Source organism: Nyctereutes procyonoides, unplaced genomic scaffold (assembly GCF_905146905.1).
Source record: "Nyctereutes procyonoides isolate TBG_1078 unplaced genomic scaffold, NYPRO_anot_genome, whole genome shotgun sequence".
Taxonomy (NCBI): Eukaryota; Metazoa; Chordata; class Mammalia; order Carnivora; family Canidae; genus Nyctereutes; species Nyctereutes procyonoides.
The window spans coordinates 1,091,553-1,211,336 of NW_026575124.1; the positions used below are offsets into that span (position 1 = coordinate 1,091,553).

At 47.3% G+C, this 119,784-nt stretch overlaps 3 protein-coding genes and 1 long non-coding RNA gene across 9 annotated transcripts; 2 read left to right on the forward strand and 2 right to left on the reverse strand.

The window, feature by feature from the left end:
* The first annotated feature begins 7,485 nt into the window (after positions 1-7,485).
* TMBIM6 (transmembrane BAX inhibitor motif containing 6) lies at positions 7,486-29,779 on the forward strand. 3 transcript variants are annotated; one of them, XM_055337163.1, is made up of 10 exons: positions 7,486-7,581; positions 19,060-19,147; positions 19,931-20,039; positions 23,045-23,165; positions 24,426-24,474; positions 24,585-24,682; positions 25,069-25,148; positions 25,453-25,553; positions 26,360-26,435; positions 27,721-29,779. In XM_055337163.1, the coding sequence occupies exons 2-10, from the start codon at positions 19,092-19,094 to the stop codon at positions 27,742-27,744; spliced, it is 714 nt and encodes a 237-aa protein (XP_055193138.1). In that variant the 5' UTR covers positions 7,486-7,581; positions 19,060-19,091; the 3' UTR covers positions 27,745-29,779. The 3 variants fall into 3 exon arrangements, with proteins under 3 accessions (XP_055193138.1, XP_055193139.1, XP_055193140.1); XM_055337164.1 differs by having other exon boundaries at positions 7,530-7,589; XM_055337165.1 differs by lacking the exon at positions 7,486-7,581 and adding an exon at positions 8,176-8,318.
* An 18,820-nt stretch (positions 29,780-48,599) lies between these two features.
* On the reverse strand, positions 48,600-78,809 carry NCKAP5L (NCK associated protein 5 like). Of its 3 annotated transcripts, XM_055336847.1 has the most exons (14): positions 78,727-78,808; positions 62,830-62,999; positions 61,782-61,843; positions 60,611-60,769; positions 59,784-59,852; positions 59,614-59,652; positions 58,768-58,887; positions 55,583-55,696; positions 51,875-54,498; positions 50,810-50,972; positions 50,497-50,578; positions 49,875-50,183; positions 49,656-49,798; positions 48,600-49,198 (listed from the first exon to the last, which is right to left on the reverse strand). In XM_055336847.1, the coding sequence occupies exons 4-14, from the start codon at positions 60,731-60,733 to the stop codon at positions 48,983-48,985; spliced, it is 4,002 nt and encodes a 1,333-aa protein (XP_055192822.1). In that variant the 5' UTR covers positions 60,734-60,769; positions 61,782-61,843; positions 62,830-62,999; positions 78,727-78,808; the 3' UTR covers positions 48,600-48,982. The 3 variants fall into 3 exon arrangements, with proteins under 3 accessions (XP_055192822.1, XP_055192821.1, XP_055192823.1); XM_055336846.1 differs by lacking the exon at positions 62,830-62,999 and having other exon boundaries at positions 78,727-78,809; XM_055336848.1 differs by lacking the exons at positions 59,614-59,652; positions 59,784-59,852; positions 60,611-60,769; ... (1 more) ...; positions 62,830-62,999; positions 78,727-78,808 and adding an exon at positions 59,393-59,429.
* Positions 78,810-78,970: 161 nt separating this feature from the next.
* LOC129517195 (uncharacterized) lies at positions 78,971-112,154 on the forward strand. 2 transcript variants are annotated; one of them, XR_008665969.1, is made up of 5 exons: positions 78,971-79,067; positions 82,052-82,184; positions 96,373-96,591; positions 97,318-97,443; positions 111,872-112,154. It is a non-coding gene; the product is annotated as an uncharacterized LOC129517195 (long non-coding RNA). The 2 variants fall into 2 exon arrangements; XR_008665968.1 differs by lacking the exon at positions 111,872-112,154 and adding an exon at positions 100,367-100,933.
* On the reverse strand, positions 93,410-104,504 carry BCDIN3D (BCDIN3 domain containing RNA methyltransferase). The gene is made up of 2 exons (XM_055336849.1): positions 100,927-104,504; positions 93,410-96,966 (listed from the first exon to the last, which is right to left on the reverse strand). Exons 1-2 carry the CDS (start codon positions 101,155-101,157, stop codon positions 96,322-96,324), a joined length of 876 nt encoding a protein of 291 aa, XP_055192824.1. The 5' UTR covers positions 101,158-104,504; the 3' UTR covers positions 93,410-96,321.
* Positions 112,155-119,784: the final 7,630 nt, after the last annotated feature.

Genomic DNA, 119,784 nt, shown 5'->3' on the forward strand with positions numbered 1-119,784 from the left:
TCTCTGTCCCTGCTCTGCTCTGCTCGCCTAACTCCTCCTTTCTTGGATGCCACTCTTGCTCTGTTACAATCCATTTGCCACAAACCAGGTAAAATGATTATTTTGAAACACTAACTGCGGCCTGTGCCTCGTTCTCCCTTGGAATCTTCTTGTCATTAGTTCTCTCTTTACGCTAATGGTTAACACTCTCATGTGCTTCAGCTGTGAAGCCTTCAAGTTTTGCCACCTTGTCTGTTGGAATCAGGAAAGGACTATTAGTTACATATTTCTGCCTAACAGATGACCCAAAACTTTGAGGCTTGAAACAAACAAAAAAACTTTATTATTTTTTTATAGTTTCTGAGAGTCAGGAATCTGAATCTTAGAGAGAAATCTTATAGTTTCTGAGAGCTTAGCTGGGTGCTTCTGGCTTAGTGTCTCTCTCTGGGTTGCACTAAAGCTACTGGCTGGGGCTCCAGTCATCACAAGTCTTAACTGCTCTTTTCTTTTTTTTTAAGATTTTATTTATTTATTCATGAGAGACAGAGAGGCCGAGACACAGGCAGAGGGAGAAGCAGGCTCCCTAAAGGGATCCTGATGCCGGATTTGATCCCAGGACTCCGGGATTATGACCTGAGCCAAAGGCAGGTGCTCAACCACTGAGCCACCCTGGCATGCCCCCCTCCTCTTTTTTTAAAGATTGACTGCTTTTAAGAAGCCTCTCTCACAAGGCTATCAGCAAGATGCCTCCATTCCTTGCTAGTTGTCAGCAAAAGGCCTTAGTTCTTCACCACCTGGGCCTTTCCACTGAGCTGCTTGAGTGTCCTCCTGACATGACAGCTGGCTGTGAGTGATCTGAGAGCAGAGCAGATGTCACAGTGCCTTTTATGATTTATCCTCCCTGGCCCTCATCATTTCCACTCTATTGTACTTATCAAAAGCTAGTCATTAAGTCCAGCCCACATCGAAGGGGATGAGAATTAGATTCCACCTCTTAAAGGGAGGAGTCTCAAAGAATGTCAGGACCTATTTGAAAACCATCACCATAAAGCAAGGAAAGAAAGGTCTACCAACACCTTAAGGGCGAAGAAAATATTTGGATTATCAGTTGTGAATAACAATACAGAAGTTAATGCAGTGAGCAATTGTTATAAAAGTACTTTTCTACCTGTGTTAAATGACAGAAGCAGGGCCGGGGAAAGCAGATGAAGAGGCTGGCCACGTGTTTGGGGCTTGGAAACAGTAAAGGAATAGAAGAATGTGGATGTTGGAGGGGTGGGAAATATTGAAGCAATTGATCTGAAACTCAGACTGGAGGCTCCATAGTGATATGGAAATAGCTAATTACTCCGAAGAATAAAGCATCTATGATACCTTTTTAAGGTAACTGACTTAATGTGGGTTCTAGTTTCCTAATTTCTAAAATGAGATTAATAATGTCTGCATTATCTTCTTACTGAGTTATTATGGAAAGTGAAACAATAGCTGGAAAATTACTTTGAAAAGAGTAAAGCCTAGGGGGACACCTGGGTGGCTCAGTGGTTGAGCATCTGCCTTTGGCCCGGGTTGGGTCATGGCCCCAGGGTCCTGGAATCAAGTCCCACATCGGGCTCCCTGAGGTGAAGCTCCTTCTCCCTCTGCCTATGTCTCTGCCTCTCTCTCTCTCTCTCTCTCTCTCTCTGTGTGTGTCTCTCATGAATAAAATAAAATCTTAAAAAAAAAAGAAAAGAGAAAAGCGTTCTTCTAACACTCTTACTAGCGCCACTTTCCAAAGTTAGAAGGGACTGATTGATATTTAAAAATATTGCAAGCTATATCTTTTAGTTATTTTTTTTCTCCTGCCAGTCTTCAGTAATAATAGGTCATAATACTTAGGTTGGAAAAAGAAAATTCCATTTGCTTCATTCCTGTTTTTCAGGAGTCAATGGATATGCAAATATGATCTAGGAAGTGAAAAGCCTCGTCCTGAATCTTAAACAGAATATTAAATACACAGAGGTATAAGTGATAGTGTGGATTTTAATGTGCTTCTTTCCCATGAGCTGCTTGTTCTCATAACCACCGGGCAGAACAAGGTCGGTGCATTTGAGATCAGGAGGTATTGAAGCTGTAAAAGTAGACCAGGAAAGGTGTGAGATACAGGAAAAACTGACTTCAGGGAAGCCACGTTTATCTCTACTTTTTGGGAAACCACAGTGGTTCCCTAAGGTTGAATTTAGACCAAGGGCCCCAAGTCATTCCCAGCTTGCCCTCCCCCCTTCCTGTTCTCCTCTTCGTCCTTGCCCTAGGCTGAGTTCAGCCTGCTTTTCCAGCTCCTCTTTAACCCTGCCACATCTTCCTCTCCGACTTCTGGAGTGTAGAACCTATTGCCATCTTCCCACCTTCCTCCCCATCTTCTTACACACCCCTAGCACTTCAAGTCAGGTACCACTGTTGTTTTCTTTCAAAGGTTTTATTAAATTAACATACACACACAACTTTACAAAATTACATTAACAATACATGTCAATTTTACAATGAGAGGCACTACAGCTTAATGATTAGGAGTACGGGCTTAGTCCATACTATACCTCTTAGTCCCCTTTACCTATTTCCTACCCTCCCACCCCTGCCATGTTCTTTATGTTCTTTATTGTCAAATATATAATTCCTGGCTAATTTTATTTTTAATTTTTTTATTTTTTAAAATATTTTATTTATTCATGAGAGACGGAGAGAGAGAGAGAGAGAGAGAGAGAGAGAGAGGCAGAGACACAGGCAGAGGGAGAAGCAGGATCCATGCAGAGAGCCGGATGTGGGACTCTATCTCAGACCCCTAGGATCATGCCCTGGGCTGAAGGTAGGCGCTAAACCCCTGAGAGCCACCCAGGGATCCCCCCTGGCTAATTTTATATCTCCTACCAGGAGAAAACATAGTAACACTGTACATTCAATGCCAAGGCTCTTTGGAAACTTTTTATTTTTATTTTTTTATTTTTTGGAAACTTTTTATATTGAAACAATAAACATATTCTTGTCTCTGTAGTTCTTCTATACTATTTATTTATTTATTCCTGGCTGTGAGATAACTCATGACACCACATCATTCATCATGTTGCCCTTGACTCTCAAAAATTATTACTGTGCCCTATTGATGATGACCACAAATGGAAGTCTTACTCAGAATACGTAGGAAATTTTTTTTTTAATTTTCTCTTCTTTTTTTAAAAATTTTTATTTATTTATGATAGGCACACAGTGAGAGAGAGAAAGAGGCAGAGACACAGGCAGAGGGAGAAGCAGGCTCCATGCACCGGGAGCCCGACGTGGGATTCGATCCCGGGTCTCCAGGATCGCGCCCTGGGCCAAAGGCAGGCGCTAAACCGCTGCGCCACCCAGGGATCCCACGTAGGAAATTTTGAACAATAGTTTTTTTGTATGGTCATGTTAAATTTTCATTCAGAATTTTATACTGTAAACATAGAACAACACCTCTTCCAACCATGTCTTCTCTTGTATTCTATGATCCTAGCATTCCTAGACTGTGATCTCTTACAATGTTAACCACATCCCTATCTTCCACACACCACCATCAACAGGCAATATATGTAGGGGATCTATGGGTCCAGGGAGAGGAATGATATTTATGCATGCCTCATACAGCATGACTTTTTTTTTTAAAGATTTTATTTATTTATTTATTTATTTATTTATTTATTTATTTATTTATTTATTTATTTGTGAGAATACACAGAGAGGAGAGAGAGAGAGGCAGAGACACAGGCAGAGGGAGAAGCAGGTTCCCTGCAGACATTCCGACTTGGGACCCAATCCCGGTCTCCAGGATCACGCCCTGGGCTGAAGGCGGCGCCAAACTGCTGAGCCACCTGGGCTGCCCTCATACAGCATGACTTAAGACTGACATGGGAGGGATCCCTGGGTGGCGCAGCGGTTTGGCGCCTGCCTTTGGCACAGGGCGCGATCCTGGAGACCCGGGATCGAGTCCCACGTCGGGCTCCCGGTGCATGGAGCCTGCTTCTGCCTCTGCCTGTGTCTCTGCCTCTCTGTCTCTGTGACTATCATAAATTAAAAAAAAAAAAAAAGACTTCCATGGGAAGGGCATCACCACGTCATTTAGAAGCAAAAGAGGACATCAGTTGGAAAAGACTTGTTGGTACTGTGAAGTGACAGTCTCAAAAGCATCTCTAAATGATATTGGAGGAGAAAAGTGGGGCTACTCCCAGATGACCGCCTGATATGTGTTCCAAGGTCTTTGGAGGGAATGGAGTTACTTCCCTGGATGCCAGTGGTGCAGTAGACAGTGGGTGGTGGCATGCAGTGATGTACAGGAGAAAAGATGCCTGCTGCCACTCTACTGTCCTCTGATGCTATGGACCCCAGGTAACTCCATAGTCAGAACACCGAAAGGAAAGGGTCAACACAGGGACCCATACACATGACTCATGTCCAAGGGCTGGGGAAGCTCTGTTGGTAGCTCAGAAGCCCGAACTCCTCTTCTGTGTGATCGCAAATAGCCTTGTCAGCACCATCTTGGAGATTCAATCTCACCTGATTTTCCAAAAGGAATACTGTGCTGGCCAGAAAGAGTAGTTGGCTCATCAAGATGCCCTCTTAAAATTGAGACCTGGTCTCAGGGCCCAAGAGTTTCTCAGGCAACATGGGTTTGGAGAACACCATGAAGGAGAGAAACTGGGATAAGGGATCATTCAGGGCCCAGTCTGGGCTCACCTTTGATAGCATTGCTGGTTCTGGCTGGTCCCAGGCACATAAAGGAGATCTAGAAAATTTCCAGGAAGGCCCTGCGAAGCATGAGGCCCTCTGAGGCACAAGATCCAGGGCAGGAGCCCAGGAATAGGGTATTATAAGAAAGTGATTGCTAGGTGACTTATGAGGATAAATGGTAAAGAGAGTTTCCATCCAGCTCTCCTTGTCACTGGGATTTTTCACCCTGAAGGAGAATAAGAAAAGAAGCCAGCTCTCGTGATGTAAGGACACTCAAGCAGCCCTAAGGAGCAGCCCACACACAGAGGAACTCAGGCCTCCAAGCTAACAGCTAGCACCTAATTGTCAGCTCTCTGAGTGAGCTACCTTGGAAGTCATTCCCCCAACCCCAGTCAAGCCTTTGGATGACTGCAGCCCCTGCTGACTGCAACCTCATGAGAGACCCTAAGCCAGAAGGGAATGGACAATCTGTTATCAGTGAATAAGTGACCTACATTTGTCAATACCATACAGATCAAACCCTCAGCAACTTATTCTTCCAGGCAGAGAATTCAACATTAGCCTGACAGGTTTCTTGTGCCTTAACCATGACATGGAATAGAGGTGCTGCACTAGTAGAAAGGTAAAAACCTCTGCAGTAACCTGTGTGGACTGATGATCAGGAAGCAGACAGACCCTATTCCCCAGCCCTTTAACCCAAGAAATGTGGCAGGCATGCGGGTGGGGTTGGGAGAGAAACCCCGAGGAAGACTAATAATACATTTTCACCTACTCTGGTAGAATGAGGTTCAGAGTAAAATATTAGGTTGTACTGCAGAAAGTAAAATTATATTTATCGCATACCTGTTTGGGTACTGAGAAGGATATCCTTCTAGAAGGATAGATTCTGATCTCATCTGCACTGATCCAATGTTCGGTCTACATTTTTTCCCTTACTTTGCCGTAACCTTTCCTGTCTGGAGGCCTGTTTCCTCATCTGTAAAATGAGAAGCAGGGGTGAATCTATATTCTGTGCAGCCTAAAAAAAAAAAATACAATTCTGGGGCTTTATTTTTTAAAGATTTTACTTATTTATGCATGAGAGGCCTGAAGGCAGGCACTAAAACCGCTGAGCCACTGGGGCTGCCCTCGGGGGCTTTATTTTAAAAATGGAATATGGGGACACCTGGGTGGCTCAGCAGTTGAGCATCTGCCATCGGCTCAGGGCCCAAGTCCTCGAGTCCGGGGATCGAGTCCCACATCGGGCTCCCTGCATGGAGCCTGCTTCTCCCTCTGCCTGTGTCTCTGCCTCTCTCTCTGTGTCTCTCATGAATAAATAAAATCTTTTTAAAAAATGGAATACGAAATTATGTAATAGTCAATATTTATCTAGAATGAGAAAAAGAAATCATTGCCTATTTTAGAATGCTGACAAAACGACAAACATCCCACAATCCAGAGTAAAACAAAAGGAAACAAAACCCAAAACAACACTTTTAACTACCTGGCAACAGCTATAACCTCTTTTTCTTCTAGTTTTTTTTTTTTTTTTTTTTTTGCCTGTGAAGTCTTTGCCTCTACATATGTCAATTGTGCACTGTTTTTATAGACATATTAAAAAACTGGTTAAAAAATAAATTTAAGGGGGGCAGCCCGAGTGGCTCAGCGTTTTAGCGCCGCCTTCTGCCCAGGGTGTGATCCTGGAGACTCGGGATCGAGTCCCACGTTAGGCTCCCTGCATGGAGCCTTGCTTCTCCCTCTGCCTGCGTCTCTGCCAGTCTCATGAATAAATAAATAAAATCTTAAAAAAAAAAAGAAAGAAAGAAAGAAATTTAAGGGGCGCCTGGGTGGCTCAGCAGGTTCAGGGTCTGCCTTGGGCTCAGGTCATGGTCCCGGGGTCCTAGGATCTAGGCCCACATCAGGCTCCCTGCTCAGCGGGGAGCCTGCTTCTCCCTCTGCTCCTCCCCCCTGCTTATGCGGTCTCGCTCACCCTCCCTCTGAAATAAATAAATAAAAATTTAAAAAAAAAAAAGAGGAATTTAAAGCACGGAGAGTGCAGGAACATTTTTTATGGGCTTCACAACTCCGTACCATAAGCTCCCCCAGGGGTGGTGCTTCTTGCCCCGGCAAACCCTCGAGGAGCTCCAGCCCCTGATCTCCCTGGTTTGGTTCCGCCCGCGGCTGCCCTGGCGGCCCGGCCAGGTCGCCGCCCCCGGCCCCCTCCCGTTCACCCCGCTGCCCCGGGCCAAGTGACTGTGAAGCTGCCGCCCAGCTCCCGCAAGCCCGCAAGGTGGTCCTGGAAGCCCGGCGGCCCCGCACGCGGCCCCAAGGCCGCCCCCTGGGCTGCGGCTGGAGGCCTGCGGCCACGTCCCCCCCCCCCCCGCCTTCCCGGGCGAGCCTCGGAGCCGTCGGGAGGGCCCTGGAGGTAGCTCGGCCCCTGTGGAGCCCCCTTCACGTGTTATCTGAATCTCCTTCCCCCTTTAACACTCCACGAGAAGCGTGAAACCAGAATCCCCGGACTGGGGGCTCGGGGACCCGCCGAGCGGCTGGGGCGAGGCGGCTCCTCGCCTCCGTCTCCACTAGGGGCGGCTTTACACCGCGCGCCTACCGACCTACGGGGAAGAGGCGGGACTTTGTGCGCCGCCGCCGCTGGGCGGCCGGAGTCTTGATGGACAAGGGCATTAGCGAATGGCTCTGAAGTAAGCAGCCGTTGTTTACGCACGTAAAGCCAATGGGAAGGCAGAGGTGCGGCCGGCGGCCAATGAGGACGGGCCGTAGGCGGAACGCGGGGGCGGGGCTACCCTTGAGGGGCGACGCTCGGGTGAAGAGGCTGGAGCGGAGCCTGGGAGAGTCAGAAGCGCATCCGGTGGTAGGAGGCCTGTGCGGGTTCCTGAGAGGCGGGTAAGAACGTACGTCTGAAGCGGGGACCGCGTAAGCTGGGAATGAGAAGCGGAAGCGGGGTGGGCAATTCTTGTCTGAGCAAGAGTGGGAATGGTTTCGGGGTTCGGACGGCCTGCGGCTTCCGGGAATGGGGCCCTGTTCCGCGACGGGACTCGGGAAAGCTGCGCGGGGGGTGGGGTGGGGTGGAGAAGGCCCGGAACTAGTCCTGCGCATGCGCGGCCGTGCCGTAGCGGGGGAGGGGCTGGGGCGCGTCGGCTGGGTTTCGGGGGGCGTCCAGGCTCCGGTCGGTTCTGAGCGCGGGTGCTCGCGAGGGGTCCTAGTTAGTCTGCCTTCCTGCCTTCCTGCCTTCTCCCCGCCGCCCCACCCCCCCGCCGACAGCAGGCGCCGGGGCCCTTCGGCCCACTCGACTAGGTGAATTCAGGCCGCATCCCCCACCCCTTCCTTCCGAGGCTAATGAAAGCGAAACCTCACGGGGTTGCGGTCACCCTTCCTTCACCCGCCTGCTCGCTCGCGGCCCTGCTGTGGGTGAGCAGCCAGGGCCAGGACTCGAGAAAGGGCCCGGTCAGCCAGGCTGCCCTGTCACGGCCAGGCGGGTGATGTCACAGCCCTCTGTGACACCCCCGAGGCTCCTTAGTGACTTGGAAGCCGCAAGCAGAGGCGAGAAGTGAGAAGATCCTTCCTGGCTTTCCAGCTACACAGAACAGCCCCGCCTGGTCTGATTGGTTACCTTTGGACAGGTGAGATGGCCTTGACTTTGCTTGGGGCCGAGCCTTGTGGGCGTCTTTCTCAAAGTCCGCTCAGGAAAGGCGTCGTTAGGTGGTTTTTGTTTTCGTTTTTGTTTTGTTTTTGACCTTGTACCTACTTGCTGGAGCTGTGGTAGTAAGTAGGCTTTGGTATTTTTGCAAGTTTATTAAGCGTGGAATTAATTCTCCGTGCCACTCCAGACCGCTTTGCCTACCCCCAATCAGCCTTTCGGTGACCAAACAATAATAGCAAAGGTCTCTCTGAACTTGAGACTGTTCTAGCAATGGTTAATTTGTGAATGTGTAACTCAGAAGAGCTGACTGTGCCTGAAACAAAGATTTTAAAGTTAAAAGTTAATGGCGAATAGGTTTTTCTGGTTATTTATTGATACTTAGTTTTAGTTTATCTTTTAGCTGAATTTAAGAATTCAGTTCGAGAAAGATTATTCACATTGCATAACCAAATTCTTAAGGCTTCTGCAAATACACTTATTTCTGTAATTATCAGGTTTACTGCCTTCGGTGGTTTCTCTTTGTCTGATATTTTTTGTTGTGGCTTCAAGAATGTGTTGATACCTAGGGCAGCCCGGGTGGCTCAGCGGTTTAGCGCCGCCTTCAGCCCAGGGCCTGATCTTGGAGACCTGGGATCGAGTCCCACGTCCGGCTCCCTGCATGGAGCCTGCTTCTCCCTCTGCCTGTGTCTCTGTTTCTCTCTCTCTGTGCCTCTTCTGAATAAGTAAATAAAATCTTTAAAAAAAAAAAAAGTTGATACCTAGATTCTCTACCTTTCCTCCAATAGGGACAAAGTGGTTAAATCCTTGAGAAACACTCTGATTTGTATTCAGAGTTTCCTTCTGTTATTCATCTTGTTGTGGAAATATGGCTTAGTAAAACCTTCTTTCATCCCTTCCCCACTATTGCTATGACTGAAGTCTTACTCTCCTAAGAATGGAAAAGGTAAAATTAATCCAGATATTTAGTCAGTATTTCTGTTTTTTTTCCTGGTTATGCATATAGTTCATGCTTATGGTAGAAGTGCTGAAAAATCAGAAAAGCGTAGTAGGAATCAGCATGTGTTAATATTTTTAATTTTTTTCTTGACCTATGACTGGAGCTGTCTTAAAGAAAACATTTCTCCTGTGGGAAGAGCCCCAGGCATTAGAGGTCATAATGACTCTACTATTTAACTTTGTGGTGTTGATCAAGTCAGTACTAGTGTTCATTTAGTACTTACACAGAGCCTTTCTACCTTTTTTTTTTTTTTGAAGTATAGTTGGCACACAATGTTTCATTACTTTTCAGATGTACAACATAACGATTTAAAAGTCTATGGAAAAAAAAATAAAAAAATAAAATAAAATAAAAAAAGTCTATATGGGGGATTCTGCGTGGCTCAGCGGTTTAGCGCCTGCCTTTGGTTCAGGGCGTGATCCTGGAGTCCTGGAATCAAGTTCCACATAGGGCTCCCTGCTTGGAGCCTGCTTCTCCCTCTGCCTGTGTCTCTGCCTCTTGTGAATAAATAAACAAAATCTTTTAAAAAATAAAAAATAAAAGTCTATATGTACATTATGCTGTGCTCACTGAAAATATAGCTACCATCTCACCATACAGCACTATTACTCTATCACTGACTACGTTCCCTTGTGCTGTACTTTTTAATCTATGTCACAAGGATTTTTTTTACTGCCATTCAATAAACGTGGTAGAGCAGGTGTTATTTAATTATCCTTATCTTACAGATAAGGAAGCCTAGATGACCTTAGGTAAAATGATTTTCCAAAGTTATGTAGTAGAATATGGCAGGATTCGTGACTCCAAAGCCAGTGTTAATGTCACTATTAGGCTACCTTTAAAAAAGAAAGTTTGCCTTTTTAAAAGTTGTAAAATTTTATATAAATGTAGTCAGTGGTATTATAGAAGGTACTTCTGCTGGCCTGAAGTTTCACCTCATTTCATAAACTACCCAAGGGTATTAGTGTCTTCTGGGAAAATACTGAATATTCTCTTGATGGTCTATCTGCTAGATTTTCCTTTGCTACTTTGACTTGACTGTAGAATCTGTTAGAAATGTCTTCCACCTTACCCAGTTTTGTTCCTCCAGAGTTTTGTTTTTCTTTCTTTCTTTTCTTTTCTTTTCTTTTCTTTTCTTTTCTTTTCTTTTCTTTTCTTTTCTTAAGATTCTATTTATTTGAGCGAGAGAGCGAGCGAGCACAAGCAGGGGGAGCAGCAGAGAGAAGCCGCTCCCCACTGAGCAGGGAGCCTAATGTGAGGCTAGATCCCAGGACCCTGGGATTATGACCTGAACTGAAGGCGGATGCTTAACTGATTGAGCCACCCAAGCCTCCCCCTCCCTTTTAAAAGATTATTTATTTGAGAGAAAGGGAGAAGCAGACTCCCTGCTGAGCAGAGTCTCTAATGTTGGCTTGATCCCAGGACCTGAGCCACCCGGGCACCCGCCCCACCCCCCGCCAAGTTTCTGACCGAACTTCATGGAGTAACACATTTTTGTTTTCCGAAGACAGTGTTCAAACCAAGAAGAAAAAGACTAGAGATTGGCTTTTAGGGCCACTCAAGTTACTCCTCGTAGTAGGTTCCCCTTTAAGTCAGCTGGGGAGGTTGATTTGAGATTGAAAACACTCCTGTTGGGCAGCCCAGGTGGCTCAGCGGTTTAGCACCACCTTCAGCCCAGGGCGTGATCCTGGAGACCTGGGATGGTGCCCAGCGTTGGGCTCCCTGTGTGGAGCCTGCTTCTCCCTCTGCTTGTGTCTCTGCCTTTCTCGCTCTCTGTGTGTCTCTCATAAATAATAAAAAATAAAGTTAAAAAAAACACATCTCCTGTTTAGACAATGGGGTCTGCATTCGCTCTCGGGTCTCTTGGTTGTGCTTAAATGTGGGGAATCGAAAGTTGAATCAGATGCAAGCTCTGCTTACACCCGAGGTGCTTCCAGCCAAATGGGTGAGAGAGGTTCTGTCACAATGAACTGGAATCCAAAACACTTCAAAAGAGCTTCTAGGATGAGAATTGAATGGGTGTGCTGTTTGTCCTTATCTGTGCCTGCTCTCATCTCATTTAGGCTAAAAATATGTTGTTTTGGGGGAGGGATTACTGATTTACACTGGAAGATGAGTATGTATTTAAGACATTGGGGCCTCCTTATGATTCAGTCTGTCAAAACACTTGTGGTTACAGAAAGAGATTCAGTAGTGTCAAAGTTCAATACAAAAAATTTTTAGAAGGCAGTAGGCATTCCATCTCCAGTTCCTGGCTTGGTTCTCAGGCAGCACCCTAGAGAGACGGATCCAGTGTTAGCTAAGGAGCTAGCCAGGAATTTGGGCCCAAGTTAAGGGAGGGGCTGGAACATCTAGGGCTAAAATCTAGGACCATCAGGGCCCAGCCCTGTCACAACAGTTCTTTGGATTTCCAGAAACCAAACTGACCTGTCTCCTAGGGTTAGTAAGGAAAGCATCAAGTTAATGGCCATTTACTTCATCAAATTCTTTACCACATCGGATTATCACTTAGTGGTTATTAGGCTGTCTCAAAACACCTTGTGGCCCTGTGGGACAGGAGTTCCAGTGTAAATGTGCCCAAGGAGAGGCATGCCATTTCAACAAAAGTAATTTTAGCCAGTAATAAGATTTATCATATTCCTTTAAATTCCAGTTTATAAATTTCTTAAACTCTTCCTTCTCCCCTCTATTTAATCTTATTCACTTGGGTAAATAGTAAGTCTTCAGGATACACAGTTAGCTATAAGTTAATGGTTGAATAATATTTTAAAAATTAATTTATAGGACACATGTAAATTAGACCTGTAATAAATGTTTTCTAAAACCAGGGGAAAACAATGGACTGAAGACATGAGAGTAATGAGTGTTTACACTGGTAACAACAATGATTAACATATGGAGTGGGTCCTATGAATGAAGCATATTCTTTTCTTTTTTAAAAAAGCATGTATAGGAGAGCGTAGGTGGGAGGAAGGGGGGCAGAGGGAAAGGGAGAATTTTTTTTTTTAAGATTTTATTTATTCATAGAGAGGGGTGAGGGGCAGAGACACAGGCAGAGGGAGAAGCAGGCTCCATACAGGAAGCCCGACGTAGGACTCGATCCCGGGTCTCCAGGATCACACCCCAGGCTGCAGGCAGCGCTAAACCGCTGCGGCCACTGGGGCTGCCCAGAAAGAGAATCTTAAGCAGGCTCCACACCTGGCGCAGAGCCTGATACAGGGCTCAATCGCACGGCACTGAGATCATGACTCTAGCCGGAATCAAGAGTCAGATGCTAACTGGCTGAGCCACCCAGGCACCCCTGTATGAAGCACTTTTCTCAGCACTTTACTTGTATTATCTCATATAATCCTCAACCCTGTGAAATAGAGAATATTATATATTATTACTATAGACAAATCAAACTAAAGCACAATGAGGTTCAAATGCCAGAAACTTGCTGCGTATCACACAGCTAAGGAAATATCAGCTAGGATTCAAGTGCAGCAAGCCAAACTGTTAACCACTGTTCTAGATTGGTTTTACAGAATATGAAAGCTATTCAGTAAGAAGAACTGCTGGGAAAAAAAATACAGTTCTGCTGCCCACCTCCTCAGCTTTTTAACCACGTGGGGTTTTTCTTAATTATCAGTTGATCCGGAAACCCTGGGTGGCTCAGCGGTTTAGCGCCTGCCTTTGGCCCAGGGCATGATCCTGGGGTCCTGGGATCAAGTCCCACGTAGAGCTCCTGGGATGGCACCTGTTTCTCCCTCTGCCTATGTCTCTGTCTCTCTCTCTCTGTCTCTCTCTCCCCCCCCCTCCATGTCTATCATGAGTAAATAAATAAAATCTAAAAAAAAAAAAAGTATCAATTGATCCCTTCTGGATATGTGGGAAGGAGACTCTGAATGGTCAAATTAACAACAGGAATGGGGAACTATGTAATTCACAAACTAAATATTTAAATGTGAAGAATGTTTCTTTGACTTACTATATTAAAATATACATATATATTTTTTTAAGTAGGCTCCACACTCAGTGTGGGTTTGAACTCAGGACCCCCAGGTGAAGAGTTGGTTGCTGTACTGACTGAACCACCCAGGCACCCCTGACTTTCTGGTTTTATGTTGTTGAATTGTATACATCAGAGTGAAATGAGTCATATGGAGAAAAATTATCATATGGTTTTACTCATATGTGGAATATAAGAAATAGTGAAAGGGACCATAAGGGAAAGGAGCGAAGCTGAGTGGGAAAATGTTAGAGAGGAAGACAAACCATGAGAGACTCCTAACTGGGAAAGAAACAAAGGGTTGTAGAAGGGGAGGTGGGTAGGGGGATGGTGTAACTGGGTGACAGGCATTAAGGAGGGCCTATGATGAAATGAGCACTGGATATTATACTATATGTTGGCAAAATGAATTTAAATAAAATATTTTTAAAAATTACATATATCAAGGCAGCCTTCAAGGCAGGCTTCTGCCCAGTAGTCAGCAGGTTTTTATCTCTCAAAGGCAAGGATTTAAAATTTTTTAAAATTATTATTATTATTTTTAAAATTTTGTTTCTTTTTTTTTTCTTCTGTTTTGCATAGTTTTTGGTCACTTGGCTGTCTTTCATATAGACTACTTAGTAGGTATTGAAGTAAGATTGTAGATAATTTTTATTTTCAAGACTTGGCCTTTGATGATAATTATTCATTTTATTTTTTAAAGAGTTTATTTATTGGGGATCCCTGGGTGGTGCAGCGGTTTGGCGCCTGCCTTTGGCCCAGGGCGTGATCCTGGAGACCCGGGATCGAATCCCACGTCGGGCTCCCGGTGCATGGAGCCTGCTTCTCCCTCTGCCTGTGTCTCTGCCTCTCTCTCTCTGTGTGACTATCATAAATAAAAAAAATAAAAAAAAAATAAAGAGTTTATTTATTCATGAGAGACACAGAGAGGGAGAAGCAGGCTCCGTGGCTGAGAGCCCAATGTAGGATTCAATCCCAGGACCCTGGGATCAAGACCTGAGCCGCAGACGCTCAACCACTGAATCACCCAGGTGCCCCGATAATAATTCATTTTAGGACAAGGGTAAAGAAGATACCTAGTATAAGAGATTTAACAAAACGGGGGGGCGGTGGGGGGTCCTGGGTTGCTCAGTGGTTTAGCGCCTGCCTTCGGCCCAGGGTGTGATCCCAGAGTCTTGGGATCGAGTCCCATATCGGGCTCCCTGCATGGAGCCTGCTTCTCCCTCTTCCTGTGTCTCTGCCTCTCTCTCTCTCTCTCTTTCTCTGCCTCTCATGAATAAATAAATAAAATCTTTAAAAAGAGAGATTTAAAAAGACATAAGACATAGTTGTTAGTTGATGAGAATATCTGTCTTCTGCCTCCCCCAGTACCCTTCCCTCCCCAAGCAAAAACAGGCCTCAGGAATACTAACTCAAAACCGTGTGTTTACTGAATTTTTTTATTTCTTAGTAAAGCAATGCAGTAAGTTTTGTTGTTTTGGGGTGGCCGTGGCAAAGGAGGCTGTCCAGAGGAACCACAGAATGCTGATACTTCCAACAAAACTTTAGCAGTATCTGTGTGACAGACACTGGCAAATTCTTTTTTTTTTTTTTTTTTTTTTTTTTTGACACTGGCAAATTCTAACAAGTTTGGTATTCCTGCTCTCCTAAGGATGAAGGCATTAAATGAAGCTCTGAACAAAATTAAAGGAATTTGATTATAATTAACATCTGAACATGTACTTCTCAAATGTGACGTAGACAAATTTTTCATGAGTCTAGGAGGCACTGTTCACATTGTATTTTTTTTTTAAAGATTTATTTATTCATGATAGACATAGGCAGAGACACAGGCAGAGGGAGAAGCAGGCCCCATGCCGGAAGCCCAACGCAGGACTCGATCCTGGAACTCCAGGATCGTGCCCTGGGCCAAAGGCAGGTGCCAAACTGCTGAGCCACCCAGGGATCCCCCACATTGTATTTTGAATAAATCATCCCACCTCCCTGTTTTACATTTGAGTATAGAACTAGGGGATGGGGAAGAGGATGCAATTTCTAGATTTTTGTGTGAGTTGATGTCCAGGGTGAGACAGACCAGTGCTGGGTATGGATTTCATGATGGGCTGATGGGTGTTAGAGGAACTACTGTATTGAATAATTTTTGAGTAATTTGTAATATACTTTTTCCCTTTATTTTGGTAAAATATACATAGCATTAAACTTATTTTAATGTTTTTTGAAAGCAAAGACTTATTTAACTGTGGGGCCCCTTTGAAATGTTAGCTGAGGTATTTGGTTAAGTTTTTGAATACTTTAAGCTCTGTTAGGTGCTAACTGTTCCCTGGGACCAAAAATACTTCTGGTGCAGAGCTGCTATTTTTTAAAGATGTATTTATATAAGAGAGGGGGCATGGGGGAGGGGCAGAGGAATAGAATCTCAAGCAGATTCCCTGCTGAGTTCAGGCCTGGCCCTGGATCTCATGACCCTGAGATCAGGACCTGAGCCAAAATTATGATTGGAATACTCAACTGACTGAGCCACACAAGTGCCCTGGGAGCCGCTATTTTTGAGTTGTGAATGCAACTGAATCTTGTTCAGCTGACTTTTGCACATTGACCATCGAAATGTAGATACGTTTTCTCTGCAGCTTCTGAGTAAAAGTCATTGAAGAAGCTAAGATAGAAATTTGGTTGGTTTAATCCATCTGACAAAACTTGTAAGAACCGTTTTTACTCTACTTATCTGGACATGACTTCTTTCTATCTGTTGTGCTAATAAGGTGATTGTTTTAATTTAAATTCAATTAATTAACCTATAATGTATTACTTGTTTGAGAGGTAGAGGTCCGTGATCCATCAGTCTTATATAATACGCAGGGCTCATTACATCACGTGCCTTCCTTACTGTCCCACCACCCACTTACCCCATTCCCCCCACTCCCAGGTCTGTCTGTTCCAAACAGACAACAGCAAACTTCGTATTTCCTTGATTCCAAGATCTGACTTTTCCCACCTCATGTTTTTCCCCCCTCATGTTTTAACAGTTCTGAAATAAATTATGTCATATATACGTCATGTCTTTTTTTAAGATTTTATTTATTCATGAGAGACAGAGAGAGAGAGAGACAGACAGACAGACAGACAGACACAGGCAGAGGGAGAAACAAGTTCCATGCAGGGAGCCCAACGTGGGACTCGATCCCGGGTCTCCAGGATCACGCCCTGGACTGAAGGCGGCGCTAAACCGCTGAGCCACCCGGGCTGCCCCATCATGTCATTTATTAAATGTATACTTTATTTGTGTTTTTTCCCTACAACGCTATTCTAAAATTGCTGTGTACCTTGGGGAGCCTGAGAGGCTCAGTCAGTTAAGCATCTGACTCTTGATTTCATCTCAGGTCATGATCTCAGGGTTGTGGGATCGAGCCCTGCATCAGACTCTGTTCTGAGCGTGGAGCCTGCTTAAGATTCTTTCTCTCCATCTGGCCCCCTCTCCCTATCCCCACTTCCACCTGTGTGTGTGCTGTCATTCTCTCAAAATAAAATTGTCGTGTGCCTTTGCATCTGGAAAATTTGGGAATTACATATCTCACTTAAATTTAGAATAAGTAGTGGTGTTTATTTATTTATTTTTAGTAGTGGTGTTTAAAAACTGGTTTTATTTGACTTATTTTAAAATTATTTTAAACCACAAGGCACTTGTAAATCATGGAGAAATTCCCGCTTGTTACTTCCTGTCCTCAGCAACCTTTGCTAGTTTTGGTTTTTCCATCAGCAGTTGTAAGAGGCAGTCAGTACCCCCTGGGAAATGTCAAAGAGCAAACTGGAAAAGAGGAGTTTCTACCACCATTCACTCCCACTGTTGCTACTCAGTGGGGTCTGGTTACAGGGAGTTGCCCCTTTCTGGCTAATAATCCCCTGGGTATTTAAGGATTTACACTGGGAGGCCCATTTACCACCACCCCCCACCCCTGTCTTCCTTTTTTTAACTCTTGAAATTGGAAGCAAGAGGTACTTTAGCGTTGTTGTTGTGAATACTGAGAAACTTGGCTCTGAAGGTTGCTTCAGAACTGTTGCAAGTTCTATCTAGGGATGTCATTAAGGGTGTTAATGGAAGCCTTAAACAAAGACACTTTCCAGGTGCTGGATTCTGGCATCCTGTAAGTGTGCTCTCTGGAGGCTGTGTTCATCATGGTTGTGAATGGCTGTCGTTGGCCCTGCAACAGCCTGCAATAGTTGCACCATCTAGATCAAGAGGGCCCAGAGCCCCGTGACTTACAAGTGTGGGCAGCAGCTTTAGTAGGTTCTGCAGCTTCTCACAGTATCCATCCTTAAGAACAGAACTGACAGAAAGATTGAGGTGAGTAGGGATGTTGGTGAGAAGTGACGAGAGAGTTGAACAAGCTAGCCATTATAATTGTTTCATTAGTGAGAGAGCAAGCCTCACAAATGGTAGTGATGTGTGTGAACTAGAAGAATGGCATCTTTCCACTGGCCCAGGATTTCTCAGGAGTCAGGTTGTAACTTTTATTGCCCAGATTAATTTTGCTGAGTATGTGCTAGGTGCTGACTAGAATAGGTGTGACTAGTTGGCTTGTCTTTCAAACTACTTACCTGTGTATTTTAATACAGCCCCCTCCTCCCTGGTTTTTGGTCAGTTTGAAATGAATAGGCATTATGGCTCTAATAAGAATCTAGATGATTGTGGAAGATTGATATTTAGGAAGATGAAAATTCTTGATTAGATTTTTTTTTTTTTTTAGCTCTACAGATTGAATGTGTGTATTTAGGATTGCATGTGAGATAGAGGAGGGAACAAAATTTAAGAGCCTTACTTGATGGTGTTAATGGCATGTAGCTTGGGTACAGTTCATTAAAAATGTCCTTTCTGTGACATATTGGGACAGTTGGCAAGATCTGAATATCTGTAGATCAAATAATAGTATTGTGTCATTGTTAATTTCCTGGTTTTGATCATTGTTTTCAGGATGTATACACAAGTATTTAGGGATAAAGAGGCATTGTGCTTGCATGGTTGGGAAAGAAATATTTTAAAGTTTCTCTATACTGCTAAATAGAGAGGGGATAAAGCAAATTCAGGCCCCAGTACCAGGCCCAGCTCCTCCTTTCCTTCCTCCCTCCCTCTTTGAGGTTCTTTGCCTTTGCTGAGAGAATTCTCTTGCATCTTGAAACCGTGACATAAAACTGTTTTATGTTCCAAGGGTGCCTATGTGACTCAGTTGGTTAAGTGTTTGAGTCTTGATTTTGGCCCAGGTCATGATCTCAGGGTGGAGGCCAAGCGTGGAGCCTGCTTAAGATTCTCTCTCTCCTTCTTCCTCTGCCCCTGCCACCCTCAAAAATATAAAATAAAAATAAAATTGCTTTATGTTCCAATGATTGGGTCCCTTGAGCTAGATTGCTAACTGTTAATTTCTCAAAGAGAGAAACTATTTATTAAAGGGGCAGATTACCTTCTGAAAGAATCGAAATCGAATGTAGTAACAAAATAGTTTAGGGAAGAGAAGATGGCTTCATTTCCTGTCTCCTTTAAAATGGTTGAATATGATTGCAAATGTATGCTAGAAGGAAATATGTAAAAATGAAAATGACTGTACTAAGACGGTGGGATTTTAGATAACTTTAATTTTTCCAAACTTGTATGTTGCTATTTTTCATGAGAAAGTGATTTATGTTATTATGTATGTCCTTGTATCTGTAAAATAACCTTTCTTCTTTTTATCCTTGATTCTACAGAGTGGAGGCTGTGTCCCACAAACTCTGGCATCATGAACATATTTGATCGGAAGATCAACTTTGATGCACTCTTAAAATTTTCCCACATGTAAGTGTTTCAATCTTGACTGTAGTTTCTTACTGCATTTCCTTTCATATCTTGTTTCTTTTCCTAGCTTATTAACTTTTGTATGTATAAATTAGCATATTAACTTTGCTAGAATCCAGAGGATATGATAAAAACACCCAGAATCTAAATTTTTTTTTTAATTTATTTATGATAGGCACACAGTGAGAGAGAGAGGCAGAGACATAGGCAGAGGGAGAAGCAGGCTCCATGCACCGGGAGCCCGACGTGGGACTCGATCCCGGGTCTCCAGGATCGCGCCCTGGGCCAAAGGCAGGCGCCAAACCACTGCGCCACCCAGGGATCCCAAACACCCAGATTCTAAAGGCTGCTGTGTTGTCACTGAAAAACCACTTAGTTATTTTAGTTTGAGTACTGTTTGTTCATAATTTGGGACCTTTGGCTCCTCCTCAGCATTTAAGATTCTGAGTTAATCTTATTTTATTTTATTTTATTTATTTTATTTTATTCATGAGAGACAGAGAGGCAGAGACACAGGGACACAGGCAGAGGGAAAAGCACACTCCATGCAGGGAGCCCGATGCGGGACTCGATCCCGAGACCCGGGATCATGCCCTGAGCCGAAGGCAGACACTCAGCCTCTGAGCCACCCAGGCGTCCCCAGTTAATCTATTTACAAAACATTATTATTATTACTATTATTTTAAATATACATATTCCCTGGGAAGAAGAGTGGGAAATGATTGTTAGCTTAGAAATGAAATTGGTCCTAGAATAATGGCTTTTACTAACCTTCTTTCCCAGAACCCCCTCTACACAGCAGCACCTGAAGAAGGTCTATGCCAGTTTTGCTCTCTGTATGTTCGTGGCGGCTGCAGGGGCCTATGTCCATGTGGTCACTCATTTCCTTCAGGTAAGAGCATTTCTCCTAGTTGCTATGGCACAGATTGCTGTAGGTAGAAAGCAACTCAGCAGGGTGAGTTTAATCCTTAATTAAACTTAAGGATTAATCCTTTTCTATAGTTTGTGATCTGAACTCAGCCAGAACCAGCTTAGTTACCCAACTAAGGACAGGCAGAGCCATTTAAATTTTCTGGCAGCTTTGCCCTCTCAAGGTACTGAAAACTGTGTCTAAGCCTGGACACTGAATTCAGCTATACACTGAATGGTGTATAGCTGCCATGTAAGACCCCAGCCTGCTGAGTTGCGGCATGGCATGTTTGCTGGGGTTTATGCAGTAACCTTTTTATCTTTTCCTCCATTCTTCCCCTGTTTTGCTTATGACTATGGGGTTCTTAGATACAAAACACTGATGGTATGATTGTCAGGAAAGGCAGGGTGAGACCTTCAAGGATTTGATCTGTTTTATTATCTGATGTACTTATATCTGGATGGTTGAATGAAAATACTGAACTCCCTTTCCTGTGTTGAAAGAGACCTTGGATTTGGTCAGTAGGAATTGAAGTTCTCACTAACCAAGACTTGTCCTTTCCAAGTGTCCTTTTTAGTATAAGTACAGGGTTGGCGGGGGGGTTGGGGTGTGTGTGTATCTGTGTTGACACTGGCAACTACTGAGAACTGTCCCTATGCTCAGGCATCTCCTGACAGGTTACATGAAAAATTACTCCAGAGCAGTCCCGGTGGCTAAGCAGTTTACCGCTGCCTGTAGCCCAGGGTGTGATCCTGGAGACCTGGGATCGAGTCCCACATCGGGCTCCCTGCATGGAGCCTGCTTCTCCCTCTGCCTGTGTCTCTGCTTCTCTCTCTCTTCTCTGTGTATTCTCATGAATAAATAAATAAAATCTTTAAAAAAGAAAAATTACTCCAGATACTCAGAGGATAAGACTTTGATCATTGCAGTTTAGACTACAACATACTCTACCCTCGAAGCAAGAGTGACCATTTTGGTTTTTGATTGTGGGTTTTTTTTTTAAGTAATTATAATAAAGTAAAATACAGTTATCCTCATTATTCGTGGATTCTGTATTTATGAATTTACTTATTTGCTAAAATGTATTTGTAAGCCTAAAATCAGTATTCATGGTGCTTTTGCAGACATTTGCAGTCTGAAGCAGAATGAAAAAATTTGAGTTGTGCACAGCAGTACGTTTCACCTGGGGTCAAACAGGGCACCATGCTGCCCTACTTCAAGCTCTTATACTATAAGCAAGGGTCCTTTTCATGGTCTGTGTAATGCCACATTTTTTTGCATTTTTGTGATTTTGGTGATGATGTCTGGTGTTTTTTTTTTTAAAGATTTTTTTAAATTTATTTATGATAGTCACACAGAGAGAGAGAGGCAGAGACAAAGGCAGAGGGAGAAGCAGGCTCCATGCACCGGGAGCCCGACGTGGGATTCGATCCTGGGTCTCCAGGATCACGCCCTGGGCCAAAGGCAGGCGCCAAACCGCTGCGCCACCCAGGGATCCCGATGTCTGGTGTTTAAAATGGACCCCAAACATAGTGCTAGAGTGCTGTTTAGTGTTCCTAAGTGGGAAAAAAAAAAAAAAAAGCACTAAGACTGTGATGTGTTTTATGGAGAAAATACGTCTGTTAGGTAAACTTTGTTCAGGCATGAGTTACAGTGCTGCTGGCTATGAGTTCAACATTAATGAGCCAACAATATATATCGAATAAAGTGTCCTTAAACATAAACATGCATAAAACACGTATTGTTCAGTTGAAGAAAATGTAGCCAGAGGTACGTGAGAATCTAACCCTTTATTTTTCTCAGGAGCAGTTGTTCAGTATTCCTTAATTCATTATTCACAGTGAATAGTTACAGAGCATAACTAGAATCAGCTATACCTTTAAAGGAAAGAAGGAAGGAACTTCAGTGTCTGTATATATCCTTAATGATTTTCTTCCCTAATTGCATTAGCTTTACCCTACTTTTTTTAAGAATTTTTTTCTTCTTATAAAAATAATGCGTGTTCATTGTAGAGAATTTGGAAAACACACTGGTGATGAGGACGAAATAAAAACACCCACATGTAACTTAACATTTTGGTTCTTACTCTCTGTCTCCATCCATTCCAGCTGCTCTAACAGAATGCCATAGACTGAGTAGCTCAAATAATAAACGTTTCTCACAGTTTGAGAGGCCGGAAGTCCAGGATCATGGCACCAGCAGATAATGTTGTGTGGTGAGGGCCTGCTTCCTGTGTAAATAAATGACCATCTTCTTGCTGTGTCTTCACATGACAGAAGGGGCAAAGGAGCACTCTGGAATCTCTGTTATAAGGGCACTAATGAAGGCTCCACCCTCATGACCTAATTTAAACATGAATTTGGGGGAGGTTGTAAACATTCAGACTGTAGCACCCTTTTAGTCTTTTTTCGCTATTTGGAGATAAATATTTGCGTGTGCATGTTTTAAAGGGATCATTTATACTTGTCCTGCAGATTGGAATGTGCTTCAAGCACTTGTCATTTTGATTCATCTTTTTCTTGGGCAAGACTCCTAGTTTGACTGGGGTAGCTGTGGCTGATGGACTACCTGGTCAGAAGAGCCTGTAGGATCCTCCACAGTCCTAGCCCTGTCCTGCAAGTCCCCTCTGCCTTCTCCACTGCCTCCAGGCTAGAAGGAAATATTAGGAAGTTTTTTTTTTTTTTTTAACAAGTTTCTTTTTTTTTTTTTTTTTAATTTTTATTTATTTATTTATGATAGTCACACAGAGAGAGAGGCAGAGACACAGGCAGAGGGAGAAGCAGGCTCCATGTACCGGAAGCCCGATGTGGGATTCGATCCCGGGTCTCCAGGATCGCGCCCCGGGCCAAAGGCAGGCGCCAAACCGCTGCGCCACCCAGGGATCCCCAATATTAGGAAGTTCATATGAATATTTGATCCCAGTAAGATGTCCTGCAGAATAAATTTGATACTTTGAAGTACTTCATTATTCACTCTGGATCTGACAGGCTGGCCTGCTCTCTGCCTTGGGCTCCCTGGGGTTGATGATTTGGCTGATGGCAACACCTCATAGCCATGAAACTGAGCAAAAAAGACTGGGACTTCTTGCTGGATTTGCTTTCCTTACAGGTATGTTAGGAATTGGGCTAATTTGGGGTGGGAGGGGGGTCCTATATCTAGTATCTCTTTAGACTAAGGCCTCAGGTTTGTATGTATTCTGATTCACTCCAACTGATGCACTGTACCATTCAATCTTGTATTTGAGTGTATTTTTCCTTGTATTGTGTTATTTCATAGAAGTACATCTTGCTTTCCCATCCAGAGGATAAGCTCTTTATGATTAGTGACTGTGACTTCTACTTTTTTTGTGTGTGTGTGACTTCTACTTTTGTATCCAAAAGTAAACATTTGTGTGTTTGAATGAATGAGATCAAGAGCTTAGGTAGCATAACTTGTTAATGGTCGAAGTGGGACTACACTAGGCCTGAAACTCTAACTTGACTCACACTGGCAACAATCATTCCTACGACTGTTTATTCTGAACTTTACAGACAGTTAATTAAAGCCATACATTGAGATCCATCCAACAGAGCACTTTGCTGATTCTCAAGAAAAGAATTAAAAACATAACTCTTGTAGAATTATCATTAAGGGAAAGAGGACTCGAGCTACAAAGTAAAAATACTTGCAGAGAAGCATTTGACTTAGTACAACTTGTTTTGAGTCTATCTAATCTTAAGTAATGTTGAAGTAGAAAGGAAGGGATTTAGAGATTTAAGATTTTTAACATAGAGAAGGCTTGCTTTTGAAGGCATTAAGGTGTGGAATTACCATAAGGAGGGAGAGTAGCAAGAGTGAGAAAATGTTGGGGCTGCAGCAGGTGGCCCCGGCACTCTCCTGTTGGCAGGTGTTCACCTGCAGAACCAGTCTGGCCTTTTCTACAAAGGGAGTCAGTCCTGCAGGACTACAGGCTGCTGGCCGCAAGGCTCTGCTTTGCTCTTGGACCTTCTATCCTAATTTCCTTATCTGGCCCCTGTTAGGTCTCACATCACTCCTCCTCAGAGTATTGCAGCCTTAGAACTTCGCTCAAAAATGTTTGACATGCCCATTTCCTTTTTCCTAATGTGTATTCATCTGGGGTCATCTGTGATTTTCTGCTAAGAGAACAGTTTTGTAGCTCTGTGTGTAAATAAATAATTCAGTCAAGTATATGTTCTCTAGAAAACAAGGAGGATAGAGGAGAGAGAGAGTTAATTATTTTTAGTACACATGTTTTAGTTTTTTTTAGGAACATGTGGGCATGCCTGTGCTTTTGATGGTCAGCTTTTGGACAAGGGTCCTCTTCAGGAATTGATGGTAATACCATGTTTTGGGGCCTTTGTTTTCTAGGAGTTGGCCTGGGCCCTGCTCTGGAGCTGTGCATTGCCATCAACCCCAGGTAAGTATTTTAGTAGCATCTTAGAGGTCTTTTTATTATTGAGAATATGCCTCCTAAACAGAGGTTTGCAGACCTGTAGCCCTCAGTCTAATGATCTTGTCCTCTTACAGCATTCTTCCCACCGCCTTCATGGGCACAGCAATGATCTTTACCTGCTTCACCCTGAGTGCCCTCTATGCCAGGCGCCGGAGCTACCTCTTTCTGGGAGGTAAGTGTGGATTGGAAAACAGCCTCCGCTTTAGCCAGAATTCTCACTGGAACTCTTTTCCTATCTTCCAGCTTCTTGTGCTTGTTGGGTTGAAATTGAAAGACTTAGGGCAGCCAGGGTGGCTCAGCGATTTAGCGCCACCTTCAGCCCAGGGTGTGATCCTGGAGACCCGGGATCCAGTCGCACGTCGGGCTCCCTGCGTGGAGCCTGCTTCTCCCTCTGCCTGTGTCTCTGCCTCTCTCTCCTTCTCTCTCTCTCTCTCATGAAGAAATAAAATCTTAAGAAAATCGAAGGCTTAATTTGGGAGGGAAAGTAAGGAAAGGCTTTATCGGGTTGCCTTGCTTTGCTTTGGCTTTTCTTAGGATGGCTTTTTGTCATTCTCACAGGTGTCTTGATGTCAGCCATGAGTCTGATGCTCTTATCTTCCCTGGGGAACCTTTTCTTTGGATCCATTTGGCTTTTCCAGGTGAGACTTTGTATATAACTTTTCAGCAGCCGTCTCCTTGCACTTCTTGTTCTTGCTTCACCCTAAAGCAAGGTAGACCAAAAATCCTTCAGAATGCTCACTTTTGTTGGGCAGTGCAGAATTGTACCAAGGGAAGTAATGTGGTCTTTATTGTAGCTTCCGGTGCCCAAGAATGTTAATGTCAGTAGGGTTAGCATTTTTTGTACTTTCAAATGGCCAAGAGCCAAAAAGAGGCACAGCTGGTTTTTCCCTCTGTGGCATCTGCTGCCTGGTGACCTCCTTTCTTTCATTCTTCTTTTCTTAGGCAAACCTGTATGTGGGGCTGGTGGTCATGTGTGGCTTTGTCCTTTTTGATACTCAACTCATTATTGAAAAGGCTGAAAATGGAGATAAGGATTATATCTGGTGAGTGAAAACTGGTCTTTAATGTCTCCCTTTCAGTCGCCGTCGGTAGGGTAAAGAGTGGACCAGGTGGCACTGGCCAACTTAAGTGACCCACCTTCAGGAGCGCACATGGTAGGGTAGGGTACCTATGGTTTGGGAAAGGGCAGGGTCTCCCTCAATTCCCGAAAGACACCAGCTCTTTTAAAAATTCAACTAGTAGGGCAGCCCGGGTGGCTCAGCAGTTTAGCGCCACCTTCAGCCCAGGGCATGATCCTGGAAACCCAGGATTGAGTCCCACAAGGGGCTCCCTGCATGGAACCTGCTTCTCCCTCTGCCTGTATCTCTGCCCCTCTCCCTCCCTGCCCCCCTCTGTCTCTCATGAATAAATATTTTTAAAAAGTTGAACTAATATGTATTTAGTTATCCTTTTAATAGGGGTTATTTCTAGGCATAGGAGAAAGGTCTCTCTCCCTTTTTACTCTATATTTTTATATTTTTTAAACCTTGAATGATGAGAAGATACACAGTTTTTGTAACATACAACTTTAAAAAGACGTATAATTCTTAGAGTCTCTTAACTAATTGATAGTGGTCCGAGGTTCAGATGCAGGCCCCTGCGGTCTAAAGCCCAGTTTTCTTCCCTCTGCTGCATGGCTTTGTTGCTTTGAGAAGGCTCTCCGGCACCAGAGTTTTACTTAGTTGGTGGTACGGTGTTGGCGAAGCTCACTTATGAGTGGGCATGGGGTTTTTATGCTCTTGCCTCTCTATAGGCTGTAGATAAAGGAAGGTGGGAAATGCCAACTGGTAATCTGGTTCTTATGTTTCAGGCACTGCGTTGACCTCTTCTTAGATTTCGTTACCCTCTTCAGAAAACTCATGATGATCCTGGCTATGAATGAGAAGGTTAGTCCATCTACTCCTTGAAGATGAGAGAATGGCACCTGAACTCAACATCTGTGTAAACTTCAAATTTGAAAACTGACACACTGTATATATAGGTCCAGGCTAACTGTAAGGCCGCTGAGTAAGAGGTAAACCAGAAGTCTTTAGACCAAGGAACAAGGGAAAAAAATCCTTGATAACAAACCAAAAAAAAAAAAAAAAAAAAAAAAAAAACCCCAAGAGGGGGTGCCTTGGCTTGCTCAGTTGGTGGACCGTGTGAGTTTTGACCTCAGGGTTGTGAGTTTAAGCCCCACATTGGGTGTAGAAATTACTTAAAAATATCTTAAGAAACAAATCCCTGAGATTAGTATCAAAAGAGAAAGGGGTTTAAGTGGCAGCAAGCAACAGCCTACTATATGAATTTAAAGGCTGTAAAAATAGTTATGACTCAGGGAAAGATATTCTATGGGATTTAATATTAGCTTTTATAAACATGTGTCAGAAGTAGACCGGTTTTATTCATTTGTTAGTCTCGTTTCTAGAGAAGCATTCTGTATGTGGTTAGTGTAAACAGTCTACTCCACCAGGAGGGGAACAAATGAAACCACGAGGTTTTTCTTACCTTAGTAGGGCACAAGAGACCCGGGGGGGGGGGGTGGTGGTGGTGGTGGTGGTGGTGGTGGTGGTGGTGGTGGTGGTGGTGTTGTTGTTGTTGTTGGAGGAGGAAGGAAGCAGGTGAGTAGGTGGGATTGGTGGCTCTTTGTCTTATCTGTGCCAGGACTAGACTGAGCTCCAAGCAGGTTTCAGCCAAAGCAACTCAACTTGCTCCTGTTTAATATACTGGGCTTCCACCTAGGATTGAATGAAGACTTCATTGGGGCTAGATTATTTCTGGGTGTTGGTTTGTGCTCAGGATTTATGCTTCTCGGACTAATGGAAAGTTGGTCTTGGCCTCTTGTGTAGTTATTTTAGGGTGGATACAGCCTTCAGTGGTTGGGATTTGAGCTGTGGTGGTGATGAGTGAGCCAAGAGTGGTCAGGCGGCCCAGCTGGGTACTCTTGGGGTGGAAGTAGGAACTGCTGCTTAACCTTTATTCTTGTCAGGTCTGTCAACAACTCAAGGGAACACCAGTGGAACAGGGTCAACATTCAGTTCATACCCTGCTGAGGGAGTATTTCTCCTTCCTTTTTATCATCCTCATCTCTTCCAGTCCCTAAACAAAGGCAGCCACTGTTGGCTGACTCAAAAGTTTTAGCTTGAATGTCAGATGCCAAAAATTAATTAGGCAATTTTTCTCCATTTCTAGGACAAGAAGAAAGAGAAGAAGTGAAATTGACCATCCAGCCTTTTTCCCATTTTGACCTCTCCTTCCACCCCTCATTTCCTCTTCACACACATTGCAGGTGGTGTGTTCTGTGATAATGAAAAGCATCAGAAAAGCTTTTGTACTTTGTGGTTTTCTCTATTTTGAATTTTTTGATCAAAAAACTGATTAGCAGAATATAGTTTGGAGTTTGGCTTCGTATTCCTGGGGTTCTTCCCCACTCCCTTTTCTGAGCACCCCATCCCTAGCCTCTTCCTCTGCTCAGGCAGCCAGTCACCGTGACGAGGAGTAGGACCCACAGCAGAGCAAACTCCAGGAGTCCACTTTCCACCCGAGCCTCACCAGGTGCACATGAACTGTTTGGTCGAGCCACTTCGGCTCTTCCCTCAGCGTCGTTTGGTTTGTGCACAGTTCCTGTGGGACTAGACAGTGAGTTTTCCATCGGAGAGGAGATTGATGGTCCTGTTGTCTGTCACTCAGGCTCATTACATCTGAGCTTCTGTCAACCCCTACAAAGAAAATGAAGAGCCTCTTCTGGTGGATGCTTTGCTTCCTCTGAGCTGCCCAAGCCGCTGCTGGTCTGACAAACACAGCTTTCTGTCTTGCTATCCCAAAAGGAATGTAGATTTACATGTTCCCATTCCCTGTTCCTGGTCTGACCCTCAGGGAATCTGCTGGTTTTCCATCTGTGGGGAGGGAGGATTTCAGCATGAAGGAAAGACTGATTCTTGTCAGGACTTTATGAAAAGGCTGGTTATGTGTGGCCAGATAGAGCGTAGAATTCCCAAACTTCCCATCTTTAGTTTTTTTTTTTTTTTTTTTTTTTTTTTTAAATCACCTTAGTTGTTGAGTGGCCTCCCCCACGTGGCTTTGACTGAAGATCCCAGGAAAGGAAGGTTAGAGAAGGGGGACTGAGTGAGCCTGGGGGTAATTGTAAACTAATCCTGCCTGACAAACCTATCTAGATAAGGACCTGTTGGGGCAGTGGGGCAGAAAATCGCTGCTAACTGAATGGTTCTTTGTTCAGATCAGCAGACCTGGGTTGTGGTGACTTGGGAGGCAGCATTCATAACAGTTTGGTGCATTCCTGCCTTCCCCCTTCTCCAGCCTGGATGCTGGTAGTGTCAGGCCAGAGATTTGGGGTGGTAGATTAATGTTAATTTTACAGGTGCACTTTAGTTTTTTGGTCTGTTCACCTGTTCCAGAAATCTGTAGCCTTCCAGCCAGGGACCAGGTGACCAAACCTGCAAGACCTGTGATTCCCTGCAGCTTTGTGGCTGTGAGTGCGGGGAGGCCCGTACTAACGGGGATCAGCGTTCTCTGATCCGCAGTCCTCTGGCACAGAAGGGCAGGCGGCCTTGAGAGCAGCTGCAGCTCCGGCTATTCAAGGCTTCAGTGTAACGGGCACTGAGCCCTCAAAAGCTCATCGCCAGTAGGCTACCATTTTCGGCTCTCCCTGTTCACAGGCAGCACCCAGTTTGACCCAGTGGCTACTGGTTTGCAGCACACCGTATCACTGTGCTGGCCCGTGAAGCAATTTGTTCCCGGGGTGTGTGTATTCCTGGAGTGGCGTGCTGCCCCGATGGCTTTCTTCTGCAGAGGATGCTGCCCTCTGACCTAGCTGCCGCCTCTAGCCTCTGGCTTGAGAACTATAAAGGGACTTCTTCCCATTAAACGCCCAATAGCACTCTCCATAAATTTGCTGATTCTCTGCAAGGCCTGAGAATCTGAGTTACATCTCTTGAAGCCAAACTCCACCTCTTGTGCTTTTTTGCTTGGGATAAAGGAGTTTTTCTTTAGAAACAGTGCCAAGAATGATAAGATTAAAAAAAAAAAAAAAAACAACTTTTAAAGAAAATGCCTAACAGGTTTTTAATACAGTAATCACTGTAATTATCACTTTCTTTTCTAGTTCCTTGGTTTTCAGCTCAGGCTGCATTCTCTAACTCATACTGTGAAGACAAAGGTGTTTTGGATTCAGAAATATATGAAATCTACATAGTCTTAATTTGTAAAAAATAAAGGAAATACCTTAACCTTTCCTGGTGTAAGTGTGTGTTAAATTTGAGGCTGCAAAAAAATAAAAATAAAAATAAAAAATAATTTGAGGCCGCAGCTGAACATGGGCTTGGGTACTATGTGAGTTGCTAAGTGGGACCTGGGAGTAGAACAAGATTGAGTTTGTTTGTTTTTTAATTTTATTTATTTGTGAGACAGAGAAAGGCAGAGACATAGGCAGAGGGAGAAGCAGGCTCCATGCAGAGAGCCTGATGTAGGACTCGATCCCAGGACCCCAGGATCACAACCTGAGCTGAAGGCTCAAGCCCTGAACCACCCAGGTGTCCCAGGACTGAATTTCTGATCTAGACCTAGACTGGTGAACAGAAAGAAACCAGGACTCCTACCCTGAAGCCAGTTTGCCATGAATGTTGGGGATTTCTTTGTTGTGATATAGAGCCCAGGCCTCTTCCTGTCTTCCCCTGCCCCGGCCTTCAGGCCCTTGGTGGTAGCAGCCTGCACCATTGGTTCCAGTGGATAGCCCAGCTTTGAAATTCGGGGATGCGTAATGGGAAAGGCATCATAATCTCATTCTGCAAGTGGTTTTGGTCACCCACTGTGGCCAGGCTCTTTTCTAGGTGATAAAAATCATCAGTGAAAAATCAAAACTGCTTGTTTAGAGTTTATGAGATTGAAACCAGTTTGCATTACAGTGCAGTTACTCCATTTGGGCAGCCCTCTGGCTGCCGTGTTCACTGTGGACGCAGCGCTCCCTCTTTGGGTTTGACTGTTAGCCTGACTGGTCCGGGTTACTCCCAGTAGAACTCTTAGATTCCACATAGCTCCTTCCCGGCTAACATTAGCCACTTTCCCCGACCTGGGAAGTGTGCCTTAAGCTCTTAACCTTTTCTCTCGTGGTGGCTTTGAAAAAGTCCAGTCTTAGAGACTAAAGCCCTTCTGTTTGGGGGTGTGTGGTCTTCATCTACCAGGCCCAGCATAGCGCTTACAACAAATCAGGCACTGCGAGGTGCTTTCCGTGTTTTGTTTCATACTCCCTGTAGCCTGAGAGGGTGATGTAATCACTACATCCGATCTGTAACTTCTGAGGTCATGCCAGCAGGCGGTGGCAAATCTGTGTCCAGAAAACCCTAGACACTGTCTCCAGAGCTCCTGTTCAGGGTTGCTCTGCGTAGGCTCCGTTATGTTGTTAGCACTCCTGGCCGGTGACATCCTCGTCATCCTGGTCAGGGCTCCAGCCGGCTGAGTGGGGAAGTAAAGGTGTGGTGGTCTGAGCAAAACCTCCCACACCCCAGATCTTAGTAACTAGGACAGTGGGCTCCCCTTTAGCCCTCCCTCAGCGAGCCTGCCAATAGAAATTAAACAAGAGACTAACGCACAGCAGCTCAGTCTGTGCCTAGCAGACATGCAGGCCTGAAGTAGGCTGAAGAAAGCGCTGGTCGGGACAGAAGTGGAAGGATCTTCTGCACTGGGAAGAGCTAGTCTGTCCTGCCTAACCAGGTGACCAGAGGGGGCATCCACTAGGCACCAGGCCGTGCGCTTCGTATTGGGGGGAAAGACTGATAAGGCAATGACTGCCTTTTAGTCCTTCCTGGCGGAGCAGCGCAGGAGAGCTGCATGGAGACATTAAGGTGCTCACATGGGTGTAGGCACAGTGGCCATGAGACGATAGTGGGAGACAGCCCTGCCTGGTGGTTTAGGACAAAGTGTTTTGGAGAGGACACCCAAGAGAGCTGAAGCTCCAAGATCAAGTTAAAGTGAGACACACGATGAGGTTAAGATAGGTGTGGGAGCATCAGAACATAGGTTTTGCTGGGTTTTAAAGTTTAAGGAGACTGGCAGGAAGTAGGAGGGAGTGGGAAATAGGGAAACAGTAACAGGACCGGGCTTGTCCGTGCTTAGTAACTGGCTTTGTCCTGAGGGCAACTGAGCCCTGGGCAGGACTTTGAGCGAGGGAATGGTCAGATTTGCATTTTTACCTCTCAGATGACTGGAGGATGGGCCAGGAAGGATGCCCCTGAAAGGCAGAGACACTCTAATATCCAGACTGTGGCCTTTCTCATTTGCCGCTAAAAAGAACCAGAGCTCCATTGGGAAATGGTGCCGAGAGGTGTGTGTAGATATGCTAGATGAACCTGGAACAGGATGTTATTTATAGCAGAAAGTCAACAAGCTGTCAAAAATGGTGTAACTCATAAGGACGCAGGCTCCTGGCTGAAGGTGGGATCATTTGAGCATCAATAGGAATTACAAGTATGAAGGAATGAAAAATGTTTTAAATCTGTAAGGTCAGTATTTTATTGGTCACTTTGAAGGGTGCTAGTACTTGTTAACAAAGGGAAGGAAACAAGCATTTATTTTTCCTGTATTAACAGTACTTCAGGGTAATCAAAAAGTAAGTGGAAGTTTGTAGGAATAGTCTAGCTGTTGGGCGGGAGGCGTGGGGTAACTGGGTGACGGCAACTGAGGAGGGCACTTGATGGGAGGAGCACTGGGTGTTACACTATATGTTGGCAAATTAAACTTCAATAAAAACAAAAAAAATTCCAGCAAATAGATGATGGAATTATAGGGTTAATTTGTCCCTATTTTGTAAACCTCTAATGAAATAATGAAGCAAGGTAATGACAAACAGCCACAATATCGTGAGACAACCTGACGTCATGTGCCCCCTGCTGGAAGTCAACAATACTTTCTTGCAAAAGAAAAAAAAAGTCCAAATCCTATTAAGTTCTAGATCTAAATACCAGTTTACAGGAAAGACATGAATCTGAGGACTGTGTTCAAATGACATCATGAGGATGCAAGCAGCAAAAACCAGTAAATGTAAAACTAAAGACAATCTGGATTCTTAAAAAAAAAAAAGACAAATGACAAAACGAAAAAACAAAAGACAGAAAGGAACCTAGATATTAAGAGCCATATCAATAAAATGCAAGCATGGATCCTGATTCAAATAAGCCAGCTATCAATGGAGACAACTGGGATAATTTGAACCTGTGGTTAACCATTCTCTAGGACGACCCTCTAAAATCCTAGCCTCCTGGTATTCACACCCTGTCACAATAAGGCGGGCTGGCATGTGTGTGACCCACACAAGGGTCATGAAAGGTCTTGGAGCTCCCTCCTTGGATCCCTGGTTCGTTTGCCCTGGGGGAAGCCAGGCAAGGTTCTAGGGCCATTCAAGCTGCCGTGTGGAGAACCCTTGTGGAGAGGACCGGAGCCCCTTGCCAACAGCCAGCACCCACTTGCCAGCCAGTGTCGATGAGCCGCATGGAAAGCAGGTCCTCCAGTACCTGTTGGACTTCCAGGTGACTGGCATCTCATGAGACTCCGATCCAGAACCAGCTAGATCATCTGCTCTCAGGTTTCCAACCCATAGAAAGTATGAGCAACAGGAGATGCCTGAGTGGCTCAGTGGTTGAGCAGCTGCCTTCAGCTCAGGCTGTGATCCCGGGATCTTGGGATCTTGGGATGGAGTCCCACATCAGGTTCCTCGTAGGGAGCTTGCTTCTTCCTCTGCCTATGTCTCTGCCTCTCTCTCTCTCTCTCTCTCTCTCTCTCTCTCTCTCTCTCTCTCTCGCTGCCTCTCATGGATAAATAAATAAAATCTTAAAAACCTATGAGCAACAATAAGTGTTTATTATTGTTTTAAACCACTAAGTTACACAGCAGTGGATAACATACAAATAGTGATTAGTTGATGATTTAAAGAATATTTAGGGGATCCCTGGGTGGCTCAGCGGTTTAGCGCCTGCCTTTGGCCCAGGGCGCGATCCTGGAGTCCCGGGATCGAGTCCCGCATTGGGGTCCCGGCATGGAGCCTTCTCCCTCCTGTGTCTCTGCCTCTTTCTCTCTCTCTATGTCTATCATAAATCAATCAATCAATCTTTAAAAAAATAAAGAATATTTAATGCATAAGTGAAGAATGTTATTGTGATTGTTATTTGAAAGTTATTTCAGATCATACTGAAGTATTTACAGATGCATTAAGATGCTGAGATTTGCTTCAAAATGCAGTTAGGTGGCAGCAGGCAGGGGGCGGTATAGATGAAGTGAATGGTTATGAGTTTATACTGGTTGTAGCAATGGACATACTCATAGTCCTCTTCTCTACTTTTTGTATTGTTGAAATTTGCTATAATAAAACATTATTAAAAATAAAACATTACAAAAAAAGGTACTTACGGTGGTCCACACAAGAGAGAAGATGGCTGCAATAGAGCAGTAGTTATAAGGGTTGTAGAAAAGATGATGGAAGCAAAATATTCAGAAAGCAAATGTTTAGGCCTTAATGATTGAACAGACCTGGGGAGGTGAGAAAGGAGAATCAAGGGTGACTCTGGGATCTGGATCGACCTACCGGACGCTTGCCAGCTGTGCAAGCTTGGACGACTTACTCAGCATCTCTGTGCTCATTTTCCCTCTCCCTCTGCTTCTCCCCCACCCCTCAAATAAATAAAAAGTCAACAACAACAACAACCCAGTACTACCTAAAGGATTAAGTTAATTAAAATACATAAAGCACTTAGAACAGTATTGAGCACATAGTAAACCCTCTAAGTGTTAGCGCTTCCACTGGGGCGGCCCAGGACTCCCGTGGGATGGTGGTTTTGGCTTTGGACATATTGAGAGTACAGTGGTGAGGGACTTTCATGAAGCTGTCAACAGGCATTTGCATCCCAATCTGAAGTTCAGGAGGGAAGCTGGAGATAGAGATGTGGATGATTTGATACATCTTATTTTATCTTATTTTTTATTTTTTAAATTTTTATTTAAACTCAGTTAAAATATAATGTATTATTGGTTTCAGAGGTAGAGTTCAGTGATTCATCAGTCTTACATAACATCCAGTGCTCATTATATCACGTGCCCTCCATAATGTTCATCACCCTGTGTCACCCTGTTCCCCCGCCCCCCTCCCCTTAGCAACCTTCAGTTTGTTTCCTATGATTAAAAGTCTCTTATGATTTGTCTCTCTCTCTCTGATTTTATCTTATTTGTTTTCCCTTCCCTTCCCCCGTGATCTTCTGTTTTGTTTCTTAAATTCCACATGAGTGAGGTCATATGATAACTGTCTTTCTCTGATTGACTTATTTCGCTTAGCATAATACCCTCTAGATCATCCAGGTCGTTGCAAATAGTAAGATTTCACTTTTTTTTGATGGCTGAGTAGTAGTCCATGGTGTGTGTGTGTGTGTGTGTGTGTGTGTGTGTGTGTGTATACATACATATACACCACATCTTCTTTATCCATTCATCTGTCAATGGACATCTGGGCTCTCTCCATGGTTTGGCTATTGTGGACATTGCTGCTATAATAATCATTGGGGTGCAGGTGCCCCTTTGGATCACTACATTTGTATCTTTGGGGTAAATTCCTAGTAGTGCAATTGCTGGGTCATGGGGTAGCCCTATTTTCAACTTTTTGAGGAATCTCCATACTGCAACCTCCAGAGTGGTTGCACCAGCTTGCATTCCCACCAGCAGAGTAAGAGGGTTCCCCTTTCTCCGCATCCTCGCCAACATCTGTCATTTCCTGACTTGTTCATTTTAGTCATTCTGGTTGTGGTGTGAAGTAGCATCTCATTGTGGTTTTGATTTGTATTTCCCTGATGATTTGGCACATTTTAAAACCTTAAGAGTGAGTCAGCCCTTTGGACTTCACCAAAGAAGATATACAAATGGCAATAAACACATGAAACAATGTTAAATATAATTAGATATTAGGCAAATGCGAACTAAAGCAACAATGAAATATACCTACTAGAATTGACTAAATTTTTTTTTAAAAATCGTGATAATACCAACTACTGGTAAAAATGTGGAGCAACTAGAGCCCTCATACTTTGCCAGTGGTAAAGTAAAATGGTACAACTCCTGGAAAACAATTTGGCAGTTTCTTATAAAATTAAGTATCATCCAACCCAGCAATTGCACAGTTTATCCTAGAAAAGTAAAAATGTGTGTTCAAACAAAATCTTGTACATGAATGTTTGGAGAAGCATTATTGGTAATAACCAAAATCTGGAACAATCCAAATATTCTTCAACAGGCAAATGGATAAACTAACTGTGGTCCATCCAGACAATGGAATGCTCCTCTGCAGTAAAATGGACTAAGCCATAGCTATATACAGCCACCTGGATGGATCTCAAGGCATTATTTTATGAAGAATGATTGAGCCCAACAGAACCCCAGGAAACTCGTATTTTTTTAAAGATTTTTATTTATTTATTCATGAGAGACACAGAGAGAGGCAGAGACACAGGCAGAGGGAGAAGCAGGCTCCATGCAGGGAGCCCGACGTGGGACTCGATCCCGGGACTCCAGGATCATGCCCTGGGCCAAAGGCAGACGTTAAACCGCTGAGCCACCCAGGGATCCCCAGGAACCTCATATTTAAGGAGCATATGGAAACCTAGTCCCTTGCTCTCTAACACAACACGTGCTGCCTAAGTTTGGGCCCTACTGAATCTTGCCTGAGCTAGTGCTCCAGCCTCTTTACTGGCCTCAGCCCCTCGCCTTGGGTCTCTCCAGTCCACACTGCACACTATTTCTAGATGGATCTTCCTGATAGTAAACACTGAACTTTTGGTTTTTTTTAAAGATTTTATTCATTTATTCATGAGAGACTCACAGAAAGAGGCAGAGACACAGGCAGAGGGAGAAGCAGGCTCCCTGTGGGGAGCTGATGTGGGTCTCAATCCCAGGACCCCAGGATCACGCCCTGAGCCGAAGGCAGATGCTCAACCGCTGAGCCACCCAGGTGTCCAACCCTGAACTTTTCAATAGCACATTTTTGCTGTCAGGCTAGAGTCCGACCTCCTCCTTTATACAGCTTACCTCTGTCCTCTCACTTTTCAATGCTCCAGCCATTATGAACTCATCTTTATGCTATAGAATGTTCCATTTGGTCCCTCACTGCGAGGCTTTGGAATTTAAATTTTTCTCTTTCTTTCTTTCTTTCTTTCTTTCTTTCTTTCTTTCTTTCTTTCTTCTTTCTTTCGATTGTATTGATCTATTTGACAGAGAGAGAGAGAGTGAGAGCACAAGCAGGGGGAGAGGGAGAAGCAGGCTCCCCACTGAGCAGGGAGCCTCATGCAGGGCTCGATCCCAAGACCCCCCGGAATCATGACCTGAGTTCAAGGCAGACGCTTCACGGACTGAGCCACCCAGACACCCCGGCATTTCAATTTTTCGGCCTAGAGCTCTTACCCAACCCTCTGGGTGTGACTCAGTCACCGCCACCCTGCTGGTCTAGGTCTTGCTAGCACCTCATCTAGGAAGACTGGCCTAGACCCCTTCAGCGGCCTCGGGAGTGCAGGGGTGCCCCCCATCACAGCACTAGCCACGTTCCCCTGGGATCAGCCACGGACTGTTTGGCACCAACCACTAGCACTGAGTCCCGAGGGAAGGGACCTGTCATCACATTCGCCTCTGGGCCCCCGGAGTCTAGCTGGGTGCTTCACACCCGCCGAGTGTCCAACAAATGTTTGTCGTCTAAACAACGGCGTGGGTGGATGAGGAAGGAGTGAGGTGGGAGGTCCAAGTGCCCACATTCATATTCTCTGGTCGGGCAACCCTGGGAGGGCACCCTGCATTCCCCCTTCTCTCCACTGGGTGACAGTTGAGGCCCGCAAACCTCTCAGATGGGCGCTGCTGCCGTTGCACCCCCTGGTGGCCACACATTTTCCAGCTGTTCTATTGGAAATGATTTTTTTTGTATCAAGAATCGCAAACAAAGAAAAGATGTGGTAAATTTAAATTAGGGAAAAATGACTCCTTGGAGTGCTCCTAGCCTGTGGGCTTCTACATGAGTGGGTGACGGAAGCTAGATTTCCTGCTGGCTTTTGCCACCTTGGGTCCCCCTGGGTGGCCCTACCGCCCAGACTCTTCCCTGCCCATCACTCTACCGTGAGGCCCTCACTGCCTTTATCAGAGCTCTGTCTCCAGTCGTCCCTCCCTGCACACGCATGTCACCCCGGGTACTTCAGTGTCCTGTGGATGACCCTTCACCCCCCAGCTCCCCGGTTCCCTGCAGTGACTTCCCTTCTGCCTCATTTCGGCCAGTGGCCCCGGATGTGAAAGTCCACCCTTCCGCTCTCAGGCCGCAGCCACACATGGATCTGACCCCCACTTCCTCCCCCTGCTTCTCCCCTCCGCTGTGCCAGCACCCACCCCCAGCCCTGCCCCTTCACCCCTGCTCCTCCCTGCAGCCCCTGCCTCCCTGCCCTGCTCTCATTCGAATGCGCACCCTGGAGGCCTCGGCCTTGGCCTAGTTACTTGAGCGCCCTCACCCTGAAGTGGGGATGACCACACGCAGGCCTGAAAGAGTGTGGGGTGGAAACCGAGTCACTACGGGTGAGCACTTAGAACAGGCCTGGCACAGCCTACGTGGTGTCTGCTCCCAGGGGTTATCAGCATCGTTCAAGCCGGAGCCCCTGGTGGTTGGCCACACCGGCCACCTCAGACTCCCTCATCAGCAAACCGGCCCTTGCACTAATCCCACCATCTTCCTTCTCCAGACTTAGCGCCAGGCCTCTGCACCCGTAAGACAAGAAACAGCAACCAGAGAGCTCCACGGCCCCTAGAGTGCTGCCACCAGCCTCCCCGCCTTCAGCCTCTGCTGGCTTGGAAAGCCTTGACTTGTCCTCAGCTCGGTCCCTCCGCTCTGTCGGCGGTGGCCATTCCACACCTTCGCCACGCTCCCCATCCACACGCTGTGGAAGTCTAAAGGCCCAAAGGGGTACCACTGATTGCGGTGAGTGGATAAACACGGCCACAATATTTTGTAGTTTCCCACCGACGTGTGATGGCCCCTCACCTCCCACACTCTGAGCCTCACAGCCCTGCATGTTCCCTACTCTGTTCCCATCTCCTGAAACGCCTCCAGAGGACCCTCCGGAGTCGCTGCTCCTCATCTGCAAGCTCCCTCTGGACACAGTCTCTGTGAAGAGCACCCCTCCCTTCCTGCCTCTTCCTGAGGACGCTGCTTCTTTCCCTCAGCTCGTGTGTCACCAGCCCAGAAGGTGTGCAGCCGCCACCCTTCAGCTCTACTTTCAGGCCCTTCTTCTTCCCTACAGTCCCTCAGCTTTAAATCTCCTGTTGACGTACGGTACTGCTCACTCTACCTCCCTTTTCCGCTCACCTATCAATCCCTGGGTTACTTCTCATTTCTGGAAGGCTTTAGCTCCTGCCTCATGCATTCCTTCTGATGCTAATCCTGTCCACATTCTCAGAGATTCCAACATCCACACACGGACAGTTCCATGATCTCTTCTCTTCCAGTGACCTTGCCCTTTACCCTGTCTGAACCACTCACTCCCATGGTCATTCCTGGTCCTTGTCATCACCGACAACTGCAATCCCTCTGTTAGCGTCCCAGAGCTGCTGTAACAAAGCACCACCCACTGGGCAGTTTGAACAACAGAACGTTATTGCCTCACGTTTCTGGAAGCTGCAAGTCTGAGATCAAAGTGTTGGCTGGGTTGGTTCCTTCTTGGAGACCATGAGGGAGCATCTGTTGCCTTCGGACCTCTTCCCTAACTTCTGGTGGTTTGCTGGCAATCGTCATTTGGCATTCCTTGGCCTGTAGACGCATCACCATAATCTCTGCCTGCATCTTCACATGGTCTCTCCCTGTGTCCCTATCTGTCCTTATGTCTTATTTTCTGCTTTTTGACACTGGTCATACTGGATTAGGGCCCACCCACATGACTTGTTTGAACTGGATTACCTCTGTAAGGCCTCCATTTCCAGATAAGGTCATGTTCTGAGGTACAGGACGGCACAATTTAACCCATAATACCTCCTATAAATTCAATCCCATGCATCCCACCCACCAATCACCACCTCATTTCTTCCCAACTCATTCCCTCTAGTACCCTATCTCCAATGTTCCTTTGATCCCACCATGACCTGCAGGCCACTGATCATCCCCCTCTCCCCTCACCATGCCTCTCTCCTTTATCATTCTCTCTTCCCTCTTTAACCAATGGAAAGCCCACAACTTCTCTCTCCTCTATGGTAGTCATTTCATAAATTGGCAGCCCTGGCTAGCCTATTCTGTACTTAACATGGCAGGAGAAAAAAACCAACACGTTTGTGTTAATAAGTCTCACTTTAGGGACGCCTGGGTGGCTAAGTGGTTGAGCATCTGCCTTTGGCTCAGGTCATGATCCTAGTCTTGGGATCGAGTCCCGCATTGGCTCCCCACAGGGAGCCTGCTTCTCCCTCTGCCTGGGTCTCTGCCTCTCTCAGTGTGTGTCTCATGAATAAATAAATAAAATGTTTTTAAAAAAAGTCTCACTCTAAGGGGTACCTGAGAGGCACAGTCAGTTGAGTGCTTGACTCTTGGTTTCTGCTTGGGTCGTGATCTTGGGGGGTGGGATCAGGCCCTGGTTGGACTCTGCACTCAGCATGGAGTCTGCTTGGGGCACTCTCTCCCTCTCTCTCTCTGTGCCCCTCCCCACTGTGTTCACGTTCTCTCTAAAATAAATAAATAAAACTTTAAAAAAATAAGTCTCGGGGATCCCTGGGTGGCGCAGCGGTTTGGCGCCTGCCTTTGGCCCAGGGCACGATCCTGGAGACCCGGGATCGAATCCCATGTCAGGCTCCCGGTGCATGGAGCCTGCTTCTCCCTCTGCCTGTGTCTCTGCCTCTCTCTCTCTCTCTGTATGACTATCGTAAATAAATAAAAAATAAAAATAAATAAATAAAAATAAAAAAATAAGTCTCACTTTAAACTCCTAATCACTTCAAGTGGATGCTTCATGCTACTTGGGAGCTCAATACATTCCCTAGTGTATGTACACTCTTGATCTTCTAGATGACTACTCATATTATCTCCCCTCTTCTCAAATCTCCAACAACTTGTTTTCCCATCCTTCCTCTTAGCTAATGACTTTGATTATTTCCTTGAAATAAAGCAATCACAAGAGTACTTCCATAAGCAGACACTCAATTGCCTTGTGTCTGCCTCGCTTCTGTACCTGTAGATTCTGCTTAGGGCCACACATGCCCTGGAGCCCAACAATTCCCTTTTCTCTCTCCTGGAATCATCAAATTTTCTCTATTTTACCTTTCCCATAAGTATGAGAAAATGCCTTAATTTCTTAAGAAATTAGATTAGGGGGATCCCTGGGTGGCGCAGCGGTTTGGCGCCTGCCTTTGGCCCAGGGCGCGATCCTGGAGACCCGGGATCAAATCCCACATCGGGCTCCCGGTGCATGGAGCCTGCTTCTCCCTCTGCCTGTGTCTCTGCCTCTCTCTCTCTCTCTGTGACTATCCTAAGTAAATAAAAATTAAAAAATTTAAAAAAAAAAGGATACAAGCTTTAAAAAAAAAAAAAGAAATTAGATTAGGGGATCCCTGGGTGGCTCAGTGGTTCAGCACCTGCCTTTGGCCCGGGGCGTGATCCTGGAGTTCCGGGATCGAGTCCCATATCAGGCTCCCTGCATGGAGCCTGCTTCTCCCTCTGCCTGTGTCTCTGCTTCTCTCTCTCTCTCTCTCTCTCTCTCATGAATAAATAAATAAATAAATATCTTTAAAAAAAAAGAAATTAGATTAGGATTTCTTAAGAAATCCTCTCTTAGGGATCCCTGGGTGGCGCAGCGGTTTGGCGCCTGCCTTTGGCCCAGGGCGCGATCCTGGAGACCCGGGATTGAATCCCACGTCGGGCTCCCGGTGTATGGAGCCTGCTTCTCCCTCTGCCTATGTCTCTGCCCCTCTCTCTCTCTCTGTTTTAAAAAAAAAAAAAACAAATGAAATCCTCTCTTAGGTGGACACCTGGATGGCTCAGTGGTTGAGCATCTGCCTTTGGCTCAGGGCATGATCCCGGGGTCCTGAGATCTAGTCCCACATTGGGCTCCCTGCAGGAAGCCTGCTTCTCCCTCTGCCTATGTCTCTGCCTCTGTTTCTCTGTCTCTCATGAATAAATAAATAGAATCTTAAAAAAAGAAAAAAGAAAAAGAAATCCTCTCTTAGGGCCTAGGAGGAGCAACTCTCCAATAGCAATGAGCATACCCAGGCTCTAGATCTTGGTTTCTAAATATCAAACCCCAGTAAAGGGCTCTTTGAAGAAATGGCTGATTCCAGGGTTGGGTTTAAGGAAAGTCCAAGATGAACTTTGAGCATGTCATGCCAGAAAGTACATCCTCAAAGAATGATGGGGGTTTGTCAAAGAGATGGAAGCCAACTTGAAGGGCCTCCTACTGGCCAAATCATGGACAATTTGAGCACCAAAGTAAATCATGATAGTAATAGATTACAAAACATTGAATAAAATGGGAAGTCATGAGTCCCTACTGATATAAGCAAATGAGTAAGTAGAAAGTTTGATGAAAATGAAACATTAAAAAAAAAAGAAAATGAAACATTTACACAGTTTCAAAGTACCCCCCATGTTCTTATTAATTATAAAGGGAAAATTATAATTTTGCAATTATAATGCATAATGAAGTCCAGTAAACATCAACTTAAGTAATGAAAATGAACATCCTTAGTAATGAGGTAAATGGCAATTATGGCCTGTAAAGTTAAAAAATGTCAAGGTCTCAAAAGTCAAGGACAGTTTGGGGGCGCCTGGATGGCTCAGTCAATTAAGCATCCAAATCTTGATGTCTGCTCAGGTCATGATTTCAGGGTTGTGAGATTGAACCCTATGTCAGGCTCCCTGCTGGGAGTGGAGCCTGCTTAGGATTCCCTCTCTCCTCTGCCCTCTGCCCCTCCCTCACCTCCCTTTCTTAAAAAAAAAAAAAAAAAAGTCAAGGACAGATTGAAGAATTGCTCCAGTTTGAAGGACACTAAAGAAATGTCTACAAGCAAGGTGCGACTTTTGTTTTTGTATTTTTTTAAGGATTTTATTTATTCATTTAGAGAGAGAGAGAGAGGCAGAGACACAGGCAGAGGGAGAAGCAGGCTCCATGCAGGAAGCCCGATGCGGGACTCGATCCCGGGTCTCCAGGATCGCACCCTGGGCTGCAGGCAGCACTAAACCGTTGCGCCACCGGGGCTGCCCAAGGTGCGACTTTTGAACTGGCTATAAATGACATTATTTGGACAACTGGTAAAACTTGGATGTGGTTCCAGGGACTAGATTGTCATTATATGTTATTCCTGATTTTGATGATGGTATGGGGCTTTATAAGAGAATGCTTTTATTTGTAGAAAATCTATAGTCAAGTATTGGGTGGTGGAACATCAAGTTGGCAGCTTTCAGCAGGCTAGGAGAAGAAAGTTTTTGTACTGTTCATGAAACAGTTATGTAAGTTTGAAATAGTTTCAAAATAAGACTTAAAAAAATAGCAAAGATTGCATTTCTTGACCCCACTCTCCCCTCCTGTTCTCTACTCCACTACTTCTTAGAAGAGTCATCTACACTCCAATCCTTTCTTTCCCCTTTTTTCTTGAACCACTTCAAACAGCTTTCGTTACCACTGATGCTCTCGCTAAGGTCACCAGTGACTACTGTATTGCTAAGTTAAAGAAACAATTTTCAATCCTTATCTTGACAGACACATCAGCAGAATTTGACACTGATTAATCTTTCTTGAAACATTTTCTGTATTTATATTCCAGGCCCCCACATCCTGTTGGTATTTTTTTTTTCAGTCTCCTCTGTGATCTCTCCTCATTTCCTCTGACCTCTGAAGAAATGAAGGATCCCTGGATTTTGGACTCAGACCTTTCTTCTTCTTACTGCTTTGTTGAGTTTTTTCAGTCCCCTGGCTTTAAATAACATCCATATGTTGATGACTTACTAATTTATATCTCTAGCTTAGGCTTCTTTTCTAAACTGTGGACTTCTATAACCAATTGCTTACTTCACATTTTCCATTGGATGTTGTCCAATAGCCATCTGAAATTTAACATGGCCAACACTTAACTCCTGATCTTCCCTCCCCCAAGTCTGCTCTATTTACTCTCCCCCTTATTGGTTAATGGCAACTTCTTCCTACCAATTGCTCCAAAACCCCTGGAGTTACCCTTGGCTCTTCTCTTTTCTTCACATCAATTACATTAGCAAATTTTATTGTCTACTGTACCCCTACCCTGGAACAGGTCGCCACCATCTGTCATTGGAGTTACCCAAGAGGCCCCCTTACTGGTCCGCTTCCATACTCTCCAGTTTATTCTTTATCACTCTCTATTGACTCCCCATTTCACTCTGAGTAAAAGTCAAAGTCCCTAGCATTGGGCCACAAGACTCTACATGGTCACTTACTCTGACCAAGTTGGCTGAGAATAAAAGTTTAATAATACTGAATTATGTAGGGGCACCTGGGTGGCTCAGTCGGTCAAGCATCTGCCTTTGGCTCAGGTTATGATCTCAGAGGGGAGTCTGCTTCTCCTTCTCCCCCCTGCCCCTCCCCCCACTCATGCTGTCTCTCTCTCTCAAATAAATACATAAAATCTTAAAAAAAAACCCAAATGATGTAGAAGATAGTCCCACTTATACAGTGTTAATGAAATGCAATTTGTTAATATCTATAAAATATTTAGATTAAGTATATGCTGTGACCTAGCAATTCCATTGGTAAAAATTTATCTTGTGAAAATACATAAGTGGCCAGACACACATATGCTATGTTCACTGCAGCATTATTTGTCATGGCAACACAAATTAACATGGCACATCCATACAATGGAAGACCACATATGGTAATGGAAATTCATAGGCTTTGGAAAGATCTCCAAGATATATTCTTAAATGCTAAAAGAGGGGCACCTGGGTGGCTCAGCAGTTGAGCATCTGCCTTTGGCTCAGGGTGTGATCCCAGGGTCCTGGCATCAAGTCCCACATCGGGCTCCCCGCAGGGAGCCTGCTTCTCCCTCTGCCTGTGTCTTTGCCTCTCTCTGTGTCTCTCATGAATAAATAAATAAAATATTTTTAAAAAATGTTAAAAGAAGTAGATTGGTTGGTAACTGTGGAATAATCTCATAGTTTAGTGAAAAGTTCAACATAAACATGCTCTGTGCGTGCATTTAAAACATGATTTGCAAAGGTTACCGATCAACTTGGGCTATGTCTGCAGAGTGAGGGTGGGAGCTGGAGTACAAAAAAGATGCGTCTTCCTATTCATTTTCAATTACTTTTTTTAAAAAAGAGAAAATATGCATTTTTTTGAAGATTTTAAAGAAAAAAATGCACTTTTATAATTTGCATGTCTTTAATAATTATAAAGATTTTATTTTTTTAATTAAAAAAAAGATTTTATTTATTTACTCATGAGAGACACAGAGAGAGAGGCAGAGACACAGGCAGAGGGAGAAGCAGGCTTCGTGCAAGAAGCCTGATGTGGGACTCGATCCCGGATCCCGAGATCACACCACACCCTGAACCGAAGTCTGAGGCTTAGCCGCTGAGCCACCCAGGTGTCCCGATTATAAAGATTTTTAAATGTTCATCCCCGAGATCCCTGGGTGGCGCAGCGGTTTGGCGCCTGCCTTTGGCCCAGGGCGCGATCCTGAAGACCCGGGATCGAGTCCCACGTCGGGCTCCCGGGGCATGAAGCCTGCTTCTCCCTCTGCCTGTGTCTCTTCCTCTCTCTCTCTCTCTGTGACTATCATAAATAAATAAAAAAAAAATTAAAAAAAAAGAACCTCAAAAAAAAAAAAATGTTCATCCCCGTCCCAAGATCAGAGAAACGCTCACCTGTATTTACTTCAAATTCATGTGTCTTTAAAAAATATATATGTTTGAATTAACTCACACAGGATTAAAGAATGGGTGTGTATATCTAGAGTTAGCTGCAGAGCATGACTGTTTCTTTCTTAAAACCTTTTTTTTGATAAAGAAAACAAAACATACTATTTGTAGAAAATCTAGCAATAAAAACTCTTGGCAACCCAGAGAAAACCTGTTAATATTTTAGGACATTTCCTGTAAAAGGCAGGGTGTCCAGTGATGTGGAACCTGAAATCTTCTGTCTTTTGCTGATGCCTTGATGCCATTTAGAGGGGTTAAGGGGGGCGGGGGCTGGCAGTTTTGCCTTGCTTTGTTTGGAAAATTCAGCAGAAGGGGTTGTACACGATGGTGAGGCAAACGTCACCCATTGTTCATGGGGAAAATAGTGAGGTCACCTTAATGCTGCAATCAGATGTTGCAAATGTGAGATGTGAAGCATTCTGGCATAGTGAAGATCAAATAGTCTCTTAGTCAAACCCTTCCTTCAAGTACAAGGAGAAACTGGCTCCCCAGGAGTGTCTTGAACTCACTGGCATGTCCCCCCTTCACAGAATTACTTCAGATGGAGGGTGCACACAGTTCTGTGGGCTGTGAGATGGCTCATCTGGGCCCACGACCCCTTAGCAGGACACAGGCGGGGGGTGGGGGGAGTGTATTTAGGAATGAGAGCCTCCTACCTGCTCCAGCAGTCCATAGGGCAGGGCCAGCCCCAAGGAACCAGGTGTGGCTGATGCTGCTGGCCCACATTGCCCCAGGGCCCAAGGTGACAGTGCATTTTTTAAAAAAAAGATTTTATTTATGAGAGAGAGAGAGAGAGAGAGAGAGAGAGAGAGGCAGAGACACAGGCAGAGGGAGAAGCAGACTCCATGCCGGGAGCCCAATGTGGGACTCGATCCCAGGACCCAGGGATCATGACCTGAGCCAAAGGCTGACGCTTAACTGCCAAGCCATCCAGGCACCCCGACAATTTGCATTTGCAAACCCTGCAGAACAGAGCTGGACCCTGGTGACAGAAACACGATGGACCATTCAGTCTCAGCTTGCCAGAGGTGGAGTCCAGAGTCAAAGCCACCTCGCCAAACTCTTTCCCCGGAAAGGACATAGGGTAAATATCCTGCAGGCGAACAATTCTGTGCTAGCAAGGAAATGAGGTAATACATCAAGTTTCCAGCAGAGAAAGGCTCTTGAAACCCCAGAAATAAAAAGTGAGGAGGACTTAGCCTTGGGAATCGCCCTTCTGGCAGGAGGCAGGTTAGCAGTTTGGCAATATCATATCATACTTGAGCCCATGAGAGCGGAAGGGACAGTGGGATAGGACCTGGGAGGGGAAGACGGAGGTGCAAAAATGGGATTCGGACATTTAAAGGAAACCAAGATATCTGATGTGACCCTTCTCTAAGTCTTTTCAATTTCTTCCACGACATGCAACCAAGGGAAATTGGTGGGAGGGAGAGAGCCAGCCTGAAGGAAGAAGAGAGCTAAGGACAAAAGTGGTCCAGTGCAACCTCCCAATCTTCCCTCCATTGATAAGGAAAACCAAGGCCCAGAGAAAGGATGCAACTTTCCTGCAAAACCAGACTCAATGGCTAAGACTCTTGACTTCCAGTCTAGTGCTCTCAAGCCCTGCCCATCAGGAGTGATCCGCAGGCCAAAAAGGAAGGAGGCAATTAATGTCGTTCCAGAACAAAACAAAGCTACACACTTGAAAAGGAATCACTCTCGTCAGCTCCGTCACTTCTCGGCCTTAGGAAACCATTGAATGTTTCCAAGCCTTGACGTCCTCATCCCTGAGAGGAGGCTCTGGTGGGCATTAGGGATCAGGAGGCTGGGGGTGCAGTAGAGATTTATTTTAAGGGGGCAGTTCTTCTATGGCTCTCTGGAGCATTCCAGCTGGAGACCCCACTGCAAGGCGCTAGTATAAAGGGAAGCCCTGACCCCCTCCTGACCCCCACCTTCCTTAGGCCGCCCAGAGCAAGGAAGGCGGCCAGTGGTATCACCGAGGTGTGAATGGGCCCATTCACACTACTACTCCCTGCCAGGCACCCCGACCTCAGCTCTGCAAGCCTGTGGTGTCAACGCAGACCATGTTCACCACAGGGCCTCCCATCCCCGTGATGAACTGTCCAGAATCCCAGCCCCAAGGCCAGGGGTACCGAGTACATGCTGCCCAGGGGGCCTTCAGACCATACGTCGTGGGGAGAGGCTAAGTGCTAGGTCAGGTGGGCATTCTAGACAAGTCACTCCACATCTGGCAACCTGGGCAGGAAGGAAGCCTTCCCAGACCCAACTTGGCCGGCCAGTGTATGACGGTCTGGCTGCACCCTGGTTTACCTTCAGGTAATGTGCAGCTCCACGCCCAGTGGGAAATCCGAGGGCTTAGAAGGCCACAGCCACCCCATGGCCTTTTTGTGCCGTGTGGGGAGGACAAAATAGCTCCTAGAAGCCTAGACCCTTCCCCACAGCCTCATTCTTGGCCTTTCCTGAATTAAGAATTTCAGAGCACGGGGGAACTTCTAGTTGAGATCTGAGGTAGAAATAGGGGCAAGAAGATCTGGGGGGAAGCCCAATGTCTGAGGAGGGCTAAGAAGGTGGCAACAGGAGGCTACGGACACTTTATGTACACGTCAGCCCCCAAAGCTTGCGTTGTTGCACATCCTATCTGTCCCCTCCCAGCCCAGTGTGTATAGGAGTTGGAGTGCACGCCCAGGGCCACCAACCCCCCAGGCGGCCTGGCCTTCCGCCCTACCCAAGGGGCATCCCCAACCCCGGGTGGCATTCCAGGTCTGAGCAGCCCCACCTCCCCACCCCCACCCAGTTACCTATTTATTTATTTATTTATTTATTTATTTATTTATTTATGATAGAGAGAGAGAGGCAGAGGAGGAGGGAGAAGCAGGCTCCATGCTGGGAGCCCGATGCGGGACTCGATCCCGGGACTCCAGGATCGTGCCCTGGGCCAAAGGCAGGCACCAAACCGCTGAGCCACCCAGGGATCCCCACCCAGTTACCTTTTAAGGTGGGGCTGCCTTACAAGGGCACCTAAGGCAAAGTCTAAGGTCCTGGGGTCCCTGGCCCTGGTGCCCATGCAGCCTCCACCCACCTGTCCATCCCCGAGTCCTCCCCCAGAAAAAAAAAAAACAAACCAAAAAAAAACTGGGAGTCCAGGCCAGGGAGGGGCCTCCACATTTTATTAGGAAGAGGGCTGGAAGAAGCAGAGGCTGGAAGCAGAGCAGCCGAGTTCTTAAGGACAGATAAATTAACCGCAGTGCGGGGACGGGGGTGGGTGGGGACTGGTCCAGGCGCTTTAATATAAAAAAACAACAAAAAGACAGACAGACGGACCCCAAAGACGCGGGGCGGGGGAGGGCAGCACCATCCAGACGGCGGGGGCCAGGGCAGACAGGGAGAGAAGGCAGCGCGGCCCTTCGCCCCCGACTCCAGCGCCCGGCGGGGCGGGCGGAGCTGGCACAGCTGGCACAGCTGGAGGGCGGAGCCCAGCACCTCGGACGGCCCAGCCGGGCGGGTCTCTGCCCAGCCTCAGCCCTGACTCCCGCAGGACGACAGCGAGTCGTAGAGGGAGTCGCTCAGAGACTCGGAGGTCTCCAGGCCCGGGGGACCCCCGCTGGCCCCTCGCCCGTCCTCGCCCACGTCCGACGTGCTGGGCGTGCGGCTGCCCCCGAAGGCGGGGCCCTGGGGCGGCGGGGCCGGGCGGCTGGTGGGCTCCAGGCTCCGCTTGCGATCGACCGGCAGGGCCTGGGGGGGACGGGGAAGGGGGGGCTCAGGAGGCCGCAGGGCCTGGGGGGGAAGGGGGGAGCTCAGGAGGTCGCAGGGTCTGGGGGGGAGGGGGGAGCTCAGGAGGTCGCAGGGTGGGGGGAGGGGGGAGCTCAGGAGGCCGCAGGGCCTGGGGGGGAGAAGGAAGGGGGGGCTCAGGAGGCCGCAGGGTCTGGGGGGGAGGGGGGAGCTCAGGAGGCCGCAGGGCCTGGGGGGGAGCTCAGGAGGCCGCAGGGCCTGGGGGGGGAGGAGGGAGCTCAGGAGGCCGCAGGGCCTGGGGGGGGGGAGGGGGGAGCTCAGGAGGCCGCAGGGCCTGGGGGGGAGCTCAGGAGGCCGTGGCTCCCTGGCGCGGGGGGGTGGGGTGGGGTGGTGGGGGAGCCCCAGTCGTCCCTCCTGCCCTCCGGCCCCCCACCCCCACCCAGGCGGTGGCCGCGCTCACCATGGGGGTCCTGGGCAGCCCCTCCAGCTGTCGCGCCGGGCAGAGGAAAGGGTCGGCGGAGCTGCCGGCTGCCCTGGCGTTGGGGAAGGTCCAGTTCTTAGCCAGCTGGACGGGGGCGGGAGGGCCCGGGTCTTCACAGGGATCTGCGTGGGGACAAGGGAAGGCGGGAGGTGGCGCGTGGGGCTCCCGGGCCGCCCGCCCCCCTGCGCAGACACTCACCGTCGGGGCAGGCCTGATGGCCCCGGTGGCCCGGGGGCGCGGCGAGCAGCGCGGGGAAGGCCGGCAAGCTGGGGTGCCGCCCGCCCACCAGCAGCTCCTCCAGGCCCGGCACCTCCCGCTCCAGCGTGTGGGCGCGCCGGGGGACTTTGGTAAGGGGCGGGGGCCGAGCTGGGGGCACTCCGGGGCCGGGGTCCAGCCGCGGGGGCTTGGTCTTGGGAAGATTCTTGCTGGGGGTCCCATTGCTGCCGTGGTCTGGGGGCGGAAAGGTCCCAATGCCACTGTCCAGGGTGCGAGTCAAGGAGCCACAGGCTGGGGGAGGGGACGGTAAGTCAAGGACGGGAGGCTGCAGGTTCAGCCCCTCTGCTTCCTGCCCCAGCCCAGGCTCCAGCCCCTCCAGGCCCAGCAGGCTGTCATCCCTGGCCACTCCTCCCCCAACTCCCCCAGACTTGGGCCAGGTGCCCAAGGGCAGGGAGGGATTTAGTTCTGTGCAGCCCCGGTGCCCACCTGGTGCTTGGCACCAAGAGGGCACTCAGGGCCTGGTACCTGCTTCAGTGACGGGAAAAGGGTAAAGTGGGCAGGGGACAAGGGGCAGGTCCCATCCTGGGTCCCTGACCCTGCTGACCTGTGAAGTGTGAGGTGGGCACTGGCTCAGCCAGGCTGTCCTCTGAGGGCATCTCTTCCCGCCTTCCCGGCTCGCTGTTGGGCTGCGTGGGGGTACAGGAGACCTCAGAACCCATTCCTCTCACCTCCACCCGTACCCCTCCCCAAGCTCTGCCATGAGGACACTATGGGTCTGAGAGCCTGCAGCCCACTGGGCCCCAGAGACCGTGGTGCACCTGGCAGCTTCCACGACCCAGGGCAGGGGAACCCTCCAGGGGTGCAAGACCTGGCCGGGCCCCAGAGCTGGGCCCAATACCTAGCAGCCAAGAACCTACCTTTCCAGGAGGTTTTCCACAGCCCTGAAGAGGCCCCACCAGGCCGTTTCGAGGCCCACAGGCTGGCCAGGGGTTCTTGGGGTCAGAGGACACTGACTGGAAATCGCCATACTCGGGTTTGGGCTCCCGCCAGTTCTTGGGCGGCAGCTCCTTGCCATCCACCCTACAGGCAGCAGTGCACACGAAGGTGAGGGGAGGCGTGGGTCCACCCAGACTTTCTGACCTCACTCCCTCCAATGCTGCTGGGCCTAGTACAATACCCACTGCCCCCCAGGATAGGGGACCTATCCCTGGTGGCTGCCCCCCATTAAGTCCTCCTGATGCTGGGAAAAGGCAGAGACCTAGGGAAAACCTCAGAGAAATGGCAGGGGAGATGGGACAAGTTCCCCAAAGCTACACAGGGTCAAGCCTAGAGACTTCTCAACGCCATCTGCTAGCAGACGGCAGATGCATCACCTCCTGGTCCACACGTGACACACCCCGCGGGCCCCAGCTGAACTCAAGCGCCCTTGCTGTCCAAGCCACACCCCACCCGGTGCCCAACCCCTAGGGACATTGTGCTTCATCTGGCTCAGACGGAGAAACCCCAAGATGGGATGGCCCCTTCTCTGAACCCCATTTCCACTGCTGAGTCTGTGGCAGGCAGCAATGGGCACCTCCTTGCTCTATAGGATAGGAAATCCCAGAGTAAGACCTTTATCAGCCCACGTTTAGGAACTAGTGGTCCCTGAACTACGGCCTCATCTGATGCTGGAGACAACTTAGGAAAATGTGGCCTGTTAATTCTCCTTAAATGAGAAACTGGGTGTCAGGACATGCAATGTCAGACGGCCAGAGAGGAGGCGAGCTGGGGCCCAGACCCCCGGCTTCCGATTCAAAGCCCCATCTTTCCTCGGGGCCCGGCCACGAAGCTCCAGATGCTTTGGTGGCACTTTCCTTGACCTCCTAGCCTCTTGGCTCTCGGGATAAGCAGGCCCAGCCCCAGGTGTGCCCATGGAGGGAAAGGGCCCCCCCCACTCCCGAGCACCCCCTGACCTGGCTGGCTGACTGGTCCCAGGCCCTCACCTGTTGAGCAGCTGCTGCATGAAGGTGTCTGCGCCCTGGTACATGCCAGCCAGCTGGCCTTGCACCTGCCCCAGCCCTGCACTTGGCCCCGGTGCCGGTCCTCCGGGCCGTGGCCGGGCCCGGCTGCTCAGATAGGCCTTCTCCTCCTCCAGTGCCCGGCGGAGGTCTTCTGCTTTGGCCATCAACTTGGAGATGTTGAGGCTCTCAGCCTCCAGCTTCCGGGCTTCCATCTTGACCTCCTTCCGGAGTGGGGAGCCCCCGCTGGCCCCTTCCTTGCTCTTGGTGGTCTCTGTGCGGCGGTTGAGCGCGGGCAGTTTGCTCTTCTTAAGGCCGAACCAGCTGGCGATGCTGCTGGTGTTGCGGTGCTTGACCTCGGTGCTTGGCGCCCGCTCCTGGCCCTGCAGCCGCAGCACGTTCTCCTCGATGCCCTTCATCACCTTCTCCTCGATGGCTGAGTGTGGGGCCCGCCCCTCGGGGCCTTGGCTTGGGTCGGCAGGGCCAGGTGCGGGGGACGGAGGCTGGGCCGCAGGGCCGCCACAGTCCGCCCACGGGGGGCCCTTCCCCTTGTCAGGCTTCGGGGGCTCCTTAGTGGTCGGTGGGGCCACAGGCCGGGGCACCACCTTGGTGGGTGACTTGGACGGTAGCTTCGTAGGGCTGCCATGGGGGCTCTTATTGGGCTTGCCAAGGCTGGGGGCTGAGGTTGGCACTTTGGCAGGGGTGCGGGGTACCTGAGGGCACAGGGCCCCTGCCAGCCGGCTCTTGGCCAGCTCCACTTTGGTGAGGCAGCTCCTCGGGGAGACAGGCTCCAGGTCCACCCGGGCCCCCATGGAGTGAGAGGAGTAGACCCGGGCCGCGGGGTCCCCCAGGAGCCCAGGTTCTTGCTGCTTTAGGCTACTTGTGCCTAAGGCCACTGCCCCCCGTGGGGTCCCCTTGGCTTCTGGCCCTTCGGGAGGCCTGGGGGCGGGGGGTGCCACTTCTCCAGTGCTCTCCCCCGACCTCCCTGCTCCCCGGGCCTTCTCGGTGCCAGGCCTGGCTGGCACTCCATTTTTCTCTGGCCCCTCGGGGCAGGTCTTCAGTTTCCCCAGGGCTGCCAGTCTGTCCCGCAGAGGGGTAGAGCCAAGATCCCCAGGTCGCCGCCCTGCCCCCTGGCTGGGCTTCTTGGATGAGCTGCTGGGGGTCCTGCGGCCAGGATGGGGAGACTCTGGGCCTGCTTTGTCCAAACTCTTCTCCTGGGCACTCACATAGGAGCAGGATTCCGGGAGGCAGGGGCTGGGGGGAGCTCCGGGACTTCTGAGGACCTCAGGGGCCCGTGGCACCTCCAGAGTTAATTGTGGGTAGGTGGGTACCTGCAGTGGGGATGGAGGTGGCTCTGGGGAAGGTCCCCTATAGGTGCTCCGGGAAAGGTCCAGGATGTTCTCGTAGCAGGGAGATACCACGGGTCCCGGGGACAGCGTGGCGGACAAGGCTGGCTGGGGAGGTCTGAGTTGCGCGGAGTCCAGGGCTGTGGAGCAGGGTGAGGGGCTGGTGGGTAGGCCCTGTGCTCCGTCCGGGGACAGCTCTCCTCCACCCAGACCCCTGCGAGCCAGCAGTGGGGACGGGCTGCCATCAGAACCACTGTTTCGACAGGGAATTCGGGAGTTCCGGGGAAGCTGGGGGCTGAGCTGGGGGCCTCCTGGACTGGGGACCTTCTCCGAAGCTGGAGGCAGCTTTAGAAACTTGAGACCTCTGGCTGGAGAGGGCAGAAGGGGTCCCTGGCCTTCCCCAGGAGAAGGGGGGCCAATTTGGAGCTTGCTTTTCACCTGAGATGAGGAGTAGGGGTGGCCAGGCCGCGAGCCCAGGGGGGCATCACCCGCACCCACGAACATGCTGAGGAAGGGGAGGGGCCCCTGGCCCTCTGAGGTAGCACCAAAGCCCGGCCTCTGGGCCTCTGGGATACCCCCGCCCCAAGCTGACTTGGGGAGGCCTTTGGACTTGGACAGCTGCGGGGGCCCCTGGTCTGGAGAAGATGGCTGCCCGGGACCGGCTTGGTCCCCGCTGAGTGGGCCTGCTGCAGCCCCGGCCAAGAAGGCCTGTAAGTAAGACTCTGTGTCCTCAAGGAGCTGGCCCAGGTTCAACTGTTTGCGGGCCAGGGCCCCAAGCAGGGTGTCAGGGCTGGGTGCCTCGTTGGGGTCGCCTGCCTCATCGGAGGAGGAGGAGGAGCTGCTGCCTGGGGCACAGGGTGGCCCAGAGCCAGTGCCTTGGGTCTGGGAGGAGCCCCTACTAGGGCCCCAGGGCCGCCCAGCACCCTCTTCCTCCCCTGGGCCCCCCAAGAGGCGTTCCCAGTGTAGCAGGCCTCCCAGGCCCCCAGGGCCTAGTAGTAGGTAGGGGGCCCAGGATGACGGTTCTGGCTGAGGTGGGCCACACAGCTCGCCGTTGATGGGCTCTGGGGAGCCGGGCCCCTCGCCTGGAGGCCGCCAGGGGGTGGCAGGCGAGCAAAGAAGCAAGGGGTCGGTCTCTTCCAGGGCTCTTAGCACCTCCAGGATCTGGGCCTTCTTTCGAAGGAACGGGGATAGGGCATCCAGTGCTGGGGGTGGGGCAGCCGGGGGTCCTGGGCCTCCTGGCCGCAGCTGCTGCTCCCAACACACCTTGGGGGAGAAACGACATGAGGGGGAGCCCACGTGCAGGCCTAGGACCCGAGCTGGGCCAAACCGAGTGTGTCAGAACACAGCTGGCCTGCTTTTGTCTGAGTCCCCAAAAGGAATTAACAGCCTCTCCGATACGACAGCTCAGCTTCCAAGTCACCAAGCCCTGATTCCCCCACTCTTCCTCCTGGTGGGCCTGGGGTTGGGCGGGCGCCCCACCTCCCTTCCTGGTTATCCCAACACCGCCCCCCCCCCCACAACCCACTACTCTTTGGGTTAGCAGGGCCAACACCACTGACGTGGTATCTATGTTTGCCCCGGGGGAGGGAGGCCTGTCCATTTTCTAGGCTCCAGAAAGAACACAGAGACTCAAGAAGGGGACGTGATGCGGCCAAGAGCTAAGTCAGTCGCTGCCAGCAAGCCCAGGCCTTCTCGGGTCAGACAGCCGTCCTGCTGCCCTACTCCCCACGGTGGAGGGAACTGGGACCACTCTCCCTGTTTCTGCCCTGCTCCTCCTGGGGCCAGCTCCTCTAGCACGGTGCTTAGCGACACAGGCTCTGCAGCCAGACTGCGCAGGTTCCAGTCCTAGGTCTACTGCTCAGTTAGCTAGGTGGACTTCGGCAAGTTATTTAACCTCTAAGCTTCACGGCATCGTCTACAAAAAGGGATGGCTAATCATGCTTAACCTCACAAAATAAATAAAATCAGGGAAGCAAAAGAATAAACGGATACTAGTTCTAGACTTGAAGAAGTAAGTATATAGACAATTGGAAGTAGACGCCAAAAATTATTTGAAAAAATATATAAACGAGATCCAGGTGTTCAGCACAGTGTCTGGCACGGAGTGAGAGCTCAGGAAATGTTAAGGACGCATCTTACTAACGCTCACTCACCCTGCTTGCAAGGCTAGCTAGTGACTGGCAGGGGGACTCTGTTTCTCTGGGTGTGAGGCTGCCAGCTGAGGGCTCACGCCCAGGCGGACAAGGATCTGCCCCTCCCCTGGGAGTCCTTAGGATACAGCAACGGGGTACGGACTCGAGACTCCGTAGCCAGAGAAGCCACGGGCCACTGTGCCCGGCCCTCCTACCTCTCTCTGCCCAGCACAGTGCCCCAGAGGCAGCGAAGTGGTCGGTCCCTCGGCAGAGCTCAGGGACGGAGAGGCTGGTGGCTCGGACGGAGGCTGGAGTGGCGTAAGTGGGATCTGCAGGCGAGAGGCAGAGTTAGCACAGGGGCCGTCTGTCCCAGGTCTCTACCCCCTCCCCATGGGAAGGGCCGTCTTCCAAGTCTGCTCCTTCAGGGACGTGTCTTGGCCTACAGTGCAGCTTTCACCACGCTGTCCCCCCCGACTCGGTCAGAGGAGGAGCCTTGGGAGAGGGCGCAGAGGAAGGATGAAGAAGTGTGAGCCCGGGGGCAGGGAGATGGGACCGGTCGGGGGCTTTAGAGAAAGAAGACTGCGCCTGGGGGGCCGAGGGCAGCGGCAAGCCTAATTTGGGTGCCCCTGGCAGCTCTAGGACCACTCTTCTTCCCGATTACGGAGAGGCCCCACCTCGAATGGCCCCTTCCTGTTCTCACTGCCTGTGACCCCAGCATCACAGGGATGGCTGAGACTAATGGAAAGGCATTTGTTACCGGGTCCAAAAAAAGAGATGGCAGGAATTATCATCTCGGTCTCCCCCAACTGGTCTCTGAGGATGACAAAGGTACTGCTGTTTAACCTCAGCTCAACTTCGCTCTCAGTCCCTGAGAATGTCATTTCCATCTCCGAGGCATCTCGACTAGCCATGAGTCAGCTTTACACTCCTGCCTCTGTGGATTCCTCTCTGGCTGGCCAGCGGCGGCCCAGATCCTCACTCCTCCTCCGGCCTGGATGCTGCTCAGCACTCGTCTCCCTGACCTCGTTTGGTGGCTTCACAAACGTCTTATCTAACAAAGCAGCTGAAAGTATTCTTTTTTCTTTTTCATCTAAAGCGTCTTTGTGCTCAAAGCCTCCTGTCCCTGCCCACTGCCTAAGGAGACAAGTCTGGACTCCTCTGCCGGCAGTCTGGGCCCGGCCTGCTGGTCCTTCTCTGACGCCACCTCTGGTCCTCACTCACTGCTCCTTCACGCAGCCTTTGTGCCAGCCCAGCGGAGTGGCTTGCTTCTGCAGAGGCTTCCCTGTAGTTCCTTCCGCAGGGCATCCCTTCTCCCCACCCTCAACTCTACTTCTTATTTATTTTTTTTAAGATTTTATTTATTTATTCATGAGAGACACACAGAGAGAGAGAGGCAGAGACATAGGCAGGGGGAGAAGCAGGCTCCCTGTGGGATCCCAGGACCTGGGATCACGACCTGAGCCAAAGGCAGATGCTCAACCACTGAGCCACCCAGGTGCCCCTCAACTCTCCTTTTTAAATCTCCCATCCAGCGAGGGCCAGGTCACCTCCTTAAGGCCACTCCGCTGGCCTCTCTGCACTCCTGGACAGCGCTGTCACTCTGCCCCAACCTCTGGCTGTCTAGGGACCTGCCTGAAGCCCCAAGCAGTCCAGCCCTCAGGGTTTATGTGCTCTGCACAGACCACAGCCCTGTCCAATTCCATATACGTGTTGGCAAAGGCGCCGCTCTCAGTAAGAGCTTAATTAGCATTTGCTCAATGGAGCTTTCATCCTAGCAAAGCACAACTTGAATGTAACATTAATAATGATAAATAGCTGCTAATTATTGATTACTACCATGGGCCAAACGCTCTATATTGTTTCATTTCATCCTCACGACAACCTGCAACATAGGTAGGTACCTTAATCCTCACTTATAAGAAAAAAACCCTGGGGTTCATAAGGTTAAATAATTTGCCCCAGGTCACACAGCTAAGAATTAGCTAAATTAGGGACCCAATCCAAGTGCATCTGAGGCCAAGGTTCACGCTCTTTCCATCATGTCGTGTTACCTCTGGGGAAGATAATCTATTGCCCCAAACCCCAAAATGTCCCAGATTTCATTTCAGTGATTTAAGGATGATCTACATCTCTGTTATCACTGGTCACCAAGAAAGGTATGGACAGGGTGAGCCTGGCTAGTGCGGTTAGGCCCCTGGGGGTTCCAGGGTGACCTCTGTGGCAGGGACAGGCCTGGGGCGGGAAGAGCCACAAAGTTACTGCCCATGATTCAGACCCAGTTCTGCACTGGCCTTGGGGACAGAGCCTCCAAAAAAGCCATGGTGATGAGATGCCTCTGCCAGGGGCCAGGCTTCCCAGTGAGCCCTGGGGCATCCTCCTTACAGTCTAGGGGCCAAGAGCTGCCTGGTTGGCATCAGACAGGCACAGAAGGTGCTTCTCTTCTTGTTGAGGCTGGGGGTAGGATAGGGATGTGCTGGCTGACCGCACAACCCAATCTTCACCTCAGGGCCTGGAGCTGGTCCTGGTCCTCCCACCCCCGTATCTCACCCCAGCCGCGGAGCTCGTGATAGAGTGACTACATGCAATGTCTTTTTTGTTGTTGTTGTTTTAAGTAGGCTCCACACCCAGTGTGGAGCCCAACACAGGGCTTGAATTCACAACCCTGAGATTAAGACTTGGGCCGAGGTCAAGAGCCGGCTCTTTAACCGACTGAGCCACCCAGGCGCCACCCCAGCCCAAGTGACACCTTAACTGAGTTCAGAATTCACTCCTCATAGCACTCTGCGTTTCCTGGGTGGGGCAGGTGTCAGGGTAGAATCAAAGACTAGCACCTGAGGACATGGCCTGTGCGTCACCGGGCAGGCAAATGCAACTCTGTGCGCGCGCGCGTGCACACACACACACACACACACACACACACACACACACACACACACAGAATGACCCAGGGGGATGTGCCTTTCCTGACCTCTCTGTGACACCCAGCACTGGGCGCCTTACGCCCAGCCCCGCCCCTGCCCCTGGCCAAGAAGCTGCAGCGTAGTGGCCAGAGGGGCCCCTTGGGAGCTTGAAATCACTGCATTTTCAGCCTCCACCCATCGCCCCACACAGGGCAGGAGCAAGCAAGAACCTTCTCTGTCAACAAGAAGGGATGCCATCCAGTGGGGCAAGGAGCATGGGGGAGGAGGGGGAGAGCCGAGCTTGAGAGCACTCCGGGAATCTCCCCCCACCCCATCTAGGCTCACATCTATCAGTTGAGATGAGCCTTTCTCAGATGGCCACAGCACCCAGAGAGGGGATGGAGGGGGACGGCTGCCACCTGCTTCTTCAGGTATCAGGAGAAAAGGAGGTGACGATGCTGATGGGGCATGAGGAGGGAGGGACAATGGCCTGTGCCCACCTGAGGGAGGGAGCCTGTTGTCAGTTGGAGTTTCTGCTGAAACAGGGCGCTCAGCATCTGGTTCTGTCGCTCCAGGTCAAACACCCTCTTCTTCAGCTTGATGCACTCCTCCCGCAGGTCCTGCCACCCAGGGAGGCGGAGGGAGACAAGAGAGGATGGCGGGGAGGGGGCGAGCGGTATGAGCACAGTCTCCTTCATCGGAGCAGTGGGCACTCGTGCTGGGTGTGCCCTTCTGCAGCCTCCTTCCAGGGGGAGCTGAGCCTGCCTCTGTTTGTAGCTGTCACATTTTTCTGGGGATGGTAAGTTCTCTAAAGTTTACCCCTGGTGGGAGGTAAATCCTATTCCCTTTGGCATCTTTCCCATCCCTGGAGCCAACCCCCTGCCTCTTAGAAACCACACATCAAAGAAGGGCCCATATAAGGCAGAGGAAGACCTGGGGGTCAGAGTGGCTCGTAAGTCAAGGAGGTCCCACAGCACTTGAGTAAATATTTAGATGCCACCTTATCCTCACAACATTAACATTGCTACCAGGGCCATCACAATCTGGAGAAACCAGCTGGGGCCAGGATGAGGGAAGGATTCAAGCCCAAATCAAAGTTACCACAGCTCAGAGACCTGGCCTTACCTAGCCCACCTCTGCCTCCGGGTAGAACAGTATGGACCTGTCTGAGGTGGGGAGAAGGAGCCTTGTTGGAGGGTCCGTAGGCCATTTCCACCAAGCTCCCTCCTCTAGCCCCTAAGTGAGTAGGCTCAGGGGTCCCCAGGAAGGACATCCCCTGCTGTATTCAGGGCCTCTCCCCAGGGCGTCTGGGTTCAGGGGTGAGACTGTCCCCCGTGGTTGCTTACCTTCTGGTTTAGCAGTGCCTGCACCACGTGGTTGGCAACCTGGGGACAGAGGGCCCGAGGCAGAGCTATCACTATCAGCCCACCAGCCCCTGCCTGGAGCACTGACCACCCGTGCTCCTCCCCACTTCCTCGTAACCCCTACACCAGTCCCCCCCAGAGACTCCACAGACCTCATCTAGACAGCGCTCGTAAGTCTCCCGCTGGTTTTCATTGGCCTGGGCAAGTGCCGAGTTCTCTGCCTGCAGGAGGGAGAAAGAGGGCGATAAAGGAGGCTGTGGGACCATTCTTCCACCAGGGCAATTCCTTTTGGGGAATGGGAGGCAGGGAGTCTCCTAGCTACACCCCTAACCCAGCTCTTGGCTCTGGCTGGATTCCCTACGGGGGTAGGGTGGGGTGGGGTGGGGTGGGTGGTAGCTACAGAGACAGATGGAAGGCATCAGAAAGGCAGAGCGGAGATGGCTGGTTTTCTGTAAACCCCAACCTCAGTCATGGAGGATGGAGGGCCAGGATACGCTGGAGGATGCCAGGAGTAATCCTTATTTCCCCGCAGGGAGGGCAGAGGAGGCTGGGGGAGGAGGGAAGGGTCTTAAGACTATGGCGAAGAGCCTAGTTTGGGGATCCATGTTTGTCCCCCGACTCCTAAGCCCTGGGTCATCTAAACCCTTCTTCCTGTGGCCTCTGTGACCACGCCTTTCCTAGACCAGCAAGGGCATGAAAGTGGGGGAGAAAAGGGGGGAAGAAGGGAGACCTTTGGGGATTAGGACAGTCCGACCCCTGTGCAAGATTCTTGCCCCAAGTCACCCCCGACCCCTCCACCCGGATCAGAGAGCTCGGAGCAAAGAAAGGGCTTCTCAGAGGAGCTCTGTCAGAGAATGTTCTGCTCTGTTCCAGCCCAGCAGAGGTGGGCTGAGAGGAAGGCCCCCCCACGTCAGAAGAGCCCATCCAAGCTCCTGGGGCCTCTGGCAGGCCCCGCCACCCACACCCCGGGGTGTCCCACCTCTAGCTCCCGGAGGCGGCGCAGGAGCTCCTGGCAGGTGCCCGGCTCCGTGGCGCCGTCACCACCCTCTCCCGGCCTTGGCTTTGTGGGACTCCCGGCAGGCTGGTCCATGGCCTCTGACATCAGGCCCTGGGAACAAGCGAGAGAAGCCCTGGCAGGCTGCTCCAGGGCGGGGGGGAGGTGAGCGGAGGAGGAGGACAGACAGGACACTTGTCAGTGTTCCTGAAGTCCAGTGTGACCGACGTGCCACGGATACTGTAACAATCCAGGGCCTGACTCAGGCTCTTCTGGTCACAGGACAGACCCACAGACACACTCTTCCCATTTGAAGAACGGAGGCTATTGTTTCATAAATCTCAGCAACCGTGCTCACCCTAGTGCAGGTGACACAGATGCTGGCCAGCGGCCAGGAAACCCGAATTCTCTGCTGCCATCGGCCTCAGATTGGCCTGGTGTGTGGGTAGCCTGCCCCCCAGCTCCCTGCTCCCCTGAGACCCGGGGGCCCGGTCTCTTTGTGCATCCCGTTCCCTCTGCAGAGGTCCCCTGACACCTCCCTGCCTGCCACTTGGCCACTCCTTCCTACGCATTCTTTGGGGTTCCCAGTCCCGGTGGCATGGCTCTGTGCCCGCCTGTAGGGGAGGGTCAACCCCGTGAAGGCAGGGACTCTGCGTTCACGTCCCTGCCCAGACTCCCGCTCCTCAGTGGGGAACCCGGCCTGGAGGAGACTGATGACAAAACCGACTAGTGTGTCATTGCCCGAGAACGACACAGCCAGGGTTGTGGCCTGTACTGTGCGCTGTGATGCCCTCCCCACTGGACCACTGTCACAGCTACTGGCTGTACCCGACCAGGCTTCGGCAGCTATCTGAGGTTCAACTTCTCTGCTAGAGGAAAGCATTCGTTTCCTTCTTTCACAAAGATATTGTAGAAATTTCCAGAAGATGGAAAACCCTTCCTAACATAAAAGGGTGGAGGCCCCTAGTTCACCGCGGACTACTTGCCTCTCTGATCCGCTGCAGCCCCCACAAAAGGAGCTTAGAGCTTTCAGGCCAAGGAAGAGAGGAGCCCTCTGAAAGACCCCCTTCATCCTCTGCTCACCCACCCACCCCTCTCCCACCTACCCCTGCCTGCCGGGCCCCCCACCAGCATGCACAGGCTCAGAGCCCCTCACCTCTCTCTGCCTCCTCACCCAGGCTGGCGCACTCACTCTAGCAGCCGGAAAGGTCACCTCGCCTGTGGAGAGAGAGGGAGACGATGGCAGCTGTGCTTTCCACAAGCATTCATGTGGCTCCTGCCGTGTGCCAGGCCCCGGGCCTTGGGGATGAACAAGCCGGAGAGAGCCCTGCCTTTATGAAGCTTCCATTCCACTGGGGGAGGCAGATAACACACAGGTGAACCAACGAACAAGCATCAGGTCCCCAGAGGCACCGAGAGGTGACAAGGAAGCAGAGATCTCAGGGAAGTCCAAATGAAATTCTGGAATGAGGGAGGAGCACTACAGGCAGAGCAAAGAGCCAGTGCAAAGGTACCTAGCTCTCAGCCAGAAATCACCCAGACACCAAAGAGGAATGAGCGGCACCACATGATGCTTTATGGCTCTTCCACAACATATGTGGTCTTCTTTTTTTTTTTTTAATATTTATTTGAGAGAGAGAGAAAAAAAAAAACTGTGCACACATAGAGGGAGAGGGAGAGGGAGAGGGAGAAGTAGACTCCCTGCCAAGCAGAGTCCGACTTGGGGCTCGATCCCAGGACCCCAGGATCATGACCTGAGCTGAAGGCAGACGCTCCACTGACTGAGCCGCTGTCTTCTTTAATCCTCATAACCACAACGGGAACTAAACGCTATGATCAACAACACCTATATTTGAGACGAGGAAACGGAAGGGCAGGAAATTACGCTTCCAACACGAGTGTATCCTGTGTGCCAAGCAGTGTGGTGGCACTTTCTCAGGCACCACTGCACCTGATCCTCCTAACAACCTTATGGGGGGGCACCAGCCAGGATGAGGTGCAGTATCTGGAGGCATATGGCTGGTTCACAACAGCGGACAGGCCTCCATTTCCCCCTTCCTACGTGGCCTCTCTGCACACACACGGGCTTACAGAGAACTGTAATCCTTATACTCTGTAAGCTCCTTAGAGTCCCAGGGCCCCTGGAGCTCTGCAAACGGGACAGACCTGGGTTGGAATCCCGACTCTACAAACTGTTTCCTCACCTGTAGAACGTGCATGAGAATACTTGGCCCAGATGTTGTTGGAGGATGAAATGAGATAATGTGTGTAGAGGGTCTTGCAGGAACTCAGTAGATGGACGTTTCCATGATTACAACCCCAAAGAGGCACAATGCGAAGTCCCGCCTGTTCCCTGCTGCTGTCGTCTGCTCACCTATAAGGGACCCCGCATCCCGGGCTCCTCACTGTGGGGTCTGGGCAGTGGGGGCACCCGCAGACCTGACAGGGCCGCTCTACCACCTTGTGCTGGGGTGGGGGGGAGCTCCTCCTCCCAACCCCTCCCCACCAGCTGCCAGCCCAGCCTTCACCCCAGAGGGAGAAAGAGGCAACTACAAAGGCAGAGAAACTTCTTTCCCAGTGTACGTGCCCTTGTGTGTATGACAGCGGGAAGGGGGTTTCTGAAAAGTGCGGGAAAACGAAAAACTTGTAATACTTTATTTGTAAACACTCCACAACAATCTAAAGTCCTTTGTTATTTTAACAACATTAAAACATGTATTGGGTATAGCTTCATTTGCTCATGACATTATCGTATTTGATATTTTTAGAAATGGACAGGCTTGGAAAAAAATGAAAAAAATTCAGGACATATCCTCCTTCCCACATACATAAATAGGGGTTAAAACCAAAAAAAGGCCTCGGGTTACCTCCACCACTCGGGTTCCATCCCACCCCAACCTGCCATCTCCTGCTAGTCAGGGGCTCCCCATTATGCACGCCCTCCGCCCGGTTCCCCGGCTCTCCCCTCAATCCCCTCGCCATCTCTCCCCCGTGGACACCTCCAGGGAATAGCGGGGTGGGGGGGTGGGGGGGCACACAGTAGGGAGGGTGAGGAGAGCAGTGGGGTGCACCCGGCAGTGTCCAGGGGCCAGAAAGGGAGAAAGATAAAGCTGGGGAAGGCCCAAGTCTTTGTGTCCTCAACCAGACAGCAAAAAGCAAACTGAGCGTGAAGATGGTTTAGGAGGCTATCTTTTCCTAAAAAAAAAAAAAAACCAAAAATGAAAATGCACCCAGGAGGCCAGGTCGTGGGGACTGGCTGCGGGTTACGCAGGCGCTTTCTGTGTGCGGAGGAGGGTGGGGACGCCCCTGGGCCCTGAGAGCCCGCTGCGGAGCTGAGCTCCTGGTCCCCGGCGGGACCCTCCGAGCCACAGGCCGCCCCGGGGCAGCAGCTCTGTCGCGGGGCAGGGTCTGCGTCCCGGCTGCGCTCCGGAAGTGAGGGCAACTGTGACTCAACCTCACTTTGGGGACAGGGTTTCTGCCCTGGGTCGAGGCGGCCTGGCCAGCTCGGCCGCGGCCTTCTCTCCGACGGCAGGGCCAGGGCCAGGGCCAGGGCCAGGGCCAGGGCCAGGGCCGCCACGGGCAGTGCAGGAGCGCAGGAGCGCCGCGGGCCAGGAACACCCCCTGCACCCCCTCCCGGTCTGCGCTTTCCGCCTACATCTCGGGGACCAGCAGCCCGACTGCCCCCCAGGGGCCTCCTCGGGGGTCGCGGGGCTCCCCTCTGGCCGGGGCTGCACCCCCGCCGCCCCCCGCCCCCCGCCCCTACTCACAGCCTCCGAGCTCGGCCCCGCCCGGGCCACCCCGGCCCGGGTCCTCGGGGTGGCCCCGGCTCCCGGCCTTCCCGCCGCGGCCCCCCACGCCGCGCCGCTGCCACGCGGGGGACGCCACGCGGGTCGGGGCGCAGCCGGGGCGCGCCCCCGCCCCCTGCAACCGAGGCTTCTCCCGCCAGAAGTGCCGCCGGGCAGCCCCGCCCCCCACAAAGGCCTGATTCAGAGGGAGGTGACCTCAGTGCCGAGGGGCGGGCGGGGGAGGGGACGGAGGGGACCCGAGCCTCCCGGGCCTCCCGGGCCCTCCCTCGGCCTGACCCGGGAGGGGGAGCAGTTGCTGGGGGGCTCGGGGAACCCGGGGACACCATGCACGGGCCGCGTCCAGGCCCTTCCGTCGGCCGGAGCAAAGGAGCAAAGGAGCAAAGGAGCAAGGGAGCAAGGCCCTGGCGCCTGGCCAGCCGGGGCGCAGGCAAGACGCCTCCCCCAGCCCCAAGCCCCGGCCTGGGAGTCAGGACTCGAGGGGTGGCAGCAAGCCCGGCTCCCAGGCGCCCCCATCCGGCCCTGAGGAGCCCCTCACTCAGCAGCTGTTCCCCCCAGAGTCCTCTAGGGAAAGAGGCCAGGGACCAGGAGGGGGAGGGGGTGGGCAGCTGTGGGAAGGCAGAGATGGGGAAGCTCACTTTAATAAGAGAATCATCCGTAACAACAACCGGTTCCCCCCTGCTCCCCCCCATCCCCCAGCTGCTTTCTGGAATCCCCGTCACACCCAAGAGTCCACTTGTAAACAGCAACTTCTGCACCCCACAGCCAACACTCTTGCCAGACAGTATCAGTCGCAGCCTGTTGGGAGGGAGGGGATAAAGGGACTGAGGCCCCAGGGCATTCCTGGCCTCAAAGTAGCCACCTTAATCCCAGCCCAAAGCATCTTTTAGCCCTAAGAATTCCAACCAGTCCCCCCACAACCCCACCCCCCGCGGGGAAAGAGGACAGACAAGAATTTCCTTCCCTCCTCCTGACAACTGGCCCCAAGACACAATAGGCCTACAGAGAGGCATGTGTCCATGGGGAAGGGGCCCCCAGCATCCCCTTCCAACTTCCTCTTCGAGAGCACTGCAAGAACCTCCAGCCCTTCGTGCAGCATCAGCCCCCTGCCCCCTGCCCTTCCGAGGCAGGCAGGAGGAAGGGCAGTCACGCTGAGCCCCAAAGTCTTACAGACTTTGACACCCCTTACCTCCGCTCTCCCGGCTCCTTCATGCCCCCTGTCCAGGCATAACCCAACAACAACAACAACAACAACAACAAAGCAGCTGCTGGAAGTGGGGAGCTGAAGGGGCTCACAGACACAATGGGTTTACTTATAGGGCCACATGCCCAGGGGTTCCACTCCCCAAAGCCTAGTTGGGCCCATTCTCGCCAAAAGGCAGATTTAGAGTCTAGTCCCAACACTACAATTTATGTGCTGTGAGGCTTTAGGGAAATCACTCAATCTCTCAGGGACAAGTTGCTTTATGCCAAAAGGAGGCTGTTCTACAACAGTGGTTCTCAAAAGATGGTCCAGGGAACCTAATGTTCTTCTAAGGAATTCACAGAGTTGAAACTATTTTCACACTACTACTAAGACATCATTTGCTTTTTTAAGTTTCACTCTCTTAGGAGCATATAGTGGCATTTTCCAGAGACTACATGATACGTGATATCACAACAGACTGAATATAGAAGCAGATATGAGAATCCAGCTGCCTTTTATTAAGTCAGACATGACATATACAAGAACATATATGCCATTCTTTTCACTGCTTTTTTTGTTTTGGAAAATATATAGTTACTTTTCATAAATATGTTAACATATGCTAACATACATGTGGGTTTATTATTTTAAATCAATGAAATGTTTAAAACCCTCAGTTCTAATTTATAGGACAGTAAGTGGTCAATAGGTAGAACCTATAGAAACCAAAGCTCTTTTGGGGTACTCAACTTTTAAGAGGTAGGAGAGGTCCTCAGGCCAAAATAGTTTGAGAATCACTTTTCTAGACCAGCGTTGTCCCCTGGGGGGACAGAAAGTTCTTTCTGTGATGATGAAATGTTTATTCTGTGCTCTCCAATATGGTAGCCACCAGCTACATGTAGCTCTCGAGCCCGTGAAACGTAGCTAGTTCACCTGAGGAAATGAATTTTATTTTTTTATTTTATTTTTTTTAATTTTATTATTTATGATAGTCGCACACACACACACAGAGAGGCAGAGACATAGGCAGAAGGAGAAGCAGGCTCCATGCACCGGGAGCCCGACGTGGGATTCGATCCCAGGTCTCCAGGATCGCGCCCTGGGCCAAAGGCAGGTGCTAAACCACTGCGCCACCCAGGGTTCCCGAGGAAATGAATTTTAAATTTAAGTAACCACACGCAGCCAGGGCCTACTGCACTGGACGATCCCTGGGATTCCTTGACTTGGGCCTTCGAGGTCAATGCTCTTTTCCAGAGTCTAGAGGTTGGGGATAGGGCAGGACTTGTCTCCTCAGGCTTTTGCTCACACTGTTCCTTATTCTCTCCTCACCAAAGGGAAGCCATCCCAGCCAGCTCATCAGTTCTCCTGGCACTCCCACCAAGGTTTAGTGAGAGTTGCACTCTTATCTTCTAAGGCTACTTCACACCCACTCCACTCTCCTCAATTGTCTGCCCTCATTTCCCCAGAGGATTAAAACCGGCAAAAGGAAAACCCTTCAAATCTCCTATTACTGTCAGTCCTCCCAGCCCCATGGAACACTTGTACCTACCCCACCTCCTCCCATCACAGCAAAGGGGCTGCCATCTTCTCAAGGCAAGGCCAGTCCTTCCTGCCCCAGCCCACTCCCACTCAGGCCTTCGCTATTTACCTCCTGAAGGGACATTTCCCACCCGCCCTTTTTCTTTTTTTTTTTTTTAAAGATTTTATTTATTTATTCATGAGAGACACACAGAGAGGGAGAGACACAGGCAGAGGGAGAAGCAGGCTCCATGCAGGGATGCGGACTCGATCCCAGGACCCCGGGGATCAGGACCTGAGCCAAAGGCAGACACTCATCTGCTGAGCCACCTGGGTGCCCCTCCCATCCGCCTTTAAAACTTCTCAGGTGTCTTTCTTCTAAAAAATAATTTTCCCCTGACATTTCCCTAGACAGTCCCCCTCCTGCCCTCCCACAGCCAAACTTCTCAAACACACACACACACACACACACACACACACACACACACACACACGCCCTACAAACAACTACAAAACCCATCCTCACGTCTCACTCCTTCCTCAACCTGATCCAACATCAGCAGTAACGGCTACCATGCTAAATACAAACAAGATTTTTCCATCCCCATTGCCTTCTCAGGCACAAGTGCCTCTGGTGACCACTTCCTCCTGGACTTTTTTAAGCTTCTAGACATAGTTCACATCCCACATGACTCACCCATTTAAAGTATGCAATTCGGTGGTTCGTAGTGCAGGCACAGATCTATGCCATTGTGGCAATCTTAGAACATTTTCATTACCCTTTAATTAGCACCCCCCCCCAGGGGACCTATTTTCTGCCTATAGATTTCCCTACTCTTAACATTTCATGTGCATGGACTCGTGTACTAGGTGGTCTCCATGACTGGCTTCCTTCCCTTGCGCCACGTTTGCAAGGTTCATCCATGCTCAAGCGTGGATCAGTACTACGTTCCTTTTTATGGCCAAATAATATGCCATTGTATGGACGCCACCAGCTGTTTATCTAGTCATCTGGTGATGGACATCTGGGCTGTCTCCACTTTTTGGCTCTCGTGAATAACACTGCTGTGAGCATCCGTGTGCAGGTGTTTGTATGGATGTAGGTGTTCACTCCTCTTGGGTGCACACCTAGGAGTGGACTAGCTGGATCCCATGGTGACTTCAGGTGTACATTTTGGATGAACTGCCAAACTGTCTTCCAAAGTGAACGCACCGTTTTACAGTCCCACCAGCAGTGTGTGAAGGTTTCCCTTTCTCCTATGTCCTCACCACTGGTTATTGTCTGATTTTTGGATTCTAGTCACCCTAGTAAGTGTGAAGTGATCCCTCATTATGATTTTGATTTATATTTCCCTAAGTAAGGATGCTGAACGTCTTTTCATGTGCTTATTGGCCATCTATACATCTTCCCTGGAGAAATGTCTATTTGGATCTTTTGCTCTTTTTAATCAGATTCTGTGGGGGTTTTTAAATTGAGCTGTAAGGGTTTTATTTTATTTTTTAAAGATTTTATCTATTTATTTGACAGAGAGAGAGCACAAGCAAGGGGAACAACAGAGGGAGAGGGAGAAGCAGGCTCCCCACTGAGCAGGGAGCCTGATGCGGGGCTCGATCCCAGGACCCCAAGATCATGACCCGAGCCAAAGGCAGACACTAAACCGACTGAGCCACCCAGGTACCCCCGTAAGGGTTTTAAAATATATTTTGCATACAAGTCTCTTATAAGATGTATTACTTGCAAGTATTTTCTCCTATTCTGTAGGTTGTCTTTTCACTTTCTTAATGACCACCTTCTCCTGGATGACTCTCCCCTGGTCTATGATGCTCCTCTTCTCTCCCCAGCCATCTTGCACCTCTGCTTCTAGGTGTGTGTGTGTGTATTTTAAAACTTTATGTGCTTTTGTATGATTGTGTATATACACACACACATACTTAAAAAAAAAACAGATACAGCATGTTCTCACTGTTCTCCACCTTTCTTTAGAAGAACAATTTAAAAAAAAAATGAAACCACAGACTTTATTTGGATCTTACCAATTTTTCCACTGATCTTCTATTCCAATATCTAATCCAGGATCCCACATTGTAGTTAATCACCAAATCTCCTTCTTCTCCCATGATTCATGATAGTTCCTCAGTCTTTGTCTTTCATGACTTTGACATTTTGGAAGGGAACTGATTGGGTCAGTATTTTGGAGAGTGTTCCCTTATTGGGGTTTGCTCGATGTTTTTTCCAGTTAGACTGAGGTTATGAATTTTTGGAAAGAACACCACAGCGATGATGTGCCCCTCTCAGCGCATTATACCAGGAGGTATAATGCTGAGATGTCTTATGACTGGTGAGGTTAACCTTGACCACCTGGTTAGGTGGTCTCTACCAGTGAGTTTATCCACTGTAAAATTACTAGTTTTCCTTTTGTAATTAGTAACCAGTCGGGGGGCAAAACTTTGTGGCCATGCAAATATCCTGTTTCTGCTTAAATTTTCACCCACTAATTTTAGGATTCATCGGTGGATCTTGCTTACAGCAATTACTGTAGTGTTCTAATGATAATTTTTTATTTCCCTCATTCCTTTTACGTTTATTAATTAAAGTTTTCGGTAAGGAAGAGCTGTCCCTTCACTGCCACCTATTTACTTAATTACATATTTATATTAGCATGAACTCACAGATATTTTATTCTTTGGATTATAATCCAATATTATCATCACTCGTCTCATCGCTTAAATTCCAGCTTTGATCATTGAGAACTCTTTCAGGTTGGCTCTTCCTCTTTCAACATTCCTCCATTTAAAAAAGTTTATTTACTTTTTAACATCTGCTTACTTCCTGGCACCATAAGATGTTCCAGACTCATATTTTCCCTGCCACCATCACTTTTCCAGGGAGCTCTACAAGAGCAATCATCTTTCTAAAACTGCAAATCTGATTTGTCTCCCTACTGCCTCAAATCTTCCCATGACCTCTGACTACTCTGAGGACAGACCCAAGCCCCTCAGCACAGCGCTGAAGCCCTGCCCCGGCCCCAGAGCAATTCTCCTGCAAAACTGTCCTGAACTGATGCAGCCCACACTGATCTGTCTTCTTGAAGTGCTTCCTGCAGTATTTCCAACAGAAATGCGTCCAGTTGTCTGGTCCTCCCCTGGAGGAAGAGGGGACTTCCTGTGCTGTTAGAAGGGGAGCTCCCTGCGGAGGAGCCTGCCTGCACTTCTGTACTCCCCCCACCCCAAACTTTCTGCTAGTACTTTGCTTCTGCCAGTGAAGCCCTGAACCTGATGATCTCTTTTCATTCCAGAAAGAACCAAGACCAGAAAAAAGGAACAGTGGGCTCATCAGGTTCTCTCTCTCTCTTTTTTTTTTTAAAGATTTTATTTATTTATTCATGAGAGACACAGAGAGAGAGAGGCAGAGACACAGGCAGAGGGAGAAGCAGGCTCCATGCAGGGAACCGGATGTGGGAATCATCCCAGGTCTCCAGGATCAGGCCCTGGGCTGAAGGCGGCGCTAAACCACCGAGCCACCCGGGCTGCCCCTCATCAGGTTCTCTTAAAGAACCCCAACAGGCCCCCACCCACAAGGCTCTGAGGGCCCATATGACAAACCATGCTGAGAGGTGTGCAAGAGACATTTTCAGCTTTGGACCCAATGCTGATATGACCTTATCCAAGCCCTCAATCCCCTCCCAGGCGTTGGGGACTCCCTCTGGCAAATGGGACTAATCTGTTCATTCTGTAGGTATTTCCAAACCGATCACTCAATAGGAGGCACAATGCTGGGTACTGGAGGACAATTCAGAGATGGATCAGCTCTTCTGTCTTCCTGGGGCTTTCAGTCTAACAGGGGGCATAATTACATGCAGGTAATAGCTGTACTGTGAAGGAAGTTCCATGAGGGAAGTCTTTTGGAGAACTTTAAAAATCAGGGGAGAAATATTAAGCTGCAGCTGGAACAGTTTTTCAGAATTTAAGGCATCGGGTGAACTTAGGCTTTAGAGAGCAGTGGGGTTTAGGTACATGGGAACGGCAAGGGGGTCATTCTAGGCAAAAGGCTGGCATAAACAGAAGGAGGCAGAAATCTGGGGGTGTGCACGGAAATGCAATGACTCAGTGCAGCTGGACTGAAGGGCATTTGAAGGTGAGTGTTTCCTGGGCCCCCGGCCCATGGCAGCTACTAACTCCTCTCCTATCTCCCGGCCCAATAGCAGAGTCAGCATATTTGCAGCACCCGGGGTGTAACCAGAGACACGTGCTGGGTCCCACAGGAAGAGCTGAGGCACAGAGGCTCCTGGAGGCAGTTGGGGAGGCGACTGCTGAGTTGACTACTGGAACATCAGCTCTCTGCTCTCAGACCCAAGAGGAAGAGGGCCTGGAAGGCCACACAGCCTGTTGGCTCTCAGGCTGCACCTGTAGGCTACACCACTGGGCCCCCAGGTTCCCATCCTGGCCTCTTCCTTCAAAGGGGAACAGGCTTTGGCCGGCCAAGTGGCGTCCATGTCCAGACAGCTTCAGTGTTGACTCAGTGGGTGCCATGTGGCCAGAGTGTGGAGGTGACCTCCTAAGCTGCCAGCTCTGGCAGGAAGCAAGTAGCCTTCTGTGGGAACGCAAAGTAGCTCTGGCTCACCCACAAGCCCTCACTGGACTCTGCTCTTGTGCCCACAAATGGGAGGGAGGCTCCCTGGATTCCGGTTCTGGCTTAGCCATACTGAGTGATGCTGAGTGAAGCCTAGACCCCTTCTGGTACTCAGTTTTCCCACCCGTAAAGTGGGGTGAGCGCTCTCTGACTTCTCTCTTCTGCAGGGCATAGAAGGATGAGATCATTTCTGGACAGGGATTGCAGCCGGGAAGACAGGTCCCCTCATGTGGGGTAGGGGGTTGAAGGTAAGGCGCTGGGCAGGGCTTTTAGGGAGAAGCCCTTGGTTTCCATTCTGCCTTCCTCCTACAGGGCCCAAAGGCTTCCCAGGAAGGCGGGGGGGGGTGGGGAGTAGGGAGAGGAAGGGTCAGCCAAGCCAAGAGCTTTAGCCTTCTTCTAGCCCCAGGGACAGGAAGTGAGGTGCCGTCTAGAGAGGAAGTGAGGAGCAAACACCCCCCAACTTCCCTTCGGCCAACAGGGGAAGGAAGGCTCTAGCTGCAGCAGCCTGCAGGCCCGGAGCTGGGGATAGACGCCGGGCAGTGGGGGTGGGGAGGAGGCACTATCAGCACCATCTGGCAGAGAAGGGGTTTCTTGTTTTGGACACTATAAACCTCAAGTGGCCCAGGACATCCCACAGACAGGCAGAAAGCGGAGAAGAGAAGCCACAGAAGTCAAGTTAAAAACCCAGCTTTCCAGATCACATGTACTATATTCACAGTCCTGGCCCCAGACTCCCCCAGCTTCACACCGGGCCGTGCCACGTGCCTCCCTCACCCCACACACGCGCACGCTCACCCATGCTACGGCAGATCGGGCCTTCTGACTGCTTGCTCTTACAGTCTACGCCCTTCCTTTGTAGCCTTCATCATGGCTGTAATTCTATAGTTGTTGAATTATTTGATTAAGGTAGACTTTTTGGATCATCACCACACTCCCAGAGTCTAGCACGACACCCAGCACATAGTAACTGTTGGCCGTAGCTCGAGAAGTCCTCAGAGGCTGGGTTAAACCTTGGCATCTGAATGAAGTTTAGTATATGATGGTGAACAAATCCTGCTCACGGCCTGGGATCAACTGGTGACCCCGGGGTGGGCAGTAACAACTGGAAACCAGAGACGTAACAGAAGGTGGCAGGAGAAAGCCACGCACACCCAGATATGGCCAGCAGGTAACAGAGGAAGACCGTATATGCTATCTGCTATCTTTTGGATGAGGGGGAAAAATAAGAATATATATTTATATGTATATTGTTTTGTGTAAGGACATTCTTGAGAGATATGTAGCAAACTAATAAGTGAGTTTTGTGGAGGGAAAAAAGGGTGGAGGTGGGAGCACAGTTTCTCAACATATACCTTTTTGTACCATTTTGATTTTGGGCTCTATTTTTTAAAAGTCTAGTGCAAAACTAAAATATAAAACTTAAAAAAAAATGTTAGAAGGAACAACCACCTGCGCAAGTGATTTCTAAAGCCACTCCCACCTGGGGCTATCTAGTCTCTTCCCATATTAGGAAGTAGGGACTAGGCCCTAGGGACAAGGGAGAGAGAGGTGAGGAGGGCTGGCTAGATCAGTGTGGGGACGCTGTCCAAAGGACGCCAGTCTTCAGTCCTTTCCTTCCCCTAAAGCTCCCCTTGGCCTAGGAGAGAGGCCCTTCCACCCCTAGGCTGTGGTATGGGATGGTTACACCAAACTGTTCAGAAGTTGGTCAGGGCCACTTCCTCTTGGGTAAGAGTTGGGCTCATTCTAGACCCCAAAGGGCAGGGGCAGAGGTGGGCAAGGGGAGAGTTTGGGGCAGTGGGAGTAAGTTGGGGTAAATGATACCTGGAAGTTCCTGCAGCTGCTGCAGGCAGGTTCTGGGGGTGTCTCAACAGATCCTCACACAGACGGACCAATTACAGCCCCCACATCAAGCCAGCGGGGGTGAAATGAATCAGCCCATAGAACAGTGCCTGCTGAGAACCCCAGGGCCACACCCCAGGAGCTCTGGGGCCCCTCAGCGTCCCAGCTAGGAACAACCTCATCATTCTTCTACCCAGAGGGTCATGGGGACGGTCAATTTCAAGCCCTGCAGGAGAGTGAGAGCTGGAGACCGCTGCCCCAAGCAGCACCCCTCAAGCCTTGCAGGCATCAGCACGAGAATCAGAATGGAGTCGTCTCTCTTTAAAATATCTATATCCATATAGATGTATAGATCCATATAGACATTTTAGAAAGCTTGGTGAGGGACGCCTGGGTGGCTTAGCGGTTGAATGTCTGCCTTTGGCTCAGGGCATGATCCCAGGGTACCGGGATCGAGTCCCACATCGGGCTCCCTGCATGGAGCCTGCTTCTCCCTCTGCCTGTGTCTCTGCCTCTCTCTCTCTCTCTCTGTGTCTCTCATGAATAAATAAATAAAATATTTTAATAAATAAATAAAAAGCTTGGGTAGTACTGGAGAAATCAGGGCTCAAGGTCTGCCATCAGGTCCCAGGAGCCGTGCCTGACTGGGCTCTTCTCAGTGGCTGCTGGACTTTTAGAAATCAGTAATAATAGCAGTGCTAATTCCCCTTAATAACAGCCTGGCCTCCTCGGGCCTCTTTCATCCGTGTAACTCCCAGGGCTGGGAAAATGGCAATTACTGAGCAGGTGCCACACCCAGTGATGATGTGTTATTCATCCATCAGCCCCGGCTGGGAAACTGAGGCGCAGGGAGGCTATCCCCTCACACAGAACTAAGGACAGAGGAGCCGAGGGTGCTGCTCCATACCTGCTGTGTTTGGGGAAGGTGTTGAAGATGGGGGCTCTTCTTTCAGAGTCAGCCGGGCCTGGGTTTGGGATGAAGGGGAGGAAGACCCCAGATGCATCCCAAGCCCCCTCCCCAGGCCGCAGCAGGGCCTGGTGGTGGTCTCGGCTGTGAGTCCGGGCCTCTGATCTTGAGCCCATACACTCACTCTGCCAAAGTACCGCAGAGCGGGCCAACAGCTGCCCTGAGGATCTCTGCCATCTCCACGAGGCGTGCAGGCACTACGGGGTAAGTGAGGGCTCAGCCCTCCAAACAGCCCCACACCACAGGCACGGTCTGCGAAGTGGGAACCCGGGGCACCCTGCAGCTGGGGGGGTGGTGGATCAGATCAAAAACGTGTCAAGAAGTGGGGAGGCTAGTTCTTAGCAACCCAAGCTCACCTTTGCAGCCCAATCTCAAACTCTGGCACCGATCCCAAAATAATGATATCCTTCTTATAGCAAGGGCAGGGGAGGGTAGCAACGAGTCCCAGAAGACTAAAGATCTTTTCCCACCCTGGCCAGAGAGGGAAGCAGCAGCGACGCAAATGAGGATGGGAGGGTAAAGATGGAAGCATTGCCTGTGCAGAGCCAGCCAAAGCCTATTATGTGCTTGGTACCGGGAGGGAAGCTGGAGCAGATGCAACCTCAGTTCTGGGTAAGAAGCCACAAGGGCCAAGCCAGGGAGCCAGCAGTGACCCTGTACTCCAACCTTCCAGGGCAGGGCCTGGGGAAAAACAAGGGAGTTGTTCTAAGGGATAGGAAGTTATTTTTCTTCAGCATGTTAGATGTGACCAGAGCCCCTGGGAGGCCCTGAGCGGACACTCTGACCCTCCAAGGGTCGCACTCTTCACGGTCTCAGGTTCAGGAACTGCCCTTTCTGCTGTCAACTGGGCCAGGCCCTTCATGCATGAGAAATCAAGGCAGAGTGGGACCCTATAGAACACCAGACCAGAGTCAGGAGCCCTGCCACTGACACTCATCATCGTATGAATCACTTCCCCCTCTGGACTTCAGTTTCCCCATTTTTAACACGAGGGCGTTGGACTAGATGTCTCTAGGATCCCTTCCAGCCTATGACTCTATGTTGTTTTGATGTGGCGGCAGATCCCAGATTGATTTACATAAATTTGCATGTTCAATCAGAAATCCCAAACTCCAAGTATAGAAAATCCAATCAGTCCATTAGTGCAGCCAGACTGGGGCTGCAAGAGCCTGCCAGGTTCAGGCGAGGATTGTGGAGCAGACTGATAGTGGCGGGGAAGTGGGGGAGGCGCAGGGGAGGCAGGGCCAGAAGTGGCATTTGTTCCAAGAGAAGCAGTTGTGGTGACCCAGAGCTGATGGGGCCGGGGTCCCCTCTTCAGCTCTCAGGCAAGGGTCCTTCTCCTCCTGTTTCTAACGGGGCCTCTGGCTGGCCAGCCTCGGAGCCACACCCCAAGAGGAAACAGCAGCCTCTGCCTAGCAACAGCCGCATCCTTCACTCTGACAGGGACTCCACCATTAACCACTTTCTGGGAAACTGACCTCCCCGGGAGCTTCCATTCTCCATTCCAGGGGCTCCTCCAAGTGAGGAAGGTTTCCCTGGGGCTCTAGCCTAAACACCTCCCGCTGCAGCTCCAGTCCAGGGGCACCGGGGCCCAGCGGAGAGGGCCCCCCAGGCCCAGCAGAGCTAGCAAAGGGAAAAGCAATGCAGAGAACGTGTCCCACCTCCAACCAATCCCACAGTCTCCCTAACCACCACCTCCTCTAACATTCCCCCCCTTGGCACCTGGGAGATCAAGGATGAAAACAAACAAGGGAAACGTGAAGGCCTTTGGCTCTTGGGCTAGAGAGCAAGTCCCAACCTGGAGAGCCTGACTCCTGAGAAACCATACCCCCAGGAGGGAAGGAGGCCGGGAAAGGTGGGGCCAGGGCAGTTTCTCCCTGCTGCCTGGCTTCCATGGAAGGACCTGGGAGGCTGGCTGGGCTGGCTCACAGCAGGGAGAACTTCTTAAGCCCACTGCCTGGGGCCTGAGGGGTGTGAGTGCACAGGTGAGGTGAGCAGGGCCAGGGAGTGAGATGGGCAATAGCAAAGGGGCTCTTGTCCTCTCCCCATAAGAGGGTGGATGAGTGTACTGTGTGTGCTCCCTGGCTCAGATCCTAAAACAAGTCCCAACAGCTGAGATGCAAACTGTCTCCTGGGAATCTGCTTACCCGGCTGGCCCTTGGCTGCCTACCCTTCCCTCAACTCCTCCCCAAAGACCCAACTCAAAGTCTGGCCTGCCAGGATGTCTCAGCAGAGGCCTTGATGGGTGGGCCAAACCCCAGCCAGCAAGAGTTCATCCCCCAAACCACCAGGGGTGGGAAAGACAATGACTATTCTTAGGCAGAATAAGTGAGTCTGTACCCCCCCTCCATCCAAGGTTCTAGTCCTAAGTAACTGTGATTTAGAACCTCATCACCCAACACCTCCCTCCTCAAACTAAGTCACCTGCCAGACGACCTTTCTCCTTTCAGATTCACTGATCAGGGGAATCATGCAGTGTCAAAAAGTGGAAGGGAATGTTAGAGCTTTCCAGTCCAAGTGCTGAATTTTACAGAGGAGGGAAAAGAGCCCCAGAGAGGCAAACTGTCTTGGCCAAAGTCACACAGCAAGCTGGGAAAAGCAGGGGCCAGTGCTTCCGACTCCTTATGTACAGTGATAGCGGCCTGCTCCTCATATACATTGGTTTCTGCCCACTGTGGAACAGCCTTCTTCCCTGCGACCCAGGCCATCTGCCTCTCCAGGTTCCCAATCTGTTCCAAAGACCTAAGCTGAAGAAAGATGCTGGAAGGCCGGAGCCACCTCATGCACAGACCAAAGACTTTGAAAACAAAGTTGAACTATGTGGGACTATAGACAGGAACACACATGTTTCTCTCAAGTAGGACACCCACTAACCCTAGGCTGTTCCTAGAAAGACAGGGAACCAATATGAGAAGTGAATTTTGTGTCTCCCTTCTGGAAAGACAAGGGTCTTGCATGACAGGGTCAGGCTGGGTTCATTTTTTCCCATTGAGTACTGACCATAGAATGGTTAGACACTGACTCCCTCTCTACCGTCTCCCAGTACCACCCCTGTCCCAGGCATCTGCCTCCAGCCACTACCTCTGGTGGACAACTGTGCTTAGGCAGGAGGACCCAAGGGGAGGGAGAGAGAGGCTGGGAGGGAATAAGAGAGATTTGCCTTAACACCCAGGAGCCCATCAGGCTAAGACCCCCGGTTCCTCAGGCGAGCATTTAAGTAGCAGCTGGCAGGCGGGGTGGAGAGCGCTGAGAACCTGGAATATCAGGCCCGCGGGAGGTGCGGGCCCTCTGTGCCCTTGGGGCAGTGCCAGGGCTGGAGACCCAGGGCCTTGAGCCCAGAATAAGGAGAAGGGGGCTGGGGTTTGGTGAGCCGCTCTTCCACTCGGCCTAGGCCAGGGGAGTGTCGGGCACAGATACATTCTCTGCATTCTTCTGGCACCGCAGCCAGGACCCGGAGAGCCTTTCCTGCAGGCGCTGCCCTGGCCCCACACCCGGTCCAGCCCTTCTCCCTCCCTCAGCCTCTCTTTAGTGTTCAGCCTGCCGCCCCCCCCTCCTTCTTTCCCGCAGCCCCTCAAAGCCACCAAAGGATTGTTCCTAGAGACCCCGTCTCCCCGCCTCTCCCCATCCTCCCCACGCCCTACCGCCCCAGGCCACGGGGACTGCAGGAGGGCGAAGAGGAGCCCAGGGCTCGGCTCCGCGCCTGCGCTTTGGGGCGAGCCCCCCCCCCGCGCGCGCAACAACCAGGCACCGCTAAGCGGCACCCGGACGGGGGGCTGCGGGTGGGGTGGGGTGCGCAGCTGGGGCAAGGTCAGGGCTTTCAAAGAGGGAGGGAGACCGGCCCCCGGAACATCCCCCTGTCCCGAAAGTTTCCCTTCCGGGGCCATGGAGTGTGCGCGAGGAGGGCGCGGGGGGCGGGAGGGGGTGGGGTGGGGGTGGACAGAGTCGCAGCCGGACCCCCCCCCCGGGGACAGTGCGGCGGGAGGGAGGGAGGAAGGGAGGGAGGGAGGGGCGGGCGGCGAGGACCGGGCAGGAAGGCGCGCCGCCCCCTCCGACCCGAGGCTGCCACGAGAGCCGTACCCTTCAAACCGCCCACCCCAGCCCGCAGCTCCCGGGGCTCCGCTCGCCGCCCTTTAAATCCCACGTCGGCCCGGCACTCACCGAAATCTGGTGTCGGGCTGGGCCAGGGCAGGCCGGATCCGCCGGGTCCATGGCCGCGGCTCGGGGGCGGGGGGCAGAAGAAGGGGGTGCTGGGGCCGCCTCTTGATGTCAAGGCTTTAAAGGGGCCAGTGGGCCCCGCCCCTCGCCCAGACCCCGCCCCCTCCCTCGGCGCAGCCAATCCGCGTCCGCCCTGGATGCGCGCCCCTCCCAGCCCCGCCAGATGTTCCCAGGACGGGAGCCGAGGCCGCCCGGCCGGGGAGCGCCGCTTCCGCCCCGCTGGGGAGGACCTCCCCTCCCCCTCCGGAGAGGCGCCGTCCTCGGGCCCGCTCGGGTCCCGCTGGGTGAGCCTCCCGGGCTCCGGGGCGGGAGGGGCCGCGCGGGGCCGAGACGGGGTGGAACGGGGGCATCTAGAGCGCAGAAAACTAAGTAGGTGCGCGCGGCGCCACGGGCATGCGCGTCTGCGTCTGTGGGGCTGGGCGTGCACGTGTGTCTGTGGTTGTGAGCCTTGGTGTTTGTAATTTGCCTTCCTGCTTACGTGTTGGGTGTAAATCTATGGGAAGACGCTTGAGTGCCTCCTTGGCCTTAAATGCTCCCTCCTCACTTTTCCTCCTCGGGATCGGGATCGGGATCGGGATCCGGTCCTCCCCGTAATAATGGAGAACGGGGCGCCTGGAAGAGGCTCCGCTCCTTTCAGAGTAGTGCTGGCCGTTTCCTCACTGGAGGGAAGGCCGAGCACAAAGAGGATGGGACCTCGTTCTCAGCCACTTGCTGTCTTGGTGGGGACGAGCACCTGCCCTGCTGAACCTACCGCGTGCTTAGAAAAGCCAGCAGCCCACCTAGGCCCCTGCAGGGCCTCAGCTCCCCTGCAGTACCATTCCCCTTGGTCCTTCGTTCAGTATCTATTTGCCCTTGTCTGGGTACCGTGTGATCTTCACAGTCTGCATGGTAGTGAGTGGCCGGTTAATGCAGGTTCTAAATGGGGTTCTGCAGAGATATACAGAGGGATCCCTAGCCACCGCCTCTGCCCATCTTATTAAAATTGCTTCTGTTGCGGGAGTACATGGAATGTATTAACGCATCGTAGCAGTCCGATAAAGGCACATAAAAGCAGAGGGATCTTGGGGTGCGCAAATTGGCTGGGATTAATCAAGAGTTCCTCTCGGAAGGAGGCTCCCTAATTTAGAACGGCACTTGAAGGGCAGCGAGAACTCGAGTAGATCCAGGCAGGGTAAGGACACAAGGAGACTCGGGTAGGAGAGAGCGTATTAGCTGCCCGGGACAGCGAGCCGATCACCTGGGCTGGGTGCCAAGTAGAAGTTAGTGGAGGAGGTTCAGTACGGAGAAGAGCAGAATGAGGGTATGGATTTGACAGGGTAAGTGACACAGGGGTCATTTTGGGTTCTTGAGCATAGAAATGAGTGCTTGAGATCAGTTATTAGTGAAGCCTAAATGACAGATGGTTATTCCCACCAGCTCTCTCACCTTTGGTTTAAAACAAATTTTATTGGTTGAATTATCCTTAACATACAATAAAAAGCACAGATCTTAGGTGTTCTATTTGGTGAATTTCAACAACATACACCTATATAATAATCCAGAACAAGATAATGAACATCACCCCAGAAAATTCCCTCATGCCCCTTTATATTTATAGTTAACTACCCTGCACCTGCCCACCCCCTGAAACCTCCTGAATTCTAGCCCCATAGTTTTGTCTGTTCTTGGATTTCACATAAGTGTCACCAACTAGTATGCACTTTTTTGTGTCTATATTCTTTTTTTTATTTTTTTTAAATTTTTTTTTATTTATGATAGTCACAGAGAGAGAGAGAGAGGCAGAGACATAGGCAGAGGGAGAAGCAGGCTCCATGCACCGGGAGCCCGATGTGGGATTCGATTCCGGGTCTCCAGGATCGTGCCCTGGGCCAAAGGCAGGCGCCAAACCGCTGCGCCACCCAGGGATCCCGTGTCTATATTCTTTAGTCATGTTTTTGACTAATGTGAACCTATTCGTTTTTATTGCTGAGTAATATTCCATTGTATGAATATATCACAATTTCTTTATCCATTCTCCAGTAGATGTATGGGTGTTTCCAGTTTTGGGCTATTATGAATAAGCTCTATAAATATAAATAGCCATAAATAGTCTTGTGCAAACCTCTTTGTGAACATGTTTTCATTTCTGAGAAAGCTCACATTTTTTAAAAATTAAAGTATTATTGTTGAAATACAATATCATATTAGTTTTAGGTGTACAACATAGTGATTCAACATTTATATACATTGCAAAATGACCACAAGCCTAGTCCCCATCTATCGCCAAATTTAATACAATATTATTGACCACATTCCCCATGTTGTACAGTACATCTCCATGACTTGTTTATTTTTTAACTTGGAGTTTAAACCTCTTGATGCCCTTTACCCATATCGCCCATCCCCCTACCATCCTCTTTTCTGGCAACCATCGGTCTGTTCTCTGTTATCTATATGTCTGGTTTTGTTTTTCGGATTCCATATGTAAGTAAAATCATAGGGTATTTTTCTTTTTCTGACTTACTTCACTTAGCATAATACCCTCAAGGTTCATCCATATTGTTACAGATGGCAAGATTTCATTGTTTTATGGCTGAGTAATAGTCCATTCTATGTATGTGTATATATATATTTGCATATATATGTATATATCGTATTTAATATATATGCAAGCATGTATACGTGTGTGTATAATATATATACATATATACACGTGCACACACACATCTTATTTATCCATTTATCAATGGACACTTAGGTTGTCCTATATCTTGGCTATTGTAAATAATGCTGCAGTGAACAGGGGCGTGTTTTTGTTTTCTTGGAATAAAAACCCAGAGTGGAATTGCTGGATCATATGGTGGTTATTTTAATTTTTTGAGCAACTTCCATACTGTTCTCCATAATGGCTGCACCAATTTACATTCTCACCACCAGTGCTCAAGTGTTTGCTTTTCTCCACATCATTGTCAACACGTTTGTTTTTTTTTTGATAATAGCCATTCTGTGAGGTGGTATCTCATTGTGGTTGTGATGTACATTTCTGTGATACTGAGCAGCTTTTCATGTGCTTGTTGGACATTAGTATGTCTTTGGAAAAATGTCCACTCAAACCATCTGTGCATTTAATTTTTAAATTTTTTCCCATCTCTCCTTCTTCTGTTCATTTTAAATCAGATTTTTTGTTTTAGCTATTGTTCTTTATATATTTTAGAAATTAGCCCCTTATCACATATGATTTGCAAATATTTTCTTCCATTCAGTAAGTTGCCTTTTTTTTTTTTTTAAGATTTTATTTATTCATGAGAGACACCAAGAGAGAGGCAGAGACACAGGCAGAGGGAGAAGCAGGCTCCATGTGGGGAGACATAGGACTCGATCCCGGGACTCCAGGATCACGCCCTGAGCCCAACGCAGATGCAGTAAGTTGCCCTTTTGATTTCTTGAGTGCTTGCTCTGCAAAAACGTTTTTAGTTTGATATAGTCCCATTTGTTTATTTTTGCTTTTGTTGCCCTTGCCTGTGGAGTCAAATCCAAAAATTGTTGCTAAGACTGATGTCAGGGAACTCACTGCTTATGTTATCTTTGAGGACTTTTATGGTTTCAGGTCTTATATTCAAGTCTTTAATCCATTTGAGTTGATTTTTGGGTATGATGTTAAGATAGGGATTCAGTTTCATTCTTTTCCATATAATTGCACAACCTCCCCACACCATTTATTTTATTTTTTTTTCTACTCTACTTTTATTCTCAGCCCTGAGGGCCAATGACAAGCTTGGCTGCAGAGAGGGAACTGGGGGTTGGCAGAAAGTGAGGCATCGCTGTGGAGAGGCTGGTTCTTCCTGGGTGAGTGCTGCTGGAGAGAGGGAAGGGGTGGCTCCTCCCCAGCTGAAGAGGCTAGAAAGGCAAGGCCCAGAAGGGGCAGGAACAGCTAACGCCCAACACCATTTATTGAAGAGATGGTCTTTTTCCTATTGTATATTCTTGCCTCATTTGAGGTAGATTAATTGATCATGTATGTGTGGATTTATTTCTTGGTTCTCAGTTCTGTTCCATTGGCTTTTCTGTTTTGACCCAGTACCATTCCGGTTTTTTTTTTTTTTTTGTAACTCTTAAATAATCTCTATTCTAAGATACTAGATTCTAGTATCTTAGAATAGAGATTATTTAAGAGTTCTGAGAATTTTTTTTTTTTTTTAGATTTTATTTATTCATGAGAGACACACAGAGAGAGAGAGGCAGAGACACAGGCAGAGGGAGAAGCAGGCTCCATGCAGAGAGCCCGACGTCAGACTGGATCCCCATCCCAGGTCTCCAGGATCACACCCTGGGCTGCAGGCGGCGCTAAACCACTGCGCCCCCGGGGCTGCTCACCATTCCGTTTTGATTACTATAACTTTGTAGTGTAGTTTGAAGTCATGGAGCAGGGACTGTGGTACCTCTACCTTTGTTCTTCTTTCTCAAGATTGCGTAGAAATTTTAGGATTATTTGTTCTATTTCTGTGAAAAATGTCATTGGTGTTTTGATAGGGATTGCACTGATCTGTAGATTGCTTTTGGTGGTATGGACATTTTAACAGTATTAATTCTTGCAATCCACGAGCAGGATATATCTTTCCATTTGTTTGTGTCTTCTTCAATTTCATCAATGTCATATCATTTTCAGAGTATAGACCTTTCACCTTCTTAGTTAAATTTATTTCTAGGTATTTTTTAAAAAAAGATTTTATTTATTTATTCATGAGAAACATAGAGAGAGAGGCAGAGACATAATGGGAGAAGTGGGATCATGCCCTGAACTGAAGGCAGACGCTCAACCGCTGAGCAACCCAGGTGTCCCTACCTTTTTAAGAAAAGATTTTTATTTGAGAGAGAGAGAGCACAAGTGGGGAGGGACAGAGGGAGAAGGACAAGCAGATTCCTAGCTGAGTGCAAAGACACAGGGTTCAATCCTAAGACCCTAAGACCATAACCCAAGCCAGTCAGAGGCTTACCCAACTGAGCCATCCGAGTGTCCCTATTAGCCATTGATTCTAGTAGTTTTTTGTGGAGTCTTTAGGGAGCTTGATGATAGTGGCATTTTTGGAATCTTGCAGCACTGACTAATTCTTATTCATTCAATCATCAATATTTATTGAATAAGGATCAGTGGGTTAGTCCTGGGTTTACAACAAAGATTAGACATGATCCTTTCCTCACAGGGCTTAAAAATCCAGTAAGACTCCATGTATCTACTGCATTCCAAAACCAAGGGTAGAAAAACCTTACTTAATAGTATGCCAAGCATTTCTAACTATTTTGGGATGTTTCCAAATAACTAAATTTTTGGAAATAAACAGACCATCTGGATTTTTTACTTTTCATTTAGATATTTACTTTAAAAAAAAAACACAGCCAGAACATCTGCACTTGTCAGAGCAAGTATCTGCCCTCCTACTTAAAGGCTTTTGCACACTTGAAAGCTTAGGCATTCAGATTTTGGCAGATTCTCTATACTTTATAAACCTTCATCTCCACTGACAAGAGGTTAAAGAAGTATAACTACTATTACCCATGATCACTTTGTATCTTAACTCCCTGGTGGTACTATTCACTTAAATTATTTAAGAAAAATTTTTAAAGATTTTATTTATTTATTTATTTATTTATTTATTTATTTATTTATTTATTTATTTATGAGAGAGAGAGAGAAAGAGAAAGAGAAAGAGAAAGAGAAGAGAAAGAGAAAGAGAAAGAGAAAAGAGTACAACTGGGGCAGGGAGGGTCAGAGGGAGAGGGAGATGTAGGCTCCTCACTGAGGAGGGAGTCTGATGCCAGATTTGATCCTAGGACTTTTGGGACCATGACCAGAGCCGAAGGCAGACGCTTAACTGACTGAGCCACTCAAATGCCCTAAATTATTAAAAACTATACAGAAGTCCCATAGTTGGTTTTCCATACTTGTTATATACCATTCATCACATATTTTTTAAAAGATTTATTTACTTATTTTAGAGAGAGAGTGAGAGGAGGGACAGAGAGAGAGGGAGGGAAAGAACCTAAAGCAGACTCCCTACTGAGCTTGGAGCCTGATGTAGGGCTGGATCTCACAACCTTGAGATCATGATCTGACCTGAAACCAAGAATTGGACACTCATCTGACTGAGCAAGCCAGGCGCCCCATCACATATTGTTCTTTACTTATCTGTGTTAAAAAACAGGCTAGGTCTCTTAGACCTCTTATTGCCACAAGCTGCTCGTAATAAAACAGTTTAGTAGCAATGGTGCATATGGTGCTGATGACTGACCGGTAGATCACTGCTCACATTGGTACTTTGAATGGTTTTAAGCAGGGGGTTGGCATAATCAGAATTGCATTTTAGAAAGATAACTGGTTGCAATGTGGAGAACAGTTTAGAGAAAGCAAGATTCAAGTCAGAGAACAGAGTTTTTGTGGTAATTGAAGGGAAAAATGAGAAATGATGTACTCTGGACTAGGAAAGTGATAGTGGTGATGGAGAGGAGATCACTTTAAGAAATGAAGAGCAGCAGAGTCAGCAGGGATTGGAAGGTGAGGGAAGCAGAGAGCTAAGCCAAGACTTCCGGACTGGGTAGCTTCCAGATGGCAGGGCCACTTACGAAAGTGGAAAAACACAAGGAAGAGCATTTTGGGAGATGATATGTTCACTTCCAAACATGTTAACATTGAAATGCCTGGGGAATGTCCCAGTGAAAATGTCCATCCAAGAGGTAAGAGCTTCCCAACTGTTGTGCTTCAGGAAGAGGTTACAGATGTGCTGCATATTTTCCCAACTCAAAGCAGCACAAACTTCCTATGAAAGACTGTAGTCTTGTTAAGGTGTGTTGCCATGAAAATGCCATCCTTCTTTATGTGTGCCATGATATGGAAAAGGTTGGAAAGTATTCATGTAAAATGCTATTGGATAATGCTCTATAATGTTGTAGAATATATAATGCAGGAGAGCAATCTGGACTAGAGATAAGAGATTTGTGAGGCATGAGAACATCAGAACATAGGTTGTAACTGCAGCTATGGAGTGGAGCTCATGCAAGGAGAGAAGAGGGACTGGAACAGAACCCTATGGAACAGCAACATTGGCGAGGGGTCTCTTCAGGAGGAAGACAACTTGCAGAGTGCTGTCACCAGAGCCCAACAGGCTTCCAAAACAACTAGTTCCTGATATTACCAATGTCAGGTTGGATCAGGACTGAGACTTACCTGCTGACTTTAGCCACGTCACTGGTGACTTTGGCAAAACCAAATTTTGAGGGGTGGAGAAAGGTACAAAGTAAGGAATGGAGACTAAGAAGCACTTAAAACTTTTTCAAGAATTTTGACTATGCTCTGAAAGAAAAGCTAGGCAGGTGATTGGGGGAACAGGGAATGAGAATTCTTTTAAAAGGCTATTTTTGGGGATGCCTGGGTGGCTCAGCAGTTGAGCGCCTGCCTTTGGCCCAGGGCGTGATCCTGGAGTCCCAGTCCTGCATCAGGCTCCCTGCATGGAGCCTGCTTCTCTCTCTGCCTATGTCTCTGCCTCTCTCTCTCTCTCTCTGTGTCTCATGAATAAATAAGTAAAATCCTAAGGAAAAAAAAAGAAAGCTATTTTTAGATATTGCTTAATTTAAGACATTTAAAATTCATTATTTTCTTTAAAATATTTTTAAAAATTCATTTTTTTAAAAAGACATCTGAACACGTTACAAATCATTTGTTGTGGTTTTTTCCATTTTTTTTTTAAGATTTCACTTATTTATTTGACACAGAGAGAGAGAGAGAGAGAGGGGAGAGAGAGAGCATAGGCAGGTGGAACGGGAGAGGGAGAAGCAGGCTCCCCGCTGAGCAGGAAGCCTAATGTAGGGCTCAATCCCAGGATGCCAGGATCATGACCTGAGCCAAAGACAGACGCTTAATCGACTGAGCCAACCAGGTACCCCAAAATTCATTATTTTTAAGAAAGCATTATGTAAAAAAAAAAAAAAGGCATTATGTACATCTGGTTAACAAATCAAGTTAACACAAGAGTAATTATGTACTGCACTTCCTACCCCCAATAATGAGCCATTTTAACTTTCTGGCTGATTCTTTAATGACTAAATATGCTTATACTGCAATTCTTTGATTTTTCACTTTTATTATTTCATTTTATTTTACTTTTTTAAAGATTTTATGTATTTATTCATGAGAGACACACAGAGAAGCAGAGACATAGGCAGAGGGAGAAGCAGGCTCCTTGCAGGAAGCTTGATTCAGGACTCGATCCCAGGATCCCAGGATCACGACCTGAGCCAAAGGCAGATGCTCCACTGCTGAGCCACCCAAGTGCCCCTGATTTTTCACTTTTAGATGTTTTATTAGCTATGTATATGTTCTATTTAAAAGGTACAGAATTGGAATCTTACAATTCATACTGTTCTGCATCTTGCACTTAAAATATCTTGGAGACCTTTCTATTTTAACATAAATCTTGTTCTTTTTAACAATTGCACAGTAACTTGTTTGTGGCTGTACCATACTACGAGTTTCCTACTGATGGGCATTTAGATTGTTGCCAGCTTCTCACTTTTATTGGACAATTGTAATGGATAACATTGTATATACATCCTTGCATATTTATGTGAGTAGATCCATGGGATAAATTCCTAGCAATGGAATTCCTGAGTATGCGTAGTGTACGTTTTGACAAATAATGACAAATTGCCTTCCATATGGTCATGCTAATTTACCATTCCCACTAACAGGGTGTAAGAATGCCTATCTTCCCACATTCTCACCATCACTGTTTAAAAAATTTGTGAATATTGTCCTAAGTGCTGAAATATTTTCATTATTTTTATTTGCATCAGTAAGATTTAACAAAATTTCAGGTGTTTATCTGCCATTATCATTTTTTGTGAATTTCTTTTTCTAATAGATGTGTAAGAGTTGTTTGTGTTATAATGAAATTCACCCTTTGTCTGTCACGTGTATTGTAAATTGTTTTCTTAGTTGGTAGTGTGTCTTCTGACTTTATTAGATTTTTTTTCCTTGCCTTGTAATCAATCTTTTTCTTTTTTTTCCTTGATGGTTTTAGGCTTTTTATGTTTAGAAAGTACCTTTTTTTTTTTTTTTTAAGATTTTATTTGTTTATTCATGAGAGACCCAGAGAGAGAGAGAGGCAGAGACACAGGCAGAGGGAGAAGCAGGCTCCATGCAGGGAGCCCGACGTGGGACTCGATCCCGGACCCCAGGATCATGCCCTGGACTGAAGGTGGTGCTAAACCACTGAGCCACCTGGGCTGCCTGAAAGTACCTTTTTTAAAACCTTTTTTTTTTTTCTCTACTATGTTTATGGGTTTTCTTTTTTACTTAAATATTTCATCCAAAATCTAGTTAAATGGCAAAGACCACTATTATTTCTCACAACTGCTCAGAATGACATCCCCATCATACATCAGCTTGTCCTGTCTGTTTTCAACATATACAACACCCTTTCCTTTGTACTTTTGCTGAAAGGTTCCTTTCTCCAGGCTTGCAGACATGCTCCTTTCCCTCTTGTCCATCACTGTAAAAGTTATATTCCTTTCAGGAACAGCTCAAATCCCATATCCTTTAGGAAGTCTTCCATGCCCATTGTAGCCCACAAATATTTTTCCTTTGCTGAAGCTCACATTATCACATGCTGCCTTGTTTGTGCCTCTCCTTTTCTCAACTTTAACATATTTGCTGAATGAATCAAATCCTTTTTTTTTTAAGATTTTATTTATTCATGAGAGACATAGAGAGAGAGAGCAAGGCAGAGACACAGGCAGAGGGAGAAGCAGGGTCCCTGCAAGGAGCCTGATGTGAGACTCGATTCTCCATCCCGGAATCATGCCCCGGGCCAAAGGTAGACGCTCAACCACTGAGCCACCCAGGCATCTTTGAATGAATCAAATCTAACTTTTGGAAGTCCAGGGTTGTTTAATCTACTTTTTCCTACCCCCAAAGCAGCTAAAGCACACTGGGTATATGGAAGGAATTTGATAAAATACTTCTTGATTTGCCACAAAAGTGTATGCAGTGGCCGCATGTAACTAATGAGCATCTGAAATGTGGCTGGTCCAAACTGAGACAAGATGCAAGTTAAAACACATCAGATTTTGAAGAACAGTATAAAAAAACAATGTAACGTATCTCATTAATAATTTGTATACTGACTGCATGTTGAAATGCTATTTTTGGGAATATTGGGGCGGGGATCCCTGGGTGGCGCAGCGGTTTGGCGCCTGCCTTTGGCCCAGGGCGCCATCCTGGAGACCCGGGATCGAATCCCACATCGGGCTCCCAGTGCATGGAGCCTGCTTCTCCCTCTGCCTATGTCTCTGCCTCTCTCTCTTTCTCTCTCTGTGACTATCATAAATAAATAAAAATTAAAAAAAAAAAGAAAACTGAGGAAATATTGGGTTATATATACATGTAATATATATATATATATTTTTTTTAAGTTAAAGTAGATCCAGGACCATTTTCTATTCTTGTCCCTCAAGAAGGCTTATTATGCCTAGTGCAGCTCCTAAGTTAGGTTGGTTTGAGGATAAATAAGATGATCTTTTGGAACCAAAGATATTCTCACTGTCCCCAAAGGCTCTCATAAGCCAGTATGCAATCATTACCTTTATGGTATCGGGGCCTCATCTCTATGAACACTATACAGCTTCTTTGAAACTAACTGCTACAGACTTGAAATACAGCGATTCCTTTCAACAGGTCAGATAACTGCTCAGCCAATAGAAGTCAGGTTCAGATGCTGAAGCATCTCCTAAAGGTTTTAATGATTGAGGATTCCTCAGTTAACCATGCAGATGGAGCCCCTGCCTATCCCTTTGGTCACTGGGGCCATTTTCTACCATCAAAGAGTTATTTGGGACAGGTACCACTTGGCTTGTAGCCTAGCCTTATTGTAGTCAGAGCCCCTGTATTAGTTTCCTGTTCCTATTGTAAAAAATCATCACAAACTTACCGTTTTAAAACAACACAAATTTATATTCTTACAGTCAGAAGTCTAAAATTAAGGTGTTGGCAGGGATGTATTCCTTCTGGAAGCTTCAGGGGAGAATCCATTTCCTTGCCTTTTCTAACTGCATTTCTTGGCTCACAACCCTTGGTTACATCACTCCAACCTCTTGCTTCTATCATTCTCCTGCTGTGGTCAAATCTCCCTGTCTCCCTCTTATAAGGACTATGATTACATTTAGGGTCCATCCTGATAATCCAGATTAATCTTTAAATTTCAAAATCTGTTACCCTTTTTTAAAAAATATTTTATTTATTTATTCATGAGAGACACACAGAGAGGCAGAGACACAGGCAGAGAGAAGCACGCTCCTTGCAGGGAGCCCGATGTGGGACTCAATCCCAGGACCCCAGGATCATGACCTGAGCCAAAGGCAGACACTCAATCGCTGAGCCACCCAGGCATCCCTGTCATCCTTTTTTTTAAAAAAGATTTTGTTTATTTGAGAGACAGCATACATACACAAGCAGGGGGAGGGGCAGAGGGAGAAGCAGACTCCCTGCTGAGCAGGGAGCCCAATGTGGGGCTTGTGAGGCTCTATCCCAGAACTCTGGGATCATGACCTGAGCTGAAGATAGACACTTAAGCGACTGAGCCACCTTGGTGCTCCTAAAATCTGTAATTCTTTTTTTTTTTAAAGATTTATTTATTTATTTATGATAGACATAGAGAGAAAGAGAGGCAGAGAAGAGGGACAACCAGGCTCCATGCTGGGAGCCCGACGCGGGACTCGATCCCGGGACTCCAGGATCGCACCCTGGGCCAAAGGCAGGCGCCAAACCGCTGAGCCACCCAGGGATCCCCCTAAAATCTGTAATTCTTAACCAAGGTCCTTAATCTATATATCTTACACATTTGTATACATCTACAAAGTTCCTTTTGCTATCTAAGGTAGTATTCACAAGTTCTAGGGATTGGGATGTGAACATCTTGGGGGACCATTATTCAGCCTCCCACAGCCTTATATACATTTCTTTGCACTAATCTGGTGAAGGGAGAGTCACAAAGTTTCAAAGTATCCTTAAGCTTTACAGAGAAGTAGGTAAATTCACATCTGTAACCATTGTGATCACCCTGAGACCATCATAAACTGGCTTCATTTCCATTAGCAATGATCATTCCCTCCCAGCATTGCTTCCTTTAAAATGCTCTGTAGTGCTGATGCTGAACTCATTACATCCTTATCCTAAAAAACAAATTATTAGAGATAGTAAGATGCAAGTTTTCTAGAGATGAGATGTTTTTTCTCATAAGCCTTTAATCTAACAAGCATAGTTGTGGTCTGTGGCATGCTTACCAAGTGTAAGAGTGCTTAAGAGTGCTTAGCACTCTATCTTCCGCAAAATACGTGTAACCCTCCAGTTCATTTGGGCATAGGAAAAGGAAGGTCTTGTTATTTCAGTTGTACCGATGAGTAAACAGGTTCAAAGAGGTGAAGTGACTTGAACAGGGTGGTCATGCAATGAGTTACTGACAGATCTCAATTCTAAACCCTGATGTTCTTTCCACTGCATTCTTCCTGGATCAAACTTGATCTCATGGTGCTGAGAAGGATCTGATTGATCTCAGGATCTTAATACATCCTGGAGTTGAGCTTGGAATCCCTGACTCCTAAGCATGAAACAGAGACTGAAACCCACTTTTAGGAGGTCCTAGTCAGGGATCAAAATTAGGGGCAGATTAGGCATTTCAGGAATTCAGGGGAAGGTTAGGGTAGCTGGCAAAGGTACAGGTAGTCAAAGGTACAGTGAGAAGAAAATTAGGACTGAGGGAGACTTAAGAACGTCTGTGTGCTTTGTGTAGCCGCCCACTTTTTCCAAAACACTCAGGAGGGCCAAGCCTGTTTAAATGGTAGGCAGCAGCAGGGGTGCTACTTAGGTACTCAACCTAGAATGAGGCCTGACTTCTGTGAGGGGATTTCTAAGAATATCCGCAATAGCCAAGAGTGGCCTGGCTGGGTCTCCTCTTCTCAGGTTTGAACATATAACTTGAGGAAGCACAGTAACTCCAAAGCTCAGGCTCTTTTACACTGGTTTTCTGGAGTTTCTTCCCAGTCTTGGATTTCTGTGACATCTCAAGGCATGGTAGCCAAGGCTTAGACTCTGCCACCACACTGTCTAGGTTCAAAGCCCAGCTCTGCTTTAGTTTTTATGTTGTCTGGCACATGGTACTATATTATTAATCTCTTTTTTCCTGTTTCTAACCAGACCTCTTTTGGTTTCTCCTTTCTCCCTCACTCAACAACTATTGGCAGCCCTCACACCTAGGACCTGGTCCTTTCATCATATCCATGTATTTTTGGAATTTACTACTCCTTAAACCTCAATCACTGTATATGAATGACTTCCATATTTTTATATCTACTCTTACTGTCCTGAAGCAAACAATTAATAGCCCAAGCCTTGATATGGACAGAGAGAGCACGAGCAGGAGGGAGAGGTAGAGGGAGAAGAAGCTGGCTCCCCTACACTGTGCAGGAAAGCTAAACGCAGGGGCTCAACCCCAGGACCCTGGGATCATGACCTGAGCGGAAGTCAGACGCTTAACCAAGCCACCCAGGTGCCCTCAAATGGGTACTTTATTGCAAAGATATGTTTGAGAAAAAATATATCTCAAACTTCTATGCCAAAACTAAGCTTATCTCCCTAATTTTTTAATTTCTCCCCATTTCAATTTCCTGGGCAATCTTCTACCCAATCATAGATCTCCCTTTTCTTCATAATACTTTTTTAAAAAAATATTTTATTTATTTATTCATGGAAGACATAGAGAAAGACAGAGAGAGAGGCAGAGACACAGGCAGAGGGAGAAGCAGGCTCCATGCAGGAAGCCCAACGTGGGACTCGATCCCAGAACTCCAGGATCACGCCCTACCTAGGCCAAAGGCAGATGCCAAACCGCTGAGTCACCCGGGATTCCCCTCTTCTTAATACTTGAATTCAGGCACATTCCTCTTTTGTTCATTCATATATTAATTCAACAAGTACTTCTCAGCTGCCTGTCCTGTGTCAGCCATTGTGCTAGGGCTCAACGTACAAAGTAAGTTGGGCTTGAGGAGATATGTCTTGGTGGTGGGACGGAGCCATGTAAGTAATTATAATATGATGAGGTAAATACTATAATAGAAGCTTCCACACAAAGTCCCCACTAGAATGTGGTAAGAAATGCAAAGTGCTACAGGAGTTGGGGGAAGATTTCTGACAAAGTATTAACATCTGAGCCATCTTTAAGGACAAATAGTTCAATTACATTGCAAGTTAGAGTGGAGGAGCAAGAATGGAAATAGAGGGAGTATGTGCTAAGTCTCAGAGGTATGAAAGGACATGGCAAGTCTGACAGGGTGGTAGGTGACTTTAGTGTGACCGGTGTGTGGAGGAAAAGTATGAAGACCACCACTGTTGAACTTTCTGCGGTGATTGAAATGGTCTACATCTGTGCTGTCTAACCAGATAGCCACTAGTCACATATGCCTATTGAACACCTGCAATGTGGCTAGTATGACCGAGGAGCTGAACTTTAAATTTTATTTATTTCGTTACTTAAATAGCAAGTGGCTACTACAGACTAACACTGGCTTAGGCACTGGATAAATGACAGGACATTAGACACTAGGAAACCACTGAAGGCTTTATTTATTTATTTATTTTTTACACTGAAGGCTTTAAAGCATAGTACTTGCATAACTAGTTATTTGAGGAAGGGAACAGTGGCAGTAGGGATTGGAGGGTAGATGACTTAACAGAGAAATGCATGGTAGGCACCAGCCACATGGTTGGAATAAATGGGACTTACATGTTATTTGTAGAATTTACTGGACTTTGTCAATGTGGTGAATATAAGTGAGGAGACTCAACTGAAGTTTGTAGCTTGAGCAATGGGTGGATGGCAACAACATATTGGATTAGGTGTGAATTGAGTGTAATGAGTTTGCTTTTGGGATATGTTGACTCTGAGGTGACTAAGAACTTTTGGATGATACGACTACAAAAGAGGAACAATATTAATCTATGACTGTGGAGGTGGGGCTACCAATATATTTGGGGGTTATTAGGATATAGGTGGTTGTTAAAGGCATGGGAGTGGAGGAACTCACTCGAGGGGAAATAGGTAGAAGAGGACTGTATGACCCCAAGGAATCCTAAGCAATCCAAAGTGTGGTCTATTTTGGTTTGCATCAGTTACCTGTGCTTTTTTTTTGTTGTTTTGTTTTTGTTTTTTATCAAAAAACTATTCTTCATTGTCAATGTATTCAATGCCATGGAATTGTACACTTAAAAACAGTTTAAATGGTAAATTTTATGTTATATACATTTTACCACAATAAAAAATTGCAAAAAAACCCCAAATCTGATTAAACCAAACTAAACTGATTCCCAGGCCCCACTCCTAACCCAAATCACTGTTTCTGGAGATGAATCCAGGACTCCAGGTTAACTTAAGTTCAATTACAATTTGAACTAACTGCTTCAAGAATGGAGAAAAACTAAGAGATGGGAAGAGAATAAAGGGAGAAGGGTATGGTGAAGAAACCTAGGGAGAGTAGTTTAAAGGAGGAGTCAATAGTGCTGAATAGTGGCCATGACCTAGGAGGAAGACTGAACAAGAGGCCTCAGGATTTGGCATTTGGGGGATCACTGATGAATGGGAAATGAGAAAGCAAAGGCTGTGGGGTCTAGTTTTTCAAGGGCTTTGCTCATGTTTGGTGGTAAAGAGATGGAGGGAGAGATTAAATAAACTTGAAGGGCTAGTGGACACAGGAAAAGTTGTGGAGGTTTTGGAAGACGAGAGAGAGTGCTCGCTTCGGCAGCACATATACTAAAATTGGAAGACGAGAGAGAATTGAGCATGTTGGAAGGTGAACAAGAAGAAGTTAACGAGGCCAAGGAGACACCAAGGAGACACTCAATAAAGCAATTTGGGAGAGGTAGTAGAGGTTGGGATCAGGAATTCAGGCAGAAGTTATTTGTGTAAAAGCTCACTGGGTAAGTTCAGAAGTGAAAAGGAGGGAAAATGAAGGAGTCTAAGAGTTAGGGCAAGAAAACACCTCCTGACACAGCAAACAAGAATGGTGCTGGTGCTGGTTAGGTCATCTGCTTAGATTAATGGAGTAGAGGTATAGAGTCAAGAACCTGCAAAAGGGTAAAAGTCTAGAAGAGTCACTAGGATGAAAGTGATAAGGAGCAGGAATATAAAAAGACTGAAAAGTAGTACTGGAGTCTGAGATTGGAAATGTCACCAACCACATAATTATCCTGCACAAAATAGAAAAATTGGTTTTCCTAAATGAAGGTTTGGGTTCTGTTTTTCTATCGTTTAGAGACTGTACTATGTACTAGTTTTTGCTCTCTCAAGCATAAAGTTCAAATTCCCTAGCAGGAACTTTTACTAACTTCTCCATCAAGAGGTCCAATGTCTAATTGGTGGTTCACTCTCTTATTCCGTACTCTTCCTTCTAAAACTTCAGAAAAATAGGTTCTTAAAGATTTTGAAGCTCATCAATCCAGTCTCCCCTCTTAGCTAGGTATATTTTGTTTTTTCATCTTCTCTCCACCAAACGAATCTTTCTCCATCTCCCTTGGACTCAACTCACAGGTGTCAAAACCTGACAGACATTAGTGACACCTATCCCATAGCATTTGTGCTATAGCCCTCACTGTAGACTGCATTTTATGCCTGCTTCCCTGCATATTATTCCCACTCCCATACTGGTATGGTTTGGCAGAGGACAAAAGTCCTGAATTAACTTACTCTTTGACACGATTTCTGTTCTGAGCTTGGGTGAGGTTCTTTTTCTTGAGCTGAAACCTCCTCGGATAGAGTGGTTAAAAGCAGAAGTTTCCTACCTATGCCAGAATCGCAGAGCATTCTCAATCATACTCAAGTCACTTTTATTATATATAATTATACAATCCCACTTCATTTATTTCATTTGTACCATTTGGATATTGGGTTCATAAGTTAAATCTTTAAACATTTTATAAATGCTAGTCAGTGCAATTTGGCTAGTACCTGCTGTGCTGAGCCTGGGCATGTTGGAGACTTGACCTGCTCTGGAAAGATAAGATATTTTTCTTACTAACCTTCTCCTTTAGCCAGGCCACTGACTCTTCTTTCCAGATTGTATTTTGAGGTTTTGCCTGAAGGCAGGATGAGTAAATCCAGAAAAAGCCTGAAGAAGCCAGATTAGATTCAGGTTCCCCGTGTCACTGATACATTCTAAGGCTAGCCTGGTCTGAGTCTAATCACTAAAAGCAGCCCCTTCCATATCCTAGAACCAGGATCACTTTCTCTAGGCTATCTCAATCTGGATAGCCCAGCCCACTGCCCATATATATATTTTTCTAGGATCAACTCAAACAGTAGGGTATAGATGATATTGATTCTTTCAACTGCATGTCTTGGACATTTTGCCAAGTTTCTGCCAGGTTTTGAGGCTGCCTTATAATCATGAATTAAAGAGAGTGAACTTAATTCTTAGTGTAACACTCTTTCAATATCTCTTTCTTGGTCTTCCCATCCTCCCATTTCACTGTCTCCAGAATCTTAATCTGTTCCTTTCTTTCCCTTCCTCTGTCAGTAATTCAGGAATCGGATGAGTCTCTGTAGTTTGTTTTGCCCTGAAGAGCAGAAGGCTTCGGTCCCAGCTGGTGTTGCCAAAGCAGCATACTAATTCCATGCCATGGTCCTGGGTCAAGATCTGCACAATCTGATTGGCCATATCACCTCGGATGGCAAGGGAACGGAAGTGGTCAAAATCATGAAGACCCAGCTTCCGGAGACGCCTTGCAGCTGCCCGGTAACACTTCCAGGGCTGTGGCTCCACAAGGAGGTAGCGGCAAAGGGAGGAAAGGTGGGCCAGGAACTCCCATAGGCCATGGTCCCCATGGTTCAGATGAATCCACATGGTTACTGACATACAGAAGCCAATATCAAAAACTGAACGTCCAAACTGGCTTAGGAAAGAGTTCAAGAGAACTTCCCGGGTCCTTTGATTCATAAAGTCCAGGGTGATAAAGGTCAGGGCATCAGGAAAAGGGCATTCTTTTTCAGCTCGCTCCACCAGGACTGGATCTATGTCGCAGCAGAGTAGATGGAGTTCTCTTGAGGCATCTGAGCAGGTCTCCCCATCACGTAGGGAAAGGAAGTGTTTGTATAGAGCCACACTCAGATCCTAGAGAAATCCAGAAGAGCTTTGTCATTGCAGCTCTCAACCAATGAATGGAAGAAAAACCTGTATCTCTTATCATCCCACTAGACTGTCACTTACTCTTGGCTTATAGAATATGAAGCTCCTAGACTAAGTTTGCCCAAAAAGTTTTCTACAGAGCAGGTTCTCAGCGCCCTCCAGGGGTCTTAGGCTATAATATGTCCTCTCTCTACTTTCCTGACATTGATGGTACGTACATTGGATTGTATGGCTGAAAGTTACAGCCAAATGGATGCAGCAACGGAGCCAAGAGCAGTCTTTCCCAGCTTAAGTAATATGCTGGTAAACTCACTTTTTTCTCTTTTCTTTTTTTAGGTGTCTTAGACCCCAGGGAGGAAAAAAGAGTTCCAAGGGCATAACCAGTGTTCCTAATCAGGAAGGTGAGGAACAGAGCAAGCACCATCTTATAAAAATCTGCTTTTCAGACTTGTATGTACCTAGGTAAGTCTCAATTCCAAAAATTCCTCATTTAGTCTTCACTCTATAGCCTTAATTTTACTACCTGGCTTATGCTTCACTACCCCCTTCTGAGATTTATTCTGCTTCTGCATCCATTACTCCCAAAAGTCACTGCTAATCTTTCTAGCCAAGTCTAATGGCCTGTGATTTTCACCATTTCAGCACTTTTTTGACTCTTAAACAAGTTACCATCTCCTTTCTCTCACTTTGACTTCTTTTTTTTTCACTTTGACTTCTATAACCATTATAACCACTCCAAATTTGTGTTGTTCTAAGCCATTTTTTCAAGGAATTTTTATGTATCACCTCATTTTGCTCTGTGCAACAGTCTTTTTTTTTTTTTTTTTTTGTGCAACAGTCTTGTAGGGAAAATACTTATGCCCTTTGTGCAGGTGAGGAAAGTGTGGCTGGAAACCACCTCATGTCCAATAATAATAGCATGGATAAATGTGGTATAGTCATTAAGATGGAATACTAAATAGAAGGAATTCAGTTCAGTGCATCAACATGGATGACTCTCACAAATATACAATGAATGGTGGGGTGCCTGGGTGGCTCAGTCGGTTAGGCGTCTGCCTTCAGCCCAGATCGTGATCCTGGGATCAAGTCCAGCATCAGGCTCCTTGCTCAGCAGGGAATATGTTCCTCCCTTTCCCTCTGCCCCTACCTCTTGCTCATGCTCTCTCATGCTCTCTTTCTTTTCTTTTTAAAAGATTGTATTTAAAAAAATACACAATGCTGAGTAAAAGAGAAGACACAAAACAAAATACATGGCAAGCTTCCATTTATATGAAGTCCAAAAATTCCAATCAGATTAAATTACAATATTTAGGGATACAAAAATAGTGAGCTATAAAGAAAAGCAAGTAAATAATAATAAAATGAGGCTAGTTGTTACCTCTGGGTGGAGGGGGGCGGTTTATGAACAGAGGAAGTGAGAGAAGGGACTTCTGGAGTACTGACAATGTTTTATACTTGATCTGGACAATAAAGGTGTATAAATACATGTTTTATGCGCTTTTATGTGTGACATAGTTCACAAAAAATTCCATATTTTAAAAATTATGGTTCAGAGGCTGACTTGTCCAATGTCACATGGTTAGCACATAGAAAGATTTTTTTTTTAAGATTTTATTTATTTATTCATGAGAGACACACAGAGAGAGAAAGAGGCAGAGACACAGGCAGAGGGAGAAGCAGGCTTTCTGCAGGGAACCCGATGTGGGACTCAATCCCAGAACTCCAGGATCATGCCCTGGGCCAAAGGCAGGTGCTAAACCGAGGAGCCACCCAGATGTCCCAGTACATAGAAAGATTTAGGCTACATTAGGTTCTTCCCTCTATACCAGGCTTCTCACACTTTAATATCTATATTAACAATAATATGCATATCACCTATGGATCTTATTAAAAATAAAAATGCTGATTTAGTAGATTGTGGGGTAGGGGAGACTGAGATTCTGTATTTCTAGTTTTTTTTTTTTTTATTAAGATTTTATTTATTTATTCATGAGAGACAGAGAAGGAGAGACATAGAGAAGCAGGTTCCTTGCAGAGAGCCTGATGCAGGACTTGATTCCTGGATCAGTATCACACCCTGAGCAGAAGGCAATGCTCAACCACTGAGCCACCCAGGCATCCCTCTAGTTTTTTTTTTTTTTTTTTATACATAGGCTCCATGCCCAGTGTGCAGCCCAAAGCAGAGCCTGAACTCACAACTCTGAGATCAAGACCTGAGCTGAGATCATGAGTCGGACTCTTAAGAGTCATCTAGGAGCCCCCTGAGATTCTTCTGTATTTCTAATAAGCTTCCACGTCATGCTGATGCTGTAGATCAAGGACCACATTTTGAGTAGGAAGGTCCTATACTATGCTCCTTAATTTTCTCCCCATTTCTCTCTTTCTTTCTTTGCTGACTCCCTCTTCCTATCTGATCTTGGGTATGCCAGTTTCAGTAGTCATTTTGTTACATCAGTCCCTCCTCCACATCTCTCCACCCTCTCCATCCTCAATTCCCCAATCCCAGAATACCCTAGAAGACTGAAAAAGAAAATGCAGACTCAAGGGCTCAATCACCCAAGATCCTGAATCAGTAGGTCTGGAGAGGGACCTGAGAGTTTCAGAAATGTAAAGAAAGCACCCTATAGGGGATCCCTGGGTGGCTCAGCGGTTTAGTGCCTGCCTTCAGCCCAGGGCATGATCCTGGAGTCCCGGGATCAAGTCCCACATCGGGCTCCCTGCATGGAGCCTGCTTCTCCCTCTGCCTCTCTCTCTCTCTCTCTCATGAATAAATAAATAAAATCTTAAAAAAGAAAGAAAGAAAAGAAAAGAAAAGAAAAGAAGGAAGGAAGGAAGGAAGGAAGGAAGGAAGGAAGGAAGGAAGAAAGAAAGAAAGAAAGAAAGAAAGAAAGAAAGAAAGAAAGAAAGAGAAAGAAAGAAAGAACCCTACAAATTATGGTACATCCATACAATTTTGAAGCTGCTAAAAAAAGAATGTAGTGACATGACTGCTCTCCAAATTAAGTGAAAAGCAAGGTGGAAAATAGTGTGCTATTTATATAAGGTAGGATATTTATCCACATAGAAATGATTGTGTACACACAGGATGCATATCCAAGGAATGATAAACAGCGGTTGCCACTGTGTTAGGGGGAAAGGAGAATTTAGGGTCAGGAGTGGAGACTTGCTTTTTATTATATGCATAGGATTTGGAAGCATAGGGTCAGAATGTCTGCGTCTCTAGGACATGCTAGTAGTTAACAGATAGGTGTCGGAGAGAGATTGTGATATTCTGGATGTGATTTCACTATAATCTCTCTATGCCTAAGAATACTTTGCGGTAAGAAGACGTGGCAATGCCTTCCTCCGCCAGGAAGCTGTATTCTCCTTCTCCATCCTCTCCTAGGGAACTCAGTCAACTCGTTGCTTTTTAAATAAACATCCACTTGGCTCCATCCTACACTGCATGGCAGGCACGTGACTCTTAATTCCAGACATGATTCCGTCACCCCGGCTCACCTCGCCCAGTAGAGCGATCCCAACCCTACGTTCCCAAAGGTGGGTGTCCAGAAGCCCCCTCTCTGCAGCCTGGGGGTCCCCCAGCTGCGCTGGACAGGAGGCTAGCGCCGGAACCCCAAATACGGCGGCCCTTCCCACAAGAGGTCTGGCCATCAGGCAGCGAACGCACTGGACGGGACGGGACGGGACGCAGGAATTTGGAACCGAGTTAAAAATCATTCCTCCCCAGGATTCCTGAGCGAGATGGCGGTGGGTCCCCGATGGTCCCCAGTGGTGGAAGGTCCGGCAGCAAGGGGGTCGGCCCAAGCGACGCCTTTAGAATCATTTTTGGGAAAGTCCTGGGGGTGGAGGGGTGGGGCGATGTCACGCCCAAACCCAAGCCCCAGCGAACGCGGAGGAAGCCAGCAGTCCGGCTCCAGGACCTCCGACCCCGCCCCTGTCACTCACCCCAGAGTTACACCCCACGTCGAGCCCCAGGATCGGCCTCGATTCGGAACTACTCGGAGGAAAGAGCCGGCGAAGCAGCTCCGGGGGCAGGAGGCGGAGCCGCTGTTCTGGAGGATGGAAGCGGGAATAATGTGGGAAATTTCCAAATGGGGCTGCCCCCGGTTCCAGAATTCGCGGTTCCTGTGCGGCCTCCTCAACGCCCCCGGCGGCCTGTCTCCCCGACGCCGCCATTAGGGAGTCGGGCCTCTGGGTTCCGGCGGAACCGGAAGTCGGGAACCGGCTCGCCCGCGGCCGGGGCGCCAGCGCGCATGCGTCGAGTGGCGGAGGCGGATGGGCCCGGAGGCTGAGGTGCCCGGCAGAGCGCTGACAGCCTCGCTACAACCGCACTACGACCTCGGAGGTGGTTAGTAATATACATTTTTAAGATTTTTTTATTTATTTATTCATTCATGAGAGACACACAGAGAGGCAGAGACACAGGCAGAGGGAGAAGCAGGCTCCACGCAGGGAGCCGGACTCGATCCGGGGTCTCTAGGGTCACGCCCTGGGCTGAAGGTGGCGCTAAACCGCCGAGCCCCCCGGGCTGCCCCGTGGTTGGTAATATTATCCCGTTTTACATGGTGGGGAAACCAACGCCGAGAGCTGAAGTGACTTGCCCAAAGCTGACATAGTTTCAACTGGAGCTGCCCAGAACAAGGAGGTTGTTGGGATGTTGGAAATGCATTTTGGGCCAGTTTCCTTCCTTTACAGGTGCATTAAGTGAGATCCAGAGGGGAGAAACTACTTACCTAGAGTCACACAAGGAATCGGTGGTGTAGGCACTTGCACCCGATTCATCCCACGGTTCCAGGAAAGGGAGGGTAGCCAGGAGCTAGGGGTCCCTTGAAGGGTCGGAAGGCCAAGATGGCCCTGACGGCCAGGCGGGTCAGGTGGATAGGGGCAGCTGTAATTTGTGAGCTCCTTGAGAGGCAAGGACCGTGCCTTAAGAGCCAGCACTTAGGAGTGATTATCAGGTGCCAGATGCCTGTCCAGGACCTCTACACATATTCATTCTTTCAATCCTCACATCAGTCCTGTGATGAAAAGACTGTAGTTATCCCTTTCTTATATATGAGGACGTTGGGGTGTAAGGAATTTGTAACCCGCTCAAGGTCAAGCAGTTAGAAATGATGGTACCAGGATTTGAACCCAGGCAGTTTGGCCCCAGTGGGTGTGCTTATCACCATTATGTTATTCTTAGCCTCTATCTCTTATACCTACAGTAATGCCTGGCCCAAAGATGCTCGGTAAATATTCGTTGAGGAATCCTTGGGTGGGTCAGCGGTTTAGTGCCCGCCTTGGGCCCAGGGCGTGATCCTGGAGACCTGGGATCGGGTCCCACATTGGGCTCCCTGCATGGAGCCTGCTTCTCCCTCTGCCTGTGTCTCTGCCTCTCTCTCTCTCTCTCTCTCTCTCTCTCTGTCTCTCATGAATAAATAAAATATTTAAAAAATAAAATAAATATTCGTTGAATGAAAACTGCATGGCCCCTGGGTAGCTCATGGGTTTAGCCTCTGCCTTTGGCTCAGGTCATGAACCTGGGATCCTGGGATGGAGCCTCCCGTCTGGCTCCCTGATCAGGTGGCAGTCCGCTTCCCCTTCTCCTCTGCCCCTCCCACTCTGTTCCTGCTCTCTCACTTTGTCTCTCAAATAAATAAATAAAATCTTTTTAAAAAAGAAAACTCAGTATCAATAAATGGTGCTAGGAAAAATTGGATATTCATATGCAAAATAATAAAAGTGGATCGTGATCTTACACAAACATCAGCTCGAAATGGATTAAGAACTTAAATGTAAGACCTGAAACTGTATGCTAGCTAGAAAAAAAAAATAGAGGAAACCTGATCTTTGCAATGATTTCGTGGATATGACACCAAAAGCACAGACAACAGAAGCAGAAATAGACAAGTGAGACTACATCAAACTAAGAAACTTACTTACACATAGCAATGAAATCTATTGATGGAGTGAAAAGGCAACTTACAAAATGGGAGAAAATATTTGCAGACTATAGATCTGATAATGAATCAATTTCTAAAGTGTTAAAGGAACTCCTATAACTCAATAGCAAGAGAACTAATAACTGAAAAGTGGGCAAAGGATTTAAGAAGACCTATCTCCAACAGGTCAGATGACCAACAGGTATATAAAAAGATGCTCCGTGTTACGAATCATTAAGGAAATGCCAACCAAAACTACAAAATGCAGGCAACCTGGGTGGCTCAGTAGTTTAGCGCCTGCCTTTGGCTCAGGGCATGATCCTGGAGACCTGGGATCAAGTCCCACGTCGGGCTCCCTGCATGGAGCCTGCTTCTCCCTCTGCCTGTGTCTCTGCCTCTCTCTTTCACGAATAAATAAATAAAATCTTTTAAAAAAACCCTACAAAATATCACCTCGTGTTAGGATAGCTATTATAGAAGAGCAAAAACAAAGACAAGTGTTGGCAAGGATATGGAGAAAGTGGAACCCTTGTACACTCTTGGTGGGTATATTAAATGGTGCAGCCTCTACAGAGATTCTTCAAAAAATTAAATAGAACTACCATATGACCCAGCAATCCCATATCTGGGTATTTATCCAAAAGAATTTAAATCAAATTCTTGAAGAGAGAGTAGTAGCACTCTTGTATTCATTGTGACACTATTCACAAGATGTGGAAACAAATGTCCACTGGACAGATGAATCGATAAAAGAAATGTTTTATATACAATGGAGTATTATTCATCTTAAGAAGGAAGGAATCCTGTCATAAGTGACAACGGACAAACCTTGAGGACATTTTGCTAAGTGAAATAAGGCAGTCATGGAAGGCCAAACACTGCATGATTCTACTGATGTAAGGTATCTAAAATAGTCAAACTCCTAGAAACAAAGAATATAATGGTAGTTGCTAGGGGCCAGGGGGAAAGGGATAGGAGTTGGTAATCAGTGGCTGTAAAGTTTCAGTTATGCAAGATGAATAAGGTCTAGAGATCTATTGGATAATATTATTCCTGTAGATAACAATATTGTGCTGTACACTTAAAAATCTGTTAAGAGGGTAGATCTCATATATATATTTTAAAGGTTTTATGTATTTATTCATGAGAGACAGAGGCAGACAGGCAGAGGGAAAAGCAGGCTCCCTGTTAAGAGTCCAACGTGGGACTTAATCCCAGGACCCCGAGATCTCGCCCTGAGTCAAAAGCAGACTCTAAACTACTGAGCCACCCAGGTGCCTCGAGGGTAGATCTCGTATTAAGTGTACTTACCAGATGAAGTAAAATTTAAGAAAACAAAAACTCAATAGAAGCTGCAAATAGATGACTAAAGCCAGATTTGTTTTGGGAAAATTAGAATGGAAAGAAGAAAGGAACTGAAACAAAGTGGAATGCAGGTGGGCAAAATCTGGGCTGAGCCAGGGGAAGGAAAAAACAGAGCTAGTAAGGAGAGAAACCGAGGGGTTAGCCCAGATAGCAGTTTCCAGTTAGAAGCCAGGATGGTTCAGAATAATCCAGCAGGTTCAGCCAGGAGTCAACAGAGTTGTGTTGACCTCTCCCCACCTGGCCAGCCTTTTTTTTTTTTTTTAAATATTTTATTTATTCATGAGAGAAACAGAGAGAGAGGCGGAGACACAGGCAGAGGGAGAAGCAGGCTCCATGCAGGGAGCCCAACGTGGGACTCGATCCCGGGTCTCCAGGATCATGCCCTGGGCCGAAGGTGGCACTAAACTGCTGAGCCACCTGGGCCCCTGGCCAGCCATCTTAAAGGGCCTCTTGCTACATGAGGCCAGTGGTTTGCTGAACTTCTAAGGGGCTAAAATGTGACCCCTGCAGAGTGCTATCAGAGGCTAAAATGGTCCCTGTCTGTTGCCCTCCCAGGTTGTACTTCATACTTCTATCTCTGCCTGGTCTATTTGGGGACATAAGTTAATGAGCAAAAGTCACAGTGAAACTGAGTAAACCACAGTAACCCTGAACAACTTCCAGAAGAGTAGGGGTGGCACAACAGCACTGGTAACATTTCTCTCCCCGGTGTTTTTGAGATTTTGGTGAGCCGAATTTACCTCTTTTTGTCACTAGGTGGTGCTAGCACAAACCCTTGACAATCCTTAATATTCAAGGAGCTGCAATCACCTTGCTTTTGTAAACACCTTTTTGTTTGCTTTTTAGAACAAGTATCTATTATTGCCAGTAAAGTGTTTAATTTCATTAAGGACATGAGCGTGTTTTTGAGTTTTGAAACACTACTCGCCAGAAAAAAACGTCACCAGCCTAGATGGTGAATGGCAGGCTCCTCATTAATCCTGGGATCTTTGAGAAGCAAAGATAGGGGTGGGTCTGGTAATGTTACTAGGGACCTAACATATCTCAGAGCCGAGCGCATAAAGAGGCATTTTAGTTTGATTCTGGTGACTTTTTGAACCTGTGTCCATTTTTCATTTTTTTCATTTTTGATTGGCCCAGATGACCTGACAATACTCAGCTCCTGGGCTTGGGGCCTAAGTCACCAGCTCCAACACCTCAAATAGCTATAGCAGCACCTAAGAGCATGCTCTACACTACAGCTGGCAAGGTTTTGGGGAGCATGATGCTTATAAAATTGTGGCAGTTGGTGTTCTTGGCAGGTGGGGGATGGGCTAAATGGGTGATGGAGATTAAGGAGGGCACTTGTGATGAGCACTGGATATTAAGTGATGAGTCACTGAATTCTACTCCAGAGTTCTAGTATGTTAACTAACTAGAATTTAAATTAAAAAAATTTTTAAAGATTACAAATATAAAGACATGTAAAGTGAGTATCTATTTGCAATGAGAAAATAAATCACAAATTACAGGGGGATCCCTGGGTGGCTCAGCGGTTTAGTACCTGCCTTCGGCCCGGGACATGATCCTGGAGTCCTGGGATCGATTCCCACGTCGGGCTCCCTGCATGGAGCTTGCTTCTCCCTCTGTCTGTGTCTCTGCCTCTCTCTCTCTCATGAATAAATAAATAAAATCTTTAAAAAAAAATCACAAATTACACATTTTTTAAAGCTCTGGAATTTTAGCTCAGACAAAAGAAACTTGATCAATATCTTTCCCCAATTTGATAACAAACTTAAATTTACATGACATTGTCAATAACAAATTGTGAACGTGAAAGAGACTTTTCTAAATGATCAAATAATAAAAGGCAAATTTGGGGGCACCTGGGTGGCACAGCCAGTTAAGCATCCAACTCTTGGTTTCAGCTTGGGTCATGATCTTAGGGTCATGAGATTGAGCCCCGTGTTGGGCTCTGCACCTCCGTGCAGTCTGCTTGGGTTTCTCTGTCTTTCTCCCTCTGCCCCTGCCCCCCTCAAATAAATAAATCTTTTGAAACTTAGAATAAAGGACAAATTTAATCTGCTATGCTAAGAAAAGACTGGATTATCTTTTTTGTTCTCTCTTAGAAAATGGTACTATTAAATCATTGTCAAATGAAGAAGCAATCGAAGAGTATATAGCCAAAAATGTAAGAAAAAAGTAATATTCAAGTGTGACTAGCATTTAATTCATCAAACTATTATGGGAGTTTTTCATGATGTTTGTGGTATTTGTCAGCTTTTAAAATTTTTCCTATGCAAGGACTAATCTTAGATATACTCTTCAAATTGACTACATTTACTAGCCAATTTGCCTTTGAAAACCTCATTATAATTGGTGTATTATGAGTTGTTTATTATTTGCCTCGGTACTGGTGATTTGTGTCATCAAAAAAATATAAAGATGAGAATTCTGAGAAACTGTATTTTGACAGTTCCCATCAAAGAAGAAAATAAAGTATGATACATTTATAATGATATACTGTGTTATTGAGTATATTGCCAACAGAACAAAACTTATTTTGACCAGATGTCAATATGGACAGAATCTTCTGCTTATATTTTTGCACAGCTGACAATTGGAAGAATTTTCCTCAGACTGTTTTCTGGCTTCATACATCTTCTAAGCTTTGTTTTCTTCCACTCCTGCACAGTTCTGGTACCAGGTTCTAAATGTAGGACACATTTAGATCTTGATTTGAACTCTGGCCATACACCTATAGGTCATAACATGAGGTGAGTCAGCACATGAGTGGATAAGAGACTTCTAGAGTTATTCCTTCAGTGGGTAAAAGTTCAACTATGCATGGAAGTAATTTTAAACCATGTGAATAGATCCTAAATGGAGTGTCTCTCCAACTAAACTTCTCCTTAGCTGGATTTCAAAAAAATGCCTGTAGCCATTCCAGTGCCATCTAACACAAGGGCAAACGTGAAGAAAGGAAAGTCAAAGCAGAAATAGAAGTTTTGACCTCCTGCAGCAGTTATAATATCTTATTTTTTCAAACTTTACAAAAACAAATGACCTTGCAGACATCTTTCTAGGGCCTTAGAAGTGTTCTATGTGTGAATGAGAACCCTGAAGCTTAAGCTTCATTAGCTCTATGGAAAATTAATCTCTTTCCTGCACAGAACATACACCTAAGAACAGTTAAAATGAAGAGTTGTGTATATATAGAATTAGAAGTATCCAAGTCAGGAACGATTAACATGTATAATGGTTTCTATGGCTTCCTAAGGAACCTTGTGCAGCTGACATCCTGGCCGGTGGTCTAGACCATCCTACCCTCCTTTCTTTCCCTTTCAAATCATGCCCTAGAACCTCTGCTCAGTCCCTGTTCTCCCACCTCACTCACTGCCTCCATCTGGGGATCAGAGGGCCTCAGAACTGAGGTTTAAGCTGGAATCTGTGTATATTTTAAAATATTGAATCTATTTTCTCACAGAAACAATGTTCCAACAAGGAACTTCTGCCTGGACTTTTGGAACACAACCCATCTGTAAATGGAGAACTTACTCCTTGTTATAGTTGAGAAATTCTATAATTAGTCCTTGCAGAGTTTTAAACCACTTGGAAATAATAACACAAGATTTATAAATGGAGTGTGCTAGCTGACACACAACCAAGAGAATCCCTATTTTGAACCCCTCATTTTCAGAAGAAGAAATTGAGATCCAGGAGGTAAAGGCAGTTTCTCCAAAGATGGAGCCAAATTAGTCAGGACAGACTAAATGCTGTAACAAATAACCCCCAAATCTCAGTGCCTTACCATAGTAAAGGTTTATTTCTCCCTCGTTGTCACAGTCCATTGTGGGTCAGTGGGGTCTCAAGAGAGGAAGGGCTCTAAATATACTAAAATATATTACATCATACACTTTAAGTGGGTGAAGTATATGTAATGCAAATTATATCTTACTAAGTCTATTTAAAAAAAATTTTGAAAAAAAAAAAAAAAAAGGCAGCCCTGGTGGCTCAACAGTTTAGTGCTGCCTTCAGCCCAGGACATGATCCTGGAGACCCGGGATTGAGTCCCACATCAGGCTCCCTGCATGAAGCCTGCTTCTCCCTCTGCCTGTGTCTCTGCCTCTATCTCTCTCTCTCTGTCTCTCGTGAATAAATAAAATCTTAAAAAAAATAAAAATAGTAAGAAAAAAATTGAACATACATACTTCACATACATGCATACATTACATGAATGTTCACAGGGCTTTATTTGTAATAGCCAACAACAGGAAACAACTAAAATGTCCTTCAGTAGGTGAAGCGTTAAATGAACTGTGGCAAAGCCATAGTTTGAACTAGTACTCAGCAATAAAAAAGAACAAACCACTGATATATTAAGCAGGTCAAATGGATGTCAAAGGCATTATGCTGGGGCAGCCCCGATTGCTCAACTGTTTGGCGCCACCTTCAGCCGGGGTGTGATCCTGGAAACCTAGGATCGAGTCCCACATCAGGCTCCCTGCATGGAGCCTGCTTCTCCCTCTGCCTGTCTCTGCCTCTCTCTCGCTCTGTGTCTGTCATGAATAAATAAATAAATAAATAATCTTAAAAAAAAAAACAAAGGCATTATACTGTGTAAAAAAAAATCCCCCCCAAATAGAAACTATATGATTCCATTGTATAACATTTTCAAAATGAAACGAAATTATAGAAGATGGAAAGCAGATTAGTGGCTGCCAGGGTTAGGGATGGTAGGGGTGGATGTAATATAAAGGGATAGCTCAGGGAAGGTGTTTATGACGATGCAGTGGTTCTGTGATGATTGCAGTGACAGTTACATGAATCTACATGTGTGATAAAATGCCACAGAGCTATACAACACACATTCCAATATTAATGTCCCAGTTTGGGTAGGGCACTATAATGATAAAAGATGTAATCATTGAGGGAGACTAGGCAAGGAGTGTATGGGACCTTGCGGCACATATATTTCAAAATAAAAAGTTTTAAAAAATAAGAGGAATTGCTAGAGAATCATTATACAAAGAAGTTATACCCCACTCCCTTTATTCCCTTTACCACCCAGTGCAGGTGTCTGGGTGTGCTCCTCACCAATCCCAGCAGAAAAGTGAAAAAGGTAAAATAGAGGTCTGGTCAGGGGATCACAAGTCCATTGGTGGGAAGATAACCTGCTGTGAACTTAAGTAAGTTTATACATTAAAGGTTGAAAACCTCAGATTTCTTGACCTACCACTTTCGAGATAACTGACAGCCAGGATTATGCCCCTTTTAAAAAAGATTTATTTATTTGCTTGAGAGAGAAAGAGGGGGCGTTAGGAGAAGGGGGCAGAGGGAGAGGGAGACAAAATCTCTAGCAGACTCCCCACTGAACACAGAGCCCCACACAGGGCTCGATCCCACAACCCTGAGATCAGGACCTGAGCCGAAACCAAGGGTTGGGTGCTTACCTGATTGCACCACCCAGGTACCCTCAGGATTATACCTTTTGGGTGAGAGGTTTGGAGAACTTTGTTGGGGACCTGGGCGATACTACCAATATCAGAGGTTCTTTAGGGAAATGGTCCAGCTAGTGAAGCCCACAAAGACAAGCCTCACCACCAGCTCAGAGCTTCAAATCAGCAGCTGAGTACTCATTTATTATTTTTTTTAAATGGAAAATTTCAAACATATGTGAAAGTAGGGGATGCCTGGGTGGCTCAGCTGTTGAGCGCCTGCCTTCGGCTCAGGGTGTGATCCTGGAGTCCTGGGATCGAGTCCCATATCCGGGTCCCTGCATGGAGCCTGCTTCTCTCTCTGCCTGTGTCTCTGTGCCCCCACCTCTCTCTGTCTCTCTGTCTCTCATGAATAAGTAAAATCTTTAATAAAAAAATATATGTGAAAGTAGAGAAAATGGTATAATCTCCATGTACCTCCTATCCAGCCCCAACAATTATTAACCTACAGCCAATTTTCTTTCTTCCATACCTCTACCCACTGTACCTTCACCCCAATTATCTTGAGGCAAATCCTAGACTTTGTATTTTATCTGTAAATATTTTCATAGATCTTTTTTTTTAAATATTTATTTTATTTTTTTAAATTTATTTATGATAGTCACAGAGAGAGAGAGAGAGGAAGAGACACAGGCAGAGGGAGAAGCAGGCTCCATGCACCGGGAGCCTGACGTGGGAATCGATCCCGGGTCTCCAGGATCGCGCCCTGGGTCAAAGGCAGGCGCCAAACCGCTGCGCCACCCAAGGATCCCTCATAGATCTTTCTAAAGATAAATACTCTTCTAGCCACAGTATTATCATCACCTATGTATGACACTTTAACAATAATTTCTTAATATCCAATATATCAAGTAAGTGATAAAATTTCCCTGAATGTCTCATAAATATATATATTTTTACAGTTTGTTCAAATGCAAGAACTACACATGGCTTTTGGTTGATGAGTCTTTCAGTCTATAGTGACTTCCCCCCCCCCTTTGTTTTAACTTAACAGTGTATTTGTTGAACAAATTAGAAATATTGTCCTATAGAGTTTCCCATATTGTGGACTGTGGAAATCATTTAATATATTTCTTGAACTTTGTATTCTATATAAACTGTTGGTTAGCTCTAGAGTCTTAATCAGATTCAGATGTGGTTTTTGGCAGGAAAATTATTTAAATGGGAATGTACTTCCCATTGCATCCCATGGGGAGGCTACTCTTAAAGTAGGACAGATGATCCTGGATCATCAGACATTTGAAGAAAGTCTCTAATATGAAAGAATCCAAGCAGCCTAGAAACAGAGGAGCAAAGACTGCAGGGAGAAGAAATAATACAAAATCATAAAATATTAACATTAATATTTCTCAAGAAATAAGAGAGGTATTGCCTCCATGAAACAAGCTATAAAAAGAATCCAGGTGATGGTTATATGGCTATTTACCACAAAATTCTTTCAGCTTTTCTATATGTTGGGGAACTTTCATAATAAAATATTGGAGAAAAAGAACATTTAAAGAACAAAAAGTCTTGGAAATAAAAAATATAATAGCAGGTATGAAACACTCTATAGAACAGTTGAAAGATAAAACTGAGCCAGTCTTCCACAAAGTAAAACAAAAAAGGCAGAGATAGAAAATGGAAGACAAAAAATGGAGTCCAGCCCAGAAGATCTGATATCCAAACATTAGGAGTTCCAGAAAGAGAAAGCAGAGGGAACTATCAATCTGTCAAAGAACTATCAAAGAAATAATTCAAGAACATTTCCTAGAGCTGAAGGGCTGACCAGGTGTCAAATATAATGGATAAAGATAGTTCCACATCAGAATACAGCATGGTCAATTTTCAGAACACTGAGGAAAAAAGAAGAAATCCCTACATGTTTTTACAAAGGTTAAAAAAAAAAGAAAGAAAGAAAATCAAAGATTTCATAGGAGGGAATCAATCATAACAGCAGTGGATTTCTCAACAGCAACACTAGCAGCTAGAAGGCAGTGAAACAATGTCTTGAAAATTCTGAAGGAAAGTTCTTTCCAATCTTTCATTTGATACACAGCCAAATGATTAATTAAGTGTGGACACAAAATGAAGACACTTCTAGACATGCAAGAAGCCAAAAGTATTATTTCCCATCTTTTTCAGGAAGTTGTTGGAAAAGATTTTCCACCAGAAACAGTAGAAAACCGAGAGGGGAGAGGTTCGTGGAATCCAGAATGCAGGGGAGTGTGGTGAGGGGATTGATTCCCCCGGATGGAGCCAAGGGGAGATCCTGCATAACAGCTGCACCACAGAGCTTTGGAGCAACCAGTGCAGGTTAGAGAGGTCAGAAGATTTGGAAAGAGAATATGGTGTCAACAAGATAAAATTGATAGAACATCTAATGTATTTGAACATATTGAGAGGATATTTACCCACTTAAGGTAGTGAAGAAAAGTTATTAATAAAGACATAGGAAAGTACATGAACAACTAACAATGTAATAACTGGTTAACTTCCAGAAAGGCAAAATGTTGTGCAAGAAAGGAAAAGTAATCACTATATACCTCATAGTCCAATGGTTGACGGGGGTTACAGTCTTAATATGTAAGCACTGGATATTGATCAGTTCATAATTACTGATATAACCAAATCAGAAGGACCCAGGAAGTGGGTGGAAGAGGGAGAGAGAGAGAGTATGTGTGTATGTGTTTGCATACACTTGATTTCCATCTCTGTTTGTTTTGAATACTTTCTGTATTTTCCTCTGACTGCCCTTTTATTTTCTTCAAACTAATATATTTTGCATGCTTTCAATAATGCACATGTATTAGTTTTATAGTCAGAAAAAAAGAACCCAACACAGCTTATTACAAATAAAGGTCAGGAATGATGTCTCCAAGCATCCTCAGCTCCCCTTTTTAATTCACTATGGACTTAGCATCTGTAAATTTTTCTAAATGTTATTCGAACCTACTTGTGTTTTCAGCGTGTACCACTGCTTGGGCATAATGAGTTTCATAAGGTCACCCTGCAAAGTATTCTTTCATAGAATCATAGAATCCTACCTTTTCAGTTATTATCTTTCAAATCCAAGGTGTTCCCTACAGTCAAGGGTTTTGTAAGGTGTATTTAGGACAATGGGGCTGAGGCAAGGTCTGTGAAGGGAACAGAAGCCTGGGGTGCTTTGGGGTTAGTGGAGGCAGAGGAGCTGGTGAAGAAGCCAAAAAGAGGAGATGAAGAACCACCCTCTCTCCCACACACAGAGGAAGACAGATCTAACTCTCTGGCTCCCTGGTGCCTACAGAATGAAGTCCAAAGTCCTTAAATAAAGGCTTTTGAAACATGAATATGCAAATGATCACTTGAACCTCTGGTTGAAATGCAGATTCTGATTCAGGAGGTCTGGGGTCTGCATTTCTTTCTTTAAGAGAGAAGGAGCATAATAAATAAATAAATAAATAAATAAATAAATAAATAAATAAATAAATAAATAAAAATAAAAAGAGAGAAGGAGAGTGTGTGTGCTTGAGAATGAGGGGGTGAGGGGCAGAGGGAAAGAGAATCTCAAGCAGGCTCCATGGTCAGCACGGAGCCTGACCTGGGCCTCCATCTCTCTATCCCGAGATCATGACCTGAGCTGAAATCAAGAGTCAGACTCTTAACCCACTAAGCTACCCAAGCGTCCCTGGGGTCTGCTTTTCTGACCAGCTCCCAGATGATGCCAAGGCAGTTACCCATGGACTGTTCTGAGTGCCTAATGATCCACAAGGTCCTCTAAAAACTGACCTCCTGCCTGTTTCTTCAGCTTTATCTCCAGTACCCACTCCCCACCCCATGCTAAGGTCTCTATTGCAGTCATGCTGAACTACTCACAGTCCCTAATGTGCTGGGTGGGAGCTCCATGTCCTTGCACAGGCTGTTCCCTGTGCCTGGAATCTACCCTCCCCCCAACCCCGCTCCCCCCGCAATTCCTACTTTCCTGAGACGCAGCTTATGTGTGTCCTCTTTTGTGAGACATCACCACCTACTCTTCTTCAGAAAGAGTATTTCCCTCCCTCGACCTAGATATGTGTCTATTACTGCCGTTAGCATACAAGATTGCAAGTTTTGATTTACTCTGAACTTACTAAAGAAAGTGACCGTGTCCTGTCTTTTGTATCCCCAGCATCTGGCACAGTGCTGGCAGCTAAATAAATGCCACCTAACCAAATAATGCTTGTTTTATAAAGGTTCTCAGCAATGTACAGTTTTACAAAGAGGACAAAGAAAATAAGACTAGGAAAGGATACTCAATGCACCAAGTAGGTGTATTACCAGTTTCCTTTTGCATCTGCGTTTTCTTTTTCCTCTCCTTCTTTCCAATCATCCTTCCCTCTTTTTTATCTATTTGTTTATTATTTGATTTTTTAAAAGATTTATTTATGTATGGGGGGAGGGGCAGAGGCAGAGAAAGAACCTCCATCAGACTCCCTTTTGAGGGCAGAACCCACCGAAGGGCTCAATCCCACGACCCTGAGATCATGACCTGAGCCAAAATCAAGAGTCAGCTGCCTAACCCACTGAGCCACCCAGGCACCCCTATTCTTTGAATTTTTCATTTTAGTATATTTCATTATACAAATTATATAATTCTTCAGTATAAAAAAATCAGCAAATCTAGATAAGCCAGAAGAAAAGACTTGATGTCTTATTCACCACCTAGAGATAATCACAATTAACTTTTTTTTTTTTTTTATTGTAATGTGAGAGAGAGATCACAGAGGGAGAGGGAGAAGCAGACTCACTGCCAAGCAGAGAGCCCCATGCGGGGCTCCATCCCAGGACTCCAAGATCATGACCTGAGCTGAAGGCAGTCAAACACTTAACCCACTGAGCCACCCAGGTGCTCCACAATATTTTTTAAAGATTTTATTTATTTATTTATTTATTTATTTATTTATTTATTTATGAGAGAGAGAGAATGAGCCAGTGGGGAGGGGCATAGGGAGAGGGAGAAGTAGGCTCCCCACTGAGCAGGGAGCCCAGCTCAGGGCTCAATCCCAAGACCCTGGGATCATGACCTGAGCCAAGGGCAGACACTTAACCCACTGAGCCACCTAGGCGCCCCACAAGTAACATTTTAATGTATATCCATCCAGATTTTTTTCTTATTCATAAGTACACATAAAATGCACGTATGTATTTATATATTTAATCAACATTAAACAAATTAACTTTTAAAATATTACTCACTGCAATATGCAACTGTGGGTATAGCCTCCTTTGGAGATAACACCAAAAGCCTACATTTCAGAACATTAAAAAAAATTTTAGGGGATCCCTGGGTGGCTCAGCGGTTGAGCACCTGCCTTCGGCCCAGGGTGTGATCCTGGAGTCCTGGGATCGAGTCCCACATCAGGCTCCCTGCATGGAGCCTGCTTCTCCCTCTGCCTGTGTCTCTGCCTCTCTATCTCTCTCTGTCTCTCATGAATAAATAAATAAAATCTAAAAAAAATTTTTTTAGGTCTTTTTTGTATTAAGCTTTTAATTTTAATTCTAATATAGTTAACATAGGGTGTTATATTAGTTTCAGGTGTACAATTAGTGATTCAACAACTCTATATGTTACTCTGGGCTCATCAGGATAAGTGTACTCTTTAATCCCCATCACCTATTCATTTCAGAACATTTTTTAAGGAATATAAGCCAGTTACCTTGTGGAATATCCCTCAGTTTGGTTTTCTCTAGCATTTTCTCATTATAAGACTCAGGCTTTGGGTTTTTTGGTAGAAATTACATGAGTAGAATGTGTCCTTGTTAGTACATCACATTAGAAGAGGCATATAATGTCAATTGTTTGACTCCTCTGAACCTCCCCACCACCACACACACATCAGGCCTTTGTTCAAGCTGTTCCCTTTGTCTTTCCCTCTTCTCTCTTGCCTGCTTGACTAAAATTTGCTCAACCTTTAAGATCCAGCTCAAAGTTCTCGGAGACTTTTCTAACTCTTCATCTAACTATCCTAGCGTGGCACTTAACCACATTACAGTCACTTCCCTGTCATCTCCATACCACTATGTTGAGTTCCCTGAGGACAGGCCCTCTGTCTTTTTTTTTTTTTTTTTGGCCCTCTGTCTTGAGATGGCAGACGGCAAATATGTGCTGGTTTTGCCTGCTTGGCATCTAACATCCTCCTGGGAGCCGTACTCTGATTTTCCTTTGGGGAAATATCCTTCATTTTCCCCATCCCCATCAATGAGTGCAGCTCAGGGGTGAAAACATGACCTGGATCCAGTCACTCAGTGCATTCCACCCCAGTGCCATGGGGATCGATCCAGTGAAGAGCTAGCTTCTGAATCAAGGAGGTCCCATCAGGGTCAACCAGGACTTCTGCCAGAATTCTGGGCCAGAGCTCTCCTGGAACTCACACAATAGCACTTCTGTCACATTCCATTAGTCAAAGAACTGTGGTCATTGTTTAAACAGCTCCATTCTACCCTCTGGCCTCATGCCCCTCCCAAGATCCCCCCAAATTTTATCCCACTACAACATTGGGCTTAGGCTTGGGGTCCAGAATCACGTCTAAATCAAGACTATATACATGTGAGGCTCCTCAGGTTTGGTTCCTTAGGTAGGGCTGTTCTCAATCTGAACTAAAGACAAGCTGTTTACACACACCCACCTACACGCACGTACACACACACACACACACACACGGCATATAATAGCAGGACAGGCATAGGACAACTACAATAGATCCTCTGGTTCAAACAGGAGGAAGCCAGAGGTCCACACCAAACACTGATTATGGCAATTCTGAACTCTAGCTTGGTGTATGTTCCCAGTTCTTTGACTAAGGCCCAGTATTGAACCGTGGCAATGATTGGCTGTGGCTCTTGACTCTATCCTCTGGCCTCCTGGTTTTGCCTTTGGAGTCACCTTTTCCATAGGAAATAGCCTATATTGAAGCTGAGTGATTTTCTCAGCCTGCTTCCTGCCCTTCTTTAGAAGTTCAGGAGTCCAGAGGTGCCTGGGTGGCCCCGTCAGTTAAGCGTCTGACGCTTGTTTTGGCTCAGGTCATGATCTCATGGTCATAAGATGAAGCCCCTTGTTGGTCTCTGTGCTCAGCACAGAGTCTGCTTGGGATTGTCTCTCTCCCTCTCTCCCTCTGGCCCTTCCTCCACTTGTGCATGTGCTCTCTCTCTCTCAAATAAGTAAATAAATCTTAAAAAAAAAAAAAAAGAAGAAGCTCAAGAGTCCAAAGGCCTCTTTTCATTTTGTATTATATATTTCCCTTTCACATTGAGCTGGTGGTGCTTCAATGACTACAAGTCTTTTTTTTTTCTTTTTTTCTTTTTTTTAAAGATTTATTTGTTCATTTGAGAGAGAAAAAAAAAACATGGGTGGGAGAGGAGCAGAGAATCTTTTTTTTTTTTTTAAGATTTATTTATTTATTTATCATAGACAGAGAGAGAGAGAGAGAGAGAGACAGAGACACAGGAGGAGGGAGAAGCAGGTTCCATGCCGGGAGCCTGATGTGGGACTCGATCCCGGGACTCCAGGATCGTGCCCTGGGCCAAAGGCAGGTGCTAAACCACTGAGCCACCCAGGGATCCCCGGAAGAAGAGAATCTTAAGCAGACTCTGTGCTGAGCACACAGCCAGACTCAAGGTTCCATCTCCTGACCCTGAGATCATGGCCTGAGCCAAAACCAAGAGCCACCCAGGCACCCCCCACGCCCACCCAATATGGGTCTTAAAAACTCTGTGGTTTTTCTATGAATCTTACTGGGGGTCACTTCATTAGACAAGTCGCACTTATCAACCTAAGACAAGGCCTCCTCTCTTGTGCCCCAGTGAGGCTGCTGAGGGATAGTAACTTTAAGATCTTGAGAAGCCCTATTGTTTAGCAGAGTGGCTGTGCAATAAACACCTTTAAGACTCTTAGGCATACTTCTGTCTGTGAAAGATTCTATGAGGCACCACCTTAGAGCTTTCTGAGGTCTTAACAAAGGGCTTTATAATCACCCTTTGGCCTCATGTTTACCAGCAGACCATGTTTTCCTGACAGTGTCCTGGATTTGATTTGTACCGTGGGGCCCTTTATTGCTTTGAGAATTATTTGCTGACTTGAAAGACTGTCATGGGCTTTTTATATCTCCTCCAAATTCTGCTTAAAAACAGAATAATTCCTTCTTTAGCTTTTCCTCTCACTATCTGCGTCTTATGAGACAAAGCCAAGAGAAGCCAATTGACATGTGCAACACTCTGCCTGGAGATCTTCTTAGCCAGATCTATCAGTTCACTGGGTACTTTTCCTATTGTTTATATTTGTGCAGAGAAAAGTTTTGCTAAACTTTCTACCATGACACTACTAGGGTCTTTGTTCCTACAGGTTCCAAGTACAGTTTCCTCCACTTTCCTTTGGACTTTTACTTGCAGTCTCCTTAAGGCCCTTCCAGCCTTCCCTAGCAGACTCACTGAGGCCTGTCAGGCGTCTCCTATCACTTGGAATGCCAAAGTAACACCATGTGTTTGAAGTTTTGTCATAGCAGCATCTCACTTCTGGGTACCAAATTTTGTTTCCGTTGTCTGCTGCTGCAAAGCAAACTACTTCAAACTTAAGCATAAAAGAACAACTATTTTATTATACTGATGGGTTACATGGATTAAGAATGTGGAAAAAGAGGGTGTGTCTATGTTCCATGATGTCTTGGGCCTCAACTGGGAAAGCTCACATGGCTGGGGGCTGGAATAGCTAACGTTAGAGAATTTACTTCCAAAATGGTTTCTTCCCTAACATGGTTGCCTCTTGATGGGCATGGCTGGAAGACTGGACTCAGCTGGGTCTCGGCTAGAGCACATGGCCGCCTTAGCATGGAGAAAAAGGAGCTAACAAAGGGGCATAGAGGTATTGAGGGACAGGATGAGGCTCATTTCTTTTAGCAAGGTTTTCCCAGAAAAGAGAGATTTTGCAGAGGGTTTAGGGATAGTAGGCTGGGAAGAAAGGATCTTGGGTCTCTCTCTCTGTGTATGTGTGTGTGTGTGTTTGTGTTCAGCAAGAGAACAAACACAAGTCTGCTGGGAGTAGCCAGACTTGAGTGAAAGCAGATGACATATATGATGAGCTGGATTAGGTCAGCTCAGCTCTGTAATTCCTCCAACCTGACTTGAGCACATGGCCTGGGAATGTGAATGAAGAGGCTTGAGTGAGGAACATCCAGAGGTAGGGGTAGGGGGATGTGCTTTGGAGGCCTCCACTTAAGAGAGTAGTTCCAGAAGGGAATGGACGGTATGGTGGGTTGTATAGTGATATCCAAAAAGAGATGTACAAGTCCTAACACCCCAGTACCAGTGAATGTGATCTTTTGAAGAAATAGGGTCTTTGTAGATATAATTAAAGACCTTGGGGTGCCTGGGTGGCTCAGTGGTTGAGCATCTGCTTTTGGCTCAGGCCGCAATCCCGGGGTCCTGGGATAGAGTCCCGCATTGAGCTCCCCACAGGGAGCTGCTTCTCCCTCTGCCTATGTCTCTGCCTCTCTCTGTGTCTCTCATGAATAAATAAATACAATCTTAAAAAAAAACAAAAACAAAAAGACCTTGAGAAGAGATCATCCTGGATTTAGGGGGCCCTAAATCCTTGACAGGTAGCCTTATGAAATAAAGGAGAGGGAGATTCAAGACATAGAGACACGGAGGGAGAAGGCCATATGAAGACGGAGGCAGAGATTGGAGGGCAGCCACGAGCCAAGGAACAGTGAGGATTGCCAACAGTCTCCAGAAGCTAGAAGAGAGGCATGGAATGGATTCTCCCCCAGGACCTCCAGAAGAAGCCAACCTTCCTGATCCCTTGATTTCAGGCTTCTAGCCTCCACAACTGCGTGAGAAGAACTGATTTTTGGTGTTTTAAGCTACCAGTTGGTGGTAATTCGTTACCGCACCCCTAGGAAACCAACGAAGAATGACCCGGCCGAAAGCAGATCCAGTGCGGCTAAAGGGCTAGCTGGGAGTGGGAGGAGGTGAGGCAGCCCAGTGTTGCCAACCCCACTCCTACCTCCTGCGTAGACACCTTCCCTCCCCTTCCACCAGCGCTGGTG

What these genes read in the sequence shown, in the direction of transcription:
- TMBIM6 (XM_055337163.1), top strand. Translation starts at nt 19,092, where the DNA reads ATGAACATATTTGATCGGAAGATCAACTTTGATGCACTCTTAAAATTT. An exon ending in GGAGATAAGGATTATATCTG is followed by an intron (nt 25,554 to 26,359) that starts GTGAGTGAAAAC and finishes CTTATGTTTCAG; the next exon opens with GCACTGCGTTGACCTCTTCT. An exon ending in TCCTGGCTATGAATGAGAAG is followed by an intron (nt 26,436 to 27,720) that starts GTTAGTCCATCT and finishes CTCCATTTCTAG; the next exon opens with GACAAGAAGAAAGAGAAGAA.
- BCDIN3D (XM_055336849.1), bottom strand. Translation starts at nt 101,157, where the DNA reads ATGGCGGCGTCGGGGAGACAGGCCGCCGGGGGCGTTGAGGAGGCCGCA. An exon ending in ACGTGGGGTGTAACTCTGGG is followed by an intron (nt 96,967 to 100,926) that starts GTGAGTGACAGG and finishes GGATTTCTCTAG; the next exon opens with GATCTGAGTGTGGCTCTATA.
- NCKAP5L (XM_055336846.1), bottom strand. Translation starts at nt 60,733, where the DNA reads ATGTCAGAGGCCATGGACCAGCCTGCCGGGAGTCCCACAAAGCCAAGG. An exon ending in GCCGCCTCCGGGAGCTAGAG is followed by an intron (nt 59,853 to 60,610) that starts GTGGGACACCCC and finishes TCCCTCCTGCAG; the next exon opens with GCAGAGAACTCGGCACTTGC. An exon ending in GTGGAAAACCTCCTGGAAAG is followed by an intron (nt 50,579 to 50,809) that starts GTAGGTTCTTGG and finishes ACCCCCACGCAG; the next exon opens with CCCAACAGCGAGCCGGGAAG.